The sequence below is a fragment of the Schistocerca cancellata genome, chromosome 1, assembly GCF_023864275.1.
Source record: "Schistocerca cancellata isolate TAMUIC-IGC-003103 chromosome 1, iqSchCanc2.1, whole genome shotgun sequence".
Classification (NCBI taxonomy): domain Eukaryota; kingdom Metazoa; phylum Arthropoda; class Insecta; order Orthoptera; family Acrididae; genus Schistocerca; species Schistocerca cancellata.
The window spans coordinates 350,780,860-350,925,038 of NC_064626.1; the positions used below are offsets into that span (position 1 = coordinate 350,780,860).

Genomic DNA, 144,179 nt, shown 5'->3' on the forward strand with positions numbered 1-144,179 from the left:
AGAAACCATAACAATTTGACTACTAATGAAGCTCAGTTTAAGAGGGCACCAAATAACCTACTGGTAGCCAACTCCTCTTATTCCACTACTCCAATGACGAATTTCTTACCAGAAACGACTGATGTCTGTAAATTGTTAATAATATCGAATAACGTGAATATTACGAAACAGTCTGACGTCTGTCTTCACTACACTCAATATAAATAACTGTCGTAAACTGATTTTTTGTTTGTTGATGTGACAGCATAACCTGACAATTACCACATCCACTTCAGTGTATTGTGCGTACTACCTATTTTGTGAGAAATTTGTTACTGCTGTATCTGTTAAATGAAATGTTTGAGATTTTTCGTCGTATTCCACATCCATGAGGACAGTTTCACTTAGGAGCTTGTTGTAAATGTGTATTATGTATTCCTGTTTTATGACACGTTCTACACCCTTGAGGATCTCCTCACTATGCATCTATGGAACTAAAAGTATGTCTAATCTAATCTGCAAATTTTAGAGGATCTCCACCTGATTATTTTGATATGAGAAACCAGTTGTTGTAAACGAACGTTTTAGGTGATTGGCGGTCTAGAATGAGTAATGAACGTGAGACATGTGATTCTAGAGTACCTATGTTTCTACATTTACATGGTAGCGGTTACTTGACAAATAACACTGAAACATTCGTGATATTGTACTGTGCTATTCTTTTTTTTTTTCATCTGGACTTACACGGAGTAATTGGTCATGAAACTCCAGTACGAACTGAATAGGAACTGGTCGTTAGAGTAACCCTAGCTGCCTGTCTCACTGCACAACAAACAAGTATGTTTGAAAGAGTGTGTCAAAATTTTATGTGCAGTTGTAAAACATGTATTGTGACTGACGATCGTCACTCTGAACAGCTCCTACGGACTGAATTTTTCACCATAAGGTATGCAGGGATGGATCTAGGATGGACTCCAGAGGATAAAGGTGGCTGTTGTTTATTGCCTCATAAGTAAACTTTTTATGGTGCTTTACGCGATTTAGGACATATAGGGCTATTGAAAAAAATCGAAAGAATTACATCGTTTTTAGGCTGAGTTATGAGGACCCGGGCAGCTTCAGCACTGGTATTGGGGGGGCGGGGGATCCAATGATCCTTCCGCTCCACCCCCCCCCCCACCCCCCAAACTCGCTTCGAGCCGTCTATGAGAGCATGCATTATTAATTCCAGCAAAAACATAAAAATCAATTTCTGACAATTAGTTCTTTATCTCAAAATTAATCGTTTTAAGCTCCTCTAGTATATGTGACATTTTTGACTTGAAAGCTTGGAAAACCTACATAAACAGACACGTTTATGCTAGGCGTTTTACTAGCTTCAGCGAAACTGATACACACGACCTAAGAAAGTGAACACCTCTGTAAAAGACAGATTATTTATATCTTTTAATTTGTATACATGTTTCCGTATCTACTCTTGTACTAACTTTAGACTGTGTTTTCTTTTATTCGTATTTTACTGTGTATACAGTACTTTCTAATAATTTAGTGCCCTTGTTTTCTTTCTTAAACAACGCCGTGACGTTCGTCTTTTGACTGAGAATGCCACTTCCTCCTCTTTTGTTGTTTTGACGCACAATATTTTATATGGTAAGCGGTTGCATATTTCAAATTTTTTATGTTTCCTTGGATGTTTCTTTCGTGTCATTTTTCTCGTTCTCATGGCTGTATAGAACAAGTTAAGATAATATTTCAGCTGATTGAGTTTCTGCGACAGTGTTAACCCTTTAATGCATAGTGTAGCTACAACTTCATTTCTTCTATGTATCCTATACTGAGCAACATTTTGTAACAAATTCGTTATGTAGTTAAGTGTATACACTCTACTGCAGCTGCTAAGCTGCTAGTAGTTCTTCATAACGATCGTAAATTGCAAGATGAACTGAACCAGTTCGACAATCAGCTGTGTACATGTACTGCCGCGCGCGTGTTTTGGCGGAAAGTAGATACTTTTTTTTGGTGTTTGTGCACTGATTTGTGGGTTTGAAAAATATTTTTTTATTTTGAAAACCTAAATAGATATGGTGAGACACTTAATTCGAGTGTCTTTACGATGGATTTGAAATTAGGCCTGTTTCTGTGTTTGTAGCGATTGTCAACAATAATGCTTTGTTAATTTAATTAAAATTTTTTCAATATTTTTTTTCGTAATGTAGTCACTATAAACTAAACGTGGTAATTTTTACAGCTTGAAATAAAAAAAAATCATGCATTTAAGGGGTAAGCTTTAAGAAATGAATGTCGTAATCGAAAGAGAGCTACAGAAATCTATGTGACTGTTTCAAATAACACGTCCCACGCAGAAAGATGCAGTGGAAAAATAGGCGCATGAGAGAATTATAAAATCATAACAAAAAGCTGAACGCTAGCTGCAGATTGCAGTGGTGCGAAAAAGGTTGACGATGTACTTTGGAATAATGCCAGACTTTCAAATGAAGTGAAAAAGTGTTGTACGACGTGGCAGTGATATGAATATGGAATCAGCGAACGTTAGGTAAACCGTTACATACATTGTTAACTACATGAATTTGGTGTTGCAGGTACGTGGGCCACCGTCCATGGTTCGATCTTTAACTGCTAGGTATTGTGCCTCAGTCCTATCGGGCAATATCAACTCCGTCATACGCTGTAGCCACGAGCGAGAAAGTGCATCTGTGAGACGTGAAATTCGTAGTCTGCAGAAGTGGAGTTGAGATCCTCTGCAGGTCCTCTTCATTTAGATTTTCTCTGGTTTCCCCAAAACTCTTTTGGCGAATTCTGTGTGGCTCCTTCGTTTTCCGTCTCTTCTCATTCTGCAACTGAGCTCGAGCTCCACTGGCTCTGTTGTTGGATTGGCCATCGCCATTCTCAAGAAGAAAATCTTCAGTTCGCGACATAAGTGACTAGACAAAACGAAAGTTCAAGAAATCGAACGGACAGCTGTGAAACGTGGTCTACTCTTAACGGAGAATTTGTGGAACGAATTGTAGCTGCGCTAGATAGCCAAAACGGGTAAAGGACAGTGGGTTGATCATTCATTACACTACCGAGGCGTGCATAGACAGATTTTTTTAAAAAAATACAAAAACAAAGCAAAAAAACTTTGAACAAGCTATCTGAAATCTCACACTTGGGAAATGATGAAGCAACATGGATGCAAATTCAATTTCGTTTTATTTAAGAATGTGTTAGAGACATATTGGTGAGTTCTATCTCTGTTAGCTTTCTACGATGAGCATTTCATGTATTTTATCAATGGTTTTTCACAGAGTGATTGCTTTTTCCGTTTTTACGAAGTTAAACTGTATGTAAGAGTGCCAGTGTTTTTTTCACTGATACCTTTCACGTATTTCTCTTGTAGAGCCTTTGCAAATGGCTTTAGACCAAAACGCGCAACGCAGTATAAAATCAATAAATACAGTGGTAAAGGCGAATAACAGTTTTTGAGTGAATGGATTCTATTCTGAAGTCAGCAAAGTTACACGAAATGACCAACACAAGGAAGATAAAGGAGGAAATTGGCACAGACTAAGGAACTTTTCTTCAGTAAAAGGGTGTTATCAAATATGGACACAACATTTAGAAACTGCTTCTTAAAGTATCTTTGGGGCATATCACAATATGGAGGCGAAACGTGCAGCGTGCGACAACTGGAAAAGAAGAATTTAAAGCGAATGAAAGTTAGTGATGGATAAGGATTTTAAAAATGAATAAATGATATACGAAATGCTACCAAGACCATGACAAAAGAAGAACACGGAAAAGTTTTACCATTAGAAGAAAGCTCGCTGGACCACTCTAAGACGTCCATAAACAGTTCTGGAAGGAACAGTAGCCTGTAAAAAAACATCAGCGTAGACAAAAAATATAAGTGTTTCTTGAAACAGAAAATCGAGGATGTTAGCTTTGGGGGTAAGTTCCTTAGACCAAAAACAATAAAAAAACTTCATATTAATGTATGTCAGAAAATCCTTATTTTTGAGTTACTAATGAAAGCTGACATTCAACGGCTTTCCAGATACAATCCAACAACTTCATTTATCCATGCATGCGTTTGACTCATTGTTTCCTAGATGGCGATATGTTGCCAGGAAGACTAGTTCACATTCGTTATCCGTCTATCTTCAGCGTGTCCATTGTGTACACGTACTACAGGTAGTGCATTAGCTGAATGTGTTCTATTGAAACGTGGCAAGATATGTTTTTCGTCAGCAGAGAGACATGACTCGTGTTTGGCCGCGAGAAAGATAAATGGACACAAAGCCACTTGGCTGTCGGGCGGCGTTTCCAGACGGAAGACAGCCGAGTCATCCAACCTTCGGTGCTGTATATCGTCGCGTTGCCGAGACAGGATACGTACCACCACAGGCTATTCACCGAGAAAGACCACGTGTTGCTCGTGCGCCTGACCAGGAAGAGCACGTTCCTAAGGGCTGTCGCCACGACTTTTCCCTACACATTATTTTGAAACATTGAAGTTAGACTATCTGATCATGCATGAAATTTTAAAAAATCGGTTTTAACCTGATAAATATGGTGTGATCAAATATGATGTACATGGTCCATTTTAAGCGAAGGATGCAGCTAGAAGCTTTATACTGACAAGTGCATCACTCCTGGTGCACATTCATATATCTGAGGAATAGATTATTATTGGAAAATAAAAGCTCCAAATAGCTGTTATATAATTGCTCTAGTTATCAAAACAAAAAACTTTTCACACATTTGTGCATTGCAAAAAAAAAAAAAGTTTGTGATTGCCATTCATTGATGTCTTGCGAATCATCAGCAGCCCCGAGTAACGCAATGAGACCCATTTTTTGTTTTGTAATTTGAACATATAAAGTATGAGCATTTACAAGAATAGTATTGAATAGTAATTCAAAGGCCACTTTGAGGTACCACTTCACTGACATCCTCAAGCATGAGCCACAGGTTTTCTTTTGAGCTGAAAGATCAATGAAGGGTTTGGCTGCATTGTAATTACAACTGCGTTTGGTTTTTTCACTTCATCTCTCCTTGTTTTCACTGCCACAAGCTCAGGTTTGTGTTTGGTTGTCATAAAAATGACGTCCCTCTCGGCACGCCACTTTCCAACAACAACCTTTGAGTTGCTTTCCGCGACCACCATTTCCCCCTTCTTCAACTTTTTTTGTGATGATAGTTTTCTGATTTCCCTTCTTTTTGCGCTGAGTGTTCACACCAGATGGGTTTGTTTTTATAGAAGAATGGGCGCTAAGTTCATAGAAGTTATCTACAAAGAGTGTCCTTCCAGAATTCAAAAGTCAATCCATCAACTCTAAAAGAGTTGCTGTTGTTACATCTATAGCATTAACTTCTTTTTCACAATACACTTTAACATTCCAAGTATATTCACCTACAGCACACACTTTGTGTAATTTCACTCCGTATTTAAAACGTTTTCCAAGAATATACTGATGAAATCATAACCTTGTTTCATCATACAAACAGCTTCACATGGAATGAAAGCTTCCTGGAATTTTGTGTTCAGACGATTCACGAGCTTTCTGATTTTGAACACCTTATCATGTCCATCAATGTTTTCACTGTCGCAAAAATGTATACAACTGAGGAACAAATCAGACATATTTCGGGACATAATAGAAGATACCTGGTTTTTGTAAAACGGATTCCGGCACCGATAATCCTCCATTCTTGGCTTATGATCAAGTCCATCCAAAATATAAGTCCCATAATTTTCCTCAAATCATCAACACAGATACCACTCCCTAAAGTCAGTCTGGACGATGACGATAATGTTTCTGCAGCTATTCCACTAACAATCTTTTGCTCAGCATAACGGTTTGGTTCATTCACTAAGAAATTGCATATTTCTTCATAAAGAAAAAAATTGTAAGCGTCAATGGGACGAATATTTGCAGGTAGATTGTCCGAAAGCGCATTGGTTACCCCACAATTACCAGAAACAAACTGTTTATTTATTTATTTATGCATTTATTTTACCTGGTTTCCCTGTACATCAGACCACTGTATTCGTGCAACAAGGAGCTCATCAGCACAAGAGATCTCTTCAAGTGACAGCTCACTTTCACTGTCCTGGTCAGTCGAAGATGAAACTTTGCTTTCCCCATTTGTAGACGTATTTTTCGTAACTTTCACGTGTATCTTTGTTTCTTCAAAGAAATTACTTCATCTTCACTACTAGTCTCACTCAAGGAATGAGCACGGTAATCTGGGTCGGAGTCACTACCACTTCCAAACAGTGACTCCTCAGATAATCTCGATTCCTCCAACCATTTTCGGATCTCACCTCTCGTGAATCCATTTTTCACCGAACATCCACAAAATCTTACTGAAAACATGCACTACACAACGCCACGTATGTAAACAAAATGTCAGTGCCAGCAAGAAACACTTACTGACGCTACATCGTAAACAGTTAACAATCTCCTGTCATCCATTACTGTCACTACGATACCAAGGTCACAATACTTTTACCACTGGCCGGTATAATGTGACGCCCATTTCATTTCAACGCAGGTATGCTCATGTATGCACCACAAGCAGATACTCACGAGACCTCGCGTGATCGAATATGACGCACATGGCGAAAACTGAAAAACCGATGTGCATCATATTTGATGGACATGGCGGTGAAAGTGTTAAAAGTCGCCCTGGCATGTCGTACATCGTAGCATGGAGGATACTGCACGAGCAACTCACGTTTCCGCATATCTTCAATGTGGGCGGGGCCTACGCCTGCCGACCATCACGCGCCACGGGGGAACTTTTGCCGATGGTTTGTACCACGAACTGTCCATCCCTTGTTCGTCTCTTCAATTTTGTTTACAGACGAGGCAACCTTAGGAAGAGGTGGAATAATACATTTCCACAACCGACACATATGGACCGACCGCAAGAAATCATCAGTTTACGATTAATGTGTGGCCTGGAACAAGTGTGCGTGACTGTCTGGTAAGGCCATACTCAGCACGTCTTACAGGTGTTGTCTACAGGGACTTTATTCAGGACACCCTCCAAGATATACTACAACATGTGCCCCTACAATTTACAAATAACAAGGAACTTGTAGTTTATGCTTGATGGAGCGCCATCACATTTCAGGTTCAGTGTTCCCGATGCGCTGGCCGGTATCTTGCTCGACTGCTGGATAGCCGCGCGGTCTGGGGCGTCTCGTCACGGCCCGCGTGGCTTCCGCCCGTCGGAGGTTCGAGTCCTCCCTCGGACATGGGTGTGTGTGTTGTCCTTAGCATAAGTTAGTTTAAGCTAGATTACGTAGTGTGTAGGCTTAGTGACCGATGACCTTCCCATAAGATCTTACCACAAATTTCCAAATTTCCAAATTTCTGATGGACAGATTGGGGAGGCCAATTCTATGGGCTGCACCTTGTGAAACTTCCCCTTTGAATCTAAAGAATGACAGTGCTGGAAAAACTCTTACATTATTAGATTTTTAAACAGCTCAGCAAAACTGAACGTACTCAGACATTTCTCTGTTTACTTATTCTGATCAACACTAAACTGACACACAGTATTTTTTAGCGCAACGCAATCTGACTTTCAATAATCCCTACAAAAGAATGGCCCTGACTAACAATAACCTATAACTTATATGAATCACTTACCTCACAAAAATCTTCGTTACTCAAACTACTGCAATACAGCGAGCGCGAATACTGCCAGCTAAATAAAAGATTCTAACTACTGAAGGCACTAACTACTGATAGGCATAGTTAGCAAATGAAAGATTTTGGTAGAGAACAAACAATATATTTATTTACCTTAATAGCGTTCAAAAGTCACTATATATATATATATATCAGTTCATGACACCCAGTCTTATAAATTTCTTTTTTTTTCGACGGACACACGTCCAGATCGTCCGCTCTCAAAATTCTGCCATCACTCTCCCCACATCCAACACTGCTGGCGGCTCACCTCCAACTGCGCAACGCTACGCGCTGCTGTTCACATCCTACTGCCCAACACTACAATAGCAAATATTCCGACAATACAAACCAGCCACAGACCGCACACAGCACAGTGATTTTCATACAGAGCGCTACGTGGCGTTACCAACATAAAAACCTAAACAGCCTACTTACAGTCGCCCCGACCTCATTCCTTTAGATTATTGTATCTGAGGGCACCTTAAACAACACTGGTCTATGCAGAAGAACACCCAGATGGAGAAACTCTTCATCCACATGTCATGGAAGCCTGCGCAACCATTAGAAACCGCCAGGGAGTATTTGAAACGGTGTGACTGTCCATGATTCGACAGGTACATGCTCGTTTAGATACAAGAGGAGAATATTTGCAGCACATATTATGAGTCTGTCTGTTGATGAGCTACAATCACCTAAATTGTAAAATGTCATTAGTAACTCGAAAACGGCGGCTTTTCGGACATAGATTTATATGAACGTTTCTCCTTATTTTGTTGTAAGGAGCCTGATCCCAAAGTTTGGAAAAGTACGCTGACGGGAAAAAATCATAACACCAAGAAGGAATTGCGCGACAAAAAGAAAAGTTGGTGATCGTGTTTCTGTATGAGAAAGATGATGTGTATTCGAATTTCGTGCCAGTCGCATAAGAGTTGCGCTAGTAGCACCACTATGAGGATGCAAATCAAATTTGCTTTTAATACACATTGTAGCGGTCGTGAGCGTCACTTAACGTTGAAGTTGGACGTGGTGTCCTTTGAGATACGACGTGGTAAATTCATATTAGTCAAGAATGCCTTTAAGCCGATAAAGACGCCATTATCAACATCTCCATGAGGCCGTGTAATAGGGCTCCGAGCAGTTGGATGTTCCTTGTGCGATATTGCACGAAGAGTTGGTAGGAATGTAGTCACTGTACATGACTGCTGCCACTGGTGGTCACGGTCACAAGAAGGGAAGACTGTTTTCGGAGTATGGCTCTGGCGCTTCGTACCGCATCTGCAGTAGCAATTAGACCAGCAGTTGGCTTCACAGTGACACAGTGATCTGTTACAAACCAGTTACTTCACTGACAGCTCCGATCCAGACGTCCTATAGCACGCATTCCACTGACCCCAAACACCGCCATTTGCGACTTCAGTGGGTCGGACGAGAACTCATTGGAGGGCAGGGAGGATGAAAGCTGGTTCTGACTCGGTGCCAGTGATGGCCGTGCGTTGATTGGAACAAGGCCAGCTGATGGCCTGCAACAAAACTGTCTGCGTGCTAGACACAATGGACCTACAACTGGAGTTGTCGTCTGGGGTGCGATTCAGTATGACAGCAGGAGCTTTCTCGTGCTTATCCCACGCAAAAAAAAAAAAAAAAAAAATGGTTCAAATGGCTCTGAGCACTATGGGACTTAACATCTCAGGTCATCAGTCCCCTAGAACTTAGAACTACTTAAACCTAACTAACCTAAGGACATCACACACATCCATGCCCGAGGCAGGATTCGAACCTGCGACCGTAGCGGTCGCACGGTTCCAGACTGAAGCGCCTATAACCGCTCGGCCACCAACGGCCGGCTATCCCACGCATCCTGACTGAAAATTTGTACGTCAGTTTATTGATTCGACCTGTTGTACTGCCATTCATGAAGAGTATTCCAGGGAGCCAGCAGGATAACTCTAGCCCACACACCACTGTTGTAACCCAAGATGCTCTACAGTGTGTCGACATGTTGCCTTGGACTATAGAGCGAGGTGGCGCAGTGGTTAGCACATTGGACTCACATTCGGGAGGACGATGGTTCAATACCGCCTCTGGCCATCCTGATTTAGGTTTTCCGTGATTTCCCTAAATCACTTCAGGCAAATACCGGGACGGTTCCTTTGAAAGGGAACAGCCGACTTCCTTCCCTAATCCAATGAGACCGATGACCTCGCTTTTTGGTCTCGATCCCCAAATCAGCCCAACCCCCAACCCCTTGGACTTTGGTTCAAATGGCTCTGAGCACTATGGGAATTAACTTCTGTGGTCATCAGTCCCCTAGAACTTAGAACTACTTAAACCTAACTAACCTAAGGACATCACACACATCCACGCCCGAGGCAGGATTCGAACCTGTGAACGTAGCGGTCGCGCGGTTCCAGACTGAAGCGCCTAGAAACCGCTCGGCCACTCCGGCCGGCCCCCTTGGACTGCTCGATCACCAAATCTGTCTCCAATCGAGCACACATGGGCATGGTCGGACGACGATTCCAGCGTCATCAACAAACGGCATTAACCGTCCCTGTATTGACCGACCAAATGCAACAGACAAACAGACAGGGAACTCCATCCCACAACCTAAAAAAATGGTTCAAATGGCTCTGAGCACAATGGGACTTAACTTCCGAGGTCATCAGTCCCCTAGAACTTAGAACTACTTAAACATAACTAACCTAAAGACATCACACACGTCCATGCCCGAGGCACTATCCGAACCTGCGACCGTAGCGGTCGCGCGGTTCCAGACTGAAGCGCCTAGAACCGCTCGGCCACTCTGGCCGGCCACAACCTAACATCCGACACCTGCACAACACAATATATGATCGTTTGCATGCTTGCATTCAGCTTTCTGGCTGTTACACCAGTTATTAATGTACTAGCCTAGCAATTCACCTTTGCAATGGATTATCTCCCACTTGCATTAAACCTGGATCTTGAATTAATCAGTTAAATATGTTACCTAGACAAATGTATTTCAGATATTTCATTATTCTACGTTAATTATTTTTGGTGTTGCGATTTTTTCCCGTCAGCATATTTTTGAAACCTCATGTATATACAGAGATGAAGTATTCCTTCGTAGAAAGAGATGAAGATCGATAACAGGGGTCGCTGTGCCTGCAACGGAGTTCAGTCCCAGATAGCGCACTGGCGTCATTAATATTTCCTTCCAGTTTTGCAGCTACTGTAATAATGGCAACAGTGTTTGCTCGTGCATAAATACAAGAAGCGACAAATAGTCAACCTTGTTAGATTTTCCGTCTCACTCCTGGTAGGAAGTAAATATTATTATCAAGGAAGATGACTGTGGTTCGCATATTCGTTTAATTGTGCCCTGTTCAGCTACCAGAACATACGTTATCTACGTGATTACCCATTATGGATTGTTTTTCCGTGTGGCTTCATGTGCAAACGCGTTTTCGAGGGCGTCGTAGTACTCCCGATGTCTCAACTCTCATCGCTTAACTGCCAGGGAAGTTTTTCAGTTTGTATTTTGGGAACGCCAATGAACAACGTTTTATGCCTTCTCGGTTACTCGACACAGCAGTTACCGTGTAGAACTGCGATCTTAATTTAAACAGTTTGCTGCACATCGCCAAGGTTTCTTGAATCACGACTTGTGGCGTCAGCATACCGTTTGCTTGTTCCAATAAATTAGCTGTCCGTTGCGCAAGTCCGCAGCCCGAAATTAAACACTGGCTGGATTCGTAACGGGAGGTTAAAAGTGAACGCCATTCGAGAAACACTGTTGTTCTCTCCTCTAAGAAATTATTGCCCTGTTCATTGGAGTAGTCGTATGTGCTTCACTGACTGACCTGAACAGAAAGTAATTCATTTAACTTATTTAGCGTATGACGATATCATATGCATATAAAGAGTTTAATGGACGCATGTCTGCAAATCAGTAGCCGGCCGCTGTGGACGAGCGGTTCTATGAGATTCAGTCCGGAACCCCGCTGCTGCTACGGTTGCAGGTTCGAATCCTGCTTCGGGCGTGGATATGTGTGATGTCCTTAGGTTAAATAGGCTTAAGTAGTTCTACTTCTAAGGGGCTGATGACCTCAGATGTTAAGTCCCATAGTGCTTAGAGGCATTTGAACCATTTTTTGCAAATCAGTAATTGATTATCAGTCAGTCTTATGTTTTTCTTTCTAGGAACGGTAATAGTCTGTGTATCAGGAAAAATTGCGTTTTACCTTGATTAGGATTCCACATTGTTCTGTTGATACCTTTACAACTACTAGTATGAGCTGGTTATCAGTTTAGGGAAAGTCAATATCGCTTTTAATGGAGGAATGTTTAGCATAGTGACAAAGCAGTGGACAAATACACATCATACTGAGCAAATACACGTTATACGAACAATTATTCAAAAAGCAAACTTAAACAGAAAATTCAGTTAATTCTAAATTTGTTGGGTTCAAATGGTTCAAATGGCTCTGAGCACTATGGGACTTAACTTCTGAGGTCATCAGTCCCTTAGAACTTAGAACTACTTAAACCTAACTAACCTAAGGACATTACACACATCCATGCCCGAGGCAGAATTCGAACCTGCGACCGTAGCGGTTGCGCGGTTCCAGACTGTAGCGCCTAGAACCGCTAGGCCACCACGACCGGCTAAATTTGTTGGACCTTTTAAATTTCTATACATAGATGCAGGTCACCAATTCTTTGAAATTTATCTGAAAACATTTTTACGTGATTTCGAAAGCTCCAAGTAGACAATCGATAACTGCAGCAGTGAAATGGGATCTTTTACTTCCCTTCCTGTAAAGTGTTTCCATAACTTGTGGTGACAGTTCGTATGTGGTTTAAGACGCTTTACTTCTATAAAGGCAAATAAAATCCAGGAAGGTGCTCTGAGTAGTCGTCGACTCATAGTGCTGAGTCAACGGACATAAGAAACAGAGCAAAATCTAGAACAGGCAAGTGGGAATGTTCTCTCTGTACTAGTGTTTTAGCGGTACAGTGACAGCGGACCGTCAGCACTGTTTCAGCTTCAGTGTATAGCTGGGGATTATTGGCGACCGCCTCGTGGGACTAGTCATCTTTCAACAAAGAAACACGGGCGAGGAGGTTTATCTGCACTCCCTCCCGGTGGCCCTGCCTCCCTTGCTGGAAGACGAGCCTTTGGTGGTACGAAGGGTATTGTGGCTACAAAATGATGGTGCTCCACCTTACTTCTGCGTTCCCGTGTGGAGGCATCTCGACAACGTCTACCCCGACGACACATGGAAGCTCAACCAGTGCTAATTGTTTGCTGCGACCACACCAGTAAAATACTATATATATTCTGAAGGGCCAAAGAAAATGTTACACCTGCCTAATATCGTACAGGGCCCCTGCGAGCACACAGAAATGCCGCAACACGACGTGGCATGGGCTCGACTAATGTCTGAAGAAGTGCTGGAGGGAACTGACACCATGAATCCTGCAGGGCAGTCCATAAATCCTAAAGAATACGAGGGGGTGGAGATTTCTTCTGAACAGCATGTTGCAAGACATCCCAAATGTTCTCAAAACTGTTCATGTGTGGGGAGTTAGGTACTGTAAGAGTACGAGGGGTGGAGATCTCTTCTGAAAGGCACGTTGCAAGGCATCCCAGATATGTCTGGGGAGTTTGGTGGCCAGTAGAAATGTTTAAACTCAGAAAAGTGTTCCTGGAGCGATTCTCTAGCCATTGTGGACGTTTGGGGCTGTCGTATTGTCCTGCTGGAATTGCCCAAATCCGTCGGAATGCACAATGGACATGAATGGATACAGGGGATCAGACAGGATGCTTACGTACGTGTCACCTGTCTGAGTCGTATCGAGACGTATCAGGGGCCCCATATCACTCCAGCTGCATACGCCCCACACAATACAGAGCCTCCACCAGCCTCAACAGTGCCCCGTTGACTGTTCAAGTTGGATTCATGAGATTGTCTCCATACTCGCACGCGTCCATCCGCTCGATACAATTTGAAACGAGAATATTCCGACCAGGCAAAATGTTTTGAGTCATCAACAGTCCAATGTCTGTGTTGACGGGCCCACAGGCAAGGTGTAAAGTTTTGTGTCGTGCGGTCATCAATGGTACACGATTGGGCCTCCGGCTCCGAAAGCCCATATGGATGATGTTTCGTTTAATGGTTTGCAAGCTGACACTTGTTCATGGCCCATCATTGAAATCTGGAGCAATTTGCGGTACGGTTGCACTTCTGTCAAGTTGAACGATTCCCTTCAGTCGTCGTTGGTCCCATTCTTGCAGCATCTTTTTCCAGCCGCAGCGATGTCGGAGATTTGATATTTTACCGAATTCCTGACATTCACACATTCTACACTCGTGAAATGGTCGTAAGGGAAAAACCCCACCTCATCGCTATCTCGGAGATGCTGTGTCTCATCGCTCTTGCGCCGAGTATAACACCACTTTCAAACTCACTTAAACCTTGATAACCTGCCATTGTAGCAGCAGTAAGTAATCTTACAACTGCGCCAGACACTTGTCTTGTATAGGCGTTGCCGACCGCAGCGCCATATTCTGCCTATTTACATATCTCTGTATTTGAATACGCATGCCTATACCAGTTTCTTTGGCGCTTCAATTTAGTACAGGAAGAACATTTCCAACTACTTGGCGTATTCTGATGCGCGCTTTCAGTCACAGAAAGCTACACTGTCAAATATCTTTTATTTCCACTGTGCAGTGGGAGTATCTCGTCTGAAAATCATTTCCAGCCACATGTCCATATGGCCCCTTTAGCTCCTTATCCTCTCAGGGATAGTTTCATGCCGTTGTCCCTATTTAGGTAATCCCCCCTATATACTGCAGCCGCACAGCTATTGTATGTAATGCCATATGTGCTCCTGATAAGATCCTGCTGAAGACGAGAACAGTAGTATCAGTACATAGGTCCCATTTCACATTACTGGGTAGGAATGTAACACGCCATACGGATGTGCCAGACAAACAGATGACATGAATAGTCCATTCGTCTTAAACTACGATATATACATAAACAGAACACTACGCCAACGTCCACAGTGGGCAACATACCACATTCGTTACGCTCTGCACTGTCTTCGTGTGAGATGAAATAATGTGACGGGTTAGGATTCAGAACAATGCCTCAAGATATAAATAGTCTGTCTAGAAATGTGTGATTCAAAGGCTACCACAAGGTCTCTAGTTAGTGAAGGACTTGTTTTGTTTGGTCCTATTCGGACTGGGTCGTAGCTCCCTCCTCCTACAATATCTTTCGCAGTCCTGAAGTAACGTTACTGTTGGCTGGTTGGTTGATTTGGGAGAGGGACCAAACAGCGAGATCATCGGTCCCATCGTATTAGGGAAGGAAGTTGCACATGACTTTTCAAAGGAATCATCCAAGTTTTTGCCTGAAGCTATTAAGGGAAATCGGGAAGAACCTAAATCCAGATGGCTGGACGCGGGTTTGAACCTTCGTCCTCCCGAGTGTGAGTCCAGTGTGCTAACCACTGCGCCACTTCGCTCGGTAAACACTAGTGTTTACGTTCAATTTCCTGCACTGGCTGTGACTGCTGACTAATGTAACAATGTTCTGCCACACACAATGTACCCCACACATGTTAGCCATGTCATCTTGCTTCCATATAATCGGAATACTGTGTGGCAAGTGCTCGCAACTTACAGTCAGAATATGTGCGAGGTCTTTGCCCCATAGTCTGTTGCAGGAGCACAAGGTGGTCTGTTACAAGCGTACCACGCTTATCACGTGTTTCTGTGTCTTAACATAACTGTTTAGTGTACTCATTGACACCGTAAGACAACGTTTTTCGCGAATCTCAAAGATTCCGTAAATGACAACATTGTCCAGCAAAAAGTGTATTTGATTCAACATTGTATAAGCCATTACATTCCAAACTCCAGACTTAACGAAGATTAACGTAATCTGCCCTACATAACACGACTGAAACGAAAGGGCATAATTACGAAATAAGTTGTCGGAAGATCGGCGATGCAGAGTTAAAAGTTGTCGTCTTCGCAAAGAGGGTAGTTCCAGCAAGTTGATCTCACATTGAATACTAATCCTGTTGCACCAACCGAAAATTCTGGTCAAATCAGGCCTGCAAAATTTGAACTCTTTCAAACGGTATGTCCGTGATTGATACAGCGAATGACGTCCTGGGAACACACCGATACTTCGTATTTGGGGTTAACTAGGCTGAGGCTAGCTTCCACACTTAGTGTTTAGTGACGATGCAACATTCCATTTAAATGGAAAGATGAACCGTCATAATGTGAGAATATGGGGTGCGGAACAACCACCTGTAGTTGAGCAACATGAGGGGAACCCTCCAAAATTTAATGTGTTTTGAGCAGTTTTACGGGAAAGGGTGTATGGTCCATTTTTCTTTGCCGAGGACATTGTTACAGGAAGCATATATCTCGATACACTTGAGACTTTCTTTTCCAACAGTTGGATACTGATCCGAACGACTTCATTTACCAACAGGATGGGGAACCACCTCACTGGCATCTGGAAATGCGGGAATTTTTAAATCAAAGGATTATTGAACGATGGATCGGTCGCACTGGACCAAATGATTCAGGTTTACATTACCCGCCTCCAAGATCACCGGACCTGACTGTATGTGGTTATTTCTTGTGGGGGTTTATAAAAGACTGTTTATATGCCTCCATTACCAACAACAATGAATGAACGGAGACATCGCATAACAGCAGCTGTGGAAGCTGCAACATAGGACGTGCTCGCTGCAATGTGGAAACAATTTGAATGCCGCCTTAACATATGCCAGGCATCTCAAGGGAAGGATATTGAAATATTGAACACCTATGAAAAGGTATAAAAAACTTTTTGAGTTTCCCGTTCATCAAAAACCAAAATTCATTATATATGTTTATTAGTTTCAGCAATATAGACGTGCCAAATCGGATCATTCTTTTTGATACATCCTGTATTTTATTTGTTGTGATATGTGCACTGAAATGCTGTGTTTCAAGACAATTAATGAACATTTTCTGCATGAAAGAATGCAGAAGTGTCGTTGTCATGGAAACTTCCTGAATTTATAATTGAAGTAAGGCGATTTTTCTGTAATCGCAAGATTTATAACATTCAGACTTCTCCAACTCAAACTGCTTCAGAGAAGCCGTGATATACAATCTTGATGACTGGTTCAGGAAATGAAATTACTCCGAATGTAACTCCCGTGTCTAAGATCTCCCTATTCAGTACACATATAAGCTTCTGGGAAAAATCATGTTCTGCGTCCGAAGAAAGGTGCAATCGATTTATGTGTGTTTTCGATGCCACGGATTGGCAGAACTTTCTTTTTTGATGACTTACCTCCTGACTGCTATCGTTGTTCCATGCTTCTGCTGCATCAAATGGTTTTCTTGGGTATTCTTAAGATTGTGATCGGTGGAGACGGATTCAGCAATGCTGCTCGCCGTTCGTCTCTTCTGAAACTGTTGCTGAGCAACGCTATGGGTAGCTGCAGGGACACCTCTATTATTGAGAACGCAGTAGGTCACGATTTGTTGTTTACTCTTTGATGAAACTTTCAGCATCTGTGAATCGAGAACAGAACGATAACAGTAACAAAGAAAGTTGACACAGTCTTAACTAAAATTAGAATTAGGCTAATTTACACAATGAGTGACAATATTTATTCGCAACCAAATATCTAATTTTAGGTAACGAAATAGTTAACAGACGCATACGGTGCGAGAACGAAAAAAATAATAAAGAAAGTTGACACAGTCTTAACTGAAATTAGAATTAAGCTAATTTACACAATGAGTGACAATATTTATTCGCAACCAAATATCTAATTTTAGGTAACGAAATAATTCACAGACGCTTGCGGTGCGATGATCTTCGTAAGCGCTTTATAGAAACTGTTCGAATAGAAGACTTGGCATAGCTAATGCAAAACCATGCTGTTGTATCTCATACAACCTATGGCTATTGCAGAACCGGAGTTTTTTCTTTTTTTCCCCTTCAGATCAAAAGCATTCAAAAAATTTTTACATTGTATACTGGGTCAGGAACCTTTATCTGATTTGGCAATACTTTCAGTAAGAGAAGGGCAGTTTGCATGGCGACAGGCTTGTTTGATTGGCGAGCAATAGTAACAAGAATTTAAAACAATATTAACTGGTAGAAGTCTAAGCAATATTCAGCAGGCCGCATCTAGCAAGAACGTGTTCGGAGAATTCCAACAACCATCTTTCAGCTCATTAACTACAGATCTTCAGTAGAGATCACAGAGATAAATTAGGCGAACAACATCTCGCAAATAGGCGTTTGGTTAGTCATTTTACCCACACTCCATCTGTGAGTAGAAGAGGGACAGACTTTACTGTGTGGTTCGATAAAAGTATCCCCAACCATTGACTTCACAGTGATTTTCAGAGTATAGATGAACATGTACATTCGTCCATAGCAAATGAAATAGCATGAAATATTGGTTTTTCTAAAATAATAGATCGTTTTGCATACACAAGAACGAGATAAGACACTTTTAAGTAAGAAGCGAATTCGTATTACTAAGGACATAGTTTTCATTAGCAGTCTACATTTTTACTTGGATGTTCATACTTGGGCCAAGGAAATGACCTGGAGGAGTCTCTGCGAACACATTGAGATAATGGAAAGAAAAAATTGGGGCGATACGCTGTTACAAGAGCTCAGCAAGAGAGTTCTCTGACCTCTGTCACATCAGTTCGCCAACTTCTAACCGACATGTGGTGGCTCTGTTGAGCCAAGCGACTCAGCGAAAGGTTGAGTAACCAACCCCATCGTGAAACAGTCGACTAGTGGATAGGTTTTGGAGCTCAGTGGAAGGCAAGGAAAACCACCTCTGAAAATTTTTCCTGAGAGTACCCCATGCCATTTCTCAATTCTAAATTATCAGCAGCATAAAGCCCACCAGTAAAATCTCCAAGAGTGACAGGATTGAAAGTAATTATTATACCAGCACCACACTGCAAATTATCCCTGTGCATTGAAAGAAAGATTGTAACATAGAATGTTCTTGGACTACTTCGACGGGAAAGCTTGCCATAGTAGAAGGAGAAATGAGTGCGAATGACTTCGATATTCTTGGATTTAGTGAGGCTCACTGAAGAGGAAGTGGTCATTTCTCGACCCAGGGTAGAACACTATTTTTCAAGGGATAGTGACCAAACAGAAACTGTGTTGCAATAGTCGTTCCTAGAAGTTTGAACAACTATGTTATGGGTTATGACTCCGTTAATGACAGGATTATGTCTATCAAATTGACTGTTTCTCGGTGTAAACGCAACATCATTCACGTCTATGCTACTACTGCTGAAGCATCCCTTGAGGAGAGAGAGGAGTTCTATGAACAACTGGAACAAGTCCTTAGTAAGATCCCCAACAAACAACAGGCAGTAATTCAAGGAGACTTCAATGCTAAAACTGGAGATACTACATAAGACACGCAGTTATAATCTGTGATTGGACTTTATGGTCTAGGTGACAGAGATGGATGATACAGGTACTTACTAATTTTCTGTGTTAGTAACGACGTGAACATCTGTAACACTATCTCCCATCATTATCCTAGAGGAATGTAAGCTTGGATATCACCTGTGGATCGATTTAGAAAACAGACTGACTTCATCTTAGCGTGAAGACGTTGGAAAACTTCGGTCTTTAAGTGTAAGATCTTTTCTGGAGCTGACTGTGGAAATGAGCACATTCTGCTGTCCATGAAAATGCAGATTATGCTCAAAACCAACATCAAGTGCGGAGAACCACAACTATCACTCACAAATAAGGAGGCTCTTCGGGAATTTGGTGAGCTTAAGACCAAAACTCTACAACGTGAAGCCTGGTTAAGGAAGGTCTAGCATCACAAACATGAGACAGAATGAAGGAGGTCGTGTCCTTGTAAATTCCGACATCACAACGACCACAAAGAGCAAAAAATCATAGAATATCACAGTCCACACTACAGTTAATTGAATAGAGAAGCAATCTGAAAAAAACTGGTATCCATACTACCCAGAATCAAGACAGATATTAGAACCCGTGCAGACACATACAAAGTAATTGTAGAAAGGACAAATCACTCATCATTAACGGTATCTGTGATGAGGTAGAACAACATCATTATCACAGTCAAGAACGTGATATCTTCAACAAACTCAACATCATCACCGGCGAATATAATTCTCTTACGTGGGTGGTAGACAATGAGAATGGCAACTCTATCGGAGATAAGGAAGATCCTGTTGCGAGGTGGAAACAGTACTGTGAAAAGTTGAATTCTGGAATTATGAGGAATACAAACAGTCACGCAGATGAACAACTTACATCGGAACCTATAATCTTACGCAGCGAAACAGAGAAAGCAAGGTGTTGATGTGCTGCACTGAATGTGTACAAGAATATGGGAAACAGAGGAGTAGTCAGAAGACTGGTCTAAGTCTCTCTTCATGCTCCTATACATGAAAGGGTCAAATGGAACTGCTCCAATTACTGAAATACTGCTCTCATACACCATGGAAGCAAAATTTTGATCCACTTATTGAAACAGTGTTCGAAGCCGTATATTCTATCCCACATATCCACAGATAGGTTTTGTTGAAGGAAAAGGAACTCACGAAAAAATTTTCATCGTACGACAAATAACTGAGAAATCGCGAGAGCTCTGTGTTCCTGTGGCCGAGCGGTTCTAGGCCCTACAGTCCGGAACCGCGCTACTGCTACGGTCGCGGGTTCTAATCCTGCCTCGGGCATGGATGTGTGTGATGTCCTTAGGTTAGTTGGGTTTAAGTAGTTCTAAGTTCTAGGGGACTGATGACCTCACAAGTTAAGTCCCATAGTGCTTAGAGCCGTTTGAACCATCTGTGTTCCTGTTTTCATCTGCTTCTTTGACTATAGAAAATCCTTTGACAGTGTTGCTGGAGAAAATTGTGTCAGGTTGGGGCAGGTATGGCAAGAATTCGATTACTGTTCTGACGTTTGCCGGGTCACTCATGGTTTGTATATCGAATGTTTGTATATCGAATGTTTGTATAAAGAACCGTCAGAGTTTCTCTTCAAAATGCAATATATATGACATCTGTACAATGTTTAGTTCTTGTGCAATAAAAAGTTGGAAGTTTTCCTGACATTTATGTACCCTCTGTATATTTCATTGCAGTCAGCAATGCACAATATATAACAAAAAGATCATTACAGCTAGGGTTGCCATATCTAACTGGGACCTTGATGGAACACTCTGACATGGGGGTGTAGAAATGCAGTAAAAAATGTATTTGATATAATTTAGGACACAATTACATGGAACTTGTTGCGGTAGTAATAGTTGGTACTCCATATTTTTCGGAATATTTCACCTTTTTCAGCAAGTCTTTCTTTCCTTTTACTTATTTATAAAACTCCATGCAAGACAGCTTGTAGTTAAACTTCCCCGGTATGATAGATTCCACAGTCACTGGTAGCAATTGATTTCCTTCATCAGTCCATTGGGTCGACATCAGCGAAAATACTCTTTCCACAATTGCGTTGTATGCGAGAGTAGAAAACAAATACTCGCATAATTTTAGCAGTTGGCATTTGCATTCAGGATTTTCGGTTTTCTTAAGAAAGTAAAGCCAACGGCCTTGCCGCAGTGGTAACACAGGTTCCCGGCAGATCACCGAAGTTCAGTGCTTGCACTTGGATGGGTGTCCATCCGGTCTGCCGAGCGCTGTTGGCAAGCGGGGTGCACTGAGCCCTTGTGAGGCAAACTGAGGAGCTACTTGATTGAGAAGTAGCGGCTCCGGTTTCGGAAAGTGACATACGGCCGGGAGAGCGGTGTTTTGATCATATGCTACTCCATATCCGCATCCAGTGACGCCTGTGGGCTGAGGATGACGCGGCGGCAGGTCGGCACCGTCGGTCCTTCCTGTTCGGACGGAGTTTAGTTTAGCTAAAAAAGTGAAGCTACGTTTCTTCCAGGAAGTGTTTAGAATTCCATTCTTCCAAGTCACGCTTAGTTTCTAAAAAGCTCTTCAGATATAATGCTGAAAACGATTGTCGCTTGAAATCTTCTCGCCATTTTTAGTCACATGTCACATGTGTAATAGTGCTTTCAGTCATCACCAATCTAGGATTTCGCCGGCCGAGATGGCCGAGCGGTTCTGGGCGCTACAGTCTGGAACCGCGCGACCGCACACATCCTGCCTCGGGCATGGATGTGTGTGATGTCCTTAGGTTAGTTAGGTTTAAATAGTTTTAAGTTCTAGGGGACGGATGACCTCAGAAGTTAAGTCCCATAGTGCTAAGAGCTACACTCCTGGAAATGGAAAAAAGAACACATTGACACCGGTGTGTCAGACCCACCATACTTGCTCCGGACACTGCGAGAGGGCTGTACAAGCAATGATCACACGCACGGCACAGCGGACACACCAGGAACCGCGGTGTTGGCCGTCGAATGGCGCTAGCTGCGCAGCATTTGTGCACCGCCGCCGTCAGTGTCAGCCAGTTTGCCGTGGCATACGGAGCTCCATCGCAGTCTTTAACACTGGTAGCATGCCGCGACAGCGTGGACGTGAACCGTATGTGCAGTTGACGGACTTTGAGCGAGGGCGTATAGTGGGCATGCGGGAGGCCGCGTGGACGTACCGCCGAATTGCTCAACACGTGGGGCGTGATGTCTCCACAGTACATCGATGTTGTCGCCAGTGGTCGGCGGAAGGTGCACGTGCCCGTCGACCTGGGACCGGACCGCAGCGACGCACGGATACACGCCAAGACCGTAGGATCCTACGCAGTGCCGTAGGGGACCGCACCGCCACTTTCCAGCAAATTAGGGACACTGTTGCTCCTGGGGTATCGGCGAGGACCATTCGCAACCGTCTTCATGAAGCTGGGCTACGTTCCCGCACACCGTTAGGCCGTCTTCCGCTCACGCCCCAACATCGTGCAGCCCGCCTCCAGTGGTGTCGCGACAGGCGTGAATGGAGGACGAATGGAGACGTGTTGTCTTCAGCGATGAGAGTCGCTTCTGCCTTGGTGCCAATGATGGTCGTATGCGTGTTTGGCGCCGTGCAGGTGAGCGCCACAATCAGGACTGCATACGACCGAGGCACACAGGGCCAACACCCGGCATCATGGTGTGGGGAGCGATCTCCTACACTGGCTGTACACCACTGGTGATCGTCGAGGGCACACTGAATAGTGCACGGTACATCCAAACCGTCATCGAACCCATCGTTCTACCATTCCTAGACCGGCAAGGGAACTTGCTGTTCCAACAGGACAATGCACGTCCGCATGTATCCCGTGCCACCCAACGTGCTCTAGAAGGTGTAAGTCAACTACCCTGGCCAGCAAGATCTCCGGATCTGCCCCCCATTGAGCATGTTTGGGACTGGATGAAGCGTCGTCTCACGCGGTCTGCACGTCCAGCACGAACGCTGGTCCAACTGAGGCGCCAGGTGGAAATGGCATGGCAAGCCGTTCCACAGGACTACATCCAGCATCTCTACGATCGTCTCCATGGGAGAATAGCAGCCTGCATTGCTGCGAAAGGTGGATATACACTGTACTAGTGCCGACATTGTGCATGCTCTGTTGCCTGTGTCTATGTGCCTGTGGTTCTGTCAGTGTGATCATGTGATGTATCTGACCCCAGGAATGTGTCAATAAAGTTTCCCCTTCCTGGGACAATGAATTCACGGTGTTCTTATTTCAATTTCCAGGAGTGTATTTGAACCAATCTGGGGTTTCAGATAGCGTCATTCAGTCGAATACTTGATATTTATTACAAGGAACAGCCCATTTCTCTAAGTGATCAAATGCTATAGTATAGAAAGACATTGTCTGTTCATCAGTTTCGAAATCTATTTCTTGGTTAGGGTTCTTATTCTATAATTTGTTCAAATTCATCTTGGTTTGCATGCCAATAGAATTGGTAGCCTTTTTTGCATTCAGAAGTCTTTGAGTGTCGATTAATATATTTCTTATTCAGTTATCGAGACTTAATTGTCCCCATCCTATCTGTGAGACGGAGTTGCCAACATAGACTTGTTGACATAAATATAACTAACTGAGACTGTATTTACATGTTGCACTAACCGATGGCGTTACTTCAATACTTCAGCCAAGCTCGTTAACAGTATTTTGCAAAATCTGATCAAAATAGGGTCTTTTCGGGATGTCGGGACAAGAAGGTCAATAACGGTGACGGTCCCGATACACCGGGACGGACGGCAACCCTAGTTACAACGCGACAATATGTTGTAGCTTTGTATGTTCGATTTCAAAAAATCCAAAAGCGTCGTCAGGTATAATGTACATGCACAGTCGCTCAGAGTAAAACTTCAAATGTGTGAAGGAGTCGCATTTTAGTCAATTAAGTTTTCACGTTATCGCGACGGCAAAAAAGATTTTCATCATTTTCCCATAGAACCTGCACACTAGGAATGAAAGCGTAACGAATCTTTGGTAGTTATGCAGAAACAGCTGAAACATATCAACTAAACCGGCTACGGTACCCAAAGAAATCTTCGAACTCGAAGGCCAGACCGAGTTCTAAACATGATACATTCTGCGATTACCAGTACTCTGTACCATTCATTGTTATCACTTTTGTCCACGTACAGTAAATCATATACACACATCAAAAAAAGTTTTGCATCACCCTGGTTCCCAGGACTCCTGAAGATAGACGTTGACTGTGGATGTTTTATCAGCGTCATAGTCCCTTTGACTGTTCAGATATGTCACCAGCAGGCCGGAGTGGCCGTCAGTCTGGTACCGCGCAACCGCTACGGTCGCAGGTTCGAATCCTGCCTCGGGCATGGATGTGTGTGTCGCCCTTAGGTTAGTTATGTTTAAGTAGTTCTATGTTCTAAGGGACTGATGACCTCAGAAGTTAAGTCCCATAGTGCTCAGAGCCATTTTTGATATGTCACTAAACTCGCTCAAAGATGTAAACAACCATGCATGAGCAGCGCCAATTAGACGGAGGGGGTCCGTCAGCCGACCAGTTCCAGTCATTTCTCCAGGAAGGAGGTACACAGCTCGTGTTGTCTGTAGTTCGACCATGCGTAGACGGTCAATAGCGCGGTTCGATCGCGTCCGCATTGTTACTTTGTGTCAGGAAGGACTCTCAACAAGGGAAGTGTCCAGGCGCCTCGGAGTGAACAAAAGCGATGTTGTCCGGAAATGGAGGAGATACACAGACAAGAACTGTCGATGACATGCCTCGCTCAGGCCGCCCAAGGCCTACTAATGCAGTGGATGGCGGCTGCCTACGGATTATGGCTCGGAGGAACCCTGACAGCAACGTCATGCTTTTCGTGCAGCCACAGGACGTCGTGTTACGACTCAAACTGTGTGCAATAGGCTATATGATGCGCAAATTCACTCCCGAGGTCCATGGTGAGGTCCATCTTTGCAACCACGACACTATGCAGCTAGGTACAGATGGGCCCAACAACATGCCGAATGGACCGCTCAGGATTGGCATCACGTTCTCTTCACCGATAAGTGTCGCATATCCCTTCAACCGGACAATCATCAAAGATGTATTTGGAGGCAACCCGGTCAGGCTGAACGCCTTAGACACACTGTCCAGCGAGTGCAGCTAGGTGAAGGTGCCCTACTGTTTTGGGGTGGCATTATGTGGAGCCGACGTACGCCGCTGGTGGTCATGGAAGGCACCGTAACGGCTGTACGATACGTGAATGCCATCCTCCGATCGATGGTGGAAACATACCGGCAGCATATTCGTGAGGCATTGGTCTTCATGGACGACAATTCGCGCCCCCATCGTGCACATCTTGTGAATGACTTCCTTCAGGATAACGATATCACTCGACTAGAGTGGCCAGCATGTTCTCCAGACACGAAACCTATCGACATGCCTGGGATAGATTGAAAAGCGCTGTTTATGGACGACGTGACCCACCAACTACTCAGGGATCTATGCCGAATCGCCGTTGAGGAGTGGGACAATCTAGACCAACAGTGCCTTGATGAACTTGTGGATAGTATGCCACGACAAGTACAGGCATGTATCAATGCAAGAGCACGTGCTACTGGGCATTAGAGGTACCGGTGTGTACAGCAATCTGGACCACTACCTCTGAAGGTCTCGCTGTATGGTGGTACAACATGCAATGTGTAGTTTTCATGAACAATAAAAAGGGCAAAAATGATGTTTATGTTGATCTCTATTCCAATTTTCTGTTCAGGTTCCGGAACTCTTTTGGTAGAATATTCCAAAAAGGATGAGGAGAAAGTGGAAGTGGTCGTCAACTTTTGAGGTATAGTGCTCCCTGATCCGTTCAACACGAGACGTCGAAACTCTCGAAAAATACCAATAGTACAAAAAAAGAAAAAAAAAGAAAATGACAGCAATAAAAATTTTGGTATGAAACGGACACTTTTATTTTTGTAATAAACAGTGTTCTTGGCAGATAAAAAGCGTCTTTTTTGGATTTTTTTAAATTGTGTCGTCCACAGCAAATGCTATCTTATTACATCTCTTAAGTTATCATTTCAGTGATGTGTTTTTCATCTATATTCTGAGAATTTCCGCCTTGAGCAAATGGAAATATGTATCGTTCTGCTGGGATAGCTAAATCCAAAACGTTTTCATGGAGGACAGCTTTTGACAGAAGAGGCTGAACATACTCCAGGTTGTTGCACGCTTACTGCAAATTGCAGCTTATACGAAATTTAGGCGATTACAGGAATGCGTCTATTTTTACATGATACCTCAAAACACGAATGCAGCTCATATCTGAAACTGTTAAGAGAGTCCTACAGGCCACAGAGCTACATTTGGATGTAGCGTAGCGAAAAGTAGAAAAAATGTTCAAATGTGTGTGAAATCTTATGGGACTTAACTGCTAAGGCCATCAGTCCCTAAGCTTACACACTACTTAATCCAAATTATCGTAAGGACAAACACACACACCCATGCCCGAGGGAGGACTCGAACCTCCGCCGGGACTAGCCGCACAGTCCATAACTGCAGCGCCCTAGACCACTCGGCTAATCCCGCGCGGCGAAAAATAGAAAAAGAGCTTAGGGACAGTCGAGATATTGTTTATGAACTGGAAGTGTGGAACGAAACGTTGGGATCTGTCTGTTACGATTAGATTGCGAAATGAAACTGGTGGAATTCACCAGTAAAAAAAAAAAAAAAAGCAAGAATGATTGGGTTTAACGAATGCGCCACTATTCTATGAAGTTAGTAGAGAAGAGACCAATAATTTTTTCAATGGGAGAACGTTGTCCAAGAGAGATCCAAAATAGCCTGTGTGCACACGCACACACAAGCACGTGTCGGATTACTCAGAATACACCTTGTTAAGAACGTGATTATCCACAAATCCTGTTCCGCAGTTCCGATTTTTGAAGGTACTGTAATAAGGAGCGAGCAGATATGTTTCGCGTCCTAGATCTCACTTCTTTCACTGACCTCGCCAATTCTGACGTCAAGGAAGTAAGTTTTTTCTATTACTTATCGTTACTTTAATCTTTGTTTTCCTTAATCACATTCTTTTCTAATTATGCTGATCATAATATTCGATAGTTAATTGTTACGAAGAGGTCTATAGTCTGTGAAACATACATATCTATGGGATCTGTTGATCCTGAACTTCGTAGCTGTTCTAACTTTTTGCACATCCCCATTAATTTCGACATGAAAGATAATCTGTAATGCTACCTTACGCTTGGATTGCCACAACCCCTATCTTTCACAACTGGCTAATTTTATTTCATCAACTTGAATTGTATTGGTATTGTACATCACTTCTATCTGTACTTTATCGTTTAGCTTCTCAGCATTTGGAGTATCTTATTGTATAGTAGATTGTCGAAGGCTTTCTCTTCAACAATTTACTATGTGTATGCATTCTGGGTTTTTCTTTATCCTTCGGGTTTCCCACATGAATGTAATAATTCCATTAAGAAGTAATATCGGTCACTGCCACGGATATATACTTTCAATTGATTTTGCGTTTTCGATTACTTCAATCCGCAGAGGTTAACGATACAGATGACCTAAGAGTATGCAGCTGCAACAATACAGTAGAAAACAAAACAATAGTAGGGACCTACTCCGCGATCTACAATGGCGTATGTCAAGAGTGTCTGTGGCAGGCCCCCACAACCGCAAGAGTGGTCGACTGTGAAGCGCGGACAAATAGAATAGCTGGGCGGCGGCCATTAGAGTGGTAAACTGACGCGCGGAGTTCGAATGTTTATACATCGCTTTTGGTTATAAAATGCCTTCCCTTGAGTTAGGTCACAAACGTAATGCCTCATTTAAATAAGTTACTACAATATACTTTTTAATTTATGAACAAACAGCAACTAGTCACTGTTTATGAATTTATCTTACGTACTACATGGAATCTGCCGCAGCTAAAAGTTATGCACTGGACCCCTAGCATTTTTTGTAGTTCAATTACGATAGATGTACGCAAAATGCATCAAAATACTAGAAAATTTGCCCACTATATTAATAGATATTTTCTGTCTCTATCTTGCTTTAGATTCTATGACGAGAAGTGCGTTATATATGGCATAGTGCTTTGGCAACTCACGACCAAATTATCAAGTTTCAACCTAACCTAGACCATGAAAACCCTACCGATCAGCAACTTTCTTCAAAATGATCAGAACATATAAAATGGTATTCTGTCGGTCGGAAATCTTGCCTCCTGACAGCGTGTAACCATTTTTGTAACAGCTGTGGTTTTGAGAAAGGAAACCTGCAAAAAGATGCACAGACATTATGCTAATACCGTATTACAAAAACATTTATTAACCAAGTGCACTGACATACGAAACAACTTAAAATATCCACATACCTGTGAAATGTAATATTCGTTCCTTTCTCGAATTTATTTGTACAATTAATCGCTGCACAACTCTTCACCATTGTACTTCTTTTGATTGGAACGTACAGACAGTAGAATTACTAGTAACGAATACTGTATGTACGCCCCAACAAATATACAACGTTGAATCAGGCCCTTCATAAACAACAGTATTACACAGCACATCAGACTACAACCACTATAATGGCGTCCAGCCGCAGGTTCAAATTATCCCGCGACTGCAGCGCTATCAGTGAGTCTAGTTATTTTTTACAAGGTCTTTGGTCTGTGGTACGAAATTGGTCCCATGAAATTTCTTGATGGCACCAGTACCGAAATAGAAAACAGAAAAATCTCAAAATGAAATACTGAATAACCTGCTTTCAGTTATTTCTTTCCAGGAAAGGCTAAGATTGCTGCCACCGTTGTATCACTGAAAAGAAGAATAATATAAATCTTAGAACTAGTGGTGCTGAAAAGCAGCTGAAATTGCTAAAACTCAAAAATTCTGCACGGACCATCGTCAAATTCCTTTAAGTTTCTGTACGGAATTTGTAAGTGAATTAGCTGCACTCTTTATGCATCTAACCCTAATTTACTGCACATTCTTATGGAGATGTTTCCAGTGATTAGAAGTAAGCACAGGCCACACTTATAAACAGGAGAGGTAACACTCATCAAAAGAGAAGCAGTAAAACTGACTCAAAGAATTATTGTGCTCTGTCTGTCAGTTTTATCTGTAGTTGAGTTCTACAATGTATTCTGAGTCTCAACAGAATTACCTATTTGGAACGAAACAGCCTTCTCATTAACAAATATTTGATCCGGAAATCAAGTAGCGTGCGAAAGCCAGTTCGTGTTGTATGGATGGTAACGTTCTAATGACAATGGTCATAATGTGCACTCTCAAACCTTTCGAGTGTGATGTGGTTATAAATAAACGAGGTTTTATCGATAAAAATTGCAATAGTGTTCAGTTACATCTTGGCGAAATACAGGGCGAACGTTAATAAAACCGACAAACTGCGGGGCCGGATTCCTGACGGGAAAAGGAGGAAGAAAGGTCCTATGAACACATCCCAGCTAGCACTCAAGCTTATTTCAAGGTGGATATTGAGTTTACGTTCAGTTGAAACTTCAAGATTGAAAAATCAACCTGTTACACAGCTTGTTTCAAGGTGGTTATTGAGTTTAGGTTCAACTGAAAATTCAAGATTGAAAAATCAACCTGTTACACAGTTTACATCAAGCTGTAAAAATTTAGCTTGAATTAAAATAATTTTCCCAAGCTTGAAATAAACTGTAATTTCCCTGGAAGGCTGTACAGCAGATGCGCGCGCAGCATAGCTTCCATAGACGTCCACGGGAAGCGCCACAAGCGTTTATAAGCCGTGACGTAAGGGTGTTGTCGTGTGTGACGTCATGACGGCGCGGACTTTGGTTTGAGTGTGGCTGTCTCCAGTTCTGTTTTATCTTATTTTATTTACTTTTCTGAGCCTTGCTATGTTTACGGCCATTTTACCTTTGTGACGCGCGTTAATGGTTGTGGTTTGTTGACAAGTTTGTTTTATACTAGAAAACAGTTCAGTACGTTAATGTTACAAATGTTAAATATTACGTAACGTAAAGTTACGTTTACGGCCATTTTACCTTTGTGGCGCGCGTTAATGGTTGTGGTTCGTTGACAAGTTTGTTTTATACTAGAAAACAGTTCGGTACGTTAATGTTACAAATGTTAAATATTACGTAACGTAATTAATTAGGTTCAATAAATTCAGATTAATATTTATATAGCTTAAAACAAGCTGTAAATACCAGGCTGTATTCCACGTGTGTAGATACAGCTGGAGCCAAGCTTGATAAGTCAAGCTTGGAATATAGCTTGAACTCTGACAACTTTGATGTTTATTTCAAGCTAGAATCCAGCTAACAGGCTTGAATATTCCAGCTTTGATCAAGCTTATATACTTGAACTTTACTGCTGGAAACAAGTTTGAAACCGGCTTACTGTGCTATCTGGGATATCCGAAAATGCATCGTTGTCACGATGGATGACGCTGACGAATGAAAGTTCCTCTGGTCACGTGCCATATGTTCCTTGTATGTCGCAGACTGTGTGATTGACGCAGCGTACTGGAAGCAGCAGAATGGTCTGGTATTCAAGTCGGGAGCAGAGATGGTGTCTGCCTACGGCCAAGCAGGTGGAAACGGTCGAGAGGCAGCCAGGCTATACCAAAACATGTACCCTCACAGACACCAACCACATAACACAGCATTTCAAGCCCTTTTTGGGCGTTTGTATGATCATGGGTCTTCTGAGACAGACGAACGTTGTGTTATGTGGGCCATCCGGATTTAGGTTTTCTGTGACTTTCGTAAATCGCTTAAAGCAAATGCCGGGATGATTCCGTTAAAGGCGCTGCCCTTTCCCTTCCTCACGCTTCATCAGTCAGAAAAGGTGACATCGAGGTCCTTAGAGATGGAGTACAAGCTAAGAATGTTTCAGGGCCGGGGAAGGAAATCGGCTGTGCCCTGTCAAAGGCATCATCCCGGCATTTGCTAGGAATTATTTATGGAAATCATACAAAACCCAAATCTGGATGGTCGTATTCGGATTTGAAACATCACTCTCTCGAATGCGAGTCCCGAGTGTGCCACCTCGCTCGGCCCTTAAGGCCGACCTTGTGCCGTCTCTAATAGTCTCGCAGTCGATGGAACGTTAGACCCTAATCTTCCTTCCTTAATTCATTTGGACTATATAATAATCTACATACATCTTCACTCACATTTCGTACAAGTACCTGGAAGTAGGAAGTAGTGAGGCTGTTAAGTGGTACTATTGCATAGCTCCATTTGTAGGCGAAACAACTCGATATAGGTAGCAACGCATTTGTAGGTTATTAAAACACTGTAGCATCTCTACGAAACAGATTGCCTGTAAACCATTTGCAGGACCATTGTCATAGTTCTGCTCAAGTAATTGAGAGTTGTATGTGGTTTACCTATGATGGGACGTCGAACGTACTCATTTATCTATCTTAACTAACAGACACCGAAAAACAGCCTAATACCGAACAAAACTCTGCTTGAAAAATTCAAAGGACTTTTTTTCAGAGCGGATATTACGAATGATCTCAAGCCGTGTGCCTGTTACCCCTCCACGAACCGCGAGGAAAAACAATGGTACGCACAGAGGTATACACGTTGTTTCACAGTTTAGGTTAAAATCAGCAGTCGAGATGGCTTACGCTAAAGCCATCTTCAGAATTTTTGGCCTCCTAAGGCTGGAGCAGGCGGCTTCTCGGTTCTCTCGTGATACCACGATCGTACGCATCAGCAGGTGGCTTTAACATAAGCTGAAACCGGGAAAATAAACAAATATTATTGCGATCTCGACTGTTGATTTCACCCTATATATAGCACCACTCCATAGACAATGTTGTCTAAATTTAGGTTTCACAATTCCCATTACAGGTTGTTAGGAGTTGTAGATTGAAATTAGGACATTAAGTTTTTGCGATGAGCCCATGTCCGGAAATGAACCGTTTGGAGATCGGATCATTTTCAAATTTCCCGCTTCACGGTACGGTAGGTAATGACAGAGCTACACCAGCGCATGTATCGAGAAAATTTTCCGGATCACCTTAGTCCATCGCATACCATTTTCGTCCGACTACGACAACATCTGCGAGAAAGTGGTACATTCACGACTAGGAGGGTTGACTTGCGTTCGACGGCCGCTCACCAGTGTTAGTGGAAGCATGCGTCGCTGATACAACTCGTGCAACGAACAGCAGAGTCACAGCGTCGAGCCACTCCTGCAGAGCACAAACGTCGGAGCTCATTTGACTCCGCTGTGTGTCTACCAGGATTTGAAAGTGATCCAATCTTCAAACTTATTTTATATCCAGACGGTACGTTTCTAGACCTGCGTTTCGTATCTATTAAGTCCCCTCTACAATCCGTAGAAGCCTATAACAGCAATTGTGAAACATACTGCGCAAAACGTGAGTGAAACATTAACGTGAAAAGTGCCTTCAGCCACGCACTTTCATGTGGTGTATACAGTATAGATGCAGGTGTCGAAGCAATAGCTGCAAACGTGTTGTAAACTTCTGCATCTTATGAAGAGGTCTGGGAATATGAAAATGCATAAACGAAAAGCTTACAGTCGAATTATGAGAATTCAAGATCTGATGAACAAGTAATGCTTTAGAAAACGAAAAGAATTTTTTCCCATAAATAACGCACACACGCCAGGCAGTGATTGCAAGTGAAACATTCGGTGCGATAGTTGTCGGGGCAACCGCAGAGGGCCGTGGCATTTCCTGTCAGCGGAAACGCTGTTCCTTGAATTGGGCACCACAACAAGCAACTCACCTGACAAGCAGTGTGGCGCTGACCTGCCCGTTGCACGTAACCTAGGAGTCTCAGGTAACACAAAACAACATACATTCTTTACTGTTTAGGAATTTTTGTTAGTTAGTGACACATACTTTCAGTACTTGTGGCTACTTCGCATACGCTCCGTTCGCTCGACATCATATTGTGGCGAACAGAGTGTGAACAGTCAAGCTACGATATTTTTTTCGGACATTCTCGTTCGACACTTATATTCAAATTTTGTGGTACTTATAATTTCTTTTGTGTTAAAGGAGAATGCAACATCAGAGCACAGATTTTATGCAACATTATCAAAAATTAATTATTTACTGTCATTTACAAATGACCTGCTATCTCTTTACTAAGACAGGTCGCACTTTCACCATATGAAATTGTACATTAACAGAATGTGATACTTATTATGTCTTATTTTTAATAACGATTAATAATATTGCAACTTTAAATACTTAAATACTTCCAAGTAATTAAGAAACGAAAAATCTTAAAATTAGTGATTTATGAATGGAATTTTCCTGGAAAATTTAATGTCGGTATGAGTAACTTACGACAAGTAGAGCAGAGGTACTGCGACCCACCATTTCGCATAGCTTCGACGTTTTAGTTAACGGCCACTCAGAAGTGACTCCTGTCAAAGTGTTTGCCACCAAGCTTCTGCTTCCGAAAAAAGTTGTCACATTCATGATACATGACAAGGTCGAATCATTAGAACCCTCGAAAATTAGGAAATTTATTTTTAGGTATGAGGTATGTAACCTAATGGTTTCCGAGAAATGGAAGAATTATTTCTATCAGTTGCAGGTACGCATTTATGAGGAGGAGGAGGAGGAGGGAGAGCTCTTGCTGACTGTGGCGGCAGCCAATTTTGTAAGGCTTCCCTTGTCACAGGAAACTTTGATGTGCATGGGTTCGAATCTAACTTCTTCCAATTCTTTTTTTCTTCAGTTCTAGGCACGATAATGGTGTCCGTTTTAGGGAGTGTGAAGATGAAAAGAGAAACAAAAAGTGCTGCTTCATTTTCCCTCCTCTTCCTGTTTCTCGAACGCTGACAGTTTTTTCCGTATTTTGGAAAGATCAGTGTCTTAGGTGGTATGCATCATAGAAGCAGGGAAAGTAGAGAAATATTAGCTGATCACTTCCTTCCTCTTGTTTACAATAGCATTTATTTAAAATATGTAAATTTGGTGACAGTTTCCATACGCTTGCTAAAGAGAACTGCGACATACATTGTAAGAACTAAAATTGGAACCCGCGCGCGTTAGTTTCTTGAGACATGAACGCAATTCCTGTACCACTTGACTGAAGCTGCAGTTAGCACGTCCTTATCTTTTTCAAGTGTATATGTAATGGGTCTAAATCAGTAATTCGATTTACTGGAAACTGTGAAGCTGCAGGTGGGATGTGTGAATAGAACTTCCTTATTTGCGACTCTAGAAGAGTCCACCTGGCCCAGAGTCAGGACCTTTCAGCTTTTTTTTTTTTTTTTTTTTTTTTTTTTTTTTTTTTTTTTTTTTTTCAAAAACAGAAGCCTTGTGACCTAAGCCTCTTTGCAGGAGTTGCTTTTCAGTGGCCCCCTACTAGTAGTCCCAAGTTCGTCCCAGATTGGCCAGCGCTACGTGGTATTACCAACATAAAAATCTAAACAGCCTACTTACAACTTTTGTAAATTAGTCATAGCTCGTGTCACGTGATCTCGTCAGCCGATGATGCAGATCTTCAGAGCATAGCGCACGTGAGGTAGTAAGCCTATCGCAAACACTCGCACAGTAAAAGTTAATGGTTTAAATTAATATACATAGTGTAGCTACAAGAGAAGCTAAGCTTTTACATATAATATTAGTCTTTCTTTCGTGTGTTGAACTTTAAGATACATTACTCAAATGTGCCAGTAAAATTTTAAATAATGACGTATATGTCTAGTCTTCTAAGTCGCTGGCCTTCAAAGAGTTAAGCTGTGATTTAAGAAATTCAAAGGACATTCTCGCACGCCACATGATTCATTTGCATAAAACGAAATTTACGTTGAAAGTAACACTTTTCAAACCACCATTCGCAATATTTTCTCGCGACCTGTTACAATTCGTTTCAGCAATTGTCAGAGCATCTGAAAACAGGCGTTTCTGAGTGTGCGCAACTACGATGACTTAGGAAGCCCGTATCTTTGTACGTATATAGCATTAAGAGATCTTGCAGAGCGTTAAGAGAGTTTACATTATGTCATAAAGCGAAACAGAACATCAGATGATAATCAGATGATAATCAGATGATAATCAGATGATAATCAGATGATAATCAGATGATAATCAGATGATAATCAGATGATAATCAGATGATAATCAGATGATAATCAGATGATAATCAGAGAAGATCGGAATTTTGTAAATCATACTAAAATGCATAATTTGGCTTAATGTGGACATTCTTATGTCCAGAACCACAAAGATGTAGGTTCCAACCTGGTATTAAGCTTTTCAATGTGGTTTTCTGGATGCAAATTTTCTTGGCGTATCAGTACTGTATTGTCATGTTTGGTTCTTTATTACGGCATAATGCCATACGTGCTGAAAGATGTAAATGTACATTTGAAATTAAGCACACAGTTGAAATTGGTCATTGGTGTGGAATGAAACACTTAGTTTCACATACAGTAACTGACTCAGGGAGAAAGACTAATAAAAGGCAAATTTCTTTAGCAAATCGACAAAAATAACTTCGTTGTTCTGCAAGACGATTAATGATTGACTGCCGAAAACGTGGAAATAAAATAAAATCAGGAAACTGAAACTAACAACAAATTTGAGACTTCCGTAATTATGTGATTGTAATTTCACTTGATAGCTTCCGGCCATAGAATTCTGTTTTGTTTTCATTTGACGTGAGAGCTGTAAGTGAAGAGGAAACAGCAAAATCACTGAAAGTAGAAACTGGGCACGTGGAAACTACTCCCTCTACCCACTATAACTCAGGCTACTCTGCGAACGTGCGAATCTGGCAGCTTGAGTGCGCCAGAAAAATGTTTCCGGGTAGCATGTGGCTTCTTGTTTGCTACTGCTAATACAGCCAACAGCCACACAAAAGCGGGAGAAGGTACTGCTCACACGCGACTGAACTGCGCATGGCCATGAGCCCGCTGGCAACTGTTCAGGCGACCTTATTGCGAACAGTTATGAAGTCGTGCTCATCGGAAGCAGTTTGTTGTTATGAAGAATTGCATAGTCTTCGTCCTAAAGGCTTTGACATGTTTTGCTGTTGGCAGACGCTTGTGTGTGCATTGTTTCGTTGTTGTAAATGGCGCATTTCCTTTGCATCTTGAGTTTTATTTTCATTTTTTGTCTCGTTTATGTTTGATGGCCGCAATATTGTTCTGCAGTGGCGGGATACAATAAAGTTCTTTGTCACAGTGTCAGTTCTTACCAGTCAAAATTACAAAAATTTAGCTGAAAACTAGAACAGTGAAATATTCCCGGAATTCTAAAAGAATCTAGGATTTCTGCCGGTTTTCTCCTGGATAAAAAACTGGGTTTTTCCTGGATTTCCCGTGGCGTATGCTCCCTGTAATATCTTTATTTCTGGACCTAAGGAGTTTGGGAAAGCTTCGTACATATGACATATAAGCAGCATTCTGCTCAACTTTTTGAGTTTTATTTTTCTAATAAAATTTTCTCGAGTTCCCAACTGTATCAAGTGGTTAAAAGCCCACGAGCTTGAGGCCGGGTGCCCCTTGGCCATTGTCAAGTGATGCCAGTCACCATGGAATGTTAGCAAACTTCCAGCAAAAAAGCACTAGATAATATCAGTGAATGCGGCGAAAATAGACTAATTTACGATTTTAGCAGACAACATTCTTCTCCGCTGTCAATTTTTTTTCCCCCCGAAATGCTTCACATTGATGATCCGTTCCGCTCCGTTCACGGCCTGTCTGCCATTTGAAATGCATTGCATTGTAGAATGTTTCAAAGTTCCGTTCCGTGACAGAGTCCGTCGACCTTTACGCAGAGGCGTTCGAAAGACATCCAAAGCCTAATCCAGCTACACAGTTCTGAGTTTTCTACTTCTACATCCAGATGGTTACTCTGCAGTTCACAATTAAGCGTCTGTCAGAGTTCATCGAACCACCATCAAGCTATTTGTCTACCTTTCCACTCTCGAACGGCGAACGGAAAAACGAGCACTTAAATCTTTCCATTCAAGCTTTGATTTCTCTTATTAAATGATCATTTTTTCCTATGTAGGAGGAGGCCAAGAAAATATTCCCTCATTTGGAAGAGAAACCTGTTGATTGAAATTTTATGAGGAGATACCCCCGCAAAGAAAAATCTTTGTTTTAATGATTGCCACCCCGATTCGTGTATCATGTTTGTGGCGCTCTCCACCTTATTTCGTGATAATACAACGAGCTGTGCTCCTTTGAACTTTCTCTATGTCCTCCATCAATCCTCTCTAATGCAGATCCCACGCTGCAAGGCAATCAGAAGGCGGACAAGCGTAGTATAAGCAGTCTGTTTAGTAGACCTGTTGCATTTTCTGAGTGTCCTGCCAATAAATCGCACTGGTCGGTTCGCTTTCAGCACAACATTATCTACATGATCATTCCAGTTTGTTATTAGTAATTTTATTCCCTAGGTATTTAGATAAATTTACAGCCTTCAGATTTGTGTGTTTTGCCTTGTAATCGAATTTAGCGGATTTCTTTTAGTATTTATATGAATTCGTTAAAGTCAACTGCCACTTTGCCCAATACACATATATCTTGTCTTAATTATTTTGCAATTTATTTTGATCATCTGATGAATTTATAAGCGGTAAATGGCAGCGTCATCTGCAAACAGTCTAAGTCGGCTGCTCAGTTTGTCTCCTATATAAGATTTAGTTTTCGTGCCACAGATCCAAAAATGAGATGATTGTCGTGGTGTGGAAAATGTAATCGTTTATGTAGACCAGAAAAAGCAGGGGAACTAAAAAACACTCCCCGGGGAATGTCAAATATTACGTTTGGTACATTCGATGACTTCTTTGTTACTTCGAACTGCGACGTTTCTGACAGGAAATCACGAATCCAACAACAGAGGCGATCCTATATACACATACAGTTTGATTAGAAGTCGCTTGTGAGCAATGGTGTCGAAAACCTTCTGGAAATCTAAAAATAATGAATCAATTAGATGTCCCCTGTCGGCAGCACTCATTACTTCTTGAGAATAAGGAGGTTGTTGTTGTTTCATAAGAACTATCTTTTGAGTCCATATTGGCCATTTGTTGTGTTCGAGATAATTCATAGCGTTTGAATATAGTAAATTTTCCACAATCCTCCTCCAAATTTACGTTAGTGATATGGTCTCCAATTCAGCAAATAACTTCCACTTCCTGAGTATGGGCGTGCCCTGTGCAACTTTCCAGACCTTGGATCGGATCTTTCTACGAGCGGGAGTTGTATAGGATTGCTAAGTATAGAGCTATTTTATCAGCATACTCTGAAAGGAACCTGATTGGTATACCTGGTATACTATCTGGACCAGAGGCATTTATTAAGTTGCTCCGCTACTTCTAAGTTGCTAATGTTTGTAGTTCATGGTTCGAATTCTGGAATATTTCGTCGTCTTTTGTGAAGGAAGCTGTAACGTCACCATTGTTATCGCACAGTGAAGGTACTGATGGCGTCTTGCCGTTGGCGTGCTTCACATGCGACCACCATCTCTTTGGGTTTTCTGCCAGATTTCGAGATAGTTTCGTTATGGAAACTATTAGAAACATCTGGCATTGAAGACAGCGCTGAATTTCGAGATTCTGTAAAACTTCGCCAATCTTGGAGATTTTGCGTTCTTTTTAATTTGGCATGCTCTTCCGTTGTTTCGGCAACTATGGTCTCATTTGTTTTGTGTACCATTGGGGATCAGTACCACCTCTTGTTAATTTATTTGGGATACCTCTCTCAATAGCCGTCGATACTACGTCTCTGATTTTAAACCGCATCGGGCAGCCGAAGTCCCTAGAAGGGGACACCTATGTCAAAAATACCATACTTTCACTTCATGCTGGATTGATCACTTGTTTCATTTTCTGCAACGAGCCGCGCCCACGTTGTGGTTGCGAAGCCTTACAGACAGCAGCTCACATCCTGGTAGAATATGTCGTCCTTCTGGCTGTCCGTGCTGAGCATGGTCTTCTGGATAGTTTGCCCCCTTATATTGACCGAAGACTCGGCTAGTTGAAGTAGTTATTTTTTCTCCCTGAAAGTGTATTTTTTAATTCTCAGGCATAATGTTTTAAACTACTTGCGCGGTGGGAGTGTGGTGGCTGGAGTTGGGTGACCCCCGCCGCGTGCTGGATCTGGGGAACCCCCGATACTACGTTCTTTCCTAGCAGCTGCCTTGATCATCCCTATTTTAATGCGAATTGCTTTTGATGCAGCCAGCCCCTTTTCTGCTGCTCCTTGTTTTCCGTGTTAGAGGTAGCGCTCCAATGAATAGTGCCTCTTCTTAACGCCTTGGCGGTAACAGATCGGGAGAGGGGAAAGGGGAGGGGGACAGAGGGACGGCCCCGAAAGCCCAGGAGGACACTAGATTAGCCCCACCCAGCTGCTGACCTGGTTATTTCTTTCACCTTCTTGTATTATTGATGTTACAACTGATAACCATTACTTTTCTAACATTCTCATTTTTACTGTTAACAAATCTCAAGGCTACAGGTAATCTTTACTGTGTCTTCGTCCTTAATGGGGTTGGCGGGTGTTGTATATGGGTGGGGTTCCTCTCGCCAGAGATGAGCCGAGGGAGACTGGTCGTCTGCTCTGACCCACAGGGATGGACAAAGATGTGGAAACAACGCGAGAAATATATGCTTGAACGTAAATGCAAATGCCTAGCCACACCTGAAGGTTACGCTGTTGTACTTGACCACGAAAGACACCTGTGAAATATCCTCAATACGTTGCAAGTGTCAGTTGTGGCGAGAACATTGTTCTGTGTAGTTGTGCGTTCTGTCAGAGCTCATTGCATTCGAATGTGAGCAAATTGTTGATGCTCGTGTAGTAGGTGCTTTCGTAACCAAGGCAGCCGAAGTATTTGGCACCATATCAAAGATTTATGCCGCATACAGTAAAAGTGGGAATCATCCACACGGACGGAAGTGTGTGTTGACTGATCATAACGGACAGTCGTTGGAGAGGGTTGTGACAAAAAATAAGAGGACTGAATATCGCACTCGCGATTCCTGTCAGCACCAAAACAACACGGAGGGAGCTTCAGAAGGCAGGGAATTGCAAGGCGGGCTGGAATCCCAAAACCATTAATCACTGATGTTAATGCCCATAACAGGAAACAGTCCTGCCGAAGCCACACAACCTGAACTATGGAACGATGGAAGAAACTCATTTGGTTCGACGTCTTGTTTGTCTATTTTCAATTTCTGGCAGAGTTTACGTCCCAAGCGTGGAAAATGGCGGAGATTCGGTGGTGATATGGACAGCCATAGTGATATTCCATGGGCCCCACGGTTGCTCAACTAGGTCGCACTAGTGCCAAGTACTATTGAGCCCTTGTGATCTACTTTGGAGACAAGGATGCGTTATCGTTATTCATCTCCACCACTGTTATCTGAATTACTATTTTGCAGAAAGAACTGTATAAGATTGCCTTGAAAATCGTGCAGAACCTTTATTTATCCATTCCGAGATGACCGGAAACTGTTTCAAATGCAAACCGTTTCCTACACCTTGTTAGGCGTGGTAATGTATTGGGTTTTTTGTGCCTCCATACACTATCCACTCCTTGTACGTTCCAGCCGGACTCCTTAAATTATTTCTCAGCTACATCATTTCTATCGCCTTCATTGCTTCGATTGCACCACTGTCTCTCTTTCTGGTGGACTACACTAACTCCATATAAACGACTCCCTTCCTTACTTACTTCCTTCCTTCCTTCCTATTTCAGTCAGTTCAATTTCTTGTATGTCTATTAATCTATTACGTGACGTGGCCACAGCCATTTGCATTCTTTTTAGTCATAGTTTGAAATGAGTTTCTTAAATTGGCAGGGGACCTCTTTTATGCTACACACACACACACACACACACACACACACACAAATAAATACGTAAAGTTTACATGATCATCCTTTTTTTTATGCTTTGCCGTGATGCATTTCCCCAGGCATCTGTAGTTCTGTAGCAGGTTTCAGGAATACTTTTACGTAGTAACTGTGGAGATAGAGCTGCAAAAAATTGTCTTCTGCCATCAGGTAGAAACCTTAATGTAGTTAAAAAAAAAACCTCAAAGCTATTATCTTCTCATCTTAATATTCTTTTTCGCCAACTGTTGCTTGAGGTGGTTTACCAGCTCATTTCTGGCCGTATGTAAATAATATGGGATATAATCGGATCCCAGCTCCTTCAGTAACAAAGTGCGGCTGATTTCATTTCATTGAAGCCATTTCCCTGCCCGCAGCTTTTTCACCTTTTTCTGTGCTTGTTAGTTCTGAAGTAAAGCATCAAGAAAAATCCTAGTTTTTGCTTCATTATTGTGCTAATTGGGATCTCGAGCAACACCTCAACAAACTTAACATAAACAAAGATCGACCAGAAGGGCGGCGCTGTTATCGCTGCGTGGCGCGATGTGAGGCTCCTAAAGTTACGTTGTGCAAGACGCGACAGTTGGCAGCGACTGCGACGCTGCCCCCTCCTCTTTTCCCACCCTGGCAGACAGCGACACGGCCGCAACACGACTGGAGTCGTCGCCGTTTCCCAAGCTCCGGTCGGCGGCGGCGGATTCAAATACATAAGAAAAATAGGAATTCCGATTTTCTTGCTGTAAAAAATACTGTATGTTAATGCAACAAAGTTACATCGGCTCCCAGAGTTAGTTTTTCGATACAGATTCTTCTTTTACTTTAAAAAATTGAAAAGTATCTCTTCCGGTTTTGTGTGTTTTTTCGCTGTATATTACTTCTCTATCAATTGTGAGGAAAGTAAAAGGCACAAAAAAATGTTTGCGTATCTTACAGTTTCACATCACAGGTTGATAATGAGGTGTCTATTTTTCCGATATTCGTCACAGTTATTCCGATACTTAATTTACAAGTAAACTACTGCATGAAATTTGAATTGTGTACAGTGAAAAATGTGGTCGCTGGCTACTTTACGTATGGTTCACGTTAGGTCATACATCGTTGCCGATGAAAAGAAGCAAACATATCGAAATTATTTTTAAAGTTGAGATCAGAATGATATCGATCTCAGTTTCCGAGATTTGGTCTCATATATCTCCGGGAGCGTCTCGACTAGCCGCCAGTTCTGTCGACGCGCAACGAGAATCGTGTGGTCATCACACGATAGAGAATGCATTTGTTTTGTTTCGCTGCCACATTTGGACCTAATGAAACCATTTTATGTCATATATTTCTCCAGTATGAGTTACTAATATTTCTCCATATGCTCTTGACAATTTCATTTAAAATGCCACGAAATGTAGGTTTCTTAAAGCCAAGTGATCAAGCAGAACCCATTTTCTTGGTTTTGATGAGGCATCTGAACCTGTTCCAAGCTTTCTTTCTCGTTTATTTCTCTGATACAAGTCCCGAATATTCCTCCATCTGTTTTTGCACATTTCACCTAAAATTCCAATGAAAGATAAGTTTATTAACAATAAGCGCACGCTTGCGTCATTGCATTGTTTCAAGTTCTTGACAACAAGATAGGGTTACACCTTAAACATCTTTCGAATTTTCATTCTGAACGTCTACAGTATACACTGGCAGAAATGTGGAAGAAATAATGTCCGTGCTTGTTCACAAAATTTCCCCAAATTATACTTGTCAGTTTCTCCCATGCAGAAACTTTTGGAACAAGCTAAGGCAACTTTCATAGCCGACTGACTCTTTATTCCCATCCAAATGAACTTCCATATTCTTATATTCTGACAGCATACATCGTTATGGATGACATGAACATTTAATCTTGCCAAGCTGCACTCAAAAGATAACTCCAAGATTTACAAAAGACGAATTTCAATTGTGAACTGTGTCAGACCAGAAGGGCCTTGTAAAACAGTAGTGCACTTTTGGCACAAGTTTTTTGAGCACCATCTTCTACCAATGAATTGAAGTGAATGTGACAAATTACTTATTGCAGCATACTGTTTGCGCAATCTGTTGAGAAACGCCTTCCTCAAAAACGAACATCTATTGATTACAGAAAGCTGTACAACAATCTGGTGGTGGTTTTTCACAACTAGAAGGTATCATCAAGACACCAATCTACCGTTTACTTTCAAAGTGAAGGTATTGTAAAATGTAACTTTCTCGTTGTACTTTAGATTGTTCATTTTATAATGTACTTGCCGTTTTCAATTTTTATCGTCACAAAAAAGAGTAATGCGAAAATTGACCTTCAAGTTCATTTTCATCATTCTAATTCTACATCTGTATGGATTATACTGATTTTCATAACAGGCCTGAAAAATTTGCATTAAAGGCAAAAATGTTATATATTTCACTCACTTGCCAGTTTCAACTGTGCACCAATTTCTTCCCAAATTCTGTCTCTGAACATGGTGTCTCTATATTTAGGGTTCTTCAAATCGTAAAGGCAAGGATGTTGCGAGACCAGCTCACAGAGCATCACATCCTGTGAGTGGCTCATTTCAGTTTTCCTTGAGTGGCTCGACATCCCAAACTCGAACTGCGCATGCGCCAGCAGGCAACTTTTGACGTCACGTAGCGACCCGTCGCAGTCGCTAGTGTGCGTCGCGTCTTGGACAACGTACCTTATTAGTTCGCAGATTCGCGACGACGTTTATGTAGCTTCTAGTGGGAAGATTTGCGCTGTTTTCTTTATGTAACGCCGAGACCCACAACAAGCCTAATTTCAAGACACCACGATTTCTGTGAAAGTTCTTATGTGTTTGCATTTCTGTGGCCCCCTATATAAATCAGCATAGTAATGATTGGATAAAACCGTAGTGTCGGAAAAACGAATTTAGTGGTTCTCTTGTCTCACGTCAGTACCGATTTGTGTGTTTCCAAGGCAACAGTTCCTCTTAAGGTAGAGTTCATTTCACCGTTTCAAGCAATGAATTTCTGTATGGGGTGATTCTGTGATATTACACACTTCCGGGCCTGATGGAGAAGGGTCAATGTGAGGTAAGGACCCACTGGTCTGGTAACGACAGAGTCGAAAGGTACAAGCGAAATCGTTCTAATAGCTCTGACAATGGATCTTTTCTTACTGCAAACTCTTCGTTCTCCATATTTTCAGTGGAGGGGCGCCCGGGCTAAGGCGCCATGTCACGGATTGCGCGGCCCCTCCCGCCCGAGGTTGGAGTCCTCTCTCTCTCTCTCTCTCTCTCTCTCTCTCTCTCTCTGTCTCTCTCTCTGTCTCTCTCTGTTTGTGTGTTTGTTCTTAGCATTTCAACATTTTTCAGTGGAGGTAGTATGGACCACAACAAGAAAAAATTGTCCAGAACACATGGGTCTAAAGCGAATACCCTAAGAGTTACGAGCACTTATTCAGTAGAAGAGAAATGTTTCATAGTAGCAAAGATCAAAAAGTGTTCATAGCTCCTAAGGTATGCACTTTAAAGCCAATGTTTACTTGACATTATTTTCTTGTTTTTGCCCCCTCAAAACATGGCAAGCGAAAAGCTTGAATTGGATGAGGTCCACTGTACGTGGTATAAAAACAGTTTCCGTTTTTACTTTGGACTCTGTCTGTTATGGAGCAGGGTCCCTTACCTCAACTATATATTTACTCTTTCACATCATCCATTAAAATTTGTAACATCACTAAATTAATCTGTCTAATAAATAAAGTTAGCAATGCATTATTGTGAATCCAAATTTGTAATGAAATCAATATTTTAGGGCAGTAAACGGTCATGTCCCATCAGTGCGACAGGTTCTTCATTTTCTTTTCTAAATGTCTAATTTCCCAACACTCAAGGCCGGCAGGCACATGGGGCAGAAGCAGAAACTTTGAACATCAAAGCTACATGTATGTATAACGTAATGACCACCCTCTTAAACGTACAGTATAAAGCAACAATACTTGGCTGAATGCAACAGTATATTATATCGTGGAGCATAGGTTATATGACGGTTGGTGTCAACGGAGAATTGTCAGGTGAGTGAGCCGTCTGTTCTCCTATGCGGTTTCCTATGCCTTTCGTTGGGAAATACTTGACGGATTCTGAACTGTGTCGCTGACACCAAGCTATTACGTAATGCACTGTAAATCTCGAAAAGACCTGTTAATAGTCAAAGGCACTTTCTTCCGCATTAGATAAGATTAAATTAACACCTCTCTGATTACCAAGCTGATATAGAACATTAAATAGAAATCAGAAAGTGACATTTGATTGATGTCAGGTCATACGTGAATTCATTGGTTTTCAGTTTGACACACAAATAAAATGTTTTCGATCACGCTTTCAGTTTTACGTTCTGACCAAGCAACTTTGAAATTTTCTTACCTTTAGTGTACGCTGTTGATCATCCGCGTGGAAATCGGTTTTCCGGACAGATTTCTGTAGCTCCCTCTTAGCCCCTGTGAAAGAGTGAGCAAGCGAGATGGTTTCAGACTTTTTTGCTTGTTCGCTCGATCATGTTTGTGATAACTTGCCACAATGTGAACGTGTCTATAGGGTCACAAATTAATTGCCTCTGTGAAAACGTGGCAACATGCTGGCCATTCATAAATGGATTTTTTTCGCATTAACTTTAATTTAAAACAATGTTTGGTAAAACTAATCAACTATACTCATATTGACTGTTAGAAATATCGTCCATGGAGTAGGGGGAATAGTAAAGCAGAAATGATTTCGGTTCGTTGTAAAAACTTTCATTGGCTACCGGCGCCTTTAGTACAGAGGATATGGTGATAATTCTTTCTCCTTTTTTATGGCTGCAAACTTTGCTCGACAGTAGTTAGTACTTGTTCTTAATTTCCCAGACAGTGGCCTATATGGACATCAGATCTTATCCTCACAGCATGTTGCCATGCATCATACATCAGTTAATGGAAGTATGCAAAGTAAGCTAATTTACTGGTACTTTCATCTCCAAAATCCATAGTTACACACAAAGCAAATGCTACTGAACTTGAGCGTTTGAGATCATCTAAACTGCATACGAGTAATACGTTAAGTATAATTACTATTATTGTGGTTATTATGCGTCCTAATATTATTGCAATTAAAAAGTGGTTTATACGAGACGCTTTTCGCTGTTATTTATAAAGCACCTTCTGTGGTTATTGGTGTACCTGCCTCTTGTTTACATATTCTGCAAACCAATGCTTTTTCCTTCGTTGTTATCGGAGGTTGACATCGAAAGGAACTAGGTTGTGCGTTCACTCTTCGCAATTTTTCACCATGTTGATTGCGGAGGACTTGTAACTACAGCTCTATTTCTGTGAGAAATTCTAAGAGGTTATAGGGGAGTACCGCCAATGTAGCGTAAGAAAATGTGGTTGCAAGACTGAATGTACAATCAACTTTCGACGTCACACTGCTAACAATGAAAGGAAAAGCAGTGGTTTGCTCAATCCATAAACAAGGATGAAACCAACGGCCACAGAAGATGATCTGTAAATAAAAGCAAAACGCTTCTATTGTAAAATACTCTTTAATTACGGTAAGTTTAACACGCCAAAATAAGTAATAACTGGTTGTTAAAACTGCTGCGAAACAGTCATGCACACAAACAGAACTCCAGTAATCCACCCGGCCACATTTACCTGGTCACAACTGGAAGACAGCTTAAAAACATTAAGCCGCACAATGTGTAGAAGCTAAACGCATGCTGTAACTATATTAACCTACAAGAGATTGGCACCATAAGGTAACACCAATTTAACTGAAGAACATGGGAAATGAGAACATGTGGCGTGGCATCTTCTATCCGCTAAAAGACAGAGCTTAAAATATTTGTTTAACGTTTCATCGACAGCACATCGCAGAAGGAACATTAACGAAGTCTGACAAAGATAGGCAGGACATCAGCCATTATCTTGTTGAAGTCGCCGTAAATCGGGCTGACCAGAAAGTATTTCAGGCCTTCTCCAGATTCGAGAATACTTGTCTTGACATCAAGCCATCTGGCTCATTATAGTGCGAACAAAACAAAAAACAATGTTATTTCCATTTGCCGTAAGATGGCACTACTGATTACACAACTACACCAAGAAACCATTGGGCAGAATGTGAAAAGTGATCGTTGTGTAGACAAGTTATTCGCGGCTTGTCGGAATGAGCTAAGAAACTTCACTCCCCAGACAAATAAGTCAACGCTGGTGCGAACAACAAGCTGGAACACCTGGCAGTACTCATTAAAGCTGTATCCAGAATAACCTGAAACACTCGTCCCAAGGCGAGGCTACTCGTGACTGAATACGTTAAAAATACACAGCGAACAGTCAAGTTAGATCTGCTACCTCTATGGTGCTTTAAGAATCTAACCCACTTCATCGACGTAAATTTCGAGAAAAAATTCAAATCCGCATTTTTGTGAAAGATGTTAAGATTGTTACTGCTTTATACAGTTTTTTTAAAATTTATTAGCTTCGTTGTAGAAGTGATAGTAGCAGTAGTAATGTTTTTATTGAGCTGTGGAACACCACATCTCGTGGTATTACAGATAAAAGGAAAAAAAAGCCTATAATGATTTGTTTATACATTTTTTGCAAATGAGGTTAGTTAATGTGAAAAGTTGTTACAGTGATCTTCAACTTTTGAACACCGATCAGTGCACAAATATTATTCACAACGCAACACTAGACGCTCTATCACTATTAATAAGTACGTACGTTAACATAATCAACCATGTAACTTTCAGCACAGTGTGACAATTTAAACGTCAACGATTATTTAGGATCTGAATTCTTGCTGAATAGCAAAACGATGTACTTGAGCTGCGCAATAAGCGTACACGTGAACCAAAAGTAAAGGAAAAGGGAAGGAGTCAATTACTCGCTAATTATTGCCAATAGTGTGAGCTGGTTTCAGTAGAAAAGTTCAGAAAGATTGCCGAATGGAGGTTCATACACAATCCATTAGAACATTATGAAATCAGCCGGCCGCAGTGACAGCGGTTCTAGGCGCTTCAGTCCGGAACAGCGCTACTGCTGCGGTCGCAGGTTCGAATCCTGCCTCGGGCATGGATGTGTGTGGTGTCCTTAGGTTAGTTAGGTTTAAGTAGTTCTAAGTCTAGGGTACTGATGACCTCAGATGTTAAGTCCCATAGTGCTTAGAGCCATTTGAACCATTATGAAACATGATTTTTCCACAATACCTAACAAACGGTATTCACAACAAACGAATTATTCTCTAGAACTGCAGAAGTTGAACACTGTGTCACAGAACAATGATTCAGCTAGAATTCACATAAGCGCTACGACTACTAGTTGTAGGATCGTTAAAAGGAAACAAATCTGGGAAAAAAGAAAGCATGTGCGCAGATATATTTAAATTAAGGGGGACCAAGAAGTGTACATACAGGCAGCATTTTTTGGATGTAGTAACGTAGAGAGATAGATATTTTACAGGCAATTCCGATGATAAGGGAAGAAACTGAACAAAATAAAAAAAATGCGATGGATTACTAGATATAAAACCCAATATCAGACGAAGAAATATTAAAGAAAGCGTAAAGCGCGTTTAGTTGCTTAAACGCAGTCCTTGGTTGCCCTGCGGCAGAAAATAAAGAAGAGAAATAAGTCCTGGAGATGTATGTTTTAAAACAGATTCATTGGTCACCGCTCTTCATAGGCCTGTTATGTGAATACGAAAGCTGATAAATCAGACTTACTCTACGGTAAGATCGATTTTTGCTATAGGAAATATCGAAGTTAGATATGTTGAATGTAACGTTTTTGCTAAAATTAATCGTGCTGTTGAAGTAAAATGGAGGACAACTAAAAGTTATCTTACTAATACTGTGTTACAGAAACTTCGAATGTGCCAGCGAAGTATTTTTCTGCTGTCTTAAGAAGAATCAACAAGAAGCTGAAAGAGATTGATGTCTTATTTCTCACTGGAAATTGTGCTGGTAAAGTGAAGCACAATATTTTTGCAATCATGCCCGGAAAGCGGTACACCGAAATCGGTACTGAGGTTCTGAAAGACGCTGACATCATATCGGACCTTCCGTGAAAGAGCGTGCAGCGCGCGTAGAATTTTAACACGAAACTATCGTTTCGTACCGGAGAAATCCTTATAAAATTTAACACATTCAGGAAATTAAGCTGATTCTACGAAACGTTGCCATACTACAGACACTTCTTTCCACAGATGGAAAATAAAGTTCACTTCTTTGGTAAAGGACGAACACAGCTAAAAAGAATTATGTTGAAACTCCGTAGTTACTGAGTAACGTTACCAAGAAAAGTCCTTAAAAAACAAAGAAGAAAAAAAAATCGTTAACATAACTGTAGAGAACAGCATTAAGTTGGGTAGGAAGTTTATTTATTGATTATTTTCGGACGGGCTGTCCATTATTAAGTCATCCTGAAGAAAGAGTACAGTGGATGGGATACATAGCAATGAAGGCTTAACAAAATTCCAAATCTGTTCTAAGGTAGTCTTGCACTACAACCAGACTTGCAAGTTAGTTACTGGCCACAAACTCATAAACTTGGCAATGTACAATGTAGTGTCCACACATGAACATCGCTGTATGTCAAAATATAAATATTAAGGGGTACCTACAGCGGCCACGTAAGCTAGGCTAGTGGCGGCGTGCGTGAAAGTATTGGTACCTTTTTTTCTGTAATACAAATACTGTTTACACAAATCATTTGTAAAATAAATCTCAAATTTTGAACTGTCTACATTAATAAAATGTTATAAAATAAATCGGGCACTATAAAGCCACACACGGCGTACTGTATAGCTGTTACAAAGGGAAACAAGGAAAGGACGTATGGCAGATCAACTAAATCACAAAGTACAACAAAATGTAACATGATATACACACACAGGTGACAAAAGTAATGGGACAGCGATATGCACGTAAACAGATGGCGGTAACATCGTGTAGACAAGGTATAAAAGGGGCAGCGCTTTGGCTTTCAATTGTACTCATGTGATTAATACACTCGCTGACCTCAGGCGAGTACCACACACACACGTAACATTCATTATATTACGCACACTCAAAAATCACACAATTAATCACACACAGGGAAACACGTGGAGTAAAAGCCGAAAGGCTACAAACTCCCCAACACACTTCCCAAAAGAGGAGAAAGTATCAGATGAGAGTGAGTCATTTGTAAAGGTTTATGGCGTGATTATGGCCACACAACGGGAATTAAGACTCTGAACGCGGAATGGTACTTGGAGCCAGACGCAAGGGACATTCCATTTCGGAAATCGTCAGGGAATTCAATTTCCAAGATCCACAGTGAAAAGTGTGTGCCGAGAATGCCTAATTTCAGGTATTACCTTTCACCACGTACAACGCAGCGGCCGACGGCCTTCACTGAACGACAGAGCCGCGTAGAGTTGTTAGTACTAACAGACAAATAACATCTAAAAACGCATAAATCTATGTGGGACGTACAACGAACGTAACCGCAGCGAAATTTGGCGTCAATGGGCTATGGCAGCAGACGACTGACGCGAGTGCAGTTGCTGACAGCACGACATAATCAGCAGCGCCTCTCTGGGCTCGTAACCATTTTGGTTTCACCCTGAGTCCCTATTTCTACATCTACATTTATACACCGCAAGCCACCCAATGGTGTGTGGCGGAGGGCACTTTACGTGCCACTGTCATTACCTCCCTTTCCTGTTCCAGTCGCGAATGGTTCGCGGGAAGAACGACTGCCGGAAAGCCTCCGTGCGCGCTCGAATGTCTCTAATTTTACATTCGTGATCTCCTCGGGAGGTATAAGTAGGGGGAAGCAATATATTCGATACCTCATCCAGAAACGCACCCTCTCGAAACCTGGCGAGCAAGCTACACCGCGATGCAGAGCGCCTCTCTTGCAGAGTCTGCCACTTGAGTTTGCTAAACATCTCCGTAACGCTATCACGGTTACCAAATAACCCTGTGACGAAACGCGCCGCTCTTCTTTGGATCTTCTCTATCTCCTGTCAACCCGACCTGGTACGGATGCCACAATGATGAGGAATACTGAAGTATAGGTCGAACGAGTGTCTTGTAAGCCACCTCCTTTGTTGATGGACTACATTTTCTAAGGACTCTCCCAATGAATCTCAACCTGGCACCCGCCTTACCAACAATTAATTTTATATGATCATCCCACTTCCAATCGTTCCGCACGCATACACCCAGATATTTTACAGAAGTAACTGCTACCAGTGTTTGTTCCTCTATCATATAGTCATACAATAAAGGATCCTTTCTATGTATTCGCAATACATTTGTTTGGTAAAAGCTGATGGTAGGGTTCGAGATTGGCGCTGACTCCACGAAGCCATGGACAAAGTTGTTAACGAGGAACTGTGTAAGCTGGTGGTGGCTCCGTAATGGTGTGGGCTGTGTTTACGTGGAGTGGACTGGGTCCTCTGGTAGAACTGAATCGATCATTGATATGATGATGATGATGATGATGATGATGATGATGATGATGATGATGATGATGATGATGATGATGATGATGATGATGATGATGATGATGATGATGATGATGATGATGATGATGATGATGATGATGATGATGAGGAAGAGGAGGGGGAGGAGGAGGAACCAGTCATCTCGACGCAGGAAGCATCCGTTCATTGAGCGGAAATGGTTGTTTGGCTACTTGGAGACCATTTGCAGCCATTCGTGGAGTTCATCTTCCCAACTACGATGGAATTTTCGTGGACGACTAAGTACCATATCACAAGGCCAGTCGTTCGCAATTGATTTAAAGAACATTCTGCACAATTCGAGAAAATGATTTGGCCACGCAGATCGCCCGACATGTATTCCACCGAATATTCACGGGACATAATCGAGAGCTCAGTTCGTGGACAAAATCGTGCACCGGCAACACTTCCGCATCATGGACGGCTCTAGAGGCACCACGGCTCAGTATTTCTGCAGGGGACGTCAGCAAAATGTTGAGTCCGCGCCACGTACAGTTGCTGCACTACACCGGGCAAAAGGAGGTCCGACACGATATTATGAGTTACCCCATGACTTTTGTAACCTCAATGTATAAGGCGTCTGTACAGTGCGGATGTAGTGACCCATATTATGCAAGAAGACGTGGTGGTATGGTGGTAGCTTTTTGCTCCTGCACATCAAATATAAAAGGAACAGTAAATCATCTTAAATACAGACATTAAAACATAACATGTTAAAAAAAGGAAGGGCTGTGGTAACCCTTGTACAGTATACAAACATACAGACCACCTTGTACAAGGTCTACCATAACCCTTCTTTCTACTTTTCTTATCAATTTATACTTTAATGTCTATATTTATGATGGTTTGTTGTTACGTTTATATTTGATGTACAGGAAGAACATAACAACCACGTCCTTGCTATACAGACGCCTTATATCAGGTTACATTTTGTTGCAATGTGTTGTAGTTGATCTGTCCTTCCCTTGTTTCCCTTTGTAGTAGTCTGAGTGTGCCGTGTGTGGCGTCAGAGTATCCGATGTATTTTATAACGTTTTATTAATGTAGACTGTTCAAAACTTGTTATGATTGTATTTTATAAATGATTTGTGTAAACTGTATCCGTATTACAAAAAAAGAGCAAATAGTTTCACGCACGCTGCCACTAGCCTCGCTTACGTGTCGCTGCAGGTACCACTTAATATCATTTTACGTTTTGACATACAGCGATGCTCATGTGTGGACGCTACACTGTATTTTGCAAAGTTTGTGCGTTTTGTGGCCAGTTACTTATTTGTACGCCTGGTTGTAGTGTACCGCTTATGTACACGGTATGTTATCCGCCTTAGAATAATTTGGAATTTTGTTAAGCCTTCAGTGCTATGTACCCTAACATCCACTGTATTTTGTTTTTCAGGATGATTTGTTAATAGACAAGCCGACTGAAGCTAGCCATAAACAAATAATAAATAAAACTTCCTAAGCAATTTAAAGCGGTTCCCCCACAGTTGTTGTAAGAACGTAAAAGTTGCAGACCTGTTTCAACCCCAGCATGCTGGAGATGTCCAAAACGGCAATCACTGCTCTGCACAACCTTTTGATGTAAGAAATGCACCAGTGACACTGGATAGAACTTCGCTGAGTTTGATCAGTTTCATCTGCTGTTGTTCAGTCTGTTCCAGAAAAAGCAATAGTGCTCGAAGACGACGATTGGATTAACGACGTACTGCAAATCTCCTTTGTCACTAGGAAATGTTGTCCGGCTTACAGCAAGAAAAATTACATTTCACGAATCAGAATATTAAATCTCCATTAAAAAGCAGCAAGTACGGCTTGATCAGTAATTATGCAACTTTCAGCGGAATAACAGAACTCAGATTTGTCATCTAGAGTTCTCAGAGCAGTACTCAAATGTACAGAACGTAGTTATAAGGCACCACGCAAGTGACCATGCATTTATTAGGTTAAAAACTTACTATCCTCCAAAGAGACATTGCGTGAAAATACAGTTGTGGGCCAAGAGTTTTTTGACAGCTGAGAGAAAAATCAATATGTTTCACAACAAGGATAAGATTTTGGTGTGGAGGTAGATAAAGGGCGAGGACGTGAATCCCATTGATGTGATGGTATTGGTATGCGTATTGGCCTCTGCATAGGAGGCAAACTTTCAGAGATGAAGAAAAAATAAATGGAAACTTGACATCAATTCACTCCAAAAGGATACCACTAAATGTTTATTTTTGTCTTAATTAATTTCGACGGTTCAATTATCATTTTATCTCTCCCAAATACCAGTTACCGTGATCTGTCACCAAGAAACTTTATTAACCACTGTTGCAAAGAAACATATTAATGGAGGATAAAAGCCATATACGTTATTGTGCGTGCTGGCATCAAAGTGCCAGTTCTATGAAATGCAGTAATCGTGCTGGTCATGCCTGACGCATGATACCGCTGGTACACATTGCCGTAGCTGCAGAACACCGTAAACGAATGAAACCTAAGTTCAACTCTTGTCCATCTCTGGAAAAGTTTTTTAAAATGAAGAATTGTGTAGCAGGGTACTGTAAGTGACATTGAGCCGTGTATGGTCGTCAGATTTTACTTAGAGCAAACATGATTGTCTCTGTTTACTACCGATAACCTATCTGTGCTGTCTGTTTGACAAAGTTCGTTTCTTTTAATTTAGAAATGGTCACGGTTACCTCCTCAGTAGTGCCATATATCTTTTTCGGGGCCACGATGGCCGAAAGCAGGTTCTGGCGAAATCAGCCGTAAAATTATTGCGCGTCAGTCTTAATTCGCGGGCGGGATGCCAAAACTTGGTTCTTCCTACCTATACGCTTTGTTTTCTTTACTATTACAGTCGAAGGCTTTTAACCTCTCTACGAAATACGCGTTTCAGTTTCCAGATGAGCACTACCAAGAACACAGAATAACACAGTTTTGTTTTCTCTGTTTATTCAGGGAACACCTATAGCTGCAAAGAATGTTCCTTGTTTCCTGGGCAAGGAAGTAGTCAGAATGCTCGTCACAATGGCTTTTCGAAAATGAACCTGTTTGTCAGGCCACAAGTGATCTAGCTGCAGCATTACGTGATGGCCAACAGCTGTGAGAAGCTGTGCATGTGGATGTGCTGTGGGCCTTATCACATAGTGAAGTCCTGCTGTGAAATACTCGCCTCTTGGATTTGTTGTACCAGGCTTGATATGTGAGTACCGTTGCTGTATTCTAGTAGTTCGACGTTTTTGTTCCTTATTTATCTACATTTTTTGAAATAATCTAGTGGCATGTATGAATTGAACTCTGAAGTTCAAAGTGATGATTAATCGATAATTAGTACTTTTGTAATCAACTGCGTGGCTATTATTCTATAAATGCCAGATTCAAGTGTTCAATGCTCGCGTAATTTTTCTTTCACGTTTTGTTCAATGTCAGAAGTAACTAAATAATCTTAAATCTGATTTGGTCTAAGAATCGTCATTCACTCCAAATTCTGACATGACAACCCAGCTTTGTGATTGGTTCGACCACTTCTAATTTCGAACAGAATCTGTCGTTGCCACTATCCATACGTAGTAAAAACGTCGTTTTGCCTCATGACATCAAGAAAATATTAAACACTGTTAGAACCAAACTGGAAATTTGTTTCAAGTCGAACACTTGAGATCTAAAACAGCAACAGCACGAAAACCTTCGTCGGAAGTGGAGCAGTCAATACTGTATCTGACGGTTTGAGGTCATGCTGCCCAATTTGTAGGCCATGCACGGAGTCAGCTTTAAATGGCACTGCGAATGACAGTTCTGTCCGTGCAACAGAAAATTCGTCTTGAAAATTTTCATAACTTATTCACCTTGTATGAAATTGGATTCGTGATGTCTGTTGCAACACACCATGTAAACTTAAATAGCCAGTTTTATGTTAAAATCAAACGGTTCAAATGGCTCTGAGCACTATGGGACTTAACTTCTGAGGTCATCAGTCCCCTAGAACTTAGAGCTACTGAAACCTAACTAACCTAAGGACATCACACACATCCATGCCCGTGGCAGGATTCGAACCTGCGACCGTAGCGGTCGCGCGGTTCCAGACTGGAGCGCTTAGAACCGCTCGGCTACTCCTTCCGGCTTTTATGTTAACATTTATGTAATTTTTCATCAACTTCTGTGCAAAACACAATGTAACTGCTGTCATTACCACGGTCATTTACTAAGTACCGATGAAATCATAATATTCCTATTTACAATTTAGTGTAACAGTGATTATGAAATTACTGCAAAATATTTTGCATGTTAGGACCTACGTACATAGGCTAATTAACGTACCAAGAGATGTTGATTAGGTTTAGATGTATCATCGTATGCTACAGCTCTCTGTAGGCTAGCTATCATTTCAGTTCGTAGCGTAGCACCTACTAATTGGAAAGCCTCATGGTTTAGCCGCTTTTTTTCTTTTTTCGTTTTTGTCTATGGCAATTCATACATAAAATAGCGCATGCTCATTGTAAATACCTTAGGTTGCGATAGTTCAGCCAGTGACGACTCTGTAGTAACTCACACCCTTAACTCAAAACAACCATCTGTTTTCATCACATTTATCTCCAAGTCAATCTTCGTGATAATAGGTAATTTTGCTTATCAATATTGCTAATTGCACTCCGTCGGAATTTGTTCGCTTTCTATAAGCTGACAGCTCACATTAAACTGTTCACTTGTAAATGGAGCGCTACCTGGAAGTGGAAGACATTGTGGACGAAGACGATGATTTTGTTATTTCTATACTGTTCACGAAACGACTCTTCTGAAACATCATTTGTGCATGTCACATATCGCATCCCAGCAAGAAAAGTGACAAAATCGAAAAACGTCATCTCTAGTTTGTCACTGAAAAATACGCGTGAAACGCTTTAATGTGCAAGAAAAATGGCAACGATACTTTACTTGAGCTTATACTGTTTCGGTAGTTGTTTTGTTACATTAATTATAGTTTTCTCAACTATCGCGTTTTTGAGTTGTCGCTGGTGCAGGGGTGCGATATTATCTCGGAGGGCCTTACCAAGTAGTGCCGTAGTTTTCATCGAAAAATTGTTTCTCAGTGAAATATCTACCACACTTATAACGCTTATAAATGTTCGGTCTAATATCGGAGCAGTATAAGATACTGGCGACTTGCGTGGAACCATTAAGGAAGACGAAAGATCGATGCAGAACAACCTGGCATTTTCTCAGATAGCATATAAACAGTTAATCAGCTGCTGATTCCACGTCGATTTCAACATGACTTATGCCTTACGGTAGGGCATTCGCATAAACAGTTACCGTACTGCTTTTGTACTGTACTCTTATCCCCCATCCTGAAAGCTGAGCATCTGCACGCAAGCTAAAGCGGACATTAATTCGAACTGCTAGCCGCAACGCCCCTTGGCAGAGCTCATAGCTAGGCGAAAGGGCAAGGCGCTCATGACTCAGTACGGGAGACCGGTTTGACCTGCACGGAATGTTAGCCAATCAGCAGCGGAGAAAGTTGCCACAACATCAGCGTGCGATAAATTACAAGCGGAACTTCAGGTTCCTTGCCAGTAATATTTCGAAGACAATACCGCTATCCGATAACAGAATGAAAATCAGTATTCGGTAATAGAATAAAAAAAATTGTTTCCTCTGAGATTCCTTGCATAGTGCTGGGCTCGATATCACACATCTTTTAATGACCTCCTTCCGCCATAAATGTTGAGGAGCCAGCTTGTTCATACACAAAAGTACGGTCGAAAATTTATTCAGAAAATTTCGGAATGAGATCGCAAACAATAATTTATTTTCAGTTGTTACCAATAAAACACGGAGTTCCTCAGGGCTGGATCCTGGATCCATTACTCTTTCTGATTTGTATGGGTGACGCCCTATTTCTTTTTTTCCCCTCACCACAGTAACATTACAGGCTACTGCTGTATTGTATTTTTGTTGATAGTTTATTACCCGCTGAATACAGCTTAGAAAGTTTGCAGTGAGCAGCAGAAAAATCTGTCAAGACTTTCGGGTTGGATCAAAGGAGAAAACTGTAGAAAAAATAGTGCCACAAAATTTGTAGCTACATAAGTGTTCAGCACGACTTGAAGTGAAATGGTAGACATATGTAATGATGTGTTACACTCTCAAGTCTGCTATGCTCTGAGGAAATTAAAAGCTACAACAAGTAAAGAGACAGTGGTGCAGACTTCCAATTCACAGTTCCATTCACTGCTTCACATAGAATCATTTTCTTGGAAATGCTACTCAGAGTATAAACGTCTTCAGAATACAAAAAAATGGACTGAGGATAATTTGTGCCCTTAAAAAGTGGAATCTTATAATCTTTACTAAAATTGCTGTTATAAATATTCCACTGAATTTTAAATTCAGTAACACTGATGTGCAGCTTGTGAAAAGCTTAAAGTATTTTACCCCACAACTTAGGACAACCTTCCTGTTTCAAAGACTATAAGATGATTCCAGTTGCCTATTGGCTGTTCATACCACAATCATATGATGATTTATTCTCAACAGAAGACTTCCCATGATGGTTCAAAGGGTTTGTGGCAGTATGACATGCTTTTGCCCACAGTTAGTTTGCCGATTTGCTTGGGTTCAACATAGATGAGTGTGTGTCTTTCTGCAACACCATGTTGCTGCAGTGTGTAGGGTGTAGTAGTAAAATGCTGTATGTCTCTGGTTATCAGTATTCTGAAACTTTCTTGTTGTTGAAGTTTCTCTCTCCACAGCATCAGGACTCTTTGATAATAGGACTATATATTTGGCTACATTCAATAATTATTACAGAACAGTGCTAACTTCTTCTGTTTCAAAAAGAAATTCTACAAAAATTTGCTAAAGTCATGTTTCAATAGTTCAATTCATTCAGTGCTTGAATGATAATCAGTGCATTTTTGCTAGGAGCATTCAATCAGAAAATATTGTTTGCAGCCATCCACACTGTTCATTTGCTTGAACACACTTTTCATACATTCTTTGTACTGATGACCAAGTCTCTCATGATATGTTTGCAACATATCAGATGACGTCACAAAATTTACTTGAATAGGCTGTATGTGTATAGACTGAAGCAGTGAGTGAAAATGTGTACCAAGTCTGGGGATTGAACGAGGGTGTTCTGCTTACTAGCCAGGTGCTTCAGCCACAAGTAACCTTGACACAGCAGTTCTCACAACTGCACAGATTACCCTGGTGTGCCACTCTCCTCAGTACAAATTTTAACTGCCGCCCCAGTCTACTTTTTTAAATTCCCCCCTTACACACAAACAGAATTGCTGAGACTCTCCATGTTCTGGAATAACACCTCAGCATTGAATGTAAATAGTGATCTAGCCTGAAACCCAGGTGCAGGTACTTAAACAAATGAAATGGCACAATTGCTTCAGTCTCTGTACATAAAATCATATGTTTGACACCAGTAAAGTCTCTGAAATTGTCATCCATTTCAGTAGTTTGTATTTATTTAATGATATGCAAGTGAAGTACATAGATACCAATGCTCTTTGTTTTCCTAGTACCTTTGTCTTCAGTTTTCTCTTTTGCAATCAAATCTTTTGCAAAAACCTTTCTGTGCAGCTGTTTGTACCCAAAACAAATGTCATTCCATGTCAAGCGTCCTAGAATGAAAAATTGTTCCCACTTGATCATCTCAGATTCAGTTCAAAACTTTTTTGTGTAAATATGTATGTGTTAGGTCAATATGCAAAATTTTGTCTCAATTGTTATAATGGTTCCTGAGCTAAAGTCACCTTAGTGAACCCATACCAAGTCACAAAGTGTATGGTGTAAAGAATTTGGTTGACTTTGTTATAATTGTGTGCATCTTCTGTGATACCTATCACTCTGAATTTCTGTATCCTAGTACAACTTTTGTTTCTGAATGCAGCTAAGGCATTCAAATTCCTTGGAAATGTCTATCCATTATGCTACTTGGTCTGAAAGTGCCTTGTAAAATTTATCGCAAGAGTGTCAAGCCCTACTTCAACCATCCTTTATCGTATGGGAAAGGCAGCTGGAACCTTGATTTTTTGGCTGTTGACCAGTAACCAGATGCTCACTATACTACACCAGTATTAGCATTTGTGAATAAAGCAGATGTCATAGAACTGCAACCAGATCAAAAATGCCTTGGCTGCTCTTTGTAAGAAGTGCTTATCAATGAATTGAAAACAAAGCAGGAGTTGTCCAAAGTTGGTGAGAAAATTCAGATTTTAACTTTGGCCCCTATCAGTTGAAGTATTAAAAAATGGAAGAATTCTACATATGTGAGTAAATGGTTAAGGCTGACAGAAAGTTGAAGGAAGAGAAAGGCATATTAGCGAAACCAGATCCAAAGTGAGGAAAGACTCTGGAAGAAGATATTAAGGAAGGTGTAGCAAAATTCTAAGACAGTGATGAAGTCAGCCAAATCTGCCTTGAAAAAAAAAAAAAAAGGACTTTGTTGCTATAAGGACACCAGCTGTCCCAGAAGTTCATATGCAGAAATGTCTGCTGCTTTGTAACTTGAAAGAAGCCTATTAAGAATATTGCAGACAAAATTTACCAAAAGTTGCCTTTTCCAAATTTTGTGAGCTCCAGCCACAGTGGTGCATTGCAGTTGTTCAGCAGGAACACATTCAGTTTGTGTTTGTACAGCTCATCAGAATGTCAAGTTGATGCTAGCAACAACTCCACTTAAGTATGACTAAAAGAGTTAGCCAAAACAGTTTGCAATATGGATTCAAAAGATTGCGTGCTCCAATGATGTGACCAATGCCCTGAATTAGAAGTCTTGGAAAGATTTGTAGAAGCTGCATTTGAAGGGAACAACATTGATGAAGCAATTGAATACAAGGAGTGGATACACATTGACCAAGATACCCTGGAGACAAAGCAGTCAAATTGTGAATCTCTCACCCCCATCATTATACAGCAAAGCATCAAAGTAACTACTTAAGAGAAACTGAAGAAAATCTAGAATGTAGAAAGCTGGTTGTTCTGATAGATTTGGCAGAAAATTATTCATTTATTGTGCAGGATGCGGTACAAGGCTTCCATTGGGAAAATAGTCAGGCTACATTACATTCCTTTCTTATTTATTACAAGACATTGCCTGGTAAGATTGAGTCTCTTAGCTTCTGCATCATCAGTGATTGCTTGTGACATGATACAGTGCAGTTCATGTTTCCTGCTCCAAGCTGATAGATCACCTGTGAACCCACTTTCCAGTGCTGAAGCACATCAGCTGTTGCAGCGATGTATCAGATGCCCAATACAAAAATTTTAAGAACTTCATGAATCTGTCAGCAGTACAATGACTTTAGCATCAGTGCCGAATAGAACTTCTTCACCACAAGCCATGTAAAGTCTCCATGTGATGGTATTGAGGGCGCAACAAAATGATTAGCAGCAAGTGCAAGTCCCAATAGCCAACTTTAGATCAAATTCTAACACCAAGTGATCTATTCAGATTTTGTGATGAACAAGTTCACAGAATCAAATTCCTTTTTATCATAAAGGAAGAAATTAATGCTGCAAGAATTTTGTAAGAGAGGAGATTTTAATATGGTTGCACAGTTGCAGGGACTGGAGAAAACCACTGCTTCAGACTAATCAATGAAAAAGGGTTACAAATTAGTAGAGTTTCCAATAACAGTGTTATTTATTGCAAGTGTTGATCAATCAGCATACTTCTAGAGTGTTCCAATTGACAACATCCAATCTGGGCAATACATCTGGGCAATACATTTATGACAACAAATGGTGGATTGGAAATATCTGTGATACATCATTGGAAGAACAAGATGCCTTAGTCAGTTTCATGCATCCACATGGTCCAACTAATGTTTCATTGGCCCCTAAGGAAGGACACCTGCTGAATCCCAGAGCATTTTGCTAGCTCAAAATGCCAATTCCATGGGTTGGAGGTACACTTGACCATCAGACGTGCTGAAGAACATGAAGAGAATTTTAGATCCATGAAATTTGTTATGTTCACAACAATGTTGTTTATTTGCTCATTTTTGTATGCCATTCATTAAAGCTATTCTGTCAAGCATGTGGTATGCGTAAAAACTAAGGTATCTTTGAAGCTAGTTTAAAAACCTTATAAGGAAAATTATCATTTTACTTTAAAATGTTCCTTGTAGCAAAATATGAACTCTTTCCAGTGGTGTCAGTTAAAGAAAGATCAGAGATGGTAGCCATATTAAAAACTAATCCTGAAAAATGTTGTAAATTTGCAATTTTCAATCTGACACTTGAGACAAGGGTCAATAAAATCAGAACTATATACTCATAAATGCTAATACTGTTGTTGTATAGTGAGCACCTGGTTATTGGCTAGCAGCTAAAAAATCAAGGTCATAGCTGCTTTTCCCTTATAGTAAAAGATGCATAAAGTATGACTTAAATCTTTTGCAATAAATTTTACAAGGCACTTTCGGACCAAGTAGCATAAGGGATAGTAATTTCTGAGCAATTTGAGTGCTATAGCTGCATTCAGCCCTAAAAGTTGGTTGTACTAGTGTACAAAAATTCAAGGTGATAGATAGCACACGCACACGCACACACCCCTCCTTCATGAGCCAGTATGCTTACATCTCATTTCCAAGGCAAAATATTTCCAGGAATAACAAATTTTGTGTGTGACACACAATATTATCATGGTAATGTGATCTGATGTGCCACTGTTGCAGTACAATCTGTCCACTTCAACATAATAACTGACTGAAGTACCCTAAACATAAGACAAATGAAACATTTTTCTCAGGCCAATGGTTGCTGGCCTGACTCTTTTCTAAGGTACTCTACAACCGATGGCCTACCAGTACCTGTCCACATTTATGATTCAGAACTTCCAATATTCCACTTTGATTTTTCACTATCATTGCCTTTACTTCACTAAATTTTATTCTTAGGATCAATTTGGCCAACAAACAAAGGTGATTCCACTATTACTAGATATCATTGATAAATCATACAGTTTTTCAATTAACAAGTTCAGAGTTTGATTTCTTGACACAATTGTGCCCAACAAATTCTTAAGATTGTCATACTGTCTGCTGAGCATGGATAAGAATTGGCTGTGTGTAATATGTTAAGGCAAAAAATTTTCTTCAAATAATCGTTCAAATTCACAAAAAGCTTCTGGAACTTCGCAGATTGTGTGCTGATGTCTTTCTTGTTGTCATGTTGAACATGGAAAAGGGGGGGGGGGGGGGAGGAGGAGGAAAGCTTTGAGCAACATGTAGGGTTGCTGCATACTGATATGATAGAATTATGCACCCATTGCCCCAAATTTTACCTGTTCCAGAGCATGTCTAAATGAGCTAAGCAACTTATTTTGCTAGTGAATTTTTTTGATAATATTTGCCACTTTTGCATCACACTTACACCATTGCTGAAGTCACTATTTGTTTTGTAGTAGCTTTTCCCATATTCACAGGACAGCTGTGAGTATTGTTAACAAAATTTTCAGGTGCATATGCTTGCAGTATTACTGATACATAGCATTTACATTTTGCCCAGTCTTCTGATTTTCAATTCAATTCAATTTTTATTATCACATAACATGCCTTATACAATCAAAGATTGTGACATAGGTGATTTGTCAGTTTTACACTATATATAATAACAATACTAAAAATAGACAGTAAACTGATAATATATATGGTGTAACATCTTCAAAGAGGTATTTTAATTACAATTTTAATGCGTTGTTGCCATTCACAAAATCTTCTACACTATAGTAACATTTATCTTTCAGATATTTTTCCAGGTCTCTATTGGTACCTTTTACATTTGGGTCATCCATATCTTTCCATATTTTATTTACAAATTTCATGCCCATATAGTATGGGGTTTTTTCATATGATTTTGAATGGTGGGTAGGTAACATGTAGCTCATTCTATATCTAGTATCATATTGATGCAAGAAGAAGTTGCCCTCAAAAAGTTGTGGGTTTCTTTTCGTGAAAGTGAGAGTTTCATATATGTATAAGCTTGGTATGCTCATTAGATCTAGTTTTACAAATAAAGGTTTACAATATTGCTTTGGGTTTGGTCCCACCATTACTTGAATGATTCTTTTTTGTAGTCTAAAAGCTCTAAGTAATTTGTTTTTTCAGACCCCCCAGAAAATTATACTGTACCTAATGACTGAAACAAAATATGCATTGTATACAATTTTTCTTACAGCTAAATCAGTAATGCTATAAAAGATATTCATAATATATACAAGGCCATTCAGTCGACCCAGTATGTTGTCCACAAGGTGACTCCATAACAGTTTTTTATTGACTAATATGCCAAGGAATTTGACACAGTCTGCAGTCTCTAATTTTTTTGTCCATATACCTTATTTCACTTATGGACTGTGCAGAGTGTTTTTTGGTGAAATGAACAATTTATGTTTTTGTAAAATTTAATGTCAAGTTATTATTTTTGACCCATGCCTCCACTTCCCCAAGTGTTTGTTCAATATGACGAACTAGGTCTACCTCATTTCCACAACAGACTACAGCTGTTGAGTAATCTGCATGGAGGATAGTATCAGACTGGATCTGACATGGCATATCATTAATATAAATACAGAAAAAGTAGTGGCCCTAATATTGAACCTTGTGGAACACCTAATTGAGTATGTTTCCAGCCAGAGAGAAATTTCTTGCCGTTGATATTAATAAGTACTCTTTGTTTTCTCTTTGCCAAGTATGATGACATCCAGTTAAGAGATTTGCCTTGAAAAGCGTAGTGTGCCAATTTTGGGAGAAGCAGGTCATGATTTACTGTATCGAAGGCTTTGGACAGGTCACAAAAGATGCCTGACACACACACATTCTATCATAAAGACATCTGCTGACTTTTGTGACTAATTCATTTATTGCATGGATTGTGCTGCAGCCTTTCCTGAAACCATGATTGCTTAAGATAATGCTGTTAGATGAATTGTGATTTTTGATCTGATCACATGCAACTCTTTCAAATATTTTAGAGAAAATTGGTAACAGTGAGATTGGCCTATAGTTGCCCAATTCATCTTGTTTGCCTTTTTTATGTATGGGCCGAACTTCTGTATATTTTAATCCATCTGGGAAACATCCCTCATCAAAAGATTGGTTGATTATGAAATTCAGTGGGGACCTCATTATATCCTGCAGATTTTGAATTTTTTTAGGGACATTATGATTTTGATGTCATCTGAGATGGAAACATGAGAACTTAAAACATGGGCAATTGCTGTCTGTCATATTGGGCTTTGTTTTTGGTGGTGAACAGTCACAAAATTTGTTACAGTTTATGAAAATGTCATTGAATGATTCCCAAATGGCACTGGATTCTGTAACAGCTCTACCATTCATCACTATTTTAGAAGGGCATTTTCTCTCTGCCTCCCTGCCAACTTCACTTCTTATAACCGACCAAACAGCTTTTGATTTGTTTTTTGCATTTGAAATGAAGTTATTATTCACAGTACATTTTGCTAGTTTAACTATTTTGTTGAATGTTTTTTTTGTATGTGCTTACATACTTAAGAAATTGACAGCTTCGATTTACTTTTGCCTCCATATGCAGTTTCCTCATAGTAGCACTTGACACTCTAATTCCGAAATGTTGGAAGTGTATCCAGTTGCCTGTTGTAGTCATCAATGCCAGCAGCCATTTTGTTCAGAAAGAAACAGAATGAGCAGATTCATGTTGCTAACCTGTTTCTGAGGGGGGAAAAAGTTGCAGGTAAAACAATTACTTCGCAGCTATTAAAGTGTGGCTTGGTTTCATAACCAGTTGGAAATGATTTCTTCTAATGAATATAAAACAACCATTTTCAAATTCAGCATCTTGAATAGTCTCACTCACAAGATCATAATACCATCACAATTGAAAGATTCTGTTCTGCTAGCATGACAAAGATAAGAAAAATCAAGTTGCTCTTCATACACTTCATAATTTTCTTTTCAATGTTACAAACATCTGTTACTGTCAGCAGTGTTCCTCTTCATCAGTAATTTGTATTCCAAAATATTTGCAGAATGTTCTGATAATTACTCAAGGACTGTTGCTCTTCCATGCAACAGTGGAATACATAGAATCTGCTCTTGTGGCATCACCACTCCTGCTGTAGCATTAACATTTATACTTCTGAATGTCACAGCAAAGTGGCATCATTGTTGGAAGATAGCACATACAAATGCCTATCATACATGTCATACAGTAGAAAAACGGTGGAGCTTGTGAAGACTACTGGTCTACTAGAGGATGTCATCAATAAATCTTAGAGCACAAGCTGCTAGACCTCCTATGCTGTACAGAATATATCATGTACAATGATACGGGATTTTTCATGTGTTGCATACAGAAAAATATGAATGACAACATATTATGTAAAAAATATCAGTGAACAAATCTGAATTAAATATATAGGCAAAAACAATTATAGATTACGTGATATAAATTTGTAACAATATAGGACACAAATAAGTTACATATATTCTGTGTATAATGGACAGCAACAAGAAACAATGATTATAACACTATATATTGACAAATTAATTAATTTTTGTGTCTACCCCACGACACAAGTTTGTATATGAGTGAATTATAAGATAGGTGAAGGCACGCTATCTTTCTGAAGAATTCATGTATTCACTAACACTGTAAAAACTATTACTAATTAACATTCTTTTGAGTTCACTTTTAAAACTGCTCAGCTTCTGAATCCTTTTAATTTTTAAGAGAAGAGTACTATAGAGAATTTTCGGGTGGTATATTGCACTCTTGTAGTACTGGGCTTTCTTATGCACTTCTCTGTGAAAGTCATTACTCTGTCTTGTTGTATAGTCATGGAACTCACTGTTTAAGTTTGAGACTTCAGAAAGCATATACTTTCATAGATGTAAGTGGATGGAAGAGTCATGATTTTATATTCCTTGAAAAATTCCCTACATGGATCTCTAGGTGCAGCTCCATTTATGATCCTTATCACTCATTTTTGAATAATAGGAGCCTTTTGCCTGACTTGAATTGCCCCAAAATATGACACCATATTGCAAAAGAATATGCATAATGTATACACAATACTGTTTGATCACTGCAGCAATTTTTGAGCATTCTAAATACGTAGCAACATTTACTTAATTTTTTATTGAGCACATCTATATGCTTGCCCCACTTTAGATGCTCATCTAACCAAATTCTTTAGAATTTTGTATTTGGCATTTGTAGTATATTCTGTTGGCCTAGCTTCACAGTTACATTGGGCTTCACATTATTTGACACATGTTTGTAATTCATCCATAATGTTTTTTCTCATTCATAAATAAACTGTTGTCCCTGAACCATTTACTTGCTTCAACTGTTGTTTCAGTTTTCCTGTTAAGGTCAGTCTCATTCTGAGCTTTAATAAAGAGACTTGTATCATCAGCAAAATGTGCACAATCAGCTTGTGTAAAATAGTTTGGCAAGTCATTTATAAAGATCAAGAACAACAGGGGTCCCAACACTGAACCTTGGGGCACCCCATAACTAACTTCCTTATAACCAGAAAAGTATGACTTTCCATCATGAACTATTTCTACTTTCTGGCATCTGCCAGATAAGTATGACTTAAACCATGCATGAGCAGTACCATGGACTCCATAGCAACTAAGTTTTTCGAGCAGTAGTTTATGATCAATAGCGTCAAAGGCCTTTGATAAATCTAAAAAGACCCCACAATTTACTTCATTATTATCAATGGAATTTAGGACAAGTTTTAGAAAGTTGTATATAGCTGTTTTAGTTGATCTATTCCTTCGAAAGCCATTTTGTTCATTGACCAATATTCCACTTTTTTTTTTTTTTAGGAAAGTAGAGTCTTCCATACATTACTCTTTCTATAATTTTTGAAACACAAGATAACATTGATAAAGGTCTGTAGTTTTTTACATCATAACTGTCCCTGTTTTTGTATAATGGTTTTATAATTGATTGTTTCAGCTTTCTAGGGAAAGTGCCGGTACTGAAAGATGCATTAATTATATTTACAAGAAGAGTAATATATCTGCTGTGTTTAATGATTTTGTCTGGAATTCCATTGGTGCCACAGGATAATTTATTTTTTGGTTTGCTGATAGCGTTCTCTACCTCATATACTGTTACAGGATACAAAAACATAGTTTTGGGATTCAATGTGATGTTATGACTGATGTCTGTACTACTTTGGGTTCGTATGAGGTTTTGATATACACTTGTATAATGACAGTTGAATGTATTGGCAATGTGTAATGGATCATTTATAGTTTTGTACTCAGTTTTAATAACAATGTTGTTGTTTCTTACTTTGCTTCTTCCTAAGTTACTATTGATCACTTTCCAAACTGATTTCATTTTTTTGTTGCCATTATTTCTACTGATACATGAATCATTATTTAACTTTTTTTTGCTGCAGTAATTACTGTATTGTATAATTTCCTATAACACTTAACACATTGTTTCAAAGTGGGATGTTGCCTTGCTGATTTACTTAACATTCTGAGTTGCTCTCCAGATTTTCTTATGCCCTGTGATATCCATGTGTTAATTTTGCCTTTTACTTTCATTTTCTTAAGGGGGAAAGCAATTTCAAAGTTATGTTTGTAATCAGCTAGAAATGACTCAAACTTCATGTCTATGCTATCATGTTTATCTAGATCCCAACTTGTATTTTTTAACAAGAAATTAAAAATCATAATGTTGTCCTCATTAATACATCTCCTGTGGATGTGTTTCTCACTTGGCCTAGAGTTTTTAGAGTGCATCATTTATACTAAGTTTTAGTGCTTTATGATCCAACAATCAAGTGTCAATCACTTCTACAACATTGTCTAGTTTATGTAAATCAATAAATATTTGGTCTATTATTGTTTCAGAGTTTTTTTCCATGTCTAGTGTATTCAAAGATAGTTGGTGCTAAATTATGCGAACAAGACATTGGTCAGTTTTGTAACATTTAAACAGTTTATTTTAAAGTTGACATTGAAATCTCCAAGTACAGTAATTCTTTCTGTAGAATGTCTTAACTCACTAAAAGACTTTCAACACTGTCCAAAAATTCCATAAAGTTGCCTGATGGGTAACACTATACAGACATAATAATTATTTTAAGGTCTGTAAGTTTGCGGACACAATATTCAAATACTTTTTCAATGTTTTTTATCTTACTGAACTTGATTTCTTTACATTGAATTCCTTGTCCTCCCCCTTTAAAAGTTTCTCTACAGAAGCTACTAATCATTCCAAATCCTGTTATTCTGGCAGTAAAAGCTTGATTTTCTTTTAGCCAGTGTTCACGTACACATAAAACCGAAACATTCTTTAGTTCATCAAGCAATAGTACTTCTAATTCTGGAATCTTACTAATTATACCCTGTACATTTTTATACAAAACTACTAATTTTTTATGCTTAGCACCTGTTGCAGTGCTCACCACATTGGCTGATTGCTGCCTGCCTCCAATAAAAAATCTTTCAGATGGCCTGGTGGTGACACTCTCCTTTTGCTTAAGGGGTGGGTGGTTTTCATTGCTTCTGCTGGTTTAGTTGGTACTGTTGTTGAACCTGTCAGTGATGTAAGTTGATCTGCTTCTACTGAAGACAGTGATTGTAGTACTGGAGAAGATGCTGTAGACTGGGCTATTGGAAGGAGAAGAATAATGGGCTCACTTTCCTTAGTAGGTACTATTGTTGAAGCTGCCAGCAGTGTAGGCTGATTAGCTTCTGTTGAAGATGGTGATTGTTGTCCTACACACGATGCTGTAGACTGGGTTACTGGAGGTGGAAGAATAATGGGCTCTTTTCTTGCATCTGCCTAGTGAACAAAGGAAGTCTCGGATTTTTTGTCCTAATAGAATCTTTCCCCTGTTGTTTAAATGCAGGCCACGTTTGGTATAATGTTCTCTCTCCAGTGAATCTACACTCATGAAATGTGAGTTCTGGAATGCTTCACATATCTTCTTGAACTGTCTGTTAGCCTTAATGATTTCTTTATTTACAATAGAAGTAGTCATAAGATCGTGTCTATGGGGAATACCAATGACAATTACAGGTGTTCTAGCAAAGCTCACAATTTCTTTCAAATTGTTAGTGGATTTCTAAAGGTCATTCCTGTAGACATCATTAGCTCCACCTATTACAATTTTTCACTGAGTTGTGCTGGAGCGATTTCCGACTTTTATGTTTGTTGTGATTTCAGACATGGGTGCCATCAGTTTTACATTGGCAGTTGCATTTACATGATAATTATCACATAAGATTTCAGCAAGACACATGTATGTGGCTGTCAGAATATATACACACACTTGATTCAGAAATCTGCGAATGTAACACTGTATTAATTTGCGCATGTTCCTTTGTGTGGTTTACAGTACCGGTAGGCCTACCTTTAGTTATTTCACTCTGCGTATTTATCGCTGTGTTTACAGCTATATGAAACATATTTTTACACTGTTTATGATGCACTGCACTAGACATAACATATTCTTCCCCGTACATAGTTTTACCTGTAGTCACACCTGCCTCGAGTGCACTGATATGTATGTTTATTGCTGTGTGAAGCATGTTTTCACACTGTTTACGATGCACTGGATTAGGTGTAACATCTTCACTACTGTTATCGTCGTTAATACTATAAGAGTTGCTAAGAAGACTTCTCATCATTTTCTTAAGTAGATTTGTATACTGTTCACACATTTCCACATCTCGCTGTAGAGAACATAATACACTTTCGTCTTGAGGCCAATTGTTAAAAAATTAAACAGTTAAGAGTTGGCCCAAATGATATTTTAATCAGCCTAGATGTGGTCTCACTATTTACAAAAGTTCCTGTGGTGTACACATTGAAACTGTTGACAGAGCATTCTCCACTTGCAAAGATAAAGTTGTTCAGACATGTTAAAGGGACCACCTACTTCTTGTGTAACAGTAAATTTTATGAAATGATTGATGGAATGACTATGGGTTCTCAGTTGTCTCCAGCAATGGCTAACTTTTTAGGGAACATTTTGAGGAATGAGCATTAAAGTTGGCTCCCCTTCATCCATCTTCATTTTATCATCATGTAGATCAAACATTTACGGTCTGGCCAGATGGCATAGAAGCTCTTGATAATTTCCAGGGAAATACGAATAGTATGCACCCAAACATCCAGTTCATTGTTGAGACAGGGAAAGAGGGAAGTCTCCCATTTTTAGATGTTTTGATACAATGAAGGTAAGAGGGACATCTTGGCTACTCAGTGTACCATGAGCAGATGCACGCTGATTTAAGTCTTAACCCCCCAGAGTTTTCAACATTTCATCCAGAAGAGAGCAGCTTTAAATACTTTGGTATGCAGAACAAAATCTGTTTCTGGTGATGACCACTTGGATTCTGAAATTAATCATCTGAAATGTGTGTTCTGAAAGAATGACAATGGGTAACATTATATGAAGTTGGCATTCTTCAAGAAAAGAAATGTGATAATGCTGAACATTCACATGATGAGTCACTAATTGCATTCCTTTGTTTCTGTAGCAAAATAGGCAGAGCCCTGGGAAGACAATAAATCAGATCTATTTTCCAACTTCCTGAGAAGATAAGAGATGCAATGTGCTGTTAAGGACAGTCTCGGCCTCATCATCCTTTGTGAGTGTGACAGCAATTATGTTGGTCAGTCAGTCTGCACTGTTTCCAGCCACTGTGCAGAACTTTGTCATATTAAAAATCAAGAACTGGAGAAATTTGCCATTGTTGAGCACAGTGTCACAAGCAAACTTAAAATACTGTTTACTGGGATTCTGTAATGGAAGAGGCTGTAGAAATACAGTACCCTGCATGGTGGTTTGTTTTTGTGTTAAAGACTTGTTTACTCATTTTATGTAAATCTCATTGCACATTCTTGTATTGTAGGAATGAACATCTGAGTTGGTTTCATAATCATCAATGTGCATTTTTATATTAACAACACTGTTTTTTATATAGAGCCATGGTAAGGGTAGAATATTTAGGTGTTGAAATAACTGTTTGGAAGGTTTCAGCCTTGTACTGCTTGAAATTATTCCAGCAACTAGTTTTTTTAGGGTGAAGATGGTTTTCATGTTTGCTTTATTATGACCCCAGAGTGTTAGGCCATAGGTGATAGCAGAATGGGTGTAACAAAAGTAGACAGTTCTGCTACAGTCTCTACTACACGCAATACTAATTATGTGTAATGCAAAGCAAGTAGAGCTTAAATTGTTAGTGAGGTAGAGAATGTTGGCTTTCCAGTCTAAATTTTCATCAATTTGCACATCTAAATTTTGTGGCAGCTACCCTTTCAATTTGTTTATTTTGAATTTTGAGGCTGACATCATTGTTTTCCTGTAATGCACATAAGTTTTTGAAATATTTAGGGTCAGCCTGTTTAGTTCAAACCGGTTTTGTATGTATTCAAAAACTGTGGTTGCAGATGTTGGCAATACCGTGTTTATGTCTGTTACAATATTTTGTTACAATATTTGTGTCATCAGCAAACAGTTACATGCATACCATTGATTATAATTTTTTAGAGGGAAACATTCCATGTGGGAAAAATATATTCGCAACCCAAGGTCGCTTCATCAGGAAAGAGGGAAGGAGAGGGAAAGATGAAAGGATGTGGGTTTTAACGGAGAGGGTAAGGAGTCATTCCAATCCCGGGAGCAGAAAGACTTACCTTGGGGGGAAAAAGGGACAGGTATACACACACACAGACACAGACAGACATATGTAAAGGCAGAGAGTTTGGGTAGAGATATCAGTCAAGGCGGAAGTACAGAGGCAAAGATGTTATCGAATGACAGGTGAGGCATGAGCGGTGGCAACTTGAAATTAGTGGAGGTTGAGGCCTGGTGGGTAACGGGAAGAGAGGATATATTGAAGGGCAAGTTCCCATCTCTGGAGTTCTGATAGGTTGGTGTCAGTGGGAAGTATCTAGATAATCCGGACGGTGTAACACTGTGCCAAGATGTGCTGACCGTGCACCAAGGCATGTTTAGCCACAGGGTGATCCTAATTACCAACAAACACTGTCTGCCTGTGTCCGTTCATGCGAATGGACAGTTTGTTGCTGGTCATTCCCACATAGAATGCTTCACAGTGTAGGCAGGTCAGTTGGTAAATCATGTGGGTGCTGTCACACGTGGCTCTGCCTTTGATCGTGTACACCTTCTGGATTACAGGACTGGAGTAGGTGGTGGTGGGAGGGTGCATGGGACAGGTTTTACACCAGGGGCGGTTACAAGGGTAGGAGCCAGAGGGTAGGGAAGGTGGTTTGCGGATTTCATAGGGATGAACCAAGAGGTTACGAAAGAAGAAATAAGAGAGGTCTTAGAATACTGCCCTGGCATACTCTGATTAGTATGGTTTGCATGTCTGACCTCTACACAATGCTTTGGTTTTTATTGTTCGCTGAGGTAATTTCTACTACCTGTTTTCTATTGCGGAGATATGACTGAAACCATTTTAATAAAACTCCTCGTATACCTATACCTATAGCTTCTAGTTTGTCTAGCAAGATATGATCAATAGCCTTCGACAAGTCCAAGTTTATTCCTATTGTACTGTTATTTCTGTCAAGTCCTATTACAATGTTTTTGATGAATTGATAATTGCTGTTTCTGTACTCATGCCTTTGAATTTATTGAGGTAATTTGTAATTATAGTTTCTGTGACAGTCTTAATAATTTTTGAAAATACAGATAACAAAGCTATTGGCCTATAGTTTCCCACTTCATGTATATTACCCTTTTTATACAATGGTTTTATTTTTGAAATTTTTTGTCTTTGTTGGAATGTCCCTTCTGTTATGGTATGTGAGAGTGGTTCTGCAATGACACTAGCACATTTAATTATGACTGAAACTGTTACCTCATCAATCCCAGAGTACATTTTATTCTTCATTGTTTTTTTTTTTTTATCTTTAGAACTTCTAAATTATTTGTGGGACATAGCAATATTGAATTACCACTTTGCTCTATTTGAACTGTGGTACTACTGTTTCTAGCAAAATTTTTACTCAGATTGACTGGAGTGTTTATGAAATAGTAATTTATGTAATTTGATAGAGTACTATCTCTGAGTAACACACCACGATCATCTTTTAATACAATGTCATCTTGCTTTTTAACACTTTTTGTTTCCTTTTTTACTATATTCCATATTGCTTTTGACTCGTTTGCTGTCCCTATGATTACTTTGTCGTTGTGCATTGTCTCGGCTTTCTTAATTACTTTCTTATATGTCTTAACATATGCTGCAAAGTGTTCATCTTGGCTGTCTTTTCTCAGTTGATTTAGAAGTTTTAACTTTTGACTGGATACTCTGATAGCAGGTGTTACCCACTGGCTGCTGTTTCTTGGCATGACATTAATTCTTGTCAGTTATTTTGGAAAATACATCTCAAATATGGACATGAAAGTATTATAAAATGTCTGAATGATTCATCAGGTGATGATTTTGAGTATACATCTTCCCAGGTTGGTTTTGCTAACGATTGAATAAAAGTATTAACCTTTTCTGGGTAGAGGTGCCTTTTATATTCCCACTTGTATTTAACCACCTCAGGTACAGACGAATTTATGCACGTTACTAGTATGTTGTGGTCTGAAAGACCTAAGTTTACATTTTGCGCCTCAGTAAAAACATTTTCGATATTTTTAAATGTATTGCCTAATAGGGATGAAGAGGACTCTGTTTTTCTAGTGGGGTCTGTGAAGAGTGGTTTCATGTGAAAGCTGCTTAGAATACACAGAAGCTGTCTCTTTCCTTCATTTTCAATTAACAGGTTGTTGTTAAAATCCCCACATAGTAAGTAGTTCACTTCATTGTTGTACAAAATGTTCAGCACTGCTTCCAAATTTGTAAGAAATATGTAGTGGTGACCTGTATATTGTATGACAATTAGTTTTTTATGCTTATCCTCAGATTTTAGCTCTATGGCACATGATTCAAAATGTTTCTTGATATTTAGATTGTATGTCTCAGATCTAACTTTGTACTGCAAAAAGGAATAAAAACGTTGTCTACATTCAAGGAAGCAATATTTAAGTTCTTAATGACCAACTGCTATTATAGTATAAATGAATATCTGCAGTAACCTTGTAGCAAGTAACTACATTATTTACTATATGTTAACAGTACTATAAATCAAATGCTTGCCACAGCCTCAGTGTTAATTTTTCTTAACAAAAGTGTTAAATCAATTATTTACTCCTAATGTAATTCATGTAAAAGATCCTTCTCAAACTTTTATATTACTACAGTAATCAAAGTTGTATTTCCCAAAAATATTGTGATGGGTACAACGAGCCATTGTATTCTGTAGGAAACTGTACACCCTTATCTTATTTTTTTTGTTATACTACGTTCTTTGACAAAATCCATACAATGCACATTGTCGTTGGATGAATAAACTGCTGCTACTACTACTACTACTACTACTACTACTGTTACTACTAAGAATGTCAGATAGTGGATATAATCTTAGTGGTGCATGGAAGTGAGCTCTCGATGCAGAGAAGAGCCAGAAATGTTCATCAGAATGTTTATGCTATGGCAGGAGTGGAGGTGCCACCAGTGCAGACATTGATATCATCTTAAACAACATGATGTAATTACTGACCAATCGGAAGCCTTCTTTGGGCTATATAAGACCACTGCAGAAGCAGTTCTGATGATCAGTTGCTCCTGAAGAAGACAATGGAGGTGATTATCAAAAGCTTGAGGTTTCATCCTGAATTGAATTGATGCAGCAAGAAGTCAGAATGTTATATACAACAGTACTGTTGTGAAAGATTTCGTTCAGATACAAGAGAAATTGAGCAAATGATCTGGAAACAGGATAGTTGCCATTGTGAAATACTGAACTCATCTAATTATAGTGAAATAGATAATTATTAAGCTGGCAAAATTTCACTCAAGTCAAGTTAGATCTGTTTCGTACTTTGCTTTAACTTATGCTACAAATCTGGAACATTCTCCCAGTGTAAATGTTCATTGGAATTGCAAAAGTATTTACTATCCTATCGATAATAATACATTTTATCAGAAGCATTTGGTGGTATTTTACCCATCTTTTAAAATAGATCGTTATGGACATCAATTAGCTAATAAGAATGAAAGGAAACACTTTGGTAGGTAAGTCTGTCTGGATCCATCTGTCTACATGACATATTTTTATTTTAATCACAAGACAGATTTCTTTTATCCTAAAACTAGTTTCATCAAGCTAAACAAAAGACATTAATGGAAAAAACTAATACTTTTTGTGCAGGTTACTACCTAAATTTCCACAAATGTGCTGGTTTTTAACTTTGATAACACACATTTCAACAGTTTATGTACTGCTACTGTAAAAAAAAATCTGGTATACCAAGAGTAAATATAGTAGAAATTTGTAAATTATTGGTTAGTTATAGTGACAAAATTTTAACTGATAACACTATAGTGGATCTGTGAAAATAGCTACGTTCGGATGCACTGAGAATAAAAATACAGCCAAAGATTTTTTGCAGATTTTCACACTGAACCGTCAGGTTAGCCTTTGTTATAACAGCAGTTGTTGTAATGGTCACTGTCAAGGTAACAATGGTCTTTGCAACAGACGTTGAGTGACAAACTAAATTGAAATGGGTATTTCTTGAAAAACTAATGTATCTCAGAATATTGTCATTTTTCATCTGAGAATATAACAGAATCTGAGTTACTGTGTACTTCAGACTTGAAATATCTCATTCTGTTTTTTCTTCCTTGACATTCAAATGTAGGTGAAAAACACAGAAGAAAGCTAGAAAAAAGTTGACTATCAGTAACATTTCCTGCTAAATGTAATTGTTAAAAATGAATCGTGCTGTTTCTTGTGGCATTGGATCATTTTCATTGTCACATAGCATTTTAATTATTTTTTAAATTCTTTGGTTTTCCAAAATAATATTAATTTCTTTAAAAGAATTCCACAACAGCATCCTCAATGAACAAATGAATTTTATACATTTTAATGAAATAATGCTCTCACAAGTAGTTTATTAGAAAGTCAGAGCTGTGAAACCTGTCGTACTAGGTTTTATATTCCAGCATGTGTGTGTGCGCTGTGTGGAGGAACTCTTTCAAACTAACCGAAATCCTAAAAAAGTCTTTCCATATTGCTTACCACCGATACAGATTCATTGAAAGGCAATTAAATTTTCCATCTTGGCTGTTATGCTATCATTTATACCAAATGACAAATTGATTTCAGCAATATGCCATAGTCGGATGCTTCTCATATAATCATAATTTTACACCATCACCAGGTGTTTGCATATACAAACATGCATTTGTCATTTAAATATACAACTGCTGTCATAGCTGACTCAAGTGAGAACAATGTTCTGTAATTGTCAATGATTAAAAAGTAGTAATAGTAGGTAAACAGATAAAATCATTACGTATCTCATAGATTATTGCTCTGCATGGGCTGATTCAGCACTGTAGTGTATACAACTACACAGTATAATCATATGAAATTAAAAAGAATAGTGTTAGCATTTGAATGTGGTACGCTGCCAAAATTAACTGGTCATGTGATATAAATTACGCTGATAGTGTAACAGCCAAGGTGGAAAATAACATTTTTAAATGCTAGATTCATAATCTGATTTAGATGAACTAGATGGCAAAGATACTACACCTTCATTCTGCCAAATCCTCAACATATTCTCTCCAATCAATTTTATTTGGTCCTCTTCTGCTTAGTGAGATACTTTCATGGTCATCAGCATTCACTTCAGATGGTTCCATTACACCCTATGTCCATATTAAACCAACAAGCAACAATATGTCCATGTTCATAGCTATCACTCATCTCTCTGCAAGCACTCGCTCTCCCAGTCTTATGAAGGACTTCAGACATGTCATATGTGGTCCAGATTTGTAAAAGACCCAGGAAAAAGACTTATCAATCATATATAAGTGGAAAATGTAGTTTTAACACAGTTGGTTATACAAATTTTCCCATTTCATTTTCCTCTAGTTACCATGATCCAACTGCTTCTCTCCTTCCCAAATCCACTCTATTCTTCCCCTTGTCCTTCACTTGGGAGCAATTTAGCTACTAGGAGAGTAATAAGTTCTGAAAGCTGTCATGTACAAAATTAGTGTAAAGTGTTTCAGTTCATAATGTACGTAATAAATGTGCATTTAATTTCTAGGGGTGATTCTGACAGTGAAGAAGAGATACCACTAACTCGAAACCAAAGGCGTGAAACTGTGAGAAGTATGAAGATTATTCAACCTTTTTTGTCTTGTTAGATTTTCATAACATATCACTACACTTTCTCCACATACTGAAAAAAACCTATTCATTTTCAGAAATGAAAGGTGTGGCAGCTGGTGATCGATCAGTAAGTTACTATATTTATTCTGCATAATCCAGTATTACATTTAGAACAGTTATACAAGCCTGTATGAATAAGGTAAGATAAGATACTTTGTCACATGCAAAAATTCAGAAAATGCTAATCAAATCTTGAAGGTTCACATTATTTCTAGTAAAGACAAAATACGATAACGTGCATAACTGTGAGATCGTGTAGCAGAAAAATGGGTAACACCTGGTGTTATGAAATCCTTTGACATTTATGAATAAGGGAATGAATCCAGCCACACACTCGTATTACATGTTGTTCTGGGAAGTTGATTAAATGTTTCCATGATGATCACTTACTCATTACTGTGTAATCACATTTCTCTTGTAACATAACTGATACTTCATCTGGTTTCTCAAAGTAAATTACCTTAATTCCTGCCATCCTGAAGGCATCACGTAATTCAATTCATGTAATGGAAGAACTTAAAACACAATTTTTTGAATTACTGGTTGGTTGTAATAGATCTGTTTCTTAGTTACCTCCATTAACAGGTTGTCTCTTAGTTTCTTTTGATGGGAAGCTGACAGGCACCTTCCGGGACATATGTCTCCAGTTGCGTTTTAATCACAATTTAAAACTGCATTGCCAATGGTATTTTAAAATGTTAAACTGTGTTGTATAAAAAATCAAAATAAATGAACTATGCATAAAATAACATTTCTCATTATAGTAAAAATGACTTGTAAATTTACAAAACAACAAACAAATGGGAACAGTAATTTATTATGTAGGAAAAAATAGGTTGATACCACTGCACAGATAAGATGCTAAAATGCAGGCAGGCACAGTTTCGACACTTACACAAAAGCTTTTTGCCACAGCCTTCCCACCCACCCCCACCCCCTTGTGGGTCTGGGGTTTACAATAGGTCCGAGGTGTTCCTGTCTGTCATAAGAGGTGACTAAAAGGAGTCTCTCACATTTCGGCCTTTATGTGATGGTCCCCTGTAGGGTTTGACCTCCAGTTTTCAAAACTTTCCCAAAGAGCGAGCCAGTTGGGGAAGGGCGTCTTACATGGTGCATAGTGTCAATCGTGTGCTGAGACCTCTTGCATCCTTCATTGATGTGGATCTGCACTCCTGCTCATTCTCCAGCTGTTGGGTGAAGTCACCCACCTGGGTGCTGTTTCCTCCATCCTCTGTGCAGTATTGCTTTGTGTACTGCCAACGATAATGGACATCTTGGCTTGTTTGTGCCGGATATCCATCATTGTAGCCAGTCCGTTGTGGGGTGGGGGGTGCCATGTACCCTGTTGGTTGTGGCCGCCTGACCACAGGGATCACTCTGCTGATGCCTGCACTGTTAACTCTCCATGTATGTCAAGGAGTAGGTGCTCGTCATCCTGGGGCGTCGGGACTCCAGGCAACGGCCATTCTGCCAGGTGGCCTTTCCTGTGCCTGGGTGGCGCCAGTGGGGAGGGCCCTGGTTGGAGTGGAGGGCATCAGGGTGGATGACTATGACTGTCATGAAGTGTAGTAAGTCATCTCTTGCTAGTGGTCAAACACCAGCAGTTTCTAAGTGATCAAGATCTAACTTCAGGGCTAAGAAATACGACCCAAAATCCTAACCCCCCCCCCCCCCCCTTGCCACGCCATTGGAGGAAGCCAGGCTAAGGGTGGCAGCAAAGCTTATTCATCCCAGTACCTCATGTGTAAATTTGGGGAGGTGGAGGACTTGTCCAAAATGTGGTCAGGGTCGGTCTTGATCAAAACGGCATCCTCTTCACAGTCACAGGCACTACTAACCTGTGACAAACTGGGGGATGTTTGTTTCCATCACACCCCATAAAAGCTTAATTACTGTCCAGAGTGTCATATTTCACAGGCACCTTCTTTTAAGGTCTGACGATGAGCTGCGTGCCAATTTAGAGTGGCAAGGTGTCCATTTTGTCTGGCGCATCCACCGGGGTGCAAGGGATAATCAGGTTGCCACCAGTGCCTTCATCTTGGCCTTTGAGGGTGACATATAACACAAGGTGGTCCACTGCTGACAGGTCTACCTCTGTGGCATAAAGCCATATATCCCTCCCCTGATGTGGTTCTTTAAGTGCTGGAAGTATGGCCATGTCTTCCTGCTGTACTTCCAGCATCACCTATTGGGATTGTGGACATCCTTCATATCCCAATACTCCCTGTACCCCGCCTCCCATCTGTGTCAACTACAGAGAGCACCATTCACCTTGCTTGCCAGACTGCAGGATTCTCCAGAAAGAAAGAAAAATAATGGAATACAAGACCCTGGACCAACTGACCTGTAATGAAACTAAGAGAAAATGAGAGGCTACATCCTGTGCATATGACGTCAAACCTACATTGCTGCTGTGACAACATTTCTACCATCTTGTGTTCTACTGTGTACATTTGGCTCTGAGCTGTCAGACGCCACCTGCCCCGTTTATGGAGGGGGGGGGGGTACTTACCTCCCTGTTGCTCCTGCACAACCTACTTCAGGATCACCCCCCCCCCCCCCCCCCCAATAATTGGGGATGTCAGTCCCCACTTTTCAGCTGGAGGAGAGAAGTGTTAAGTCTTCTTCAGCTCCTCTCGCCAGGAAGGGATCCCTTGTTGGGCCACTCCCTTCCTAGGTTCCTACCAGTGGCAAAGCTGATACCTGCCAGTGGCTGAAGCAACCACAGGTAGCTGGTCATAGGGCTTCAGTCCTCCTCAGTCCCTGAAACTGAATCAGTGAAGCCCTCGCAACCAGACAAACCTAAGGAGCAGCAAGAGAAACCTAAAAAGAAAAAGACCCACAAAAACCAAGGCACTGTGGTGGCACCCACACCACCACTACCTAGAAGCTCTGTGTTTGAGGATGAGGTGGAGATTCTGGTGTCTGCTGAGGACCTAGATCTTGCTGGGCCCTCGGACGCAATGGACGTTATTGCACAGGTACCCATCTGGTGGCAGCAGGTGACCATGAGTGTTTCATGCCTTCCCAGTCTCACGATCACGAAATCCTCCAGTGGAATTGTGGCGTTTTTCCAACACCTGGCTGAGCTACAGCAACTGTTAAGCTTTACACATACTTTCTGCATTGCCCTCCAGGGAACCTGGTTCACGCCAATGCGGACCCCCTGCCATCTGTGGCTATAAGGGATATTACAGGAACCATAGTGACTGTAATAGTGTCAGGTGGAGTTTGTGGCTCTGAACTCAGTATGTAGTGAACCTGTGCCCCTTCAAACCCCTCTGAAGCTGTGGCTGTCAGGATAAGGACGGCACAGGAAATAACTGCCTGCAATGTATATCTTCCTCCAGATGGTGCAGTACCCCTGAGCATATTGGCTGCACTGATTGATCAAATCCCTAAACCTTTCCTACTTTTGGAAGATATTAACGTGCATAGCCCCTTGTGGGGTGGCACCAAGCTTACTGGCTGAGGTAGGGAGGTCAAAAATTTACTGTCATAACTGCCTCTTAAATACAGGTGCCCCCACACATTTCAGTGTGGTACATGACACATATTTGGCCATTTATCTCTTGGTTTGCAGTCCTGGCCTTCTCCCATCTATCCACTGGAGAGTACATGATGACCTGTGTGGTAGTGACCACTTCCCCATCTTCCTGTCACTCCCCCCGGCATCATGTCCACAGACACCTACTGAGATGGACTTTAAACATGCCAGATTGGGAAGCTTCACCTCTTCTGTCAACGCTGAATCTCCCCCCCACATGGTGCCATCAATGTTGTGGTTGAGCAGGTCACTACAATGATCTTTTCTGCAGTGGAAAACGTGATTCCTTGTTATTTAGGGAGCCCCTGGCGAAAGACAATCCCTGGGTGGTTGCCGGAAGTTGCTGAGGCAATTAAAAAGTGTCAGCGAGCTCTACAGTGACATAAGCAGCACCCTCCCTAGAGAACCTAATAGCCTCTAAGTGGCTCTGTACCTGCATTTGCCAGCTTATAAAATGACTGAAACAGGAGGTTTGGGAGAGGTACGTGTCAACCATTGGATGCCATATGTTACCTTCCCAAGTCTGCATGAAAGATCAGACATCTTTTTTGGTACCAGACACCAACAGGTGTACCTGGCATTAAAATCAATGGCATGTTATCTACCGATGCAAACGCGATTGCCGAGCACTTTGCTGAGCACTATGCTCGAGCCTCTGCATCAGAGAACTACTCCCCAGCCTTGTGCAGCCTCAAATGGCGGATGGAAAGTAAGTCCTCTCGTTCTCTACACACCACAGTGAACCCTATAATGCCCCACTTACTGAGTGGGAGCTCCTCAGCGCCCTTGCACATTGCCCCAACAGAGCTCCTGGGCCAGTCTGTATCCACAGTCAGATGATTAAACGTCTCTCGTCTGATTACAAGTGACATCTCCTCGTCATCTGAACACAGATCAAGCATTAAAACAGCAAGAAGGTATATGAGACTGTGAAAGAAGCAAAATAGAAACAATGAATGATCAAAGCTCAAGATGTGCAACGTTGAGGAATGTGTAAGTATCATGGTTGAGTTGTTGCAGTGTTACAATGTGAAGTGGGAGATCTGAGTTGAAACATCCCTCATGCCCAATAATTTTTTTTGTTTTTCAAAAAATTATGAACTTCCCATCTGGTCATTAATGTCTTCTCCTTTTGAAGTCTTGACAGTTGTCATACTATGCATTGGTTATTTTGATTCTGCTTCTATTTTCACAGTTCAGTACAAAATCTTTGTTTTCATGCTTGATCTGTGTTCCATTTTTGACAGGCTATGCAATGGGCCATCTTATCATGAAATATGACTGGGGGGGGGGGGGGGGGGGTTCAATGGGGAGTTTAATGGGGAGTTTACCTTGTTGGAAGCAAAATAACATGAGATGGATGTAACAAGAACGAGATGAAAGTAGACTAGGGAAAGCAAAAAGGCATTATTGGGCAAAATAACTGTCCATATGAAATGTAATTCTTAATTTGAGAAAGAAATTTCTGACAGTGTAGGCCTGGAACACAGCACTCTATGGTAGTGGATCATTGACACTGGGAAAAATGGAAAAGAAAACTGAAGCATTTGAGATATGGTACTGTAGAAGGATCTCAAAATTGAGGTAGACCAGTAAGATAAGAAATGGGTGCTTTTCTGTAGAACTGGCAAGGAAAGAAACATGAACAAAACACAGGCAAAATAGGACAGATGATACAATGGGTTAAGATGTCCTGAAATAACTTCCATGGTACTAGAGAGGGCTTTAAGATGGTAAAAATGGTAGTGGAAGACAAAGATTGGAATACATGCAGCAAATAACTGAGGATGTTGGTGCAAGTGCAACCCTGAGATGAAGGGCTTGGTAAAAGAGTGGAATTTATAGTGGGCCACACAGAACCATTCAGATTACTAGTGAAAAACAACTGCAAATTTTATATCAAAATGTAAAAGAATTTTCTGTCCAATACCTTGTGTGCAGTATAAGCACTGAAAAAAGCTTTCTATGGACAAGTAAATAAATAAACATTATGCTGTGTAGCTCTAAAGCAATTGGCCTAAATATAAAAATAATGGTAAGATTTAATACAGCAGGTTTGAAAATAGGCATGAAAGTACATTAAAACCAAACTAAAATAATAAGCAATATTAAAAAAGAAAATTTTACTATTTTTGTAGTAGTAGTAGTAGTAGTAGTAGTAGTAGTAGTAGTAGTAGTAGTGGTGGTGGTGGTGGTGGTGGTGGTGGTGGTGGTGGTGGTGGTGGAAGTGCACAATTTCTAGAAAAAGAAATTTTATATTAATATAATAGAGGGAAACATTCCACATTGGAAAAATATATCTAAAAACAAAGATGATGTGACTTACCAAACGAAAGCGCTGGCAGGTTGATAGAAACACAATCATGCACACAAAATTCAAGCTTTCGCAACCAACGGTTGCTTCATCAGGAAAGAGGGAAGGAGAGGGAAAGACGAAAGGATGTGGGTTTTAAGGGAGAGGGTAAGGAGTCACTCCAATCCCGGGAGCGGAAAGACTTACCTTAGGGGGGGAAAAAAGGACAGGTATATACTCGCGCGCGCGCGCACACACATATCCATCCGCACATATCCATCCGCACATATCCATCCGCACATATCCATCCGCACATATCCATCCGCACATATCCATCCGCACATATCCATCCGCACATATCCATCCGCACATATCCATCCGCACATATCCATCCGCACATATCCATCCGCACATATCCATCCGCACATATCCATCCGCACATATCCATCCGCACATATCCATCTGCACATTCACAGACACAAGCAGACATTTGGCCCAAACTCTTTGCCTTTACAAATGTCTGCGCGTGTCTGCGTATACCTGTCCTTGGCCCCCCCCCCCCCCCCCCCCCCCCCAAGGTAAGTCTTTCTGCTCCCGGGATTGGAATGACTCCTTACCCTCTCCCTTAAAACCCACATCCTTTCATCTTTCCCTCTCCTTCCCTCATTCCTGATGAAGCAACCGTTGGTTGCGAAAGCTTGAATTCTGTGTGTATGTTTGTGTTTGTTTGTGTGTCAATCAACCTGCCAGCGCTTTCGTTTGGTAAGTGACATCTTCTTTGTTTTTAGATAAATTTTATATTAACATTCACATACTTGCATAGCGTCTTGAAAGGAGGATACAAGATGAACATCAACAAAAGCAAAAGGAGGATAATGGAATGTAGTCGAATTAAGTCGTGTGATGCAGAGGGAATTAGATTAGGAAATGAGACACTTAAAGTAGTAAAGGAGTTTTGCTATTTGGGGAGGAAAATAACTGATGATGGTCAAAATAGAGAGGATACAAAATGTAGACTAGCAATGGCAAGGAAAGCGTTTCTGAAGAAGAGAAATTTAACATCGAGTATAGATTTAAATGTCAGGAAGCAATTTCTGAAAGTATTTGTATGGAGTGTAGCCATGTATGGAAGTGAAACATGGACGATAAATAGTTTGGACAAGAAGAGAATAGAAGCTTTCGAAATGTGGTGCTGCAGAAGAATGCTGAAGATTAGATGGGTAGATCACATAACTAATGAATATTGAATAGGATTGGGGAGAAGAGAAGTTTGTGGCACAAATTGACCAGAAGAAGGGATCGGTTGGTAGGTCATGTTCTGAGGCATCAAAGGATCACCAATTTAGTATTGGAGGGCAGCGTGGAGGGTAAAAATTGTAGAGGGAGACCAAGAGATGAATACACTAAGCAGATTCAGAAGGATGTAGGTTGCAGTAGGTACTGGGAGATGAAGAAGCTTGCACAGGATAGAGTAGCATGGAGAGCTGCATCAAACCAGTCTCAGGACTGAAGACCACAACAACAACTTGCAGATCCAATTTTACAAGGACTGGACTGGCAGTTCGCCATGAACTCATAGCAGGGACCCTCTTGGCATTTTCCTGAAGTAATTTACACACACTAGAAAAAAACTAAATCAGAATGGTCAAATGGAGTTTGAAGTGTCCATCACCCTGATTCAAAGCTGATTGATCCTTTTAAAACAGCACAACCTCATTCGGTTTTGTAAAGGTTATTTAATAATGTAAATAGCTAGTGCTACACTGTTGATTAATTTCTTTATACTTATGACTTCACAGACATTATTTCATAATGTAACACAACACACTATCAGATGACACCAGAACCACAATGACAATTTTTGGTTTCCAGTTTGTGTACCACAAATTCCCTTTTACTTGTTTGAAAAATTGAGTCGGCATTCCTCCATAATGAGAGAGGTCAAACTCGGAAAGATGATGTTAGTATGTCCCACTGCAGAGCATGGGAGTAATCTTTTCCAGAAAAGAGAAAAAATGTTATAGTTCAACAGTATGTCATGAATACCAGAAATGTGTTACTAACACACTAATTAAAGCCATGAAACAATTACTGATTTCACTCAAATGATCTGTAGCAAAAGATATTAACTATAAATGGTCAAAATAAATTAGAGGATTAATTATATATACAAAACTAAGCACAAAATTAGACCTGGTGCTATATTCCTTAAGACTGAGGGCCATCCTTTTTCTTTTATGGAAATGCGGGTTATACTCATGCATGTAAATGGTAATTAGGCAAAAATGAAAATAAAATGAATTTAAGGAGGCAGATGGCAAAACAAGAGAGGAAGTAAAGAGATCCCAGTTTGCTTCATTACAAGTTATTGTTGTCATACAGAGTATATTTAAGATAAGAAATAAGGAGCATCTTAAATGAGTTAATAACAAGATTATTTGCTAGGAACACTACTTCTGTATAATACTTTGCAATTATAACATGTGGAAGTGAATGAATGGACAAACTCCTAAAATGGTTTAGTGAACTGTATGTGATACAGAAAGTGGAAAGGGGCCTCTAAACACTTTGGATTTTGAGGTATTGTAATTCCTATGTTCAGCATTAAACCCTGAACAATTTGATAGCTGGCAGGTCGACAGACACACAAAATTCAAGCTTTCGCAACAAACTGTTGCCAAGACGAAAGGATGTGGGTTTTAAGGGAGAGGGTAAGGAGTCATTCCAGTCCCGGGAGCGGAAAGACTTACCTTAGGGGGAAGACAGGACGGGTATACACTCGCGCGCGCACACACATATCCATCCACACATATACAGACACAAGCAGACATATTTGAAGACAGAGTTTGGGCAGAGATGTCAGTCAAGGCAGAAGTGCAGAGGCAAAGATGTTGTTGAATGACAGGTGAGGTATGAGTGGCGGCAACTTGAAATTAGCGGAGATTGAGGCCTGGTGGATAACGGGAAGAGAGGATATATTGAAGAGCAGGTTCCCATCTCCGGAGTTCGGATAGGTTGGTGTTAGTGGGAAGTATCCAGATAACCCGGACGGTGTAACACTGCGCCAAGATGTGCTGGCCGTGCACCAAGGCATGTTTAGCCACAGGGTGATCCTCATTACCAACAAACACTGTCATGCGAATGGACAGTTTGTTGCTGGTCATTCCCACATAGAATGCATCACAGTGTAGGCAGGTCAGTTGGTAGATGACGTGGGTGCTTTCACACGTGGCTCTGCCTTTGATTGTGTACACCTTCTGGGTTACAGGACTGGAGTAGGTGGTGGTGGGAGGGTGCATGGGACAGGTTTTACACCGGGGGCGGTTACAAGGGTAGGAGCCAGAGGGTAGGGAAGGTGGTTTGGGGATTTCATAGGGATGAACTAAGAGGTTACGAAGGTTAGGTGGATGGCGGAAAGACACTCTTGGTGGAGTGGGGAGGATTTCATGAAGGATGGATCTCATTTCAGGGCAGGATTTGAGGAAGTCATATCCCTGCTGGAGAGCCACATTCAGAATCTGATCCAGTACCGGAAAGTATCCTGTCACCAGTGGGGCACTTTTGTGGTTCTTCTGTGGGAGGTTCTGGGTTTGAGAGGATGAGGAAGTGGCTCTGGTTATTTGCTTCTGTACCAGGTCGGGAGGGTAGTTGCGGGATGCGAAAGCTGTTGTCAGGTTGTTGGTGTAATGCTTCAGGGATTCCGGACTGGAGCAGATTCGTTTGCCACGAAGACCTAGGCTGTAGGGAAGGGACCGTTGATGTGGAATGGGTGGCAGCTGTCGTAATGGTGGTACTGTTGCTTGATGGTGGGTTTGATGTGGACGGACATGTGAAGCTGGCCATTGGACAGGTGAAGGTCAACATCAAGGAAAGTGGCATGGGATTTGGAGTAGGACCAGGTGAATCTGATGGAACCAAAGGAGTTGAGGTTGGAGGGGAAATTCTGGAGTTCTTCTTCACTGTGAGTCCAGGTCATGAAGATGTCATCAATAAATCTGTACCAAACTTTGGGTTGGCAGGCCTGGGTAACCAAGAAGGCTTCCTCTAAGCGACCCATGAATAGGTTGGCGTACGAAAGGGCCATCCTCATACCCATGGCTGTTCCCTTTAATTGTTGGTATGTCTGGCCTTCGAAAGTGAAGAAGTTGTGGGTCAGGATGAAGCTGGCTAAGGTAATGAGGAAAGAGGTTTTAGGTAGGGTGGCAGGTGATCGGCGTGAAAGGAAGTGCTCCATCGCAGTGAGGCCCTGGACGTGCGGGATATTTGTGTATAAGGAAGTGGCATCAATGGTTACAAGGATGGTTTCTGGGGGTAACGGATTGGGTAAGGCTTCCAGGCGTTCGAGAAAGTGGTTGGTGTCTTTGATGAAGGATGGGAGACTGCATGTAATGGGTTGAAGGTGTTGATCTACGTAGGCAGAGATACGTTCTGTGGGGGCTTGGTAACCAGCTACAATGGGGCGGCCGGGATGATTGGGTTTGTGAATTTTAGGAAGAAGGTAGAAGGTAGGGGTGCGGGGTGTCGGTGGGGTCAGGAGGTTGATGGAGTCAGGTGAAAGGTTTTGTAGGGTGCCTAAGGTTCTGAGGATTCCTTGAAGCTCCGCCTGGACATCAGGAATGGGATTACCTTGGCAAACTTTGTATGTGGTGTTGTCTGAAAGCTGACGCAGTCCCTCAGCCACATACTCCCGACGATCAAGTACCACGGTCGTGGAACCCTTGTCCGCCGGAAGAATGACAATGGACCGGTCAGCCTTCAGATCACGGATAGCCTGGGCTTCAGCAGTGGTGATGTTGGGAGTAGGATTAAGGTTTTTTAAGAAGGATTGAGAGGCAAGGCTGGAAGTCAGAAATTCCTGGGAGGTTTGGAGAGGGTGATTTTGAGGAAGAGGAGGTGGGTCCCGCTGTGACGGAGGACGGAACTGTTCCAGGCAGGGTTCAGTTTGGATAGTGTCTTGGGGAGTTGGATCATTAGGGGTAGGGTTAGGATCATTTTTCTTTGTGGCAAAGTGATACTTCCAGCACACATCACTTCCTGTGGAAGGAACCACTTTGGGGGTAAGAAACATCTACATCTCAAAGGGAGGATGGGTGGACATGAAATCAAAGGGTGGCTCACAATGTGCAAATAGCCACATTAAAATTCATCCAGTATTGGACAATGAGAGCACATGATGAGTTACAACAAACTTCACACATAATTTCAAACTTTTGAGACTTTTCTTTGCTGACAACACTAAATGATGAAAGGAAAAATGACTTCTTTACTATTAATTCTGTTAGCACCACACTTCAGAGGCAATATCTGCTTATACCTCTGGATGTACTGGCAAAATTACACTGAGGTGACAGAAGTTGTGGAATAGCAACATGCACATACACAGATGGTGGTAGCATCATGTACACTAGGTATACAGGGCCAGTACACTGGTGGAGCTCTCATTTGTACTCAGGTCATCCACGTGAACAGGTTTCTGATGCCATTATGGCCACGTGATGTAAATTAAGAGACTTTGAATATGGAATGGTAGTTGGAGCTAGAGGCTCGAGACATAGTTTGGGAAATCAGTATTCTGAGATCCTCAGTGTCATGACGGTGCCAAGACTACGAAATTTCAGGCTTTGCCTCTCGCCACAGGCAACACAGTGGCTAATCGTTTTCACTTAATGACCAACAGCAGCGGCATTCACGTAGAGTTGACAGTACTAACAGACAAGCAACACAGCACGAAATAACACAGGTATCAATGAGGGAAGTATGCAGACATATCAATTAGGAAAGTGTGGCAAAATTTGGCATTAATGGGCTATGGCAGTAGATGTCCTACAATATTAACTTTGCTAACAGTACAACATTACCCACAGTGCTTCTCCTGGGCTCGTGACCATATCAGTTGGATCCTAAATTACTGGAAAACTGTGGCCTGGTCAGATGAGTCCTGATTTCAGTTGATAAAAGCTGACAGAGTTAAAGTATGGCACAGACCCCACAAAGTTAGGGACCCAAGTTGTCAAAAAAGTACTGCGCAAGCTGGTGGTTGCTCTATAATGGTGTGAGCTGTGTTTACATGGAAAGGCCTGGGTCCTGGGTATGTTAGAGTACTTGGAGGCCACTTACACTCATTCATTGCCTTCATGTTCCCAAACAGTGGAATTTTTATGGTTGACAGTGCACCATGTCATGAAGCACAATTGTTTGTGACTGGTTTGAAGAAAATTCTGGGCAATTTTAGTGAATGGTTTGGCCACCCATGTTTCTAGACATGAATTCCACTGAACAATTATGGGGCATAATGAACAGGTTAGATCGTGCACAAAATCCTACACTGATAGCACTTTCACAGTTATGGATGGCTACAGAGGCATCAGGGCTTTGTATTTCTGCAGGGAACTTGCAATGATTTGTTGAGTCCTTGCTGAGTTTCTGCACTCTGTTGGGCAAAAGGTGGTCTGACATCATATTATGAGGTATCCAGTGACTTTTGTCACCTCTGTCTGTGTCATTGTATGACACATAGTTCAGGAGAAATGATATCATAAATATGGCGTTGCCTGAAAATGAAACTACAGCACAAATTTTGATATAGAGGTGAAATATGTGCATAAAGATATGTAAACTCTAAGTTTATAAGCTACTACAGCCATTCCCATGCTGAATAAAATAACTTTGAATATTACGCCATGTTACAAAATGTTAAAGCAACTAAACTTTCAAAGTTTCAGCAGACTCGGAGCGGTCCTGTTCGAGGTGGCTAACTGCTAGATACTGGTGAATACATTCCCTTGCATACTGTCTATTTTGGTTGTTTGGTGGCTACCAGCTTGACATATGTTGGACGTCATTGAACAATTTGAAGAAAGATTGTTATGTAGAGGATGCTTGTATGATAGGTTATTGCCTGCACTTCCTTGGTGACTGATTGGAAGGCAAATATAGTAGGTGATTGGCAGATAATAGCTTATTGGCAGGCTATTGCCTGTGTCACTCTAGTAATTGATGCTAGGCAAATCCTAATGGTGATTGTTTGGCAGTAGCAAATCAGCAGCATGTGTCCAAGGGTTAGTGCTTTCCTGCAGTGAAGCATTAAAGCCTCAAGGCAGTTCTCTCATGGCCACTGTAAACCTGAGTTGAGTGGTGGTGATAGTGCTGCTGGTGGGCAAACACACATGGTCTGCCAGGCTGGAGGTACTGGCAGCCAGCCCATGGGTAACCTGTAGCCATTCTCCCTGTTCTTGGTGTTCCAGTGTTTGATTATTTCAATAGCCCCTTATTTTCCACTACTGTTGAGCAAGCACGCAATGTCCTTGAGAACTGATAGAATGGCCTCATTCTTGGTAGTGTGCATGCTACAGCTGACTTTTTGTTTTGTCCCAGCAGTAGGTAACATTCATGCTCAGTTTCGGGAGTGCAAATAGGTTTTCCAGTTTGTAATGGATCTGGGAGATGTTATTTTTTTACCGTATTTGTCGATACCGAATTTAAATGTTTTCTTATATTTTTGTCAGGATTTATTATAATTTGTCTTATTATATGTTAATTTACTTCTGTTTTTGAGAGTAAAAGCATATTGATTACTATTAGAAAATGTATTGAAGAATAGCAAAGAGACTGATTACAACTGGAAGATTATGTGTGGTGTAAAACATCTTTGACGTTGGAGTCGTCTTTGACTGTACTTAGTCGGCAGCTAACTCTTGGTGTGTGTTGACCATGGTGTTGACGGAAGAACAATTTGAAGTATGTTACTATTATTTTTGTATGAACTAAAAAAAAAAGAAGAAATTACATTTGAAGAAACTGTATTTGAAACACCAAAATGAGAGAAACACGTTGAACCACGTCAATACTGCAACCAACAAAGATGCATTGTGGAATCATTCTCAGACAACTGAAGCCAAGACTATATCGCCGTATAAACGTTTAATGGAAAAGGTACTGTCACGAAATATGGCAAATTTAAGTAAATAAGAAAAAATAGTGATCATATTTTCAAATTGTGTCAAAGCCGTATTTCAATTGTGGGCGTCAGCCGGGATAACATTTTTCATATATTTCAACTGGGGGCTCAGCAGCCGGGATATCGTGTTCACGAGATTTTCAACAGTGCTACGAGGAAGAAAATTTTTGTGTGTTAATACCAGTTTCTTCAGAATGTGTGTTACAGTGTTTGTGTTCATCGGGAAGTAAAAGTTTTGGAGAAGAAATGTTTTGGTGAAAAATATAATTTTCGACAGAAGAAAATATTTCAAGAATTTTGGTCAACAATCACATGGATGGAAAACGTGGTTTTGCAACAGTAGAAGAGTGTTCCAGATAAGTCACGAAACCATCGTATTTTGTTAAAAACAATCTTTTTATCTTGTTCTGTATTGTTGTGTATAAATTTTTGTTCTTCACAATGACTTATGAGATTTTCGAGAGTATTGTGCCTAAAGTAGAAAGTAGTAATTTAATAGACTTGGAACATCAGGACAGGTCAAATGAAAGTGAAAGAACCGATAAGTTTGATTTAAAAAGTTTTCTTGTAAATTTCACGAAAGAAATTAAACAAACACTTGATGACAATAAGACTTACTGGGATGAAAAAATTGATAACATTTTGTTGAAAGTGCAAGTAGTCAATACCCAAGTGGGTGATCTTTCGAACAGAGTTGACAATGCTGAGGAAAAAATTGAATCTGTGGAAGCAAAAGTAAATGAAATTGATGCTAAATTGAGCGGTGAAATTAATACTGTAAAAAATGAGTTACTGGCAGATAGGGAAATAAATTTAATTGATTTTAATGACATTAAAGGGGAAATTAAAAATTTGGATGAGAATACAAAAGTTTTAGTAAAAAATGTAGAACAAAAAACTGACAATCGTTTGGTTACTCTAGAAGAAAAAGTAGAATGCAATGATTTAGAAAACAAAAAATCTGTCAAAGAACTTAGCGAAAAAATTGAAAGTTTTAACATTGAATTTCAAAGCAAAAATTAAAATTTCAACACATGTAATCTTGTATCTAATATTCCAGTGAAGCACTTTTCGGTAGATGGACCCTTACATCCCGTTGATTTTATGCAGTATTGTAAAGATTGTTTTTTACCTCACTCACCAGATGAAATAAAAATTAAATTTGTGAAAAAATTCTTGGAAGGGGAAGCTTTGACTTGGGCAAACCAGATTGTAACTATGGGGATGACATTTTCACAATTTGAATCAAAATTTCTGGAAAATTTTTGGGATGATCTTAAACAAACTAGAATCAAAAGTGAATTTTTGAATGGGAGAAACTATAGAGAATCAGATGGGAGCATGAAACAATTTTGCAAAAGTGAACTTCAAAAACTTATTCATTTAACAAAACCTTTGGATGACTTGATCAAAATTGATACCTTAAAGAGAAGATTGCCATCAGCAATGCAGTTGAGTTTAGTTCAATGTCCTGATAGTAATGTAGAGCAGTTTCTCAATTATATTGAAAAGTTGGATAGGGTAACAACAACAACACACAGTGGGTTTACTCAGAAAGGTAACGGTCAAAATTGGGGAAATGATAACTTTCAAAAAAGGGAACAAAACAATTATCATGGTGTTAGTCAAAATTCAGGGGGATATAACAATTTTCAGAAGAAGGACCATAATTTTTATCCAAAACAAGAACATGATTTTCGTGGTAATAATCAACAAAATAGAGAACACTTTAGGGATCAAAATCACAGAAATTTTGATAGAGATCAGTACAATAGAAACTACCGACAATCAGGTAATGTTTGGCATAGGAATGGGAACAGAAATGTGGATCAGAGGCATTGGCAGAACCACAATCAGCAGTTCAATCAGGAACCAGTTGTAATTCAGGAAACAAAAAACGAGTAGACGCCCCCTTGAAGGTCCGCAAGGTTGAGGCAGAAGGTGAGCATGATGAAAGGACCAATGGATGTGACTATCATAAACCCAAACATGACAGTTCCAAACCTAAGCTATCACATGAGGTCATTAGTTGTTACTTATTGAAGAAATTTCAAGAGGAAAATAATATTGATAAAAATAAAATTTTCAGTACACAAGAACATACAGTAGATAAAAGTAATTGTGATCCATTTAATTTAACAGAATTTTACACTTGGGCAGAAAAGAACAACATTTTGTCAGATGATGTAATTTTTGTAGTTCAGAGATGTGTGTGAATGAAAGAGAGAATGCATGCTGTGAGAATGAAAATATTGGTGAAAGGGATCTGGTAACTTTAGAAAGGGGAAATAATATTTTGGGGGATAATTTGAATGTGTATGACTTGAATATTTATAATGATAATGATGTTGTTGATAAAGTTGATAATGATGGTAATGGTATTGATGATGATGATGTTGTTGAGGAAAGGTGTTTCATTAGTTTAAATAGGGAGTTGGGTATACACATGGTTGAAAATGGATTAAATAGTGAGAATATTATAGAAATTCCCAGGGATGTTACCAGGATGAATAAGACTCACAAGCTGGGTGTATGTAAAAGTGTGAATTTAGATGTTGTTGGTAAAGAATCTGACTACACAAATAACGATGACACATGTATAACTTCTAACCAAAGTGAAACTTTTACAGATACTTATGATACACACACATTTCTTATGAATATATGGCTGAACAGTGAAACTATTTGTTTTGACAAGAACTTTAGAAAGATGCTTATTAATGTATGTGAAACTGTATGTCCTGAGTGGTGGAAAAAGATGAGATATTTTATTTTTGAAAAGCTGAAGGATAAGTACTTAAATAGTATACAATGTGATTTGGATGAAAATTCTTGGCTATTTGAGATAATAGAGAGTACTAATGATAATTTTGTGTCTTGTGCAAATTTTACAACTGTGACAAATAATACATGTAATGATATACCATATGATTCTGATAAGTATAGGTTTGGGGAAATTGAAAGTGATTTATTACATGAGGATACAGGTTCTGAGAAAAGTGATCAATTTTGCAGTCCTTATATAAAAGTTCAAATTGGGTCATGGATTGGTAAATGTTTAATTGATACAGGAAGTGAGATCTCGGGAATATCTGAAAGGTTAAGCAAGAAATTGAATGTGGGGAAAGATTTTGTTGAAATGCCAGTTGTTGGGGTAAAGATAAAAGGTGCTACTGGGAAGAGCAGTAAATTGGTAAAAAGCCAGGCTTTAGTGACATTTTTAATTGAAGGCAAGTTGTTCACACATGGATGTTTTGTAATTCAGGAATTTAATGAGGATTTTCTTTTGGGTATGAATTGGATAGTAAAAGTAAATACAGCATTTGATTGGGTTGGAAGAAAACTTTTGATAGAAACTAGTGAAAGGGAATACATTCAGACAAATTTTGTGAACACACTTGGTGATCAGAGTAATGGAAATTTTGACAGTATTAATTTACTAAAAGAAAATAGATTGGAGAATATTGAAACTCATAGATTTGATACTGATGAAGTTGAATTTGGGAATTTAGTAAATTTGAAAATTTCAGAAACACAAAATTTATCTGGGGAGCAAAAACAATAGTTAGAAAATCTGCTGTGGGAATACAGTGATGTTTTCAGTGACATACCTGGTAGGGTAAAGGGTTATCAGTGTGAGCTTCAGGTAAAATCTCATGAACCATTTTTCATAAAACCATACAGTATTGCAATATCAAAAAGACCTGCTGTTGAGAAAGAGGTGAAAAAGATGGAAGGACGTAATATAATAGAAAGGAGTATCAGTGCATATAATAATCCTCTAGTAGTAGTTTCGAAAAAAGATGGTGGAGTAAAACTGTATAAACACAAACCATAATTTCAAAATTTAAATAACCTATTATCATCTAAAACAAAAGTCCTCCACTGGAATACGCTTGTTAGAACAAAACTGCCTGTACAACCAAGTATGTATATTTGCATGTATAAAGTAATAATTTGAAGTCACATATTAATTGAAGCTGATGAAAAAACACTGCTGTAACAAAGAATGAGAGAAAGATTTATTTTTACTTAAAAAAAAAAAAAAAGTCTCCATAGTGAGCATTTCTGAATTTTTCTAATTTTTGGAAGCTAAGTCTTCCCTGTGGGTGAAGGCATGCATGTGAGGACATGCATGCAAAGGTATAAGTTTCAAAACCAATTTTAGATAAAGCCTCATGATATATGAGCAGTTTATTGTTGTTTATACTGATGTTGTGGGGAGCAAAAGTACTCTTCACAAGAATGTGATTTGTAGTAATATTGTAGTAGAGAGGCAAGTGTACATAAATGATTGCAAAAAAAAAATTAGATAGTACTGATGTATCTTTAGCTGTACTAAAAGAAGAAAATCATATGGAAAAAAAAATACAAAATAAAAAAAACATGAGTAAAAAAAATTAAAAAGAAAATCATAAGCAAAAGAAAAATATACAAAAAACAAAAAAAAAAAACATGACTAATAAAAAAAATATAAAAAAAATCAGAAGTTAAAAAAAATGTATATATAAAAGGCAAATATAGAGAAAAACACATTACACTATATATGTCCAGTATCGTTTTTACTGTACAATATGTAAGCATAATGAAATTAACATTGATATTTAAAAAAAAAAAAAAATTTTTTTTTTGAAACTTAGTGTAGGAAATGAGTTTTGCCTTTCTATTATTTTCAATCTGTATTTTGTATGTTAGAATATTTCTCATGTATGTTTTACACCATGTATATTTGTCATGTCAAATAATTTCTTTACTTGAATTTTTGTGTATGAGATTGATGGGGAAGTATCAGTGCAACAACAGCCAGTAACTAGTCCACAGATTCAAAGAGTCCAAATTTGGAAGAGGTTATCAGACTGCATCATTAATGTACTAATTGTGTAATACAGATCCATTACTGAGTGCGGTCGGGATTTTGTTGTATATGTCCATAACAACAAAAGCCCTGGGGAGCAGTTGTAATGGATCTGGGAGATGTTATTTTTTTACCGTATTTGTCGATACTGAATTTAAATGTTTTCTTATATTTTTGTCAGGATTTATTATAATTTGTCTTATTATATGTTAATTTACTTCTGTTTTTGAGAGTAAAAGCATATTGATTACTATTAGAAAATGTATCGAAGAATAGCAAAGAGACTGATTACAACTGGAAGATTATGTGTGGTGTAAAACATCTTTGACGTTGGAGTCGTCTTTGACTGTACTTAGTCGGCAGCTAACTCTTGGTGTGTGTTGACGGAAGAACAATTTGAAGTATGTTACTATTATTTTTGTATGAACTAAAAAAAAAAGAAGAAATTACATTTGAAGAAACTGTATTTGAAACACCAAAATGAGAGAAACACGTTGAACCACGTCAATTCTGCAACCAACAAAGATGCATTGTGGAATCATTCTCAGACAACTGAAGCCAAGACTATATCGCCGTATAAACGTTTAATGGAAAAGGTACTGTCACGAAATATGGCAAATTTAAGTAAATAAGAAAAAATAGTGATCATATTTTCAAATTGTGTCAAAGCCGTATTTCAAGTTTCACTGACACAGACTTCACTGCATTCACGCCAAAATTCTTGGATGCCTGCAGTGTGGAAAGGGACCACAAGATTCTTAGGAGGCTTCAACAGATCTCTCATCTTGTGGCCACTTTGGAATATGGGTTTAACTTCACCATGATGGAGGACCTTGCCTACACGGTCACTGACACCTCCCATAGAAGGTATGAGGGCTATAGGGTAACAAGACAACAGGAAGAGTTTCTTCTGTATCTTAGACAACTATGTCTGCTGTATCTCATAGCTCATTACACGTCTGACATATAAATTTGTATGGAATGTTGTCTGGAGCTCATTCAGTTCATGTTGTATATGGTTAGTGTCACTAATCCAGTAGCTTGGACTTCAAGCATAAATAGTACAGTGTTATTTTGTGCTGGACGGTGATGCAAATCTGCATGCAGGTAGCCATTGGCATGCATCAGCTTCCCTTAGAACTTATTTCCTACTTTGCTGCTAGATTCTCTGCACATCTCCACATCCACTAAAGGAATCACTCTGTTTTTTCACATTTCTATTGTGAACACGTAGCTATTGGGGTTCTCGTCAAATCAGGGTACTTCTGCTTCCCCATGTGACCATATGATGAATGTATTGTCCATGTACCTCAGGCAACAGCGTGGGCACAATGGATTTAGAGCAGTATGTTCGAAAGCTTCCATGAATATGTCAGATGATACAGATGAAAGGGGGACACCCATTACCATTCTGTCTGATCATTAAATTTTAACTGCCAACTAAACTATGTTGATAAAAAGCACAACTGGACAAGCTCACTGATGTCTGGTGATATTTACTCCTGTAGGATGTTGACAGTTGCAGCTAAATGCACATTGGTAAAAAACAGTTTTATGTCAAAGCTGACTGCAAGATGGGTAGCTAGAACTTGCTGTTCACATATAAGCTGGATGAAATGCATCCTTAACAAGACTCCCTGTGGCTAACGAGACTGCATGATTTGTAGGCCAGACATTTTGACAGATAGTGTGTAGGCTAGCTGATCCCATACATGACCAGTCTCAAAGGACACCCTTCATTGTGAACCTTTGATACTCCATATATTCTGTGTGGCACTGGAAGCATTTAAACTTTTCTGTGATGCTCCAGCACATACTAACAGAGGATATTATACAAGGAATTGAAGTGTCACTCTAGAAAACTGCCTCAAGTAGAAGCAGAGAAGATCCAACAAGAAACAGTTAGAATCCTGCAGCATACATAGTCCCTGAAGCAGAATGTCTCACTTGAAGAAAGTCACCCTAAGTGGACAAAGGCAATACTGCAGTAGTATTGGACATAACATTACATGAAGCCAAAATAAATGAGTTGCTGTTTGACTCCATATACAAAGAACTTAAAAATGACTCCACAGAGAACACACTGAGGCAGGCACAAGCCCCTCTGAAGAGTTTGAGTTAATGTTGAAGTAGCTTGGGGGCTCATGTCAAATTCCAGAGCTTCCAATAATATATGGACTGTTAAAGTGTTTCACAAGGCAAGCTGTCCTTGGAGACTGGTTGTCAATGGGATCAACTTGCCATATATTACTGCAAAAATATCTGGCCCACAAACTGAGCAGTCTAGTTGGCCACACGTAGTATAAACATTTCATCCACCTTATATGGGAACAGCAAGTACTATTCATGGATCTTATGGTTAGCTTTGACATAAAATTTTTGTTTACCAATGTGCCCACAGCTGAAACCATAAACACAATGCAGGAGCAAATCCATGAGACATCTGTGTTCTGGTGCAATTGTGTTTATCAACATGTTTTAGTTGGCAGGGCAAATTTTATGAGACAAACAGAATGTAAAGGGCTTCCCCTCTCATGTGTAGCAGCCAACATACACTCCTGGAAATTGAAATAAGAACACCGTGAATTCATTGTCCCAGGAAGGGGAAACTTTATTGACACATTCCTGGGGTCAGATACATCACATGATCACACTGACAGAACCACAGGCACATAGACACAGGCAACAGAGCCTGCACAATGTCGGCACTAGTACAGTGTATATCCACCTTTCGCAGCAATGCAGGCTGCTATTCTCCCATGGAGACGATCGTAGAGATGCTGGATGTAGTCCTGTGGAACGGCTTGCCATGCCATTTCCACCTGGCGCCTCAGTTGGACCAGCGCTCGTGCTGGACGTGCAGACCGCGTGAGACGATGCTTCATCCAGTCCCAAACATGCTCAATGGGGGACAGATCCGGAGATCTTGCTGGCCAGGGTAATTGACTTACACCTTCTAGAGCACGTTGGGTGGCACGGGATACATGCGGACGTGCATTGTCCTGTTGGAACAGCAAGTTCCCTTGCCGGTCTAGGAATGGTAGAACGATGGGTTCGATGATGGTTTGGATGTACCGTGCACTATTCAGTGTCCCCTCGATGATCACCAGTGGTGTACGGCCAGTGTAGGAGATCGCTCCCCACACCATGATGCCGGGTGTTGGCCCTGTGTGCCTCGGTCGTATGCAGTCCTGATTGTGGTGCTCACCTGCACGGCGCCAAACACGCATACGACCATCATTGGCACCAAGGCAGAAGCGACTCTCATCGCTGAAGACGACACGTCTCCATTCGTCCCTCCATTCACGCCTGTCGCGACACCACTGGAGGCGGGCTGCACGATGTTGGGGCGTGAGCGGAAGACGGCCTAACGGTGTGCGGGACCGTAGCCCAGCTTCATGGAGACGGTTGCGAATGGTCCTCGCCGATACCCCAGGAGCAACAGTGTCCCTAATTTGCTGGGAAGTGGCGGTGTGGTCCCCTACGGCACTGCGTAGGATCCTACGGTCTTGGCGTGCATCCGTGCGTCGCTGCGGTCCGGTCCCAGGTCGACGGGCACGTGCACCTTCCGCCGACCACTGGCGACAACATCGATGTACTGTGGAGACCTCACACCCCACGTGTTGAGCAATTCGGCGGTACGTCCACCCAGCCCCCGCATGCCCACTTTACGCCCTCGCTCAAAGTCCGTCAACTGCACATACGGTTCATGTTCACGCTGTCGCGGCATGCTACCAGTGTTAAAGACTGTGATGGAGCTCCGTATGCCATGGCAAACAGGCTGACACTGACGGCGGCGGTGCACAAATGCTGCGCAGCTAGCGCCATTCGACGGCCAACACCGCGGTTCCTGGTGTGTCCGCTGTGCCGTGCGTGTGATCATTGCTTGTACAGCCCTCTCGCAGTGTCCGGAGCAAGTATGGTGGGTCTGACACACCGGTGTCAATGTGTTCTTTTTTCCATTTCCAAGAGTGTATTCATGGAAGCTTTCAAATGACTAAATTCCATGTCACTGCATCTACACTCCTAGCACAATTTCGTAGAAGGCACATTCATCATGTGACTGCTTGAGGAAACAGAACTATGCAAATTTCATGAGCACCTCAACATCTTATATAAGAACAGACATTTTACTCTACAAATGGAAAACAGAGTGGTTCCTTTTCTGGATGTGGGGGTGTACAGAACACCTAACAGTAAACTAAGATGGTCTATAGGAAACGTCCAGGACAGATGAATACTGTGCTATGTATGCTGACAGCCCAAGCTCACTGGATTAGTGATGTTAACCATGTAGACAAGGTTCTACATTGCAGAGGAATTAAACCTATATTCCACAGTGGCCCACAAGATCAGAGATCTATTGAGGCCCACTTAGGATCCTGTGGATGCTCTCCATACTGAGAGACTCTATGGACATTGGTGTGATTGTGGTGAAGTCTACATTGGTCAAACCAGAAGATCCATTAGCATTTGAATGTAGGAGCATGAATGTTACATATGACTGGGAAAGAATAAAAAGTTGGCTGTTCTATCAGTTTTCAAGAACTGTGTGTGCTTGCTCAGCAGCCTTGAATGTAGCAGCAGAAATTAAGAGGGTGCTGAAATAATCAAACACTCTAACAACCTGAACAGGAAGGATGACTAAAAGCTACCTATGGCATGTCTGCCAATGATATCAGCCTGGTGGACCATTTATTTTCACAAACCAGCGCCATTTAACAGCACAAACAATGGCCCTGAGAGAATGGCTGTGTGGTCTTAATGCTTTGCTGCAGGATAAAATTAATCCCTGGACACAAGCTGCTGATTTGCTATTGCCTATCAGAGAGTTGTCCAAATCACTTACTAAAGTAGCATCATACAGCTATGTGACATTGGCAACAGCCATGAACCAAAATAGAATTCATATAAGTGAAGACATTCACCAGTATCCATCAGTGAACTGTCCTGAAGAGGGCTGCAGATAAATCAGTCAAAGCATTGGTAATTTAGTTTCTTTGTTGTTTTATAGTGATGTTGCCTAATACCTAAAATTATTTTATTCAAAGTGTGTGAAATATATTAAATATATGTGAACTACAGGACATGTTCACATGCAGACAGCCATGATAAAAAGCTCCAGTTAAACCCATGGATACTTTGTGTGTATATTACTTACTATCTGAAAAGAAATATTGTGGAAGTAAGAACCAGCAACCTCCTATTAGGGTGAGGTGGTGATATGGAGAGAAAAGGGGAAGGGTGAGATGGGCACAGATAATTGGAGGAAGAAATGGATGGAGAGAGGGAGAGGAGGAAATAGAGAAAGGGAAGATGAGGAGATAGAGGGAAGAGGTAGGAGCAGGTGGGCAGAGAGAAGGGGCAGGGACAGTTGGACGGAAGAGAGTGGGTGGGTGGGTGGGTGGGTGGGTGGGTGGTGGAGGAGGAGGGGGACTAATAGAACTAGAATAAATATGTACTTGGGTATTGTTGGGTACTCATTTTTTATATAAAAAGTCCTTTGTGGCTCCAGAAATATTTCATTATATGCTTAGGAAATGAACTACCCTCATGTTCAAAGTGCTCCATTTATTAAGTTATCTATGGAATTATTGAAGGCATTTACTTTAGTTTCAACATATACTTGATATACTACTAAAATACAGTTGAAATGGCTAATGACAAATTTGTTTCTGTTCAGATTCTGATGTCTCTAAGACGCAATGATGTGACATCTCGACTAGTTCGTCGCAAAACTACAATGATTGATAGAAGAAGCAGCAACAGACGTGTCCCTGATGAAGAAAAACCTTAATTTTTAACAGGCAGACAGTGTTTTCCTTTATTGAATCTCTTCTGTACTTTTGTATGAATTCAGAGTTAGTATTATGACTTTGTGCACCTAAAATAAAATAAACTAAACTAATTTTTTGGGGGGTTCAGTTGTTCTTACACAGTTCTTGTAGAGTCTTATGAACGTACATGAATGTGAAACCTGAATTTTGTAAATAAGCACTGAATTCAATTAAAATCAAAGAAAATTTTTGTAAGATTAGATTAATAGGATGTTTGTACACTTTAAATAGAATTCCCTTTAAAATATTTGAAAAAAATTACCATTGTGTCTAATAAATGTTGGTGAGTTAATTCAGTGTACAATCCAGTTCTCAAGTCAAAGTATAGAAGTATTATGTCATTTATATACATAGCAAACCACACTGCTAGAGATCTAGAACAAGTATTATGTAATAGTTGTGATAGGCATAGTAAAAATGCACTGGTTAGAAAAATATCAAAGAGGAATTAATGAGTACAATAAACTGTGAATATCTGACAGTCTAAATTATTTGAAAACAAAAGGAATAAATCAGTGAATATGATGGACACTGTGATGGGACTGTTATTTGGAACATCCCAAATAATACATTAGACAGTAAAAAATAGTGTTGAAATGTTAACAGAACAGATTAGCTAATCTGATTATCATTAGAAAGTGTCACTAGCATGAAGTTTAACAAGTGAGTGTACTGTATTTAAAAAGACAAAGGACAACTGGAATGATTATGCTGACAAACTCTCCAAGGCAAAATCAAAATGGTATTCAGTGGAAAGCTGTTCCTTTTTACAGCAGAAAGTTGTGTAATTGATAGTGGAAATAAAATGTGTGTTAAATGTTAGATAATGTATCAGTGCATTCTTTTGACACATTAAACTAGTCAAAGAAATATATTAAGAATATTCTTAACTTGTATCAGAAACTGCTCATGTGTGCTGTATTTATTACTGACAGTGATTGTCACCTCATTCAAATAAAGTATCATCATTTTCCGTGGTAATGTGGGACTTGTATTCTGATAGAAAGAAATTCAGCTGCTTACATTGTTCAGATAATCACAAATTGTATGTACAGAAATTGTATTTGTGTTATATTAGTGAAAGTTAGACTATTAATTACAAGTGAAAGTCTCTCACAAAATGGACCATTATATGGTACATTGATTTATTCTGAAAGCTTGGGTTTGCAAATAGCAATATGCTATTGCAGTACCTGTGTTAACATGAATTACAATGTAATGCACTTTCAAAGGAACAGACACTGCAGCAACTACAGCTGTTATGAAAACTACCATCAGCTGTATAATGAAATGTGGTTGCCTATGTGGCTATCAGCGCATGACTCACAGCCAGACCCAAACTGCCATATGTCTTCAACTATACATCTACAACCCGTACTCATACATCCATTATGTATATTTCGTACTCAGTTTGAACAGGCCTTGGAAGGTCCAATGGTACTGACCAGCCGCTGTGTCATCCTCGGCCCACAGGTGTCACTGGATGCGGATATGTAATGGCATGTAGTCAGTACACCGCTCTCCCGGTTGTATGTCAGTCTGAGGCCAGACCGCTACTTCTCAATCAAGTAGCTTCTCAGTTTGGCTCAAAAGGGTAGAGTGCACCCCGCTTGCCAAAAGCACATGGGCGACCAGATGGTGACCTATCCAAGCAAGCACAGCTAGCCCAGCCCAACAGCACTTAAATTCGGTGATCTGACGGGAACTGGTGTTACCCCTATGGCAAGGCCATTGGCATATTTTCATACAGGCACAATAATTTTACTTCAGTCACTTGCCATATGTTTGCAGATAAATACAATATTGCAGTGTCTGTGTTAATCTAAATTATAACGTAAAGTTCCTTTGTACATTCAGGCACATCTAAAGGAACTTTACTTCATAATTCAGATTAACACAGGCACTCCAATATCATATTTATCTGCTGACAGTGGGCAAGCAACATTGAAGTAAATTTGTCTTTCCTGTATGGAAATATACATAATGGATGTAAGAGTACAGGTTGTAGACATAGGGTTGATGACAGGGAAGTGTGGGTCTGGCTGTCGGTTGTGCTTGGATAGCCAAGTAGTAAGGTGACAGCCTGTGAAAAGCACAAATTTTCATCATTCGGTTATACAGCTGATGGTAGTCCATATATGAAACTGTGAATACATTTCATTTAGATAATAAAGTACACTTTTAAATTTATTTCTTCTGTCCATACCCACTTTTTGCCTTATAAATGTTGTAATACTTGTGAAAGCATTTCAAACCTGAGAGTACTACCTGACTCCAAATATCACAAGCAGATAAGGCTGTGAAGTATCTTAAAAAAATAATAATTTCTGTTGGGTGGTTACATAAACTTAATTACAAGCCCAGAAAACTGAATATTAGATTGCACCAAGAAAGATTGAGAAATGTCTGCATAAAAGCTGCACTTAATTTTTGTTTTGTATTCACATGCATAACAACCAATGAAAACCTAATTCCTGTTGGTATCCAAAAACCACTGACATTTAAATACATTGACATGCAAACTTGAAGAATCAGACTTGAAGACTGTTACCAATGAGTTGAAAATAAAAAGTGAGTGACTGATCACTTGAACCAAAGTGTTTAATAACTTAGCTATAGCAATATGACGGCAATGACATAACATAAATGTAAGTGCAATGATAGAATATTCAGGACAATGAAGTAGTGTGTCACTAATCTCCCATATCCTCACCACCCTGTTCGATTTCCAGTAGGCTAAGCAGCTGGCTTAATAACATCCCTTAAATCTGTGGCTACGAGGATGACAGACCTTGGGAGCCAATCTTACCCAGTCCCACATGAGGCAAGGAAGACGTCTTCCTATAGAAGTGCAATATTTCCAATCCAGACCTTTAGTGGTTTGCCAGTTTTAGTGTGGTGTTGGATCAAGAAGTATTCTTCACTCCAGAGCTTCCAGAAGACCTCAGATGTCTCAAGCTTAAATTTCCTTACCAAGTCTGTTGCTTTTGGTAGCCCAAGGCTCATGGGATAGTGTGGTAAGTCTTCCTCCAACAAAGTGAGTTAGGGAACACACTTGTCCTCAGTTTGTGTGAAAAGTATAGTATTAATGGTGGCTTCTGTGTTCACAAATATGATTTGTAAGTCTTTCTCATCCATGCTACAGCACCCTAGCCCTAGCACTAGCACTTTATGGGGGCATTGTCTACTTGAGCCTAACATACATTCCCACCATCCTCCCCACTAAGACATTGTGGTTCCCACCATCCTCCCCACTAAGACATTGTGGTATTATAAATTTCCATGTGATACAATGTAATACTTAGTGATGCCTGCTTTTGAGTGTAGGTGCCCAATGAATAAATTCTAGAAACTTCAGTCAGCTTGTCTGGTTTCACTAAGCTGGTAATGGAGCTTCTGCCTGTTGTCATGAAACAAACACTCGTAATTCAAGATGGTGTAGATTGAGATGTATGTACATGATTAGAAGTTTGCAGAAGTGATGGTTTCCTTATAGAATAAGGGGATGCCATTCTTAGAGACTGTCATGTTGTTCACGACCTCTAAAATGTAATAGGCCACTATCTAAATATGGGTAGCAGCATTTTATCTTTGATGTGCTAGGAAGCGATAGGACTTTGCTTAAAGCGATGATTTCTCATGACAAGTATTGCTGCACGGTCTTAATCCAACAAAAACGAGCCTATGCTATCCCTTCTGCAGTGAACTCTTCGCAAGTGTCTGTTTTCTGAAGTTCCCCTTTGAAGCAGAGAAGGTAAGCAATGGTTTGTAATAGTTTCCAGTAAGAGCTGAATCTATTAACGTCCATAATTGGTTGTGGAGTCTGAATGAGGAAAGTCTGAGGAGATCTATCTAACTTCCGATAATGTTCTAGGTGCAACACGTGTGATAATTGCTCGTCCATAAATTAGTAGGTTGTGATAGCCATGGTCGTCCATTTCACCACACGTCCAATATTCACGTCGTCTGAGGTGTCGATCCTCTTAGTGTTTGCAGTTCTGTGACCCTGTGCAAGCAAATGTTTTCCAAGTGGCAAGATCATACTTGATCCACCCACGTGTTATGACACAATCAGTCACAATGTCGCTCTGTTTAGATTAGAGGTTATGACCTTATGATAGTAATGTAGTAGCCGGGTCCCCCTCAATGCTGCTAACAGTCCTAGCCAAGGAAGTGTTATTTTCTTCACGGGCACTAATCTACTCTTACTACACATTAATTTGGAATTTCATCGGCGGAAATAAAATATACGACAGCACTATATACTGTCTCAGATGCATCACAGGAAACATGAATACAGGAGCTCTCGATCTGACAGTTGCAGCCACCTTGGAAGAATAATATTATTATAGCTCAGGAAGGTTTGTCATCCAAGTACGACATCTGATAGGTAGGTTGTGAGGCAGGGCTTTGTCGTAACCTAGCCTGAGCAACAGTGTGTCTTCAAACAGAATTTTTCCTACGATGATGGATACTGGTGTTACTAATCCCAGAGGGTCAAAAAGATCTGCTGTTGCTCGTAGTAAATTTCCTTTTGTTGCAGCCGTCTCTGAAAGTTTTTCAGTGACTTCTTGCTGACTCACTGAGACTGTATCTTCTTCCGAATTTCATATCATCCCTAGAACTGAGACTTTCGTTTGTCTCTCTCCTCCTTCCACCTTAAATCCAATGCGAAGTCTGCTACCGTTGTCACAAATCGAAACATTACAGCTACACTGATAGCTCATCTATGTACCGAACACCTCGTAACAGTGGAAATAGTGCACGAACGCAAGAAGTGGACAATTGCATAGTTATACGCGCATTAGGCTACTCGCACGACATTGAACGACATCTCAGATCAGAGACTCTGTCGAATATGCCAATAACAGGAACTTAGTGATAGCTGTAACATAAATGCTAGGTCAGTATATGGCACTCTGTACCCACCGTCATTTGTTTTGTCAAAGTACAGGAGGTGCTAAATGAACACAGCCTCTACATCGCCAACCATTCCGAATCGGCCACCCACCTAGTAGCGCCATCAGGTGCTAGCAGCAGGGTTGACATAACAATTGAAATTGCAAATGCCATTTATAACGAAGTGGGAGGTCATGGATGGTGCTACTCACAGACACCCACATATACGTAGGACAGACATCAGAGACTGTTATTTCATAAGGCGGACTGGGCAAAACTAAGACAAATGATTGAGCCCTGCCCCTACATGCAGTTGAGGGGTCAGTGGATTATTAAGTGCAAGTTTTGGCTGACTTACTACAAAAAGCACAAAGGGTTGCAGTTCCGACCGGTTACACAGGACACAAGCTAAACATACCACGGACTAGAAGATAAACAAGGTTGTGCAAAGAAGCAAGGAACAAACGGAAATGGTATCAAAGAGCGACAACAGCAAGGGACAGAGATGTGAAGCTCACACAGTTCAGGGAAGCAGAACAACGCTACAAACAATAGTCATAAAAAACACGACAAGAACATTGGAACACGCACGTGCAGAAACAGCTCCAAACCAACATTTGGGGGGGGGGGGGGAGGAGATCCTTCAAAATAGAAGCAGAGCATCTGAAGACGTCACTTGTCTTAACAACGATGAGACGAGATGACGGTACCGTAAGAAGGATGGAGACGTTCTGCGGGATTCCTACTAACAAACCCCTTCCAGATGACGAGCAATGGCCGGAAGAACAGATTCATATTTGACAGCGAATCTTAATGAACTGTTGCAATGAAAATGGTGCAGTCATTATTCCTTTTGCATGTGAGGAGGTCGCGCTTGCGACCGCCAAACTAAAAAACAGAAAAGCCGCCGGGCCAGATGTTATCCACTCCGAGACACTGGAAACTGTCGTTCCACAGATTGTTCCATACCTGACGGATCTAGTCAACGAAGCGCTACGGTTGGGATGGGTACCTGCGGCCTGGAAAACAGCAAATATCGACATAATTTAAAAAATCAGAGGAAAAGGATCCCTCAGATCCAAAAACGTATAGGCCTTTATGGTTAATGAAAACCTTAGCCGAGGTCCAGGAGCGACTTCTGTGTTATCGCTTGCAATCGCACAGGGAGCTCCCTGGCCCTAGTCCACACCAATTGGGCTTCAGGGCGGGAAATTGTATAGACGAGACACGAAATAAGGTACTACCCATCGTTAATAACACATGAAGCAAATACGCAGTTGCTATTCTTCTACATTTCGGGTGCATTTGATAATCTCTTGTGGCTCGCAATGTTTGACTCAAAGAGATGCAGATACCTAAGGCCCTCTACGATAGCCTTTCGAACCACTGTAGAAACAGGGTGGGAGAATGGCGCGCTGGATGTCAGAAATTGATTACAAGAATCACCAAAAGGTTGTCCGCAAGGATCAATCTGCGGCCTTGTCTTCTGAGATATTGCCCCTCATGCATCAAATGGATGTGGGTAACCATGGGAACAGGACGATAGCATACGCAGTTGACCTCCTGATGGTGGTCTCAGCGGACTCAAGAGCGCAACTCGACCACCGGTCAACACAGCTACTCACAAGCATCAGCCAATGACGCAAACATAGTAAACTTCAGAGGGCACTACACAAAACAGTTTTATACGACTGAAAGGAACGCTACAAAGGAATCGAACCACAAAACTACACGACATTAGCGTACGCAGATATCTTTGTGTCCAATTTGACGAACGACTGTCCTTTGACGAACACATCTACATCTATCTGCATCTACATGGATACTCTGCAAATCACGTTTAAGTGCCTGGCAGAGGGTTCACCGAACCACCTTCACAATTCTCTATTATTCCAATCTCGTATAGCGCGCAGAAAGAATGAACACCTACAGGGTGTTTCAAAAATGACCGGTATATTTGAAAGGGCAATAAAAACTAAACGAGCAGCGATAGAAATACACCGTTTGTTGCAATATGCTTGGGACAACAGTACATTTTCAGGCGGACAAACTTTCGAAATTACAGTAGTTACAATTTTCAACAACAGATGGCACTGCAAGTGATGTGAAAGATATAGAAGACAACGCAGTCTGTGGGTGCGCCGTTCTGTACGTCGTCTTTCTGCTGTAAGCGTGTGCTGTTCACAACGTGCAAGTGTGCTGTAGACAACATGGTTTATTCCTTAGAACAGAGGATTTTTCTGGTGTTGGAATTCCACCGCCTAGAACACAGTGTTGTTGCAACAAGACGAAGTTTTCAACGGAGGTTTAATGTAACCAAAGGACCGAAAAGCGATACAATAAAGGATCTGTTTGAAAAATTTCAACGGACTGGGAATGTGTCGGATGAACGTGCTGAAAAGGTAGGGCGACCGCGTATGGCAACCACAGAGGGCAACGCGCAGCTAGTGCAGCAGGTGATCCAACAGCGGCCTCGGGTTTCCGTTCGCCGTGTTGCAGCTGCGGTCCAAATGATGCCAACGTCCATGTATCGTCTCATGCGCCAGAGTTTACACCTCTATCCATACAAAATTCAAACGCGGCAACCCCTCAGCGCCGCTACCATTGCTGCACGAGAGACATTCGCTAACGATATAGTGCACAGGATTGATGATGGCGATATGCATGTGGGCAGCATTTGGTTTACTGACGAAGCTTATTTTTACCTGGACGGCTTCGTCAATAAACAGAACTGGCGCATATGGGGAACCGAAAAGCCCCATGTTGCAGTCCCATCGTCCCTGCATCCTCAAAAAGTACTGGTCTGGGCCGCCATTTCTTCCAAAGGAATCATTGACCCATTTTTCAGATCCGAAACGATTACTGCATCACGCTATCTGGACATTCTTCGTGAATTTGTGACGGTACAAACTGCCTTAGACGACACTGCGAACACCTCGTGGTTTATGCAAGATGGTGCCCGGCCACATCGCACGGCCGACGTCTTTAATTTCCTGAATGAATATTTCGATGATCGTGTGATTGCTTTGGCCTATCCGAAACATACAGGAGGCGGCGTGGATTGGCCTCCCTATTCGCCAGACATGAACCCCTGTGACTTCTTTCTGTGGGGACACTTGAAAGACCAGGTGTACCGCCAGAATCCAGAAACAATTGAACAGCTGAAGCAGTACATCTCATCTGCATGTGAAGCCATTCCGCCAGACACGTTGTCAAAGGTTTCGGGTAATTTCATTCAGAGACTACGCCATATTATTGCTACGCATGGTGGATATGTGGAAAATATCGTACTATAGAGTTTCCCAGACCGCAGCGCCATCTCTTGTTGAAAATTGTAACTACTGTAATTTCGAAAGTTTGTCTGCCTGAAAATGTACTGTTGTCCCAAGCATATTGCAACAAACGGTGTATTTCTATCGCTGCTCGTTTAGGTTTTATTGCCGTTTCAAATATACCGGTCATTTTTGAAACACCCTGTGTATCTTTCCGTACGAGCTCTGATTTCCCTTATTTTATCTTGGTGATCGTTCCTCCCTATGTAGATCGGTGTCAACAAAATATTTCCGCATTCGGAGGAGAAAGTTGGTGATTGGAATTTCGTAAGGAGATTCTGTCGTAACGAAAAACACCTTTCTTTTAATGACGTCCAGCTCAAATCCTGTATCATTTCTGTGACACTCTCTCCCATATTTCACGATAATACAAAACGTGCTGTGCTGCCTTTCTCTGACCTTTTCCGATGTACTCCGTCAGTCTTATCTGGTAAGGATCCCACACCACGCAACAGTATTCCACAAGAGGACGGACAAGCGTAGTGTAGGCAGTCTCCTTAGTAGATCTGTTACATTTTCTAAGTGTCCTGCCAATAAAACGCAGTCTTTGGTTAGCCTCCCCCACAACATTTTCTATGTGTTCCTTCCAATTTAAGTTGATCGTAACTGTAATACCTAGGTATTTAGTTGAATTTACTGTTTTTAGATTAGACTGATTTATCGTGTAACCGAAGTTTAACGAATTCCTTCTAGTATTCATGTGGAAGACCTCACACTTTGTTATTTAGCATCAACTGCCAATTCAAATATCTTTTCTAAATCGTTGCAGTTTGCTTTGATCTTCTGATGACTTTATTAGTCGATAAACGACAGCGTCATCTGCAAAGAACAGCAAAGGGCCTATAACAGTGCCTTGGGGAACGCCAGAAATGACTTCTGTTTTACTCGATGACTTTCCGTTAATTACTACGAAGTGTGACCTCTCTGACAGGAAATCACAAATCAAGTCACATAACTGAGACGACATTCCATAAGCACGCAATTTCACTACGAGCCGCATGTGTGAAAGTGTCAAAAGCCTTCCAGAAATTCAAAAATACGGAATCGATCTGAAATCCCTTGTCATCAGAACAACGACTGACACGGCTGTCAAGATCATGCACAATTTGGCCAGACTGAACATAAAACACTTCAGGTTACCATTACACACATTGAGAACTGACTATTGTGCGCTCTTTGGGTCTCTGTCAGTTTCCAAGCCAGTGAATGGGCCCCACCGAGTATGTCTGGTGACAAATAGGGATATCGTGTGGCGAGGTCAGAGAAGTGCCCTTTTAAGACTGTCAGGAGCTTTCAACACCACGTCAGTGGAATCACTCTGCTTGATGCCTGGATTCTTACCTAAGGAAATAACCATTCGGGTTCGGGCTGCAATGTACTGGTTGAGGAGTGAGAGACAGGATTAGGTAATCGAGGGTACCGGACAGGACGTCACCGAGAAGCGCCAACTTGTTAAATGACGGGCGGATATTTGGCAAAGGGAATGTAAGAAAAGCCGCGAGGACCGTAGGGTGTTTCATTTCTTCCCGGACATCAGGGAACGTCTGATACTGAACCATGTCAATTCCAGCCGTGGTATGGTTCACTTTCTGACAGATCACGGCACTTACCTTCTGCACTTCACCGCGTAGGTAGCGACCAGAATGCTGATCGTACACTTGGGGAACATGCATACCGAAAACTGTCACCAATAGGGAGAACCACACCAGACACCGACTTGGTGCGACAATGACGTGATACAGGCAACAAGAGACAAAGACGACTGAGAGATAATAAATAAAATCGCTGATGATGTCTCAAGGACATTAAATGACGAAAACAGACACGGCCGTATAAAGAACACTGCAACACACACGAAACACGTAAGACAGCAATTCCAATTCGTACACCAACACAGACAGCAGTACCGAAACACCATTCACTCAAACAGCGAACACTTACACCAATACGTACCCAGGCGACCTCACACTGCAACTAGAATAATTAAATCGTATTAGGATAAGCAGTGAAATGCAATCAACCCTGTAAACCCTTTGTAGCTTGAGGATAAACAGCAGGTATATCCATCCCGCGGTCATTATACCACTGTTGGGATGTAACGATTATAACTGAACACTGAGTATATAAGCAACATTGTAGGTAAAATTCAAAACACATAATATTAGAACTGACGGTTAATTAGTAACAGCAAGGAATTATACTCAAACACCACTGAGCTTTCCGCAATGTGCATAATAGTTAAAGTGTTTTTGTAAATAATGTTTTGAAATATTAATCCATAAATTAAACTATAGCGAGCCGGGACTGCAAGGCTCGAAGTAGTTCCGAGGCTTTCAGACCAGGCTGACTCTGACAGAATAACATTTCTCTCTGTCTTTTTACCAAGTCTTTCCAATCACCTGTCACCAATTCAACTTCAAATTTAAATATGTTTTGAGTGTTTCTTTAAATTTCTAATGTACTTTTAATTTATTATTACTTCCGCTGTAATTATTGAAAACAATAATTGCTGTTTGTAATATTGAATGTTTTGTAATCTACACGAAAAGCTGTAAAATGAACGACCTGCTATAAAATGTAAAGCAACAGGTCTGTAAATGAGCAATAAATCAAATTCAAATTGCAAATTCCTTCCATCTTCCAAATTACGGATAATTGTTTCGAACTAAACGCACACTAAGACAGTGGTAATTTTATTTTCTTCATTAGCGAAAATAGTTCATAATATAGCGTGAGTAGACAGCCTTCTGATTCAGTTCCTGGAGCAGTCATCCATGTACATGTTCTGATGCAGTAAGGCAGCAGCTATACGGAACTGGGTCTGCTAGTCCAGCATGGTAGCTGAAGGCAGAAACGGGCTGCATGCGAGGCCGAACCGATAAATTGTCCTTTGTTTTGGATTAGTTGGAGTTGATCTTGTACCAGAAGAATCTAGTAAGATGCTTATCGTCAGGGTATATAGAGTGCTGCAGAAAGGGTTTCATAATTTCACAATGACCGCAAAGTGTCACTGACGGAATATTAAAAGAATCACAATCACTTCAGAAAACGAGATAGGCCTGATTTACAAAGTGTCATTAAGAGAGGGTACGCCTTGCTCGGGAAAGAATCCTATCCTAGAGAAGACTATTCGCCATGTTGTGCTCCTGTCTCTCTCGCTTGACCAGTGATGAGGCAAAAAAAATGAGTCACTTTATTTTTATCTGTTTATCTTCCACTGTTTGATCATCTTTGTGTCATTTATTTCAATGTGTTCTTTTAAAATAAGCTGAACTCTTCCACTACTACAATGGGGCCTGTGATTTGGTTTCCTCTTTGGTCGATACTAATAGCGCACAAGAACTTCTTTCATGTTCGTTGTCTTCTCCTCCGCATAGAAGAAGACAACTGAACTGAGGATAAACACTGATGAGCCAAAACATTATGATCATAGCTTGTTTGTCCGTCTTTGGAACGAAATACGTCACTGATTCTGTGTATCAGGACTCCGACAGTTTGTTGGTAGGTTTGTGGAGGTATGTGGTGTTAAATGTCTACTCACAGGTCATGTAATTCGCGTAAATAACGCGTATCGATGGCGTCCGACAGCGACCCAGATGGGTTCTATAGGGTTTACATCAGGTGAATTTGGTCGCCGATAAATCAACATGAGCTCACTATAATGCTCCTCAAACCACTGCAGCACGGATCTCGTAATTGACGATGTCGTAGGGTCAACATGTGAACACATAGGGATGGTCTGCTGCGAAGCTCCTTGTTCAACAATGTACTATGAACGGTGTGCTCCGAAACACTTTTGCGTGCACCAGCATTGTGCTCTTTCGGCAGAGATGCCAGAGATCACCATGTATCCGACTTACCATAGCAGACAAGCCTCCGAACCACACGATCTTTGAAGAGTTGTGGAAGTCCAACCATTTAGCATCTAGTGGTAGTTTCACTGTCATTCTACAGTACCTGCTTGATTAGCGAAAATAGTTCATAATATAGCGAGAGTAGACAGCCTTCTGATTCAGTTCCTGGAGGAGTCATTCCAGTTGTGCGACTGGATTCGTGATTTCCTGTCAGGAAGGTCGCAGTTCGTAGTAATAGACGGCAAATCATCGAGTAAACTGAAGTGATATCAGGTGTTCCCCAGGGAAGCGTCCTGGGACCTCTGCTGTTGCTGATCTATGTAAATGACCTGGGTGACAATCTGAGCAGTTCTCTTAGGTTGTTCGCAGATAATGCTGTAACTTACCGTCTAGTAAGGTCATCCGGAGATCAATATCAGTTGCAAAGCGATTTAGAAAAGATTGCTGTATGGTGTGGCAGGTGGCAGTTGACGCTAAATAACGAAAAGTGTGAGGTGATCCACATGAGTTCCAAAAGAAATCCGTTGGAATTCGATTACTCGATAAATAGTACAATTGTCAAGGCTGTCAATTCAACTAAGTACCTGGGTGTTAAAATTACGAACAACTTCAGTTGGAAAGACCACATAGATAATATTGTGGGGAAGGCGAGCCAAAGGATGCGTTTCATTGGCAGGACACTTAGAAGATGCAACAAGTCCACTAAAGAGACAGCTTACACTACACTCGTTCGTCCTCTGTTAGAATATTTCTGCGCTGTGTGGGATCCTTACCTGGTGGGATTGACGGAGGACATCGAAAGGGTGCAAAAAAGGGCAGCTCGTTTTGTATTATCACGTAATAGAGGAGAGAGTGTGGCAGATATGATACGCGAGATGGGATGGAAGTCATTAAAGAAAAGACGTTTTTCGTCGCGGCGAGATCTATTTACGAAATTTCAGTCACCAACTTTCTCTTCCGAATGCGAAAATATTTTGTTGAGCCCAACCTACATAGGTATGAATGATCATCAAAATAAAATAAGAGAAATGAGAGCTCGAACAGAAAAGTTTAGGTGTTCGTTTTTCCCGCGCGCTGTTCGGGAGTGGAATGGTAGAGAGATGGTATGATTGTGGTTCGATGAACCCTCTGCCAAGCACTTAAATGTGAATGGCAGAGTAATCATGTAGATGTAGATGTACCTTTTTCCATAGATGCTCGCGAAAGTAGCACGTGAACATAAGACCAGCTTCGTCGTCTTCGAGATACTCGTTCACAGGCTCCGTGTAAAAATAATCTGGCCATTGTCAAGGTCGTTTATGTCAATGGATTTCCCCATTTGCAGCCCATATCTTCGCCATGGTAATCCCCCGTCTGGGTCTGCTCCGCTTACAGTACTTTTGTTAGCGCGCCACATGACCGCAACGCCACCAGGCGGTGTCCAACGTCGCGGTGGGCAGTGGTCATAATGTTTTGGCTTATCAGTGTTGGTAGATATATTAATTTGCACATAAGGTACGGTCTGCCAACTGTCTACTCGGAAATGTTCGATGGAATATGTTGTTGTTGTTGTCTTCAGTCCTGAGACTGGTTTGATGCAGCTCTCCATGCTACTCTATCCTGTGCAAGCTTCTTCATCTACCAGTACTTACTGCAACCTACATCCTTCTGAATCTGCTTAGTGTATTCATCTCTTGGTCTCCCTCTACGATTTTTACCCTCCACGCTGCCCTCCTATGCTAAACTTGTGATCCCTTGATGCCTCAGAACATGTTCTACCAACCGGTCCCTTCTTCTTGTCAAGTTGTGCCACAAACTTCTCTTCTCCCCAATTCTATTCAATATCTCCTCATTAGTTATGTGATCTACCCATCTAATCTTCAGCATTCTTCTGTAGCACCACATTTCGAAAGCTTCTATTCTCTTCTTGTCCAAACTATTTATCGTCCATGTTTCACTTCCATACATGGCTACACTCCATACAAATACTTTCAGAAACGACATTTAAATCTATACTCGATGTTAACAAATTTCTCTTCTTCAGAAACGCTTTCCTTCCCATTGTCAGTCTACATTTTATATCCTCTCTACTTCGACCATCATCAGTTATTTCGCTCCCCAAATAGCAAAACTCCTTTACTACTTTAAGTGTCTCATTTCCTAATCTAATTCCCTCAGCATCACCCAACTTAATTCGACTACATTACATTATCCTCGTTTTGCTTTTGTTGATGTTCATCTTATATCCTCCCTTCAAGACACTATCCATTCCGTTCAACTGCTCTTCCAAGTCCTTTGCTTTCTCTGACAGAATTACAATGTCATCGGCGAACCTCAAAGTTTTTATTTCTTCTCCATGGATTTTAATACCTACTCCGAATTTTTCTTTTGTTTCCTTCACTGCTTGCGCAATGTACAGATTGAATAACATAGGGGAGAGACTACAACTCTGTCTCACTCCCTTCCCAACCACTGCTTCCCTTTCATGCCCCTCAACTTTTATAACTGCCATTTGGTTTCTATACAAATTGTAAATAGCATTTCGCTCCCTATATTTTACCCCTGCCACCTTCAGAATTTGAAAGAGAGTATTCCAGTCAACATTATCAAAAGCTTTCTCTAAGTCTACAAATGCTAGAAATGTAGGTTTGCCTTCCTTAATCTATTTTCTAAGATAAGTCGTAGGGTCAGTATTGCCTCACGTGTTCCAACATTTCTGCGGAATCCGAACTGATCTTCGCCGAGGTCGGCTTCTACCAGTTTTTCCATTCATCTGTAAAGAATTCGCGTTAGTATTTTGCAGCTGTGACTTATTAAGCTGATAGTTCGGTAATTTTCACATCTGTCAACACCTGCTTTCTTCAGGATTGGGATTATTATATTCTTCTTGAAGTCTGAGGGTATTTCGCCTGTCTCATACATATTGCTCACCAGATGGTAGAGTTTTGTCAGGACTGGCTCTCCCAAGGCCGTCAGTAGTTCCAATGGGATGTTGTCTACTTCCGGGGCCTTGTTTCGACTCAGGTCTTTCAGTGCTCTGTCAAACTCGTCACGCAGTATAGTATCTCCCATTTCATCTTCATCTACATCCTCTTCCATTTCCATAATATTGTCCTCAAGTACATCGCCCTTGTATAGACCCTCTAAATACTCCTTCCAACTTTCTGCTTTCCCTTCTTTGCTTAGAACTGGGTTTCCATCTGAGCTCTTGATATTCATACAAGAGGCTCTCTTTTCTCCAAAGGTCTCTTTAATTTTCCTGTAGGCAGTGTCTATCTTACCCCTAGTGAGATAAGCCTCTACATCCTTACATTTGTCCTCTAGCCATCCCTGCTTAGCCATTTTGCACTTCCTGTCGATCTCATTTTTGAGACGTTTGTATTCCCTTTTGCCTGCTTCATTTACTGCATTTTTATATTTTCTCCTTTCATCAATTAAATTCAATATTTCCTCTGTTACCCAAGGATTTCTATTAGCCCTCGTCTTTTTACCTACTTGATCCTCTGCTGCCTTCACTACTTCATCCCTCAGAGCTGCCCATTCTTCATCTACTGTTTTTTTCCCCCATTCCTGTCAATTGTTCCCTTATGCTCTCCCTGAAACTCTGTACAACCTCTGGTTTAGTCAGTTTATCCACGTCCCATCTCCTTAAAGTCCCACCTTTTTGCAGTTTCTTCAGTTTTGATCTACAGTTCATAACCAATAGATTGTGGTCAGGGTCCACATCTGCCCCTGGAAATGTCTTACAATTTAAAACCTGGTTCCTATATCTCTGTCTTACCATTATATAATCTATCTGATACTTTCTAGTATCTCCAGGATTCTTCCATGTATACAACCTTCTTTTATGATTCTTGAACCAAGTGTTAGCTATGATTAAGTTATGCTCTGTGCAAAATTCTACCAGACGGCTTCCTCTTTCATTTCTCTCCCCCAATCCATATTCACCCACTATGTTTCCTTCTCTCCCTTTTCCTACTCTTGAATTCCAGTCACCCATGACTATTAAATATTCGTCTCCCTTCACTACTTGAATAATTTCTTTTATCTCATCATACATTTCATCAATTTCTTCATCATCTGGAGAACTAGTTGGCATATAAACTTCTACTACTGTAGTAGGCATGGGCTTCGTGTCTATCTTGGCCACAATAATGCGTTCACTATGCTGTTGGTAGTAGCTTACCCACACTCCTATTTTTTTATTCATTATTAAACCTACTCCTGCATTACCCCTATTTGATTTTGTATTTATAACCCTGTATTCACCTGACCAAATGTCTTGTTCCTCCTGCCACCGAACTTCACTAATTCCCACTATATCTAACTTGAACCTATCCATTTCCATTTTTAAATTTTCTAACCTACCTGCCCGATTAAGGGATCTGACATTCCACGCTCCGATCCGTAGAACGCCAGTTTTCTTTATCCTGATAACGATGTCATCCTGAGTAGTCCCCGCCCGGAGATCCGAATGGGGGACTATTTTACCTCCAGAATATTTTGCCCAAGAGGACGCCATCATCATTTAACCATACAGTAAAGCTGCATGCCCTCGGGAAAAATTACGGCTGTAGTTTCCCCTTGCTCTCAGCCGTTCGCAGTACCAGCACAGCAAGGCCGTTTTGGTTATTGTTACAAGGCCAGATCAGTCAATCATCCAGACTGTTGCCCCTGCAACTACTGAAAAGGCTGCTGCCCCTCTTCAGGAACCACATGTTTGTCTGGCCTCTCAACAGATACCCCTCCGTTTTGGTTGCACCTACGGTACGGCCATCCGTATCGCTGAGGCACGCAAGCCTCCCCACCAACGGCAAGGTCCATGGCTCATGGGGGTAGGCGATGGAATATAAACATTAAATATTACAGAATATAAACATTAAATATTACAGAATTAACTTCTAGCAACGATACTGGTGAAAAGGACAAATACGTGCGAAAGAAACGTAGCTTTATCTTAACTCTGGCACTCAGCTAGGATCCTGAGAGCTTTTCATCAGTACAGATATACACAGAGGTGACAAAGGCCATGGGATAGCGACATGCACATATACAGATGGCGGTAGTATCGCATACACTAAGTATAAAAGTGCTGTGCTTTGGTGGAGTTGTCATTTGTACTCAGGTGATGCATGTGAAAAGGTATCTGACATGATTATGGTCGTACGATGGGAATTAACAGATTTTGAAGGCGGAATTGTAGTTGGAGCATTCCATTTCGGAAATACACTAATACACATAAATTAAGGATAATTGCGGAATATGGTGCCACACAACGTGGAACTACACAAAACTGGCGCTAATAGCATAGGCACATAGGGAAGACACACGACACAGATCTGTAAGTCCACGGTATTGGTGATAAGTTGAGAAAACCGTCCCGAAACACATGTGCTGCAAAACGCCACTGTTTCCTGCGCATGTACCCCGGACATAAATATGGGATATGATCACCATGCACACGTACACAGGCCGCACAACGGGTCGGCATACTCTGGATCAGGTGGTCGAGCAGCTGCTGGGATATAGCCTCCCATTCTTCCACCAGTGCCTGTCGGAGCTCCTGAAGTGTCGTAGGTGTTTGAAGACGTGCAGCGATACGTCGACCGAGAGCATCCTACGTGTTCGATAGGGTTTAGCTCTGGAGAACAGGCAGGCCACTCCACTCGTCAGATATCTTCTGTTTCAAGGTACTCCTCCATGTTGGCAGCCCGGTGGGGCCATGCGTTAGCATCCATCAGTAGGAAGGTGGGACCCACTGCACCTCTGAAAAGGCGGACATAATGGTGCAAAATGACGTCCCAATACACCTGACCTGTTACAGTTCCTCTGCCAAAGACATGCAGGGGTGTACGTGCACCAATCATAATTCCACCCCACCCCACACCATCAAACCACGACCTCCCTTTCAAGGACATTAAGGGATTGGTATCTGGTTCCTGGTTCACGCCAGATGAAAACCCGGCGAGAATCACTGTTCAGACTATACCTGGACTCGTCCGTGAACATAATCTGGGACCACTGTCCCAATGCCCATGTACTGTGTTCTTGACTGCATGCTTTACGGGCTCTACTGTGACCAGGGGTCAGTGGAATACACATTGAAGGTCTCTGGGCGAATAAACCATGACTGTTCAGTCGTCTGTAGACTGTGTGTCTGGAGACAACTGTTCCAGTGGCTGCGGTAAGGTCACGAGCAAGGCTACCTGCAGTACTCCGTGGCTGTCTGCGGGCACTGATGATGAGATATCGGTCTTCTTGTGGTATTGTAAACTGTGGACGTCCCGTACTGTAGCGCCTGGACACGTTTCCTGTCTGCTGGAATCGTTGCCATAATCTTGAGTTCACACTTTGTGGCACACGGAGGGCCCGTGCTGTGACCTGTTGTGTTTGACCAGCCTCCAGTCGCTCTAGTATTCTATCCCTCATAACGTCATCAGTATGTGTTCTTTGAGCCATTTTCAACACACAGTCACCATTAAGACGTCTGAAAACGTCTGCACACTTACTTGCTGCACCGTACTCTGACATGCACCAATACACCTCTGCATATATGGACCGCTGCCATCGCCACCGTGCGACGAACGCAGGTCAGAAGCACCGCATGGTCATAGCACGAGGTGATTTGAACCCGCAAACCGCCCACCAGGGCGTTGTTTCATCATGTATCAGCATTATCCTTAATTTATGAGCATGAGTGCAGTTAAGGACTTCAGTTTTCCGAAATTCGAAGTGTCAAGTCTGTGCCAAGAATAGCAAATTTCAGGCGTTGCCTCTCACCACGGACAACACACAGTGGTCGATGGCCTTCACTTAATGACCGAGAGCAGCGACGTTTGCGTACAGTTGATAGTGCTAACAGACAAGTGACACTAAGTGAAATAACCACAGAAAACAATGTGGGACGTACGACGAACGAATCTGTTGGAACACTGCGGCAAAATCTGACTTTAATGGGCTGTGGCTGGGTCCTAGTCCAAACTGAATCGATTATTGACTGGAAATGGTTATTTTAGGCTACTTGGAGACCATTTACAGCCATTTGCGATGGAATTTTTATGGATGACAATGCGCAATGTCACTGAGCGACAATTTCCGCGATTGGTTTGAAGAACATTCTGCACAATTCGAGCGAATGATTTAGCCACCCAGATCAGCCGATATGAATCTAATTGAACATTTACGGGACATAACCGAGAGGTCAGTTCGTGCACAAAATCTTGCACCGGCACAGTTTCGCAATTATGGATGGCTATAGAGGCATCATGGCTCAGTGTTTCTGCAGGGGACTTACAACGACTTGTTGAGTCCATGCCACGTCTAGTTGCTGCACTACGCCGGGAGAAAAGAGATCCGACACGATATAAGGAAGTACCCCAAGACTTTTTCCACCTCAGTGTATTGCAATAGCACCTACTGAAGCTCATTTTGGCCATCCCTCCGACATGCCCCACTGCATGTCAAAGCGGTTGCCTGTTATCTACTTGTTGCTTGAGGGCACAGACGGTTTTCCCGTACAGCACATGGTAATGGTACCGAGCTTTCCGGGGCCCACATTATAACACCTATTTCTTCTGTGGGAGAATTAATCATTAGCAGTTTTTAATTGAAAGTAACACTGTTTTATGATTGGCTATGTGCATATAATTCGGAAGATTTTTTAAGCAGTGGAAGTAATAGATCACGGAGTTAAAATTGTGTATATTTTCGAAAGTTTGAGGGAAACATTCGTCGTTATACTGCCTCATTAAATCATGTTTTAGGTATTACATATTGGCATGATGGTTTTATTTGCATGTTCCGTTCCACTGTGGTCCAGCGTGCACTACTAAATACATGCATACATACATACATACATACATACATTAATCCTTGTTGCATAGATCACGAATACGACGTTTCGTAATGATGTGGAACGTGTCACTTCAACATAAGACAAAATAATTAATTAATTTTTTTTACAGTTACTACTTCATATCTAAGAAATCTATTGAGTAGAAGGAGTAGTCATTCAGAAATTATTTTAATTTGCTTTTAAATGTTGGTTGGCTATCTGTCAGACTTTTAATACTATTTGTCAAATGACCAAAGATTTTTATGGCAGCATAATTCACCCCTTTCTGTGTCAAAGTGAGATTTAATCCAGAATAGTGAATTTCCGCCTTTCTTCTAGTGTTGTAGCTACGCACTTCGCTGTTATTTTTGAATTGGGATGGGTTACTAATGACAATTTTCATAAGTGAATATATGTATTGCGAAGGTACAGTGAATATCCCGAGTTCCTTAAATAAATGTATGCAAGTTGATCTTGGGTGGGCTCCAGCTATTATTCTGATTACACGCTTTTGTGCAATGAATACTTTCTCTCATAATGACGAATTGCCCCACAATATATGCCATATGAAAGCAGTGAATGAAAATAGGCATAGTAGGCTAATTTACTGATATGTATATCACGAAAATTTGCAGTAGCCCTAATAGCATAAGTAGCTGAACCTAACCGTTTCAGCATATCATCGATGTGTTTTTTCCAATTTAATTTCTCATCAATTCACACACCCAGAAATTTTGACTGTTCTACCTTAGAAACAGATTTCAGTTCATAGTCTATATTTATCAATGGTGTTATGCCATTTACTGTACAGAATTGTATAAACTGCATTTTCTCAAAATTTTGTGAGAGTCCATTTGCAGAGAACCACTTAATAATTTTCTGAAAGATATTATTTGCAAATGTACCACAAAATGTACTGAGGCGAGAGATTATTCGCTTCATATTGCTGCTATCACCAAATGACATTTGTTGATGTACCCCCGCACCAAATGGTGTAGGCCGACCAGCAAAGCGGCGGCCGATGTGGCCGAAAGGTTCTAGGCGCTTCAGTCTGGAACCGCGCGACCGCTACCATCGCAGGTTCGAATTCTGCCTCAGGCATGGATGTGTGTGATGTAGTTAGGTTTAAGTAGTTCTAAGTTCTAGGGGACTGATGACCTCAGATGTTAAGTCCCATAGTGCCCAGAGCCATTTGAATGTGAACCATCAGCAAAGCGATCCGAAAACGAGAATACTCTCAAAAACATATGTTCAAATGTATGTGAATTCCTAAGGGACCAAACTGCTGAGGGAATCGGTCCCTAGACTTACACATTACATAAACTAAATTATGCTAAGAACAACACACATAGCCATGCCCGCGGGAGGACTCCATCCTCCGGTGGGAGGGGCCGCGCAATCCGTGACATGACGCCTCAAACCGCACGACCACTTCGCGCGGCTCCCAAAGTCAGACGACTATTTATTTACACTGAGATTAGAGCTAGTCCAGCTCAATAAGTGCTGTCTTTCGATTCTATTAATATATTATTGTTCATTCACTGATTTGGTGCCGAGGCAGAGTGCGTTTTTACGGTATATCTGTCAACAGTGTTTCAGCAACCCTAGGCAAATTTATCATGCACGCTTCCGTCATGAACTCATTTAGATACATCTGTGTTGTCGTACTTTCTTGCCAAATGGTGCAGTGTTAAGTTTCCGGATTCCACCACTAATCATAACGTAGATTAAGCATTCCCAACGGATATGCCACGACGTTTTACTGTTGTGGCACGAACTACGAAGTGTGTCGCAAAATTTTGTTCTTTCCTGAGGTCTAAGTTTTATAAGATTATGATACGACATATTTTCCCTTTAAGCGTGGGCTGTATAAGTACGCCCATATTCAGAAGAAACAGAACACCTTGAACGACTAGAGATAGGCCGTTCATATCCAAAGGACATGTACTTAGTACATTACTGGCCATTAAAATTGCTACACCACGAAGATGACGTGCTACAGACGCGAAATTTAAACGACAGGAAGAAGATGTGATATGCAAATGATTAGCTTTTCAGAGCGTTCACACAAGGTTGGCGCCGGTGGCGACACCTTCAACGTGCTGACATGAGGAAAGTTTCCAACCGTTTTCTCATACACAAACAGCAGTTGACCGGCGTTGCCTGATGAAAAGCTGTTGTGATGCCTCGTGTAAGGAGGAAAAATGCGTATCATCACGTTTCCGACTTTGATAAAGATCGGATTGTAGCCTTTCGCGATTGCCGTGCTGGATCCCAACGGTCTCGTATCACTAGCAGTCGAGATGACAGGCATCTTATCCGCATGTTTGTTTCGGTTCGTGCAGCCACGTCTCGATCCCTGAGTCAACTGATGGGGACGTTTGCAAGACTACAACCATTTGCACGAACAGTTCGACAATGTTTGCAGCAGCATGGGCTATCAGCTCGGAGACGATGGCTGCGGTTACCCTTGACGCTGCATCACACACAGGAGCGCCTGGGATGGTGTACTCAACGACGAACCTGGGTGCACGAAAGGCAAAACGTCATTTTTTCGGATGAATCGAGGTTCTGTTTACAGCATCATGATGGTCACATCCGTGTTTGGTGACATCGCGGTTAACGCACACTGGAAGCGTGTATTCGTCATCGCCATACTGGTGTATCACCTGGCGTGGTGGTATGGGGTGCCATTGGTTACACGTCTCGGTCACCTCTTGTTCGCATTGACGGCACTTTGAACAGTGGACGTTACATTTCAGATGTGTTACGACCCGTGGCTCTACCCTTCATTCGATCCCTGAGAAACCCTACATTTCAGCAGGATAATGCACGACCGCATGTTGCAGGTGCTGTACGGGCCTTTCTAGATACAGAAAATGTTCGACTGCTGCCCTGACCAGCACATTCTCCAGATCCATCAGCAACTGAAAACGTCTGGTCAATGGTGGCCGAGCAACTGGTTCGTCACAATACGCCAGTCACTACTCTTGATGAACTGTGGTATCGTGTTGAAGCTGCATGGGCAGCTGTACCTGTACACTCCATCCAAGCTCTGTTTGACTCAATGCCCAGGCGTATCAAGGCCGTTATGACGGCTAGAGGTGGTTGTTCTGGGTAGTGATTTCTCAGGATCTATGCAACGAAATTGCGTGAAAATGTAATCACATGTCAGTTCTAGTATAGTATATTTGTCCAATGAATACCCGTTTATCACCTGCATTTCTTCTTGGTGTAGCAGTTGTAATGGCCAGTAGTGTATGTTCTGCAGAAGTGATTAGCGTTTGAACCCTGTCGGACCGCGGGTTCAAGGTCAACATCGATATCGCGGCGCACAACACCACCTACAGTTAAAATGTGCCGTTGGCTCTCGTTATCGCTAAAAAGCGAAGGTAATGGATCAATGTGACTTGAGCAGACGTGCAAGATGCCTCGCAGGCGTATGAGCGAAACTCACCGTCAAAACAGTGAGTTTTAAACAGGGCGCATTATTGGCATGAGAGAATGTGATGATTCATCTGCCATAATGTTGCTCATATGGGACAAAGTGTTTCGGCAGTGCGACGATATGTATAGAATGGTTCACGGAAGTCCATAGAACACGACGAGATGGGTCAGGTCGCACCAACCAGACCACCTCCCGAGAAGATCGATACCTCATGCGAATGGCTTTGCAGCATAGACTGCTTCGTGCTCGGCTCTGGCGCATCGGTGACACAGCGTAACACATCGTACACTATCGGTGCTGACTGTTCGTCGTTGTTTACTACAGCACGGGTTGGGTGCGCGTCGTCCACTTCTCCGCCTGCCTTGGACGAATGTGCAGAAACGTGCTAAACGGCAATGGTGTATGTAATGTCGTCACTGAGGACAGGAATGGCATCATTTACTGTTTTCGGAAGAATCCAGATTCCGCAGACAGGGGGTGCGACATCACATTGACTGCATTCGGACAAGATGTACAGCGCCGACAGAAGGCCTTATGATGTGGGGTGCTGTTGGGTACAACCACAAATCACAGTTGGTGTGTGTCCAGGGCACTGTGACAAGTGTGACCCACGTGAATGACATCCTGCGACCCGTAGCAGTATCCATTCTGCACAACACCCACACGGCATTTTTCAGCAAGACAATAAACGACCACATATTGCTACACAAACACGTGACTTCTTTGTGTCGCAGAATGCCAGCCTTTTGTCCCGATCCGCAAGATTACCAGACTTGCCGCCAATCGAAAACGTGTAGGATATGATGAAACGTCGGGTGCAGCACTGGGACCCAATGCCAACCACCACAGATAAACTCTGGAACCAGGTGAATGCAGCATGGATGGCTATATCACAGGCGCCATTCGCAACTTATACGCATGGAACAAGTTATAAGGGCCCATGGGAGACCCTGTGCCTCCTAAGCACACTTTCTGAACCGAGATGACTGAAAGGCTAATCATTTCTGCTGAACACACTAATGTATATATCCTGTGGATATGAACGTCGTATCTCTAGTCGTCCAAGGTGCTCTGTTTTTTCGGAACATGAGTGTAGTTTCGAGGCAATCCTCAGAGGTGGCCAGCTGTAACTTTTGTTTGCTGATAATCGAGCTATGGTACTACGTGTGTACGTGTTAGTTTATGGGTTTAGGGCGCTTAATGGTGAGATTATTAGCGTACTTACAAATATATAATAGTGATTACCTTACTATCCCCACGTGGTGAATACAAGAACGGGAATGCCTTAATCACATGGTCAGTTTCAGTGAATGCACGGCATAAGCAGATTGTCATCGAAAAATATTATTTCAGTTGTACAGTTTTGCTTCCTAGCTAAATAAAACTAATAATTCATCTGTGATGGGTAGTTTTAGTGTCTTTGAATAATCTCAACATAGGATTATACCGACAGCTGGTTGCTGATAACTGTTTGGTACGCAGACCTAGATTTCGACATCTACTAAGAGTGTCTTCATCACAATGAAACTTTGAGAAACCCTATAAAATAATACATAGAAAATTAAGTAAGACAAAAAGACATATTAACCAAGATGACGATTGTCATGACGTACAAAGGTTGCTTATGTAAAATTACATTGCGAAAAAGCGATGGCCCGAATTTAGAGCAGCTGTCTCAAGTCAAAAATAAAATAAGCCCCGTTCCAGTCTTCGCTACGTGTGCCTAGCTAGGAACATCATCAGACTTGTCGGCCCTGTGGCTTACGTTGCTACCCCGAAAATAATACTGGTTGCGCCTGCTATCGGGCGCGGACAGTGACATGTGCTCATCTGAAACATTATAACAGAAATAATTGGAAAAAACAACAGTTAATTTTAAAAACAAAATACAAACAAAGAGAACTTACTGTATTTTTGAAAATACACATTAGTCAGGCAGATTAATTACAACTAAGAAACATCTATTAGGCTATACAAAATTTACTATTACGTAAAAGACAGAATAATATACAAAAATTATACAAACAGCTGTAAAATCCAGAAAATATCTGCACGAAGATAACTTCAGTAGCATACGTCTATGAGTTTCGAAGAAAATTATGTTTCCGAATCAGAGGCAGGAAAATATAGCAAAAGGTGGAGGAATCAAAATTCCTCGAGCAGTGAATTGGAACCATTGAAAAATTTTTGTTACGTAGATGTAACTATTCGTTGAGGATTAGGTCATCGTTCTTAGAAATATGCTTTAAAATCTCCAGCTCTTTGCGTTCGTCGTGTCTATGATCTTTCTTTTCTCTGTGTAAGATGGATGTCCAAAAATCAGCAACGATCAACAAAAGTGGAACGGTATACATTGGTGTCTCTTTTGACCCTGTAAATGTTCCTTGTACCTGACACTAAAAGACCTTCCAGTTTGTCCTATATAATAAATGGACACTAAAAGACCTTCCAGTTTGTCCTATACAGTAAAACGGACACGTATCACAAGTGTGACTTTATATACTCCTGAATTGTGTATAGAAGCAACTGTAGACTTGAGACAGTGTCTGAGATTTTTTTGCAAGTTATTGTTCGTGGAAAAGATAACTTTGAATCCATAGTTTTTAATCAGAAGACGGTGAATTTTACGAGGGTGAGTCTAATGAAAACCTTAAACTTGTAATAACAAATTGAAATTTCGCGTCGCTATCCTGTAAGTTGGTAAACGTGCTACAAACAGCGTGGAGAATGGCCTGTAGGTGGCAGCATAGTGCAGATGGACACATACCGTCGCAGTATCAGTATAATGATGGCCGCCCCACTTGCGACTTGCATCAGGGAGGAACAGCGTTCTGTTTTTCGGTTTTTGTGTAGTGAAGGTGTGAAACCTATTGAAATTCATTGACGAATGAAGGTTCAGTAGGTGATGCATGTTGGTCACAGCAGCAAGTCTACGAATGGAGTAGGAAGTTGGAAAATTGTGTGACTTCAGTGGAAGGTGCTCTTAGTCCAAGGCAGGCACAACGAGTTATGACTCCACAGAACATTGCAGCAGTTGAAACCATAGTGAAGGAAAACAGCCGAATGACACTGAATGACATTGCAGCATGTTTACAGATTAGTCAAGGGACAGCACACCACATTTTGCATGATGTGCTCTAGTTTCATAAAGTGTCCGCAAGATGGGTGCCACGGCAGCTGACTCCTGAAATGAGAGAACGACGTGTTGATGCTTGTGAAGAACTTCTTCGGCACTTTGAACGAGAAGGTGATGACTTCCTTGCTAGATTCGTTACTGGGGACGAAACCTGGGTTCACTTCCATCAACCGGAAACGAAGAAAGCGAGCAAGGAATGGCGCCATTCCTCATCACCAAAACCAAAGAAGTTTTGAACAGAACCATCAGCAGAGGAGGTTATGCTGACTCTCTTTTGGGACGAAAAAGGCGTCATTTGGAGCATTACATACCTAGAGGGACCTATGTCACCAGTACATCATACACATATCTCCTAAAAATCATCTGCGGCCTGCAATCAAATCAAAGTGACGTGGATGGCTGTCAGGAGGTGTCATTTTGCAACATGACAATGCGAGGCCCCACACTGCCCGTACAACAGTTGCAACAATCACAGACCTGAATTTTGAATGTCTTCCTCATCCACCGTACTCACAAGACCTTGCCCCAAGTGATTTCCATATGTTCTAACCACTCAAAGACGCAATGGGAGGAAACAAGTTCCGTTCTTATGAAGAGGTACGCCACGCGGTGCATGAGTGGTTGCGCGGACTACCAAAAGAATTTTTTTCTAAAGGAATTTATGCACTTTGTAAGCGCTGGAGGACTTGCATTGAGCGTGGGGGAGATTATGATGAAAAGTGATACAGCTTTGTACCACTTCTGCACAATAAATAATATTTTAAAAAATATTTAAGGTTTTCATTTGACTCACCATCGTATACGAAGTAGGGGCCTAAAAATTGAACCGAGAAAATATTTTTGTACTCCTTACACCACTGCTGCCTAAAGTGGTTACGTGGTCACTTTAGCGACAGTTTCAACTTTGAAGACATTGTCAACTAACGTGGGACTATAGCCATTATTAACTACAATAGTTTTTATTATATTCATTTCTTCATTAAGATTGTCAGGTGATGAAGGTACAGAAAGTGCACGATGGACGGCTGAACGGAAAAATGCTTTCTTATATAGCCACTGGGTCGATCAGTCTCTTGACGTTCCTAGCTAGGCACACATAGAAAATGCTGGAATGTGTTTTATTTTGTTTTTGACTTGAGCATATAAATTTTGACCATTGCTTTTTCGCAATGTAATTTTACGTAAGTAACCTTTGCACGTCATGACAATTTTATCTTGGTTAATGCGTTTTTTTGTCATACTAAATTTTCTTTGTTATTATTTATTATTATTATTCGTTACAGTCAACTTTGGACTACGCTAAGCATCAGTCATTTCTTGTGCTTTTTCTTGCGTTCTTCCCAGTACTTCTTCATTTTTTCTGAGTGGGCTTCTTTACGTTCTTGCGACCAGGTTGTTCCCGTCTTCTTTGATTGCGTTCGGTCTTTGAATCCCTGTATTTTGTTGATGGCATTCCTATATTCCATTCTGTTGTAAACTGTCTCTGGTATAATGTTCATTTCTGCAATGTCTTCTTTTACTTCTTTCAGCCAGTTAATTTGTGTCTTTCTGCTTTCCATGTATTCCAGGATTTTCTTTGCCGTTCTTTCTGGTGCCATTCTTTTGACATGCCCATAGAAACTCAGTCTTCTCTTTTTAAAGGATGTTGTCAGTTTTTCAATTTTCTCGTATAACTCTTGATTGGATCGCAATTTATATTCTTATCCATCCTTTTTAGGTCCTAAGATCTTTCTCAGTATTTTTCTCTCTTTTATCTCCAATTTCTCCAACAGACGTTTTCTGTTCAGTGGGATGCATTCAATCGCATACAAACTTTCTGGTTTTATTACCGCATTGTAGTGCCTGAGCTTGGCATTGATGGAGATCGACTTTTTATTGTATACATTTCGGCATAGCTGGTATGCCGTTTCCATCTTTATTGCTCTTTCCTGTAGTGAAACATTTGGTAACCCTGTCGGTGTAATCCATTCCCCTAGATACTTAAATTTATGAACTCTCTTAATTATTCCATATTTAGTTTGCAATGTCTGTGTTGGGTCTGTTTTGTCCTGTATCATCAGTTCTGTCTTTTCATACGATATTTGTAGACCTGTCTTCTCAGCGATCTCATGCAGCATTTCTATCTGAATCTTTGCTGTTTCGATGTCATCTGCCAATATTGCCATGTCATCAGCAAATGCCAGACATTCAATTTTTGTTTTATTTCTTCCTAACGTTATCCCATTTTTCACTCCAGCTTCTGCCATCTTCTTTCTCCATTCCCTGACCACTTTTTCAAGGACAATGTTAAACAACAGTGGGGAGAGCCCATCCCCTTGTCTAACACCTGTTCCAATTACAAACGGTTGTGACAATCTACCCAAAAACTTCACTTGCGATTTTGTTCCCGTAAGGGTTTCCTGGATTAGAATTCTGCTTTTATCATCAATCCCAAATTCTTCTAATGTGTTAATCAGAGTTGGTCTATCAATAGAATCATATGCTTTTTTGAAGTCTATGAATGTAATTAGTAGATTTTTCGATGTGCGTGCGCGAAGTTGTATTATGGAGAGTAGACTGAATATCTGTTCACTGCATGATCTTCCTTTTCTAAACCCAGCCTGATATTCACCCAGTTCTTTCTCTACCTGATTTTCAATCCTGTTTTGTAGTGCCTTGGATAGGATCTTATAGGCCACTGATAACAATGAGATACCTCTGTAGTTATTTGCATTTGTCTTGGCACCCTTCTTATGTAATGGATGAATCAATGCTGTCTTCCATTCCTCCGGAATCTTCTCTGTATTCCAAATCTCTTCAAACAGTGCCTCGAAATTATTTATTAAGTTTTCTCCTGCGTATTTCAGTAGTTCCGCGACTAACGAATCTTTACCAGATGCTTTATTGTTTTTCAATCCTTTCAAGATCTCTTTAATTTCTTCTTTATTAGGTGGTTCAGAGTCTGGTAGCTTATTCTTAGGCTTCTCAAATGTCAAGGTTTCATCAGGTCTTTTGCAGCTTAGCAGCGTTTCAAAGTAGTTCGCTAGGTGTTGGCAATTTTGTTCCACGCTGGTGATCAGATTTCCTATTTCATCTTTGAAGCAGAGTGTCGTTGGTTTATATCTTGTTATTGTAGTTCTGAATGTTTGAAAGAAATTGCGTGTATTGTTCTTAGAAAATTCATCTTGTATTTTCTGTATTTGTTGTGTGTCATATTTCCTTCGTTCACTTTTAATGATTTTCGTCGTTTCACGTCTTTGCGTTTTGAACTGCTCCCAGTCAGTTGGCCTTTTGGTTGAGTTGTATTTCTCCCAAGTTCTGGCTCTTTTCTGTAGTGCTTTCTCACAGACCTCATTCCACCAGGGATGCTTTTTCTTTTTGGTTAGTAAAATTGTTTGTTCTGCTGCGTCTCGTATTGAGGTTGCAATTTCTTCCCATTTGTGACTTTTGATTTTATCTGTCTTTTCCTTGTAGTCGTCTAAGACTTGCTGATTGAGCATTAAGTCCTGTACTCTGTATTTGGCTATTTTTGTTTCGTCACTCTTGTGACTTCTTTCTGGTGTTAATTTCATCTTAATTTTGGTCAGATAATGGTCAGAATCAAAGTTGGCCCCTTTCACCACCTGTACATCTTGAATGTCCCTTGAATTATCATAACTTATTGCCACGTGATCAATCTGGAACTCGCCAAGTAATTTGTTCGGTGATTTCCATGTTGTTTGTTTTTTGGGATTCTTCTGGAATTTAGTTGTCATAATGTTCAATTTGAATTTCTCACAAAACTCTACTAATCTCTGGCCATTCATGTTAGTTTTAGTGTGTGCTGTAAACCTCCCTGTGCTTTTTGATAATTCGTTTCTTCCAATTTGTGCATTAAAGTCTCCTAACAGAATTGTAGTGTGTTGCTCAGGGATCTTCCCTATTGTTTCTTCCAGTTCCTCCCAAAATGTCTGCACTTTCTCTGGATTTTGTTGGTTGTCTTTATTTATTGGTGCATGGGCATTTATAAGTGTGTACTTTTTATTTTTATTTCTGAATGTTATCAATGATATTCTTGGTGATTTAGATTTAAATTCTAGTACCTTAGTAGAAAATGAGTTATGTATCACAAATGCTGTGCCATATACCCGAAGACCTTTTGTATTCTTTACTATCTGTGCTGGTTTCCCTTTATAAATCCTGTACTGGTCTGCCTGTACTGTATCCTCATCTGGGTATCTTGTTTCTTGTATAGCCAGAACTTTTAGTTTGTGTTCATCCATTAGTTTTGTCGGTTCTTTTTGTTTACCTGTTCTCAGCATTGAGTTCACGTTCAGTGTTCCTATGAACGTTTGATGTCTGTTCCTATGTTTAGCGTTAGGGATCCTAGGACCCTCCGACTGGTCTGTTGCGCAATGATGCTGGGCCCCCGGATCCGAATGCCCAGCTTCGGTGGTATTACCACCACGGGGAGGAAACTTTCTCATTGCACCTTCCATTTCTGATACTTGGTTAAAGCTGTTGTTTCCAGAGGTATACACCTCCTTCCACTAAGACTTAGTTCGCTACACTAAGAAGTTAATTCAGGCCGCTCCTCTGGAGTACAGACGCCTTTCGCAGCCGCTTCTCTGAAGTACAGACGCTGCTGATTGAAGATAACTCTTCCGCTCCAAAAGCCGTTGGGACATATAGTGTCTTCTTCCGCCTTCTAGACCGTTGGTTAATCTTCACCTCTTCCGCCAGTTCCGCCGTTCCGATGATCTTCATCTCCGCCTTCACTGCCGTTGAGGTCTTCACCGTTACCCTGGCAAGGGACCCTTACGAGGTACTATCACCCGGGCCAGGTGAACCAAGGTTTTTTTAACGAGGTTGTTACTCCTCCCCCTCCTCCTTTTTCAACCGGGCTTGGGACCGGCTTTGGCGGAGTTAAATTTTCTTTGTATTATTTTATACGATTTCTCAAAATTTCATTGTGGTGAAGACACCTGTAGTACGTGTCGAAACGTAAGTCATTGTACCAAACAGTTATTTGCAACCGGTTATCTGTATAATCCTATGTTGAAACTAGTATACGGTTTCTGAGAAACAATCATGTTTAAAACTGTAAGTCCTTGAATAACGTTAATGACGTTGCTAAGATGAAGATCTCAAAATTAAGATGTGTAGCGTCAGTTAGTTTTTAAATTAATGAAATAACATTGTTAGACTTTACCTTCACAGTTTATATAGAAAAAATAATATATTTTAAAAGGTATGGCTTCAGAACTCTGCGTAGGTCCCTTCCGGCCCAACCACCCCCATTTGAGGGTGCTTGCAAAGTCTCGCTAGTGTGATTAACTACTTTTACATAAAGCTTAGGCTGTTTTCAAACAGAAGTTCTAACAGAAAAAACTCATATGGTGTTGATGGAATTCCAATCAGAATTATGGAAAGTTGTAACTTAGTAAATAATGTTCTTAGAGATATATGTAATCACTGACAGGCATTCTTTTCAGACAGATTAAAATATGCTGTTAAATCTCTTGTTAAGAAATCTGACAAAGATGTTAATAATTATCATCTAATTTCCTTACTGACGTGTTTTTCCAAAATATTTGAAAAACTAACGTACTCAATTCTAGTCTCACGTTTAAGTAGAAACATTTTACGTAGCACATCACCGTTTGGATTCCAAAAGGGTTGCTCGTCTGAGGACGGTATGTATACATTCGCTCGCCGAATATTACAAGCCTCAAGTAATAAAATATCGCCACATAGTGTTTCTGTGATCTTTTCAAGGCGTTTGCTTGTGTAGATTATGTTACATTCTTAGAAGAAAAAGTTTTATGGAATTGATGTCTTTACACGCCATGATTCTTAACAAACAGAATGAATAACGTTTTGCTGAACGGTATAAACAATGTTGGAAGTGGAAAAAATTTTAGTGACCGGAGAGAAATCACGTTGTGACTCCCATAAGATTCAATTTTAGGTCCATTCCTATTCCTTATGTATGTCAATAATATTCCACTTTAACATTCATAATGCATAATTGGTACTTTTGCAGGTGATACCGGTGTTAAAACAAATCCCTTTAGACAGAAAATAATGTAAAGGTTTGTAAAGGATGTTTTTAAAGAATTATGAAGTGGAGTTGTGAAAATGGATTCTCCCTAAATTTTGAGAAAACGCACTATTTTCAGTTTCGCACAACAGTCACTCCAATAATTGATGTAGCGCGTGAACAAGAGTCAGTAAACAGGTCAGAATGTTCCGAAGTTGAACTTTACATCTTGATGAAAAGTTGAAGTGGTTGAAGTGGAAGAAACTTATCACTCAGCTGCTCAAACAATTAAGCTCAGCTACTTTTGCTCTTTGTATAATTAGTAGTCTTGGAAACAAACGAATCTTCCTTTGACGTATTTTGCATGTTTCCACTCAATAACGTCTTACGCAATAATGTTCAAGTGTAACTCTCCACTCAGAAAAAAGTATTGAGTGTAAAAAAGCGTGCAGAAAAAATAGTATATGGGGTTCAGCCACGGCGTCACGTAGGTACCTCTTCAAGGAGTTGTACATTTTAACTGCACCATAGCAAGACACATATATGCTTATGAAATTCGCCATAAATAAACCATCACAATTTGAGAAGAGTACCTGGAACAACAGAGGAAAAGACTACCTTATTTATCTGTAATTACAACTGTTCAGAAAGGTGTTCAACATGCAGCAACAAACATGTTAGATAATTTCTCCAGTAACATAAAATGTCTGACAGATAGCAAAGCAAGTTTTTTCTCCTGGACAAAACCTTTTCCAAGTGCTAAATTTTATTTAAAAACTTGTAGCTTGTAAAAAACTATCACCTAGCATGCAATCGTAATTGCGTGGGGTTATGTAAAAAAATAAAATATTCATTGATGTTAACATTAATCCCGTTTACGTACCCTGTAAATCATTCGTTCCACATAATTTCAGATCATCTATGGAACATGTAACTAACAAACCTCACTTAATTATTTCTTTGTTTTATTTCATCTCTGAATGTCTACTTTACCGTCATATAAACCCGCTGTATTTTCTGTTTGGCTGCAGTCTGAGAACCAACCAGTGATGAGCGTGTTCTCCGGGGGGGGGGGGGGATTTCAAATTCCCAGCCGATCACTCTGGTTTTCGTTTCTCCAACTTTCTCTAAGCGATTTAGCGTAATCGCGGAGATAGTTTCTCCCCTTTCCTTGCCCACGTAATCCGACACTCCGATTCTAAAGACCCATTTGCCGGCGAGACATAATACTCATTCTATGGTGCGTTTACTAAGCTATTTAGCTTAACCTGCATCTATAAGCGGGCCGCTGTGGCCGAGTGGTTCTAGGCGCTTCAGTCCGGAACCGCGCTGTTGCTTCGGTCGCGCCGGCCGCGGTGGCCTAGCGGTTCTAGGCGCGTCTTGAACCGCGCGACTGCTACGGTCGCAGGTTCAAATGCTGCCTCGGGCATAGATGTGTGTGATGTCGTTAGGTTAATTAGGTTTAAGTAGTTCTAAGTCTAGGGGACTGATGACCTCAGATGTTAAGTCTCACAGTGCTTGGAGCCATTTGAACCTGGACCTATATGATTTTATGATCACATCTATTAGCGAAATAGTTGTTTGATAATGTGTCTGAGCTTAAAGTGGAGGTCACGCATCATCGAATGAAATGTTTGAAATTACTCAGAAGCTGTTTTCCATGTGGCGCCCCCTCCTCTTGCTGCCAATTCGGATGCCGTACAACCTGTACTTTGCAGGGCCGGTGTGAGTGGAAAATACGAGTTTCCTTTCTATGTTATTACCGATAAGCATCGGCTGCAAGGTTCTAAGGTACTAACTCGTTTGTACCGGCGCGCGAGCGTCCCCGAAAGCGGCGCCTTGCAGTAACCTGGCGGCTCGTTCGTCAGGGCTGATGAAGCTGTTTGTCCTCCGTTGTTTCGCCGCCTGCGCAACGCCACACTGCCCGCACTCGCCTGCGTCAGCAGTCTTCCTTTTAACCGTGTAGCCACAAGGTTGCACACGTTTCGCTTTCTCGTCCTGCAAAGACGACGAATGTTAAAGACAGGCGGCACTTTTGCCGTATTCGTTAACTGTTGTCTTACTTGTTGCTTTTGATTCGTACAGCCAGGGGGCGCAAATACTTGAATCAAATCTGATTCTCAACCTACTTCAATATGAATTATCTCTCCACTCGTATCGGCACACATGCGACAGCTTGCTCTACCAATATGTTCAAAACTGCCTCGCATAAAAACTAATTTTTTCCAGGGCACATACCTCGGGTTCTATAAATAATAGAAAAGTGTAGTTAAGTGTTTTGGATAGCCCTTGGCTTACAGATCATTTGTGTAACCAACAGAAGGATCATCTTGCTGTAACTATCCTACACTGAAGGGTCAAAGACTGAGTCTTACACATTTCCTTCAGCTTAGGCAAATGGAACAAAGTGTTTGGTTCTTTATGCATTAGATGTGATCTACATTGCGCCTTGAGAGACTTACCGATGTACCATTTAAGTCATGGGTGGTTCTCGAAAAAATAGTTTTTCAGCATTTTTCACCGTTAGCAGCTGATATCAAAATAAATAACCTTAGCAAATTGCTCAGATTTTAACGATATATTCTCCAGGCATTTGTCTAGAAGTGCCAACACCCCAAAAACATGGTTTTTGGGTACCAAAACTGAGCCGCGGATTCCAAGACGGCTATGCGCAGCAAATGACTGTAATTTTTACGATATTTTCCTAAGATGCCTATCTCGAACAACTGAAATTATTTTCTTGATATCTTTATCCGGTTCCGAGATACAGAGATTCAAAGCTGCCCTACTTGTACTCGTAAAATCCGATGTGAGGCGAAAACTTAGTCTATAAAACGATGTAGAACGGAGAAATATGTTGGAACGTGTCTACGTTATTATCAGAAGGATTCTGGGAACCCTATGTTGTAGTACTGAAGTACAAGCATAGTTTTTGTGTATGTAAAATCATTTCAGTCTCACATAAGTAAACTATCAAAATTTCACTGACCCATAAAGCTCTTTCCATAAGAGCGATATGCCCTGCTGTGGCAGGAAAAAGAAGGAAACTAGTGGAAAAATGCTCTTATCGGAGCACAAAAAAGAGAATATGCCCCTGTTTAAAAGACTGACTGGAAAATAGGATACCAACTGCCTCACTCTACATTCCTCAGCAACTTTAAAAATGTTCGCAAAAATTTTGGCATGCGAACATATTTGTGCTTTTTTATGCTGAGCGAGGGGGAAACAGTCAGTGGGAAAGTGAGGGAAAAATAATAAATATTGGATTTAAGTAGACAATGGTTGTGGCATAGGAATAGCGAAGGAAACAATAGCAGTGTGTGTGAGACTGAGGAACAGAGTGACAGTAGAACATAGTTGACAGTGACAGAATAGTGCCAGGAAAAGAATGTAGGAGACAGTGACAGAGGGGAGGGAAGGAATAAAGAGAAAGAGATGGAAGAAGTAAGTGATAGACAGTGATAATGAGAGAATATATACAAAGACAACGAGGAAGAGAGAGATACTGAAAGTGAAAAGAGACAGTAGCGGTAGGAACGAGGGAATGAGATATTAGCAACAAGGGAGAGACAGTGACAATGAGAGGAGGCTAGTTGTGTAACATGAACGAAGGAGACTGTGGATGGGTAAGAGCGACTTACAGCGATGCACTAGTGGGTGTGAATGAGCTACTAGGGAAGCTTGTTCGAGTTTGAGGTAACTTGCATGTTAAAAAAGAGCTCGAATTTGTTCGCATGCCAAAATTTTTGGGAAAATTTTTGAAGGTGCTGAGGAAGATCTTTTAACCAGGAGCGTATTCGCCTTTTATGTTCTCCGACACGAACATTTTTCTGCTGGCAGACAGATTACAGATTTATTTACACGCACAATGCAGGGGTCATAAACATGGCACCTACAGTCCTAACGCTTTTTCCTTAATTTCCAACCATGGCGTTCTGATATAGTTACATTACATCTATACTACGCGAGTAAGCTTACGGTGTGTGGCGGAGGGTACTTCAGGACCCGCCATAGTTTCCCATCTCTCTTGGTCAAGATGTGAATAGTGAATGGGAAGAACGATTGTCAGTAAACTTTTACTTTCCTTGATTTTCTCATTGTGATCATTTGGCGAGGCGTATGTGAGAGGAAGCAATAAGTTGCCCGATTCTTCTTGAAACGTCTGCTCCCCAAATTTCAATAGTAAAACCATCCGTGATACAAAACTCCTCTCTTGTAGCATCTACCATTTGAGGTTGTTGAGCATTTCTGTAACGCTCTCGTGCTAAGTAAACGATACTGTGACGAAACGCACCGCTCTTCTTTGTATAAGGGGCGACCAAAAAGTTTCCGTTTGAGAGCGTTGTTCAAGTGTATATGTGACTCCGATGCGGGGACATAACACCGACATGTAGCAATCGATTAGTGTGGCATTCGTGTACCTCAGACGTGCGGTTAATGCGGAAACGTGAACTATGGTGACGTTATTAACAAATGGACCAACGTGCTGTTACTTTTTCCTTGGCTGCCAAAGGACAACCGGTAGACATCCATCGGAGCATGTCTGACGAAAACTACCATTGTCGAATGGTGCACCAAGTTCATAATAACTCACGTCCACATATCGCAAAAGTAGTAACATAGAAGTTACGCCAACTCAACCGGGAGACACTCGAACACCCATCCTCTAGCCCTGATTTCTTCCCATGCGACTATCACACCTTCAGTCCCTTAAAAAAAGGCATTGAGGGATCGATGACTCCTGTCGGACGAGGGTGTGCAAAGGACGGTTACGGCCTTCTTCACGTAGTAGGACACGGACTTTTACCAAATGGTTATCTTGAACCTGGTGCATTGATGTGATAATTGTCTCAATGCTCGCGGTGATTTTACCTGATTTACTCACCGATTCTGGACTGTACGGCCTTCGAACGTAAACTTTTTGACCACCCCTTATACACTACTGGCCATTAATATTGCTACACCAAGAAGAAAAGCAGATGATAAACGGGTATTCATTGGACTAATATATTATACTAGAACTGACATGTGATTACATTTTCACGCAATTTGGGTGCATAGATCCTGAGAAATCAGTACCGAGAACAACCACCTCTGGCCGTAATAACGGCCTTGATACGCCTGGGCATTGAGTCAAACAGAGCTTGGATGGCGTGTACAGGTACAGCTGCCCTTGCAGCTTCAACACGTTACCACAGTTCATCAAGAGTAGTGACTGCTACGAGCCAGTTGCTCGGCCACCATTGACCAGACGTTTTCAGTTGCTGATGGATCTGGAGAATGTGCTGGCCAGGGCAGCAGTCGAACATTTTCTGTATCCAGAAAGGCCAGTAAAGGACCTCCATCATGCGGTCGTGCATTATCCTGCTGAAATGTAGGGTTTCGCAGGGATCGAATGAAGGGTAGAGCCACGGGTCGTAACACATCTGAAATGTAACGTCCACTGTTCAATGTACCGTTAGTGCGAACAAGAGGTGACCGAAACGTGTAACCAATGGCACCCCATAGCATCACGCCGGGTGATACGCCAGTATGGCGATGACGAATACACGCTTCCAATGTGCGTTCACCGCGATGTCGCCAAACACGGATGCGATCATCATGATGCTGTAAACAGAACCTGGAATCATCTAAAAAAAATGACGTTTTGCCATTCGTGCACCCAGGTTCGACGTTGAGTACACCGTCGCGGGCGCTCCTGTCTGTGATGCAGCGTCAAGGGTAACCGCATCCATGGTCTCCGAGCTGATAGCCCATGCTGCTGCAAACGTCGTGGAACTGTTCGTGCAGATGGTTGTTGTCTTGCAAACGTCCCCATCTGTTGATTCAGGGATCGAGACGTGGCTGCACGATCCGTTACAGTCATGCGGATATGATGTCTGTCATCCTGACTGCTAGTGATACGAGGCCGTTGGGATCCAGCACGGCGTTCCGTATTACCCTCCTGAACCCACCGATTCCATATTCTGCTAACAGTCATAGGATCTCGGCCAACGCGAGCAGTAATGTCGCGATACGATAAACCGCAATCACGGTAGGCTACAATCCGATCTTTATCAAAGTCGGATGCGTAGTGGTACGCACTTCTCCTCCTTACACGAGGCATCACAACAACGTTTCACCAGACAACGCCGGTCAACTGCTGTTTGTGTTTGAGAAATCGGTTGGAAAGTTTCCTCATGTCAGCATGTTGTAGGTGTCGCCACCCGTGCCAACCTTGTGTGAATGCCCTGAAAAGCTAATCATTTGCATATCACAGTATCTTCTTCCTGTCGGTTAAATTTTAAATTTCGCGTCTGTAGCACGTAATTTTCGTGGTGTAGCAATTTTAATGGCCAGTAACGTATCTTCTCTGTCAATACAATCTGGTAAGGCTCCCAGACTGATGACCAATACTCAAGAATCGGTTGAACGAGTGTTTTCTAAGCCACTTCTTACGTGTGTGAATAATATTTCCTTAAAATTCTGCCATTGAATCTTAGCCAGCCATCTGATTTTCCTAATGCTAGTTTTGTGTGACTGGTCTACTTTAGTTTGCACCTATCTTCATCTGCCTGTACCAACACTCTTCGTCATCATCTCCAAGTAGATATTCATGTAACTCCCATTACTAGGTCACACAGTCCGCCATAAACAGATACTATACATCTCAGTTCAATAAACTTTAGCCCAGCCGTATACTTCATGTTATTGTATTTTTTTTTCGAATGCAACCAGTTCCGGCAATTCATTTTGCTATCTTCAGGCCCCATACGCTTTTTTCGAGTCAACGAGCTTATCGTATAGTGCCATAAAACTGGATACCGTGAATCCTAATCGTTGTGCAACTGATTCATACGAAATGTGTCACCCTTTCATATGAATCAGTTGCACAACGACTATTATTCCGCGATCAAAGGCGCATACCACAGGACTTGCTGCCACTCGACTACACTCCCACCTGTAACAAACCGCTCAGCTTTCGCGTCTACTCTCGCCTCATCCTGTCATCTAGTCGCATCATTTGGATTTCATACACGGTACATTTCCAAATGGGACAACTCATCCATTATTTGCCACTCGCTTTATTCCGAGCATAAAATCAACTTAGAATATCATTTAGTGGATTGAGATGATTGCACATCTATTCGTATTTTGTAACAAAATGCTGTTGTTCCTCTTCAAGGAAAGCCGAACATCATACGGTTTGTCAGTGAAATACTGTTTCTTTTGGGAAAAAATATGCACTATTTTTGATGAAGTTCCCATTTAGGTCAATGGATTTTGTCCAGCAGTTTTCCTGTGTCTATATTCCATTTATCCCAATCACATTTATTTCAGCGTATACTGATATAATAGCTCCGTATTTTGTATATGTATCACACCAGTACTCAAGACAATAAGTAGGAGTAGTCCAACCAATTAAGGACTCATATCTCTGTCGTCGATTTGCAATATGATTTTGGAACATGTAATGCGTTCGAACGTTATCGATAACCTCGAGGAAAACACTCTGTTGACAGACTGTCAGCACTGATTCAGAAAATATTGTTCTTATGAGACACAACTAGCTCTTTATTCTCATCAAGTAATGAGTGCTACCGACAGGGATCTCAAATTGATTCCATATGTCTAGAAATCCCCGTGTCGTTTGATACCGCTCGTCACAAACGTCTCCTAATGAAATTCCGTGCGTATGGGCTATATAGTCTCGGTTGTGCGAATAGATTCGTGATTCACAGTTCGTATGACGGAAGGTCATCGATTAAAACAGAAGGGATGTCTGGCGTTCCCCAAGTAAGTGTTATAGGCCCTCTGCTGTTCCTAATCCATGGAAAAGATTTAGGAGACAATCTGAACGGCCACCTTAGATTGTTTGAAGATGACGCTGTCATTTACCGTCTAAGTTAGGTCATCAGAATATCATAACCAATTGCAAAATGATTATACAATATGGCGATATGGTCCGAAAAGTGGAATTTGGCCCTAAATAATGAAAAGTACGAGGTCATCCCCATTAGTACTAAGAGAAATCCGACAAATTTCGGTTACACGATAAATTACACAAATGCAAATGATGGCAGTTCAATTGCATATAACCAACAAAGGAAGAAAACTCAGCCTGTTAGAAGCACTTGAGGTAAACAAACATTTAGCTCAAAATCCCCAGGTGGTTCTAAATGATCAATTACAGCTGAGTACATCCCTATCTTTAAGCTTCACATGACGCAATCAGCCAGCCTCCACCACAATGTCACATACTGCTACACAAAATAAAAACAATAGAATTTCCTATTCCTTACCTTGAGTACCCCACAAACTTCAACAATATAGCTTGGAATACTATAATACTGAGCGTTAACCCTGTACTGTGTTTAATGTTGCCCACTGCATAAAATGTAATTTACAATGTAAAACATGTTTCTTGCACAACATAAATGAAGAGTGCTCAGTTTAACAGTATTGTTGTGCGGTGAGGGATCCGCATCAGGTGGGACTGACGGATGACATCGAAAATGTACAAAGAAGGTACAAAGAAGGGCAGCTCGTTTTGTATTATCGCGAAATAGGCAGATATTGTCACAGACATGATACGTAGATTGGAGTGGCAATCATTAAAACAAAGGCGTTTTTAGTTGCGACGGGACCTTCTCATGAAATTTCAATCACCAGTTTTCTCCTCCGATTGCGAAAACATTCTTTTGGCACCCACCTACATAAGGAGAAATGATCATCACTATAAAATAAGAGAAATCAGGGCTCGCACAGAAAAAATTAAGCGCTCGTTTTTTCCACGCGACGTTCGGGAGTGGAACGGTAGAGAGACAGCTTGAAGGTGGTTCATTGAACCCTCTGCCAGGCACATTATCGTGAATAGCAGAGTAATCACGTAGATGTAGATGTAGTTGTAGATGAACAGTTTCTTAGCCAATGTTAAGATCTCACAAACTTTAGAACTATAACAATTTAACCTGTAATATTGTGTAATTTAATTATTTACTGTGGTTAACGTGGTCCATTTTGAAGTGTAATTTCAACGTTAAGAAACAAGTTTGATACACAGAACTCTATGCAAGCGGGTTGTATCTTTGCTAATAATGTTTGGTTACGTAAGAACCAGTGTCTCTTTCAGACGCTAGTCAGTTGTTTCCTGAAGATAGTCCAATAAGCCGAAAACTAGTTTGAAATAAGCAAAAATCAGTAGAACTGAACATTTTACCTGTTATTCAATCTTAAATATGGAACTATTCTACCAAGAAATAACGGAAGAACACGCAAAAAAGTACCTAGGAACTATAACAACAAACAACTTAAATTGCCGGCCGAAGTAGCCGTGCGGTTAAAGGCGCTGCAGT

General features: G+C 40.9%; 1 protein-coding gene across 2 annotated transcripts; it reads left to right on the forward strand.

The window, feature by feature from the left end:
• The first annotated feature begins 32,950 nt into the window (after positions 1-32,950).
• Positions 32,951-104,899, forward strand: LOC126173961 (uncharacterized). Of its 2 annotated transcripts, XR_007535480.1 has the most exons (5): positions 32,951-33,009; positions 54,509-54,752; positions 77,748-77,812; positions 77,908-77,939; positions 102,208-104,899. XR_007535480.1 is itself a non-coding variant. In XM_049920996.1 (4 exons), the coding sequence occupies exons 1-4, from the start codon at positions 54,640-54,642 to the stop codon at positions 102,319-102,321; spliced, it is 324 nt and encodes a 107-aa protein (XP_049776953.1). In that variant the 5' UTR covers positions 54,402-54,639; the 3' UTR covers positions 102,322-104,899. The 2 variants fall into 2 exon arrangements, 1 of the variants encoding a protein (XP_049776953.1); XM_049920996.1 differs by lacking the exon at positions 32,951-33,009 and having other exon boundaries at positions 54,402-54,752.
• The last annotated feature ends 39,280 nt before the right edge of the window (positions 104,900-144,179 follow it).

Excerpts from the sequence above, each read along its gene's own strand:
- LOC126173961 (XM_049920996.1), top strand. The coding sequence starts at position 54,640 with ATGGCCAACAGCTGTGAGAAGCTGTGCATGTGGATGTGCTGTGGGCCT. Across the intron at positions 54,753-77,747 it reads TGTTGTACCAGGCTTGATAT|GGGTGATTCTGACAGTGAAG; the intron begins GTGAGTACCGTT and ends TTTAATTTCTAG. Across the intron at positions 77,813-77,907 it reads AAGGCGTGAAACTGTGAGAA|AAATGAAAGGTGTGGCAGCT; the intron begins GTATGAAGATTA and ends ATTCATTTTCAG.